The sequence below is a fragment of the Neolamprologus multifasciatus genome, chromosome 1 (genome assembly GCF_963576455.1).
Source record: "Neolamprologus multifasciatus chromosome 1, fNeoMul1.2, whole genome shotgun sequence".
NCBI lineage: Eukaryota > Metazoa > Chordata > Actinopteri > Cichliformes > Cichlidae > Neolamprologus > Neolamprologus multifasciatus.
The window spans coordinates 355,886-500,064 of record NC_140439.1 but is presented as its reverse complement, the minus strand read 5'-3'; the positions used below and the strand labels follow the sequence as shown (position 1 = coordinate 500,064).

Genomic DNA, 144,179 nt, shown 5'->3' with positions numbered 1-144,179 from the left:
GACACAACATCTACAGTATTTACGGTGCCTGTGGGAGGGCTTATGTTTACACGAAGAATAATGCACTGATATGGTATTTATGAGCAAGTAGAACATTTCTGAGAACTGATTTTACAAGACTGTGACACACCAGACTATTTTATATAGTGGTGTGCTCACAAGGGTACACAGACAAGTCCGTCCCCTGAGTGTAACTGTTTTGCAATAGTGCAATAGAAATTTGCTCATGACATTATTGGTTATGATTTTAAACTGACTTTGTATCCTGCTAAACGTATTTCTAGGATTCTCCTAACACCACCATGAGGCTGTCTTAAGGATGCCTTCAGGTGAAGACATCCTTAAGACATAGAATGAGCATGTTTAACTAATCTGCCGTGCTTCTCTGCGGTGGGTTACTCACAGCCTATTAGAGCATTTAGTCACGCCAGTCTCAGAGGTCAGCCACCTCAGCACTCAACAGGAAATAGTAATTCGTGGTCACAGTAGTACCTTCACTCAGCTTGTCCCGAGAGTGAAGCCATTCACCTGTTAGCAAGCCATGCACCTGTCAAACTCCACCTCCGCTCCTCCGTCACATCAGTGTAGCACTCAGCAGCCTCCTTTAGGAGAGCTGCACTCACTGTTTGCTCAGTTTTCCACAGGTGCAAACAAAAGAGACTTCTATGGCTTCTTCAAGACTGAAAACGATTATCCGATGTGCCTCAAGCACATTGGACAATCATTATCAGAGCTATGAATCACTACGAAGACTTCTGAACAGATATATTTTGTCAAAATTGAATCATGGAAAGAATCATGTGAGCACCCAAACTAGTTCATGCATTGATTATGTCTAGGCTGGTCTGTTGTAAATCAATATTATGAGATCACTCTAAAAAAACCTTTAGTTGATCCAGAATGCTGCAGTGAGAGGGACAGGGACTAGAAACAGAGAGCATATTCCTCCCATATTATCTTCCCTACATTGGCTCCCTGTAGAGTTGAATTTGAAAGGCTATTTCTCACATACAAAATCTTAAATAATCCGGCCCCATCATATCTTAAAGACCTAACAAAACCTTATTATCCTAACAGAGCACTCTACTCTCTGCAGGCTTAGTAGAATGGAAGGCAGAGAGAGATCTTCAGCTATCAGAAATCTCTATTATGGAACCAGCTCCCAGTCTGGATTCAGACACACACCCTTTCTACTTTAAGATTAGGTTTAAAACTTTCCTTTTTGATGAAGCTTATAGTTAGGGCTGGATCAGGTAACCCTGAATCATTCCTTGTTCATGCATCATGGGAAGCCTCCGAGCCTGCTGGAGACTTCCCATGATGCACTGAGCATTTCTTTTCACCCTTTTCACTCTCTGTGTGTTTATACACAACTGTCACATTTAATCATTAGTAATCCATCCTTTCTCCCACAGTGTGTCTTTTGTCTTGTCTCTGTCTTTCTCCCCTCACCCCAAACAGGAGAAAAGGGAGTTTTTCCTTTCCACTGTTGCCAAGTGCTTGCTCATAGGGGATTGTCAGACTGGTGGGGTTTCTCTGTATTGTTGTAGGGTCTTTACTTTACAATCTAGAGGTGACTGTTGTTGTAAATTGATGTGACATAAAGAAAATTGAATTGAGCTGAATTTAATTATGAAAGAATGTTGTTTTCTTTTCCAAATATGTCCTAGTCTGTTAATTGTTGGTGCTCTCTTTTTGATTTATTTTTGCAACTTACAGAAATGATAACCAGAACTTGCATTGATGTCTCCTTTGACTGCTGAAGGTTCTGGGACCATAGAAATGAGCATTTCCAATTGTAAATGCCTCACTCCAGTCAGTTAAATAGAAATAAGACCAAATTAAAAAATGAAGGTTAGAGCAGGATAAAAAGCCTGCTGTCATAAAGTCGAGATTCTGTACAAATGTAGCACAAATGTTTGATTGAGTTTTGTGCAAATTAATGTATATTTCCATCCAGTATCGTCCAACTCTCTGTTTGCATCAGAGAACAGGAAAAGGGTGCAATGTGATGTCTGCCCATCCATTTTCTGCTGCTTGGTTCACACAGGTCCTGATGCCTTTATCAGCTGTCACAGGGCAAGAAGCAGGGCACACCCAGGACAGGTCTGTCACAGGACTAACACAGATAGACAGAAAACCATCCACACTCCCATTTATACTATAATCTGGTAAAAGCAAGTCTTTTATTCACTATGTTCACTTAGCCATTTGTCACATTTTGCTTTATTGGCAAAAAGTGTGTTAAAGTGTGTTTGTGCAAGTGCATAAAGTGAAAGTGTGATAGCTCTTCAGCTTTGCCTGCCATATGCTTGACAGCTTGACATGACTCAATTTCCCCTAACTATGCTGATGTACGGATGATTTCAGAGGCTGTTTGGTGACAACTGCTTTCTTTGAAGGTCTACGTGACCTTCAGGGATCTGAAGCTGTTGCGTCTCCCCTCCACTGAAAAGAAAGACAGAAGGAGGAAAACCTCTCAGAAGCCAGACGACAATCATTTTGCTGTAACTGTTAACAGGAGTTGTAAAACTGCTATGTGTATCTGTGGGTTTCCCTCGGGCTCCATCTGGAATCCTAATCCGGGTTTGGCAGGCCGTTGTGCGTGTCCCAACTTGTCCCATCAGATTGAGGTCTCATGGTTTCCTCGTTTGAGCTTTGATGGCAATGCTGACGACAAGTGAAGATTTACCATTTGTTTGTTTTTCATTTGAAAGAAAAAACAACAACCACAACAAACAAAACTGTTAGGACGGTGTGCTGATTTAAGCAGTGTTTTTCTTTTCTTTTCTTTTTTTTATTTTCATGGCTACTAGACTAAGCAACTACAAGCACTGCTGAGAACAACACACTTTACACGGATAAAGAAAATATAGTTTAGTTTTCCTAGTTTTGTTTTGTAGTTTTATAAGTATGCATATAGTCATATATATAACACAATATAAATTAAAAAACTGGAAATCAACTCCAACAGCAGTATGTCACTGAACACAACTTATATTATATAGTAAAAACTGATGGGGCATGAGCTCCCAGTGTGATAACAAGGGTACGTATGAAGGTGAGACATCCAGTATAACAGCCAGCAGATGAACATAAAGAGCATGGAAAATCCAGATTGAAGATGGAAAAACATGGAAAAACAGCCTGCTAGGAAATGGCTCAATTATTCCATGGAAGCTCATCAGATAGTACTGATGAAATAACACTTACTTAATTCATTAAATATTAACTGGTTAATTATTAATTATTTTACAGAAAATAAACAATTAAGGCAAACACATTTTTACACATACATTTTATGGGGTAACTGTTTCTTAAATTTGCTAGTTTCCCATTTTTAAACTTACTTCAGACTTTGAAGTAAGTTGTGAGCCAGATAGCAAAAGGATAACAATACATTTAGTTATGCTCCACAATTTTTTTTTGTTTAAAAAAAATACAAGCGAAAGTGAAAGATAGTGAAAGAAACTTAACAAAAATTGTATTTATGATTTAGGATGTAAGACTCTTTAAGGTTAATATTCTGGTTGAATTTGTGCAAATTTAACAAAATTTGAAATTCTTTTTCAAATTATTGAAAAAAACTTAAGGAGAGAGCATTACAACAGTTACAAATTATAATGTTTAATGGAGGAAATATGTTTGTAAATGTTACATAAAAAAAAGAACATCACATTTTCCAACCAACATTTTGAAATCTTCATAACAAAGATAAAACCTCAATTTCCACTCAAGCATCACAATCTAAAGCCAAAATCCACATTTTTGTTTAGCATGATTTTTTTTAATGCCAATAAAGAAGGTTGATACCAGGCTCTTCTGCATCAAAATACTTAACACCGTGGAGTTAGTAGTGGTGGTGTAGTTAGTTAATTATATTTCATGTAATGTTACATGTTCACATCAGCATGCCTCCCACACATCCAGTGTTAGAAGAAGTGTATAGCTGATGGCGTAAGACTGGACAAAGTAATGAGGAGTATTTTTCCCAGGCATCAAACTCATACATGCGTGATGGGGATTTTGAGAAATTTGGGAGGAGTTCTGCAAGAAAGCATTCACCGCAAATCAGCACAGAAACACCAAAATATCAGATGAGTATTACATAGTCAAAGATGAGTCACTTTCTTTCTATCTGACTACACAAAGGGCTTGTTCAATAAAAATTTCTATTATCTGATACAATCCAGTTAAGTGGATTGCCTTAACTGTTTGTATACTTGCATGTATTTGTGCACGAATAGCCAGTTTCTAGTTTCTGCTTGGCTCTGACCAGGCATCTGTTTGGCGGCTTGCTTAGATGTTAAATCTTTCAGGCACAATCTCAGCTGCATGGCGTCAGATCGTAGCCTCCATCTATCTATCTATCTATATGCACTTTTTCTCCATCTGCAGTGGAACTCAGTAAATCAGTTTTCATGTTAGCGATTTGCTCACACCATTTCTAGTGTAAATAAGTCCAGTACATTTAGTACAAAGCTACCTTATAACAGAAAGATATAAATCAGAAAAGTTGCCAACACTCTGCTGACTCAGTACCTGCAGAGTTCCAAACCTCCTCAGGCATTACAGTTTTTCTCCATTGGTTTGGCTCATTTCTTGAAACCAAAATTACATTCTCAAAATAACATGGACAAACATCCAAACCTCTTGGCAAATGTTCATACCATATATGAATTTCTTTGAATATTTGATAAATTGATGACAGTCATTGACAGTCAGGTGAAACTAGACTAACGAAGGGGGAGTGTCACACACAGGTGTTTTCCATGATTGTGTGCAACAATGTTGTTGTGATCAACCATCCAGGTTTATTTTGACAAAAGCACCAAGAATGATGAGAATGTCCGATCTGTGTCGAGAAATGACCCAAAGCTATTGAGAAGGATCTTTGCCATTTTGGAGACGCTGACTGTTTAAATGAGAAAGGGATTTAGATTGAAGCCTGAGTGAACAGTTTTGGAAGAGATATGAGCTTTTGCAGGTGAGCTTTAGTGTTGTGCTAAACTGTAAGAGTGTTTTGCCAAATGATCTTAGAGTTTTGAGAGAGTTTCAAGAAATGAGCCAAACCAATGGAGAAAAACTCACAAAACTGTGCACATGATTTTGTGAATATTCAGCTTCTGTGTGCCCCTCTTTATTTTCTTAAATTCAATTCAATTCAATTCAATTCAATTTTATTTATATAGCACCAAATCACAACAAAAGTCGCCTCAAGGCGCTTCATAGATACAGAGAAAAACCCAACAATCATATGACCCCCTATGAGCAAGCACTTTGGCGACAGTGGGAAGGAAAAACTCCCTTTTAACAGGAAGAAACCTCCGGCAGAACCAGGCTCAGGGAGGGGGGGGGCCATCTGCTGCGACCGGTTGGGGTGAGAGAAGGAAGACAGGATAAAGACATGCTGTGGAAGAGAGACAGAGGTTAATAACAGATATTATTCAATGCAGAACCAGGCTCAAATACTTACCTAGGTGTACTCTGAGACCAGACAGACATGACAGCTCACAAGTCCATTACTGGGCCAATAAATAGAGACAGACAATTCCCATTAACATTCATGTCTACGGCCAATGTCACCCATTAACTTAGAACCTCTCACGCTCTGTGTAAAAATAAAAAACCCCTCCAAAACTCCATTTGTACTCAGTGCAAGCGCTCTCATATATTTACATAATTCCTCCTTCCTATTATATAGTTTTTGCCAGTTGCAATGACATGAACATTGTCACTTTCAAGAGTGACATTTAATTGCACTGCCATAAGGTTACGCTTGAACTGGGGGGATATGCGAGCAAGAGGGGATATTCCAAAATGATACCAGCGCTCACCTCAGCTAGAAGGGCACATGTCTTCGATTTCATGAGCTGCTAAAATTAACGCTCTCCCACTAAGCTGCAAGGAGTCTGTGAAGTGAGGTCTTCTGTACCACCCCATTATGTTGTACTGGTTCCCTGAAGGCAAGAAAAATGGTATGATTAGGTCTACTTTTAAAAATAATCAATAATTAAAATGTCCTTATTGTTTTTGCAGTTAAGCCTTTAATAAAATCTCCCAGTCTGTTTCATACTTCATACCTTCAGACTTTCTCAAGGCGATAGTGACCAAATGTATGCTGTTGTGGCCAGAAGTTTACATACAGTCATCATGAGCATTTATTTAAAGGATTATACCTCTGTGAATGAGAGCAATCCCAAAACATGTTCAAACTTGTGCATCCAATTCATCTTTGTAGAGTCATTAAAGTAAAATCATTCCATCCCGAAAAAGAATTAATTAACCCAATTAAAATAAATCATTAAACCCCCAAATTACCATGATATCCGTGCCCATGATGAGTGTATTTAAATCTCTGACCTCAACTGGATGTATCTGTAGTCATATATAGAAATTTCTAGGCCCTACAAGGCTCCATGCAATTCATATGAGTCTAGAAGAATAATGGGATTTCAACAGTGCACACTGAAACCTTTAAAAAGAACATAGTTCACCTGTTTGGCCAAACTGACCCTTTTACCCCCCCCCCCCCCCCCCACACACACACACACACATACAGGGAAGAGAGGGAGCCATTTCTTTCTTAGATCTGAGCCCTGACGGCTGTGTGACACGTTGACCTGCTCAGCAGGACTGTTAGGACACCGCAGTAAATCACTGTGCTTGTCTAGTGTAACTTCATTACTCTATCCTATGTATTCTATTGTGCTTGTTTATTGCAGAAAATCTTTTGAAATGTCTTGTGTAGGTTATTGTTTTTAACATTAAGCTAAATGTTATAGCACTGTTTCTGAAAGGAATTCTCTCTGATTTACTGTGGCATGGATCTTCACCTTTGAACAAATGTGTTTAAGAATGAAAAGGAACATATTATCACACCTTTACATGGGTGTGATTGGAAAATCATTGGGATCTTAAAGCAGAAATAGGGTCGTGTCAAGCTTTCATAAATTGTCAGATAACTGTAGAAGTTGCAAATTAATAATAATTAAGCTTTCCTTTGGATATATTTCGCAATATATATATATATATATATATATATATATATATATATATATATATATTGGTAATTTTAACCCTATAATTCCCGTTGTATCATATTTAATACATGAGTTTCTGAGACCTCTATCTCATCAACATGATCAAAACGTGCCATAATTTCAAAATGTTATGGACAAAACTCTTTTTTTTTTTTCTAAAATTATCATTGTTGTTAACAAAAAGCTGCCAAAAACACCCAATGTATCATTTGTGATACAACAAATATACAATAAAAATGTATCATACACAGCATGATATGGTATCAGAAACAAACTAAGGTTCTTAGGGAGAGGTGTAATGATGCTATTGAATGGCCATTCACACATGTGTTTGATCACTTAACTAGGACCATGACATGTATTCAGAACAGACTGAATGATTTGTAAAGATGGACACGATTGCTTTTTTATTGCTTCCTTATTGTTGCTGAGTTTCACCTCGGTGACCTCACATTACTCATTCATTCACACATACGCTCAAACAGACACACCCCTCACACCATTGGTCCCTTACACAACATGCCCCGCCTCCACACTGCCTCCTTTATAAAAACAAACTAAGCTAAGGGAGGTGAAGTTCCACAGACTATCCCTTTAAACACACTCTCAGCTCCATAGAGTCACTTTTAATTTGCTTTTGAAAGGCCAGCTGACTGACAACGAGCAGCTTCTTTTTTTCACACCTTTCATGTTATGGCTTTTTAATTAAGGAGACTTTTATTGTGTTTTTCCTGTTATCACAAGGAGTTTTTAAGAAACCTTTTCATCCTCCTCACCTTTGATTTTTCGGAGGGAGTCCGATGGATCTGTCAGACTTTCCCTTCGTTCTCTCTTCAGCAGATGACCTCTATGACCCCTGCTTCAGCACCAGTGACCTAAACTTTTTTGATGACCTTGACACCCGGTTGATGCATGCCAACTTTTTGAAGTCAGAGGACCATCTTCAGCACCACGTCCCCATCACAGAAGAAAAGGACCAGCATGTGAGGGCCCCTGGGGGCCTCCACCAGGCAGGTCACTGCCTGCTGTGGGCCTGCAAGGCCTGCAAGAGGAAGACAACCCATGCAGACCGGAGGAAAGCGGCGACCATGCGTGAGAGGCGACGACTCAGTAAGGTCAACGATGCATTCGAGACACTGAAACGCTGCACAGCTTCCAATCCAAACCAGAGACTGCCCAAGGTGGAGATCCTCCGCAATGCAATCAACTACATTGAGTCACTACAGGCGCTGCTCAGAAACAGCCAGGATGATAGCTTCTACCCGCAGCTCGAACACTATGGGAGTGACTCAGGAACCTCCTGCCCCCACTCCAACTGCTCTGATGGCTCGGTGAGTCCGTGAACAGCTGAGCACTTTATGTGCTGCCTCGTTAAATGTAAAGAATCTGTTGAGGATATTTATTGTTGGCAACAGTGAAGAATTTTTTTAATGGATCCTGCAAAATGGACTCAAATGCATCTGAAATGTTTTGCAGTTATTCATTTGTCACAGTTTTAAATATGCGTGAGACGGCTGTTTCAAATGCATTTCTTGTACTATATGTTACATGTTTACTGTAGATGAGTTGTTTCAAATTTCAGTTTAGTGCCTAAATTTAGCTATAAACAGGACTCAGATTTGATTACTGTAATAAAATAAAACAATCAGAGACAGCATTAATTAGTCAGGCTGAAATATCAAGAAAACCATCAGTTTTTGTAAATGTTTGTGGTTGATTGTGACATGGTCTGATCCTTGTTTTCAGGTGGATTTTATCTCACCGAGTTCAGCCAGAAGTGAAAACAGTGACGCTTCGTACTGCAGCCAGACAGCAGAGGGTGAGTTTGTCAGTATTGTCTTCTTATAAAACTGCTATCAGTTTGCAATTTTCCAACTGTGTGTTTGCTCTCTTTTTAATTTGACCAATCCTTTACAGTCTTCAAGAATATTAACATTTTAATATTTAACAAAACATATTCATTGTTTAAAATGGCCTCTCTTTTTTTCTTCTCTGTTTTAAAGTAAAATCATCTTTTACTCTTTTTAAATACATTTTATGGGGGTTTGTTGGCCTTTAAAAAGAAAGGACAATGGAGAGAAGACACGAAAGCCGGGAGGAGACACACAGTAAATGGTTTTAGGGCAGATTTAAACCTATTACCATTTTGATATACTGAGTCCAGTTCAATCCAGTGAGCTAACCCATCAGTCAGTCTTCACTCTTTTCTACTAAATCTACTGTGTAATGACATCACAAGTGTATTTTTATAAACTCTCTTTAAAACTTTATGAAAACTTTCACCAAAAGCTGACATTTTACCAGAGCTTTGGTGAAGTTATTGATGGCAGCCAACATCACATTGTTCTAAGTTCTTGCTATCTTGACAGATGACAAAACCAATATTTCTCTTTTTTTTAAATATATATATATATATATATATATATATATATATATATATATATATATTCTTTTAATGCATACTGTGCTGTTTCAGCTGCTAAAACATTTATGCTAGTATGATAAAAATTAGAATTATGCATAATTATTAAGCTTGAACACTAGCATGAAAAATGAACACAGGGTAGTTTGGACACAACACTGATTTGCTGCACCATCATGTGGTTCAAAGGAGAATTATGCAGGAGTTGACCATTTACTCTTTTGATACAATCAGTACTTCTCTTAGTGCCGGCTACTATCAGCAGCAGTAACTCTTATAATGCACTAGGTTTTTTTTAAGCTGGTCTTTTAATTCAACCAACAAAAGCAAGTAAACCAAAACTGATTTCTCCTGTTTCTTTTCTAAAGATTGCAGCAGCAGCAGCAGCAGCAGTAAAACATCACTCATTTCCAGTTTGGACTGTTTGTCCAGCATTGTAGAGAGGATCAGCACAGATCAGACTGCAGCCCCCCCTGGGGACTGCGTGGTCCCCCAAGGCCCTGGATCACCTCACACCGGCACTGCTATCTCCAGTCTGTCTGCCGAGTCCAGCAACATTTGTGAATCCGTCTAAAGCTGATGGCGTAGGGACTCATTTTCATCACAAAACATCTACCTCCAGGAGGAGGAGGAGAGCACAGGTGGCATGAAGGAAAAAACAAACAACAGTGTAATATTCCTGTTTTTTTGGGTTTTTTTTTTAAGTCTTCAGTTTAGGGACTTATAGAAGACATTTTTTTTCTTAAGCTAGCGTCTCACTAAATTAGATAAAGTATTTTTTCCTGTGGTTGAAGACTTTTCTGGTGGATGACAAATTAAGTTTGAGTCTAGCGTCATCTGTTTTTAGCCTCCTGGATGAACCGAAAACTGCAGAGTGGCTGATAAATCAGAGCACTGCTATAAAAGAGACGACAGTTGGATATTTATACATGCTGATGATAACTGAGGACCATTTGGTGCACCTGCAGTTGACTGTTCATATAATACCATATAGTACTTTCAAATGGTTGCTAAAATAATTGCGTAACACAGTATGTTTCTATATTATTTATGTATTACTGAAATGTAAATAAAGACATATTTATATTCTGATTCCTTTATTTAAATATGATCACCCCATAGCTTTCATCTTCCCTTATATTCTACTCTTCATTTTCAATAATAGACAGCTGCCAACATCTGGATTTTTGGGGACACACCATTGATATATGGTCACCTTTTAAGTCAATGCAACAGTCAAAAATCATGAGTATTATTCATTCGGAGTCCAACTGACAAAAAGAGCCTAAAGCTGTCTTTTACTTTTAGTTTTGGTTTCCACTTGTGCTGAGCAGGTGGTGTAACTTGTGTGGATACTTTTGGTTTCACTCTAAAATCATCTTCACGTTTTAAAAACATCACTGTTAGGTAAACCAAAAGATCAAAGACAATCTTCTGTAGAGCTGAATTCTATTTTTGTGTTTCTATGAGTGACTTTCCTTATTTTACATACAGTCATCACTCATTTCATCTGTTGATAGCACAAAGATGTTGATAATTGCAGTGTCTCTGAAGTTTCTTTTAAAGTCTGCTTGTAAAAACAACAATTTGGCCTAAAGCTGAAAAAAAGTAATATGATGTGAAAATTACAAAAGGTTTTTCAAAAGTTTTTCTTCTTATTATTTTTTCATGCTGAACTTGCACAAGGTTCATCTATTCTTTTCTTTATTTTCTCTATTCTAACAGACAAACTGAGAGGAGAAATGAATGCATTCACACAGATGATTGTTTTTAAAGTGCCACATGTTCTTTATACAAACAAAGCATAATTTTTATTGTTTATTTCATTACTTGAGCTAAAATCCTTGTGAAACTATCTCACTAAGGTAAACACAGGCACTAGCTTTGTTGTTGTTGCTGTGGATGTCATCGGGTGGGCGACTGGAGCTACTGCTGTGGCAGACTGAAGATGCCTCCTGCTCAGGCTGACTGGCACCGAGGGGCTGCTCACTTCCTGCGGCGTGATGCGGCTCCCTTCTTGCTGCTGCAAGGTGCAAAGTACAAAAAATCCCCAAGAATCAGATCTGTTCAGTAGGCCTTTATGAATATCACACACGTCATGCTAATGTGAAGTTACTGTATGAATACCTGAACAAAGACTATTTTATAAGCAGAGGTTTATTCAACGGCTACATACAGCCCTATTTGCTAAATGTTTCAGACAAGTAAAACCATTTCCTGATAACCTTTTATTGTACTCCATGTTTTCCCCCTTTCTTTTAGTGTGAAGAGGTAAGAATATATTCTAAAAATAAAAGGTATTACTGTACAGTCTTTACCTTATAAATAAAGTGCCTTGAGGTGACTCTTTTTGTGACTGAAAAATTTTGTGAAACTTAATTGAATTGAAATTTCAAATTCAAAAACACACCATGAACAACAGTCGTCTTGCATTAAATTGAATTTATAATATGCAGAGTGTTAGAAAAAAAGACAATAAAATTTCATTTCTTTGTAATTCAAACAGTTTGTTGGGATCTAAAACTGTTGTGCTGCTTCTGCACATGAATTAAACATGCTTAACAGGATGGAAAAGCTTTAAGTCAACAGCGCCCTCTGTTGCTAAACATGTTTTATGACTACTTTCAAAAAGTAACCAGAAGGCATACGGTTGCATGGATGTAGAAAAGTCTATGGGATGAAGTATATCCTATAAATGTCCTTAAAGATGCTGCAGACTTTAAATCTACAGACAAAACCAAATGATGTTGCAAAAGGAACAAGGACGAAGCATAATAAAACAAAATATAGAGAAAACGCCTGGCTTGCTATATTAGTTAAATCTGCAAACACATGGTGCACAGGCAGAAACGTATTCTTTTGTCAATCAAAAAAGCTCCATGAGTGTATGAAAGGACAAAATAATAAACTTACTTTATTTAGCATAAAATGCAACTACTTTGTGAGTGTTTTTAATAGATTGAGTCAGGAAAAGGTCAAATCAGTGCAACATTACTACAAAAACAGATTTCTGTCCTTGTATGTCTCAATCACTCTCCTAAGAGGAGGGAATTTAGTAGTATTTAGTTTTGCTGCCTGATGTGGTCTGCTTATGTTCATAACTTACTGTTTCTGCAGTTCATCAATACGGTTCCTGAGAGAAACAACCTGAAAGACATCATCATTAGATACTTAGAAAACGTGTATGTTTGAACACTGAAATGCTACTTGTTGTTGTTGTGGTAGCACAAGTGACACCAGACAGGAAATGATGAGAATGATCTCAAAAGAGGTATTTAATCAGATGTGAAAATATCTGACCCTACCTTCAGGTGAAAAAGACAAACCAGGACATTTGGCAACCAGTACATATATTTCTTTACCAACCTCATATCTTTGCCTCTTAAGCTTCTCACAGTGGTCGTATTTTATTGCCTCGAGGTTTTGCAGCCATTCCCACAGCTCTTTTGCCTTTTCCCTAGCAAACACAAACCAAGGATTCAGTCTTATGGCTAAAGCAATAAAAAAAAGCAGTTTTCATCTTTACCAAACAGAGTAAGAATTTTTCACTTAGCTTTTTTGTCAATACTAAAGAAGTGGCACGTGAAAATTCACCACAAGCTGCTCTATTTTTAACATAATGGTAAAGAAAAACTATTCTGAATTTAAAAAAATTGAATCCATCTTCTTTTGTTTGTTTTTTTCAAGCATTTTAAACATTCAAATACTGCATCCTCAGTAAGAGGCTGCGAGAACAGCAGGGGGACTCAACTAAACAGAGCAGGGATCGATGACATAAAAAGACACATAAGGAAAAGGGGAAGTGGGATGGAAGTGGGTTGCCAAGTTGCTTGCAGTGCTAAACAGACTAGAAAAGCCTAAATAGCAAGGCCTGTATGCAGGGCTCTAGAGTGCGACCAATTTGGTTGCAAATGCGACCAATTTTTCAATGGTGCGACTAAAATAAGTCTTAGGTCGCACTGGTGTGACCAACTGTTCAGTAAAAGAAAAAAAAAAGTCTCCGCAACTCTGAAAGTCTCCGTGTGGTCAACAACAGACACACATTATGCCCCTATCGTGGTCTAAACCAATCAGAGATAGCCAGGGGCGGGACCTCTCTGATTAGCCGTGGTCCAGATATTCTTGTAGTCTTTCACGTGTACGTTTGAAAGTGCAGGGCAGGCGGATAGAAAGAGGTGAGTAGCTTGAATAAAGTGATATCAATTCATTAAATCCTGAATCGACTTTTAAATATAAATATATTTTGGGGCTAAAAGCCGACAGCTCACTGATTCTGAAGCGTTCGTGGGTCCGCGCTTTGTGTTTACTCTTTTTTTGTGCTAGATTCTGAGCTGCAGGTTTTGTCTCTCTCCAACCAAAATTCACTAAACCAGCAGCAAAAAAAGATCCAAACTATGCTTCACATTTGATAAATGTCGTGATTAGTTCCCTCTGACTTTCGCTGTTTGCTTCGACCACGCTTCCAATCAAACTTCCTGCACAGCACTCTCTCTCTCTCTCTCTCTCAGTGTACTTTAAGAACAGTTTCCCATCTAAAAATCTGTCTTCTGCATTATTCATTTGCTTATTACCCACCAGTCTACCATTGTTTACAGCGCTGTTGGCCGCTGTTTTTTTTTTTTTTTTTACTTAAATGTCCTCGGACAAGAAGGCCTAATTTCTGAATATTGCAGAATATTTTTAAGGCTATCTGCTATAAAAAGCCAGGCCAGGAAAATTGCCTTCATGTTTTTCTGTGTTTTATTCTCAGTTACTTTGACACAAAGGCATCTGCTGTGATGCTCACAATTCTGATGAAGTCTCACATGTATCAATACTGATAAATGACCAGAATTATAATATTTCTGACTGTCTGAGGCAAAATTGATTCGAATCAAATCGGGACCTTGTGAATCGGAATTGAATGGATTATAGAAATCAGTGATGACCCAGCCCTAGTGAGTAGCCTTGGCCCGACAAAAGTGGATGTAGCTGTGGGTAACGAGAAAAGATGAAAAGAACGGACCCATCAATCTTTGAATGCTGAAAAAGCACCGTGTATCCAGAAAACACATTATATGCCACCATAAATGCACTGCCCAAGTGTCCCCTCTCCCCACTGCCTTTCAGCGGCATGCAGCAGCAAACAGGTCGGCAGAGGAGGCCGAGATGATGCAGCAATTTTCCGCCCAAAAAAGTGCACATGTAACAGACAGACACTATCTCTACTTTTAAGATTAGGCTTAAAACCTTCCTTTTTGCTAAAGCATATAGTTAGGGCTGGACCAGGTGACCCTGAATCCTCCCTTAGTTATGCTGCAATAGATGTAGGCTGCCGGGGGATTCCCATGATGCATTGAGTTTTTCCTTTCCAGTCACCTTTCTCACTCACTATGTATTAACTGACCTCTCTGTGTTGAATCGTATCTGTTATTAATCTCTGTCTCTCTTCCACAGCATGTCTTTATCCTGTCTTCCTTCTCTCACCCCAACCGGTCGCAGCAGATGGCCGCCCCTCCCTGAGCCTGGTTCTGCCGGAGGTTTCTTCCTGTTAAAAGGGAGTTTTTCCTTTCCACTGTCGCCAAAGTGCTTGCTCATAGGGGGTCATATGATTGTTGGGCTTTTCTCTGTATCTATGAAGCGCCTTGAGGCGACATTTGTTGTGATTTGGCGCTATATAAATAAAATTGAATTGAATTGAATTGAATTAAAACTGCGGTGTTAAGTGATGCGGTTGAAAAATTTGGGTGCACCTAACTTTTGTGCTGATACGCCTAAGAAAAGAAGTTAGGCACACCAGTGCAACCGTGGCAAAAAGTTAGTCTAGAGCACTGCCTGTGTGAGATTTGGATGTCCAGAAGCTGCTGTGGGTGGGCACTGTGATCAGGTAATCTGATTGAGTTTTGGCTGAGCTTGACTTTGTGTGTGTCACAGCAAGGCAGTGACTATTTTTAGAACCATGTTCATTTACCATTTTGGGTTGAGTTTCTGGGAGAATTCTAAGATAATCTTTTGACAAGTTATTGCTTTTAACAGTGCCTGATAGCATTGTATGTATGATTGTAAAAATACGATACTGTTTTTATAAAGCTTCTCTGAAAGTCAAGAAAACATGAGAATTGTGAGAAATTTGCCTTATTTTTTGAATATAAATCTTTACTCAAAATGTGCACTTGGAGCCAGTGGTATTTGCTGGCTGTCACTTGGTGTTCGCTCGCTCTGTGGTATAGTATCGCTTCCTGTTCCTGCTCAAACACAGTGGTGTTTCTGAGTAGCTTATTTGCTTAGCAGTTTAATTAACAACTTTTAAATACATTCTTTTTTCACAGTATAATCTTCACGTGCTTCATCCGAAGCACACTTTCTGTGTACTCACTACCTAATTTATAGTATTCACTCACTGTCTCTGTACTGTTTCGCTAGCTTAGCTCGTATCCGACCCGTTAGCACCATGGCTACTTCACCTGTCCCTTCTGCACTTTCTTGCTCATTGTGTCAGATGTTTAGTTACTCCTCGGCCTCCTTTAGCAGTAATGATATCTGTAACAAATGTAGCATATTTGCAGCTCTGGAGGCCAGGATTACTGAATTGGAGACTCGGCTTTGCACCCTGCTCTCACCCTTAGCTAGCCAGGCCCCTGTAGCTGGTGCAGCCGAAGATAGCGTAGGCCCCGCTAGCTGTTCCCCGGCAGACCCCAAGCAGCTGGGGAAAGGCTGGGTAACGGTGAGGAGGAAGCGTAGTCCTAAACAGAAGTCCCAGGTACACCACCAACCCGTTCATGTGTCTAACCGTTTTTCCCCACTCGGTGACACACCCGCTGGGGGTCAAACTCTGGTAATTGGTGATTCTGTTCTCAGACATGTGAAGCTAGAGACACCGGCAACCATAGTCAATTGTCTTCCAGGGGCCAGAGCAGGCGACATTGAAGGAAATTTAAAACTGCTGGCTAAGGGTAAACGTAAATTCAATAAAATCATAATTCACGTCGGCAGTAATGACACCCGGTTACGCCAATCGGAGGTCACTAAAATCAATATTGAATTGGTGTGTAACTTTGCCAAAACAATGTCGGACTCTGTAGTTTTCTCTGGTCCCCTCCCCAATCAGACCAGGAGTGACATGTTTAGCCGCATGTTCTCCTTAAATTGCTGGCTGTCTGAGTGGTGTCCCAGAAATGATGTGGGCTTCATAGATAATTGGCAAACCTTCTGGAGGAAACCTGGTCTTGTTAGGAGAGATGGCATCCATCCCACTTTGGATGGAGCAGCTCTCATTTCTAGAAATATCGACAAATTTATTAAACCCCTCAAAACATGACTATCCAGAGTTGGGACCAGGAAGCAGAGTTGCAGTCTTACACGCCTCTCTGCAGCTTCTCTCCTCCTGCTACCCCCCCAAAAACCCATCTCCATAGAGACTGTGTCTGCTTCCAAAAAGACAAAAAACAAACTAAAAACCAGCAACAAACAACTTAAACAATCACAAAGAAAGAACAATACAGTATCCACATCTGAACCAAAGAGTAAAACAGTGAAATGTGGATTATTAAATATTAGGTCTCTCTCCTCCAAGTCTCTGTTAGTACATGACTTAATAATTGATCAACAAATTGATTTACTCTGCCTTACAGAAACCTGGTTGCAGCAGGATGATTATGTTAGTTTAAATGAATCAACACCCCCGAGTCATTCTAACTACCAGAAATCTCGAAGCACAGGTCGAGGGGGCGGTGTGGCAGCAATTTTTCACACCAGTCTATTAATTAATGAAAGACCAAGACAGACTTTTAATTCATTTGAAAGCCTGATGCTTAGCATTGTCCACCCCAGCTGTGAAACTCAGAAACCAGTCTTACTTGTTATCATCTATCGTCCACCTGGGCCTTACACAGAGTTTCTGTCTGATTTCTCAGACTTTATATCTAATTTAGTTCTGAGCTCAGATAAAATAATTATTGTGGGTGATTTTAACATCCATGTAGATGCTAAAAATGACAGCCTCAACATGGCATTTAATCTGTTGTTAGACTCAATTGGTTTCTCTCAAAATGTAAAAGAACCCACCCACCACTTTAATCACACTCTAGATCTTGTTTTAACATATGGCATAGAAACTGAACATTTAACAGTGTTTCCTGAAAACCCTCTCCTGTCTGATCATTTCTTGATAACATTTACATTTACAATAATTGATTACGCAGCAGTGGAGAGTGGACTTTATCAAAGTAGATGTCTTTCTGAAAGCGCTGTAACTAAGTTTAAGAATATAATCCAGCCACTGTTATCATCGTCAATGCCCTGTACCAACACAGAGCAGAGCAGCTATCTGAACGCTACCCCAACAGAGGTCGATTATCTTGTTAATAATTTCACCTCCTCACTACGTACGACTCTGGATACTGTAGCTCCTGTGAAAACTAAGGTCTCTAATCAGAAGTACCTGACCCCGTGGTATAATTCTCAAACACGTACCCTAAAGCAGATGACTCGTAATCTGGAGAGGAAATGGCGTGTCACAAATTTAGAGGATCATCATTTAGCCTGGAGAAATAGTTTGTTGCTTTATAAGAAAGCCCTCCGCAAAGCCAGAACAGCTTACTACTCATCACTGATTGAAGAAAATAAGAACAACCCCAAGTTTCTCTTCAGCACTGTAGCCAGGCTGACAAAAAGTCAGAGCTCTGTTGAGCCAACCATCCCTTTAACGTTAACTAGTGATGACTTCATGAACTTCTTCACAAATAAAATTTTTATCATTAGAGAAAAAATTACCAATAATCATCCCACAGATGTAATATTATCTACAGCTACTCTTAGTTCCATTGATGTTAAGTTAGACTCTTTTTTTCCAATCGATCTTTCTGAGTTAACTTCAATAATTACTTCCTCCAAACCATCAATGTGTCTTTTAGACCCCATTCCTACAAAACTGCTCAAAGAAGTCCTGCCATTGATTAATTCTTCGATCTTATATATGATCAACCTATCTCTAATAATCGGCTATGTACCACAGGCCTTCAAGGTGGCTGCAGTTAAACCTTTACTCAAAAAGCCATCTCTAGACCCAGCAGTCTTAGCTAATTATAGGCCAATCTCCAACCTTCCTTTCATATCAAAAATCCTTGAAAGAGTAGTTGTCAAACAGCTAACAGATCATCTGCAGAGGAATGGTTTATTTGAAGAGTTTCAGTCAGGTTTCAGAGTTCATCACAGCACAGAAACAGCTTTAGTGAAGGTTACAAATGATCTTCTTATGGCCTCTGACAGTGGACTCATCTCTGTGCTTGTCCTTCTTGACCTTAGTGCAGCATTCGATACTGTTGACCATAATATCCTATTAGAGCGATTAGAACATGCTGTAGGTATTACAGGTATTGCTCTGCAGTGGTTTGTATCATATCTATCTAATAGACTCCAATTTGTGCATGTAAATGGAGAGTCCTCTTCACACACTGAGGTTAATTATGGAGTTCCACAGGGTTCGGTGCTAGGACCAATTCTGTTTACATTATACATGCTTCCCCTAGGCAGCATCATTAGAAGACATAGCATACATTTTCACTGCTATGCAGATGACACCCAGCTCTATCTGTCCATGAAGCCAGATAACACACACCAATTAGTTAAACTGCAGGAATGTCTTAAAGACATAAAGACTTGGATGGCCACTAACTTTCTGCTTCTTAACTCAGATAAAACTGAGGTCATTGTACTCGGCGCTGAAAAGCTTAGAAATATGGTATCTAACCAGATTCTTACTCTGGATGGCATTACCTTGGCCTCCAGTAACACTGTGAGGAACCTTGGAGTCATTTTTGACCAGGATATGTCCTTCAACGCACATATTAAACAAATATGTAAGACTGCGTTCTTCCATTTGCGCAACATCTCTAAAATTAGAAATATCCTGTCTCAGAGTGACGCTGAAAAACTAGTTCATGCATTTATTACTTCCAGGCTAGATTACTGCAATTCATTATTATCAGGATGTCCAAAAAACTCACTGAAAAGCCTTCAGCTAATCCAAAATGCTGCAGCAAGAGTACTGACAGGGACTAGAAAGAGAGAGCATATTTCTCCTGTTTTGGCTTCCCTTCATTGGCTTCCTGTTAAATCCAGAATTGAATTCAAAATCCTGCTCCTCACATACAAGGTCTTAAATAATCAGGCCCCATCTTATCTTAATGACCTTGTAGTACCATATCACCCTATTAGAGCACTTCGCTCTCGCTCTGCAGGCCTACTTGTTGTTCCTAGAGTATTTAAAAGTAGAATGGGAGGGAGAGCCTTCAGTTTTCAGGCCCCTCTTCTGTGGAACCAGCTTCCAGTTTGGATTCAGGAGACAGACACTATCTCTACTTTTAAGATTAGGCTTAAAACCTTCCTTTTTGCTAAAGCATATAGTTAGGGCTGGACCAGGTGACCCTGAATCCTCCCTTAGTTATGCTGCAATAGTTGTAGGCTGCCGGGGGATTCCCATGATGCATTGAGTTTTTCCTTTCCAGTCACCTTTCTCACTCACTATGTATTAACAGACCTCTCTGTGTTGAATCGTATCTGTTATTAATCTCTGTCTCTCTTCCACAGCATGTCTTTATCCTGTCTTCCTTCTCTCACCCCAACCGGTCGCAGCAGATGGCCGCCCCTCCCTGAGCCTGGTTCTGCCGGAGGTTTCTTCCTGTTAAAAGGGAGTTTTTCCTTCCCACTGTCGCCAAAGTGCTTGCTCATAGGGGGTCATATGATTGTTGGGCTTTTCTCTGTATCTATGAAGCGCCTTGAGGCGACATTTGTTGTGATTTGGCGCTATATAAATAAAATTGAATTGAATTGAATTGTTATATAGCATATAAAGAGCTCAGTTAGTTGTAATCTGTGAAATATTTCATGGTAATCATTCATCTTCTTCATGTTGAGTCAGCTGCTGTTCCAATCTATCTGTTGCTCTTACATTTTAAAAGAACAAATTATTGTAGGATCTACTGTACAATATAAAGCACCTTGAGGCGACTGTTGTTGTGATCTGGAGCTATATCAAAAAAAATTGAATTGAATTGAAAAGAACAGTGAAAACGAAAACAAATATCTTCTGTGGGTTTCCTTCATTTGTTCCCCTTTTTGTTACCTCAGCTTGTCATCGCTGAGACTATCGACGTTCAGGGGTTTGCATCTCTCTCCAAGAACCTTCTTCTTCTTTTCTCTTTCAGTCTGCTTCTTGCCTCTTCTCTGTTCAACCTAGAGAAACATCACACACAATTAAAACTGTAAGTCTGCACAATTTTTTAGCTGCCTGCTTTGTGTGAAGCTGTAGCAAAGCTCTGAAACTTAATAAGTGAAACACACGGTACCCTCTGCAGGTGGCTGCTTAAGCCCGATCCCATGTTTGTCAGTGCTATCTTCTTCTTGGCATCATCATCAGCCTTTCTCTGAGCGTCGGCCTCCTCCTTTCTCATCCGCTCAGCCTGCAGAATGAATTTTAAAATTTGATTATTACAGAGCAAAAGGGAAAAAAACAGCTTTTCTGTTTATACTGAGTTTGTCCAAAGGATTTTTGAAATTCCTGAACGAAATTACGGCTGCAGTGAAATATGCAGCATATTTGAAAATCTGAATAAGTAGCAATCAGTGTGTCACTACTCTTTTTTTCAGCTGTATCCTTGCCTGCTGCTGAAGATTAACCAAACTACTGGAATCATTAATTACTTGAGAGAATGACCAAACTGTTAAAAGAGATTTGTATTTTGTTCTGATTCACACCAGATCAAAAAGAGACAGTTTTATGCATACCTCCCGCCTGGCCTGCCGCTCTTTATCTTGCTCAGCGCGAATCCTCTGCTGCTCAGCTCGCTCAGCACGACGCTTCTCCTGAAAACACAAATCAACATACTTGACGGTCCTGCAATGCTTATTGACAGAAAAATACCATTAGATATTCTGGGTTCATTCTGTAATAAATAATTGGGATGCAATCTCACAATTCTCTCCTTGAGAGCTATGAGTTCCTCTTCTTCCTTCTTCCTGCACTCAAAGTGAGCATCGATCAGTGACTGCAGCTCTACTAGATCTTTGTTTTGACGTTTCTTTTGGATATCCTGTAAGACAAGAACGGCATGAGGCTGCCTTCATAAACATGTACTAGCTGTGATCATACATGACACAGCTGATTGCTAGCCCAACACTATTAGAGAACCATAAGTTAGTAGCAACAGACCCTTATAAGTGCAAATTATATACATGGCAGATTACACTGTGTAATAATTGGAAGGTTGCTGGCCGATTGCTGGCTGCTCCAGTCTGCATCTAATACATTCATCAGATATTGAGCACGCGCTATGAGGTTAGATAGAAAAGAAAAAAAGGAAAACAGTGAGTGGATGGGTATGAATAAGTGAATGAGACATGTTGTATGAAGCGCTTTGACTGGTTAAATAGAGTAGAAAAGCACGATATAAGAACCAGTACATCTACTCAAATTGTGGGGGATGGCCCATTAGTCACAGACAGAGTCACTGCAGGTGGAGCAAGGCCCATGGGAAAAATATGGACTCAAACCTGAGTAATTATAATTTTTGTTTATATTAAAAAAATAAAACTCTACTTGAGCTATTAAACTGACTTTTACTTTAGAAAAAACAAACCTGGTTCTTTAAAATGGATTCTTCTTTTTGTACAATGATCAAAAGTGTTGAGGTCTGGTTTTTAGTTTTGAAGCGAGACAAGCTCTTATAGGACTTAAGTTCTTTATACGGTCTTAGTAGCTACTAGTGTGTGGTGCCTTAGTAGTAGTAATAATAATAATATTTTCTTAGACTGCATATCATAAACTTTAAGCTGTGAGCGTATGGAGGGAGAGCCACAACTACAGCTTTATGTATAATCCTTTTCTGGCTTCATTTTAACATTTTAACAAGTCAGCTTACATCAAAATCCACTTTCTCGCCATCTGGGATCTTCGGAGCAGTGGGCCTGTAAAATAAAGTATGAGAGGTATAAACAAATTTATAGTATATAAATGTACAGATGCTAGCTATGCAAAAGCCTCAGGTTCAAACAATAGTGCATACTTACTTAAACTTTGGCTTCTCTTCTGGGTTTTTGGCAAAGAAAGAAAAACAAAAACACAACAGGGACAGGAGAGAGATTGAAATATTAGACATATAAATGTAGAGAGAGTGTAGTGTCTAAAGTGCTGCTGGTTAATTAGGGAAGAAGATCCAAGTGGACAAGCTGAGTTATTTCTGAGGCTGCAGTTTGTTTCACACCTCTAGTAGATCATTGTATAAGAGTGAGTTTTAATTGTCCAATACTTTCCAATAACAGTGACCCGATTACTGTGCATTAGCTTCTGATTTAAGTAGCCTAATGTAATTACACAGCATGAATTGTGGGAAATTTACACAGTGAGTTCATATGTAGCTGTTAAGAGTAAAGGCTAGAAAATTACTCTGTGCATGAAGAGATATTCAAAAACAAATAAATTACAATTTTGTCATTTATGCATTATGTAAGATTATGTAAAAAAGAATTAGGATTAGTAGTAAAATATTTTACAGTCCCCTTATATTTCTGAGGTTTTTATAGAGGAAAAAAAGTAAGAATCTACAGTATGATCAAATCTGTATTGCTTATATGACACCATTATTTATTTTTAAAAGTATCACAGAGTGTCACAGGTTATATTACATTCCACAGGCCTAAACTAAGAAACAAGAATGTTGATTTGATGTAGCATTTTCTGGTAAGCCTATCGGTGCACAGGAACGAGGCCACCGTAGTGTGTTACCTTACTTTTCTGTTATTTTTTTGTGCATTAGTGTGTAAATCAAAACAATATGATTTAAAAAGTGCAAATCAGGATCAGTATGCGGTGTCATAAATCAACACATAGAAACCTTTTATAGTTACATTTACTGAACATACAGTACATCAGTGCACACTTGTCACAACGAGGGACTTTGTATTTGTAACTGTTACTGTTAATCTTTTTTTGTGGTAAAGACATAACTGGGATTGGGATGTGTGTGATTAGCATTTTATTTTCTTGCAGGAACCTACTATAAAAAAATAAAATAGAGACGGACAACATGGGGAGGGAAAAAACAGGCAAAGCAACATGGACTCAGCAGGAAATGCAAACTACCATCTTGATCTCCCTCCTCCCCTGGCAGGACACAATCATGCAAAAAAGAGAAGAAGCACAGATGAGTGGTGCAGCCCGTAACCATGACTCAGTATTAATGAATCCTTCAACCCGTTCCTCCAGGTCACATTGGTCACCTGATGCACAGACTAAGCCGAATTGATTAATTCTGCCTTTCTCTTCAAGAAAGATCAGAAAAACAATTATACATGTGTGAAAGGTCCCCAGCCAACAGGAAAACAAAGAACAGGTTCAATGAGAAGAACAGAGAAGAATTCAATTCTACATACCTTCTTCTTCATAGGCCTCTGCATGCAGCAAGCATCCAAAGCAAGAGCAGAACAGAAACCATTAGTGATTGGACTGGGCAGCCTGTTCCTGTCCTCTTCATGGTGCGCAGCTTATAAAGCACATTTACAATATTGGGGTGTTTATATTCATACTGTAGGCAGCAGCAGCCACTGCATAAGTCCCATATCATGGCATGCATTCATTCTAGATTAACGTCGCAAGCAGCTGTTGTTTTAAGTTTTATTTTGATAGGCAGCTGACTCCATATCAAATCTTGGATATCGAATGTTCATGTTAACTGAGTTTTAAGAAAAGCTTTCAACACTAGAAATAAATAGTTGTTATTTGAAAACCTTTGTAAATCTGTCTGAGAATGATTGCAGTCAGTTATGCAGACACTAAGAAAGTTGCATATTCAATCTATGGATTACCAGAAGGATGATACAACTACTTGAAAATGGTTAACTTGAAAGTTGCCATACTATTTTTACTCAACTGTGCCTGGGCCATGAAGCTGAACAAAAAATTATTAAATTGAAGCAGTACAGCAAGAGTTCATTAGTTCAACAATAGTACACCAAAGCAAGGGACTTCTGCAGTGACTCTGTAATGAAAGATTCTAAATTTATTCGAGGGCTTGACAATATGTTTTTGCACCATAATACCCCAATGTAAATGCTACAGAGCAATTTGCTGGTCTCACTCCACATATACACACAGAAAAAAAGAAAGCTAAACATGGATTGAAGAAAAGAAAAGAAAAGAAAAGAAATTGCAAATTGCTTTTACATGGCTAAAATTACCCATCATTCTTTATGATTTGGTCTTACAGAGTGACACAAGTTTGCCAAAATGCAAAATACTGGAGAAGGTTATAAAAACAAAATGAGACACTAAGTGGATAGAAGACCATAGATGACCAAGGGAAACCAATTCATGTAAAAGCAGTGAATGTTCTTGTCCTCTCTTTCAAGATTTATATGCACAGCTCATATTCCAAACACACAGCCATATTGCTTAACCAGGACAATGAAAAATGGTTTTACTGTGTCTCTTCTAACACTGATGATGATGCAATTATAACTAGACATTTTAGAGAGCAAAATCTACATGTTTTCTGCAGTGCACTCCCAAAAGCAGTATCTACAACAAAAGGCCCTTTAGCATATGTCACTAGAAAAAGACTAAAGTGGAAAATGTATTGATACTGTAAATGACAGCATTCATAAACTCAAGATTTTTCAGTATGCCAGTGCAACTTTTGTTGTTCTGTTTTTGAATGATAACATTTTGTAAAGTACATGACTGTGACCAGTATCCCATAGTGATATGTTACCTAGATTATAAGAAATTGTATAATCTAAGGATAGCACCAGAAAAGCACCAGTAAACTACACCTAAACTTGAATTGCTGATACTGCCTGGGAACCTTCCAAGAACTAAAACATATTCTGACCCTTTGTGTTTTCCCCTAAGTCTAAACCCTGGAAACATGTTTAAATGTATACATATGTTTATATTTAAGAAAACAAAAGAGTCAAACACATCTACAACATTAACTATGTTGTAGTTAATTTGACAATGGGTAACTAGACAATGGGTAAACTTGGGTAAGCTAATTCTGGTTTTCTAAAGATTTAAAAACCTGTTCTGCATTAAAAACATCCATTAATTTGATCTAGGTATCTTCAGACCCTCTTATTTTCAAACAGGGCAGTTATGAAGAGAAGGCAACACCAGTGGAAAGGGCTAAATGGAAGCTAAAGTGGAACTAGATTAGTCGACTGCAAAAATATCAAACCCAACAAGGCACCTGAGTCTTTAATCATCTGATTAAAGGTGAAGTGTGGTTTGTTAGTCTTGTCTTGACATAACTGAGATCAGTGCTCCAGAGTATGTAAAAATCACATATGTAGTCTCAAGATGAGATATTATCAGTTTGTTCTGAAGGAATTTGAAATGTCTGTGTGAATGGAAAGTAAAAAAACAGTAAAAAAAAACTTTAGGATGATTGGTGTTTCTGCTTTTTCACCGTTTCAGTGTAAAAATAAACTGCATATTTACTTTGCAAATAATGAGTTGAGAACAACTTACTGAGCATTCAGAATTCATACCACAAAATCTAGCTGGTGCATAATAATCCACAAGTGGATTTTCTTTTTAGTTATTTGTTATGTGTTTCATCCTGTCTTCCTCCCATCACATCTGGTCATGTCAAATGCCCCCTCCTCCCTAGGTCTGGTTGTGTTTGAGGTTTCTTCCTATTAAAGGGGAGTTTTTCTTTCCCACAGTCGCCAAGTGGGGTTGTTTGATTTATGGGGTTTGCTCTGTATTGTTCAGTCAATAAAAATGAACTGAATATTTCCAAATATAAAATCAAAAACTTTAGTCATAGTGTTTGTCCTTTTGACTTGTCAGGCAGGATATTATTTGCAGTGTGTGGATGGTTACAGGACTGACTGTCCTATGGTTTAAAGTGCTGGATGTCCTGCAGAAAAAAGGTGACGGGACTGCCCATGCCACATACCTTCCTCCTCATGAACCACCTGCTGCACCACCTCTGGCTCTGGTTCTGGTTCAGGCTCTACCTCTGCTTCTGCTTCTACCTGGGCCTCCGCCTCAGGGGCTACTTCTACTTCTACTACCTCCTCCTGGGCTACGGGCACACAGCATGCACCAAACCACCGGGGAGAGGGAGGATGTCGGAAAAGGCCGTTAATGAAGACCATAGACATGACAGAGCCATTAGAAACCAAAAGTGAGAGAGTACTTTAGTTACAGAGAGGATAGTTGAGCGAACAAGGAACAGTGCTGCTGGAGAACAAAGAGAGAGAGAAACAGATGATGATGAAAAATAGTCAGTTGACCTTTCACACAGAAGCCATATCGAACTGTTGATGTATAAATCTAACTGAAGAACAAACATTCTGGCTCACAAAGATCATTTTAGGTTATCAATGTAAAAACCTATAAGCTATCAGATGATAACTGAGCTCATGTTTAGAACACCATGTTTTGCAATCTAATATTGACAAAATGTTAGATATTAATGAATTATTACTATTCTGACATTTCTGAAATATTTTAAAAGACGCTGTCATGGCATTTTCAAAAACAAGAAAAACTGGTGTTTTACACTTGTTTTACATTATAGTTCCAATACTGTAGATTATTATGACATTATCAGTGTTAATGATAACACCCCTTTAGTTTTATTAAGGAACAATTTAAGCTTCTCTACACATGCTAATATACCTGAGCATGATAAACCCTACGAACATGTTTACTGCCTACAAAATGTTTCACAAATGTATTGTAGGGAAACTATGATCAATGAAAATAATGTTAGCATAACTTAATAAAATGTTTATTAAGTTAAGGTAACATTGCTAAACTAGTTTTTAGCTCTATCTTGTTAGTTAGCTAGAAACTAACCTGTCCAAAAGGTTTTCACAGATATCATAACATCCTATTATTAAATATCCCTTTGAGCACCACCCGATTTGCTTGTGATATTTGGATTAATAACTAAGCATTACGGTGTTCATCCAAGCAGTTTGCTACATCAGCTGTTCAAAAAATAGCTGTTGTGTGAATTAGGTCAATGACGGAGGTACTGACATTAACAGATGACCATGTAAACAAGTCACATGTCGGAAAAAAATGTAGATAGCCGGATGCTAAAAAACATTTTTTCTTCCATGTGAGTAAAAACTTCACTCCGCCAGAGAAGTCACCCTTAACTTGGAAGTATTTGATTGAGAGTTAGATGTTAGCTTTGCTGCAGTAACAAAATAAAGATAAATAAATATAGATTAATGAGTGAATAAATTAATTAATAAATCAATAATATGCTGTATTTTTATTCCAAGTACTCCCAGATTATGAGTTTCTTTTTTTCTTCTACACTGTACACACATGAGAGAAGGTTCAGATGTAGTAGCATTGTCACCCCAAATATTTCTAATATAACTAGAATAAAAAGTGGAAGGTTAATTTTGCAGATCCTAAATTCTGTTGGAATCCTAATTTCATCTATGCAGATGTTAGTATATAGTAATTTCACAGCTGGTATCAACATCAAACACTTCAAATTAAGGGTGAAACAAACACTCAACAATTAGTACAGCGGATAAAGGTTGTGATGTCTGGCCGATTCAGTTGTCTTTACCTTCCTCTTCTTCAGTTATTGAAAAAAAAAATATGGTGGGACAGCAGAAACAAACAACATTGTGTCATTTCATAATCACATTTAAATTTGAATTTGATCAAGAATCAGTCATAGGAGAAATGTTTAATTTGTATTTTAAATGGCAAAATGCAATATAATAAAGGCTTATGACATTATTCCCAGTGTAGCTTGAGACAAAAGGAGAGCAAGTGTCTCTGTGAAATCTATTTTCACTTTCAAGTTCAGTATATATGTGACAGGTGAAAAATAAAAGTAGCATATTCTATTAATGTTGTAACTGAAATATTTTGCTGTTTTCTATAAAATGTATTTATTCAATGTGTACAGTATACCAATGGATATAACAGAGGAATGTACACAATCAAGCATTGAGGCTCTAAAATGAGATTTTACCTCATCCGAAAGACTTCAAACAAAACAGTGCTACATGGGTAGCACACCTGCTAAGTTTGAAGTAGATCAGATGATCACTTAAGTAAAGTAAGTGAAGGACAGACAAACATACCGGCAGACGAACAGAGACTCCATGATTTATTAGCTAGATGAAAATGAACCAAACTGTGTGGTTGTCACTTACCCTCGATATTGTCCCTGAAACATGAAAAACACATCTTTCAAATATCAAATAAAAAATGTTTTGGGGTTTTTGTTGATAAAGAGTGAGTTTAAAAAAAGAAGAAGCATGAGTCATTATTGGCGGGCACTTACACTTCCTCAGTGTCAGACATAGTGACAGCAGACTTTACACCTGAGGAGAAAGACAAAGATTGAGGTACAGCAGTGGGATTGTGCCAGTACAACAAAGTAAAGCTGGGATTCAATTCATGGGAAGAGAAAACAAGAGAAAACAAGCCAAAATGTATATTTTACTTTCCAGGTAAATTTTGTTCGTATTCAGGAACTATGGAAAAACATCTCTGCATTTGCAGTGACATAGAGGCTTTGTCCACACTAGCCTGGATAGATTTGAAAACGGCGTTTTCATCTGAAAACGCTCCGCGTCCACATTAGCGTCTTCAGTCGTTTTCACAGAGTTGTGCGTCGTCATTGAAACAGCCGAAAATGCTTGGGTTCTAGTACTGTGCATGCATGAAACGCAAGAAGATTCGACCTGCCTTATTTCTGTCTGCTGCTTATTTACTTTCCGGTGTTGTGCCAAAAAGTGATTGCCTGCCAAAAACTGATTTCCAATGTTTCCGTGTATTTTTTATGTGTAATATCTTTATGTAAGTTGGTAAATAGACTTCGGTGAACAGCGTTTACAAAGGGGTTATATATAGAATTAAAAAATTATCTGTTTTTTCAAGTATCTTTACAGCTCTGTGTTATTGTACTTACATTATAACCAATCCGGTCCTTTATCCTCGTTTAAAATATTTTTACAGAACTATTGTCATATTTGCTGCCATTTCTGCTGTCCTCTTGGCCAGCTTACTCTGACAAAATACATTTTTAATGTTAATGAGATTTTTTTAACCGCATAAATAAAGGTTATATAAAAGTCACTGCCAAAAAACTGATTGCGGCTTCTACCTTGTTACACGAATGTTGTTTGTGGCTCAATATGACTTTATGTCATCCATGAGGGATGCATTTAACATATGTTTCACATATTATAGGCCAACAAGTTACTTATAGCAGTATAAATACGAGCAATCCGTTTTTGGCAAATACCGGAAATCACTTTTTGGCAGACAATCACTTTTTGGCACAACACCGGCTCTTTGAAACGTCGCGGCGAGTTTGTTAAATGGACTAACAACAAGGTGGAGTTGTTGCTGCGAGTAACACAAAAGTACAAAGTTGCAAAAGCGAGTGAGAGTTAAAGAATTTGAAAAAAGCTATCTGGAGCATGTACAGACTGATATTAATCTTCAATAGGGCTGTCAAACTTGAGAGCAAACAAAACAACTGCTGTATAATTCCCTCCGCTATCTTAGTTTAATTGGTCACATGACTGCATCATATGACTAACATGCATCATCGTCTGTATCCCAATTCAGGGTCTGCAGCCTTAAAGGCCGCATTTTAAGGCCGATTACGTCACCGCGATGCGACGAAGGCTGTCCCAATTCGAAGGCTGCTCGAAATGCGGCCCTCAAATGCGTCCTTCATTTCCCTGAATTTTAAGGACGTGGCGGTGTAGACTTCGTGGCCCAACATATCCCAGAATGCATAGCGCCGCGGTGGGTGTGGATAATTTTGCCGAAAAAAAAACGGCGGATGAGGGGCGCCGGAAGAGTAAACTTTAAGTAAGTACTGAATATTATGTCACTTATTTATGTGCAAATGTTTAATAACGAAGATCATGAAAACATTACTGTTGGCCACATGTCGGCAAAGTTATGTGACATTAGTGACGTTTGTACTAACTTGGTTTTAAAGCCTTTACTTTAAAATATACGCCGTTCAATAGCTGACCTTAATCTTACAGAGAATGATCAAAGCTCATGTAGAAACAAACAAACAAATGAACAAAAGATTTTCTCCTTCATTTCTGTCAAACAATGCTGTATGAAACGTTTCCAGCTGTTAGTATCATGGTTGCTAGGCAACCTGGGCAGCGCAACGGAGGCTAGACCGTCCCATTTCACAAGCCAAGCACTTCCGGCCTCAGCTGTCTTTAAGTACGTGGCCCTTGAGGATTGTTGAGGCTGCGTACTTTAAGGCTGCAGACCCTGAATTGGGATACAGTCATCGTTTTAGAAAGTCTCAGTTTTTACTGTCCACACTGCCACGCGAAAGCACCGTTTTCAAATGTATGTGTTTTTGACAGCCTTTTCAGAACGTTGTGTTTTCCATGAGTGGAAACGCTGTCTCAGTGTGGATGGGAGGCCAAAATGGAGAGAAAATGATGCGTTTTCAAACAAAAATGCATTAGGACGTAGCCTGAGTTTGAGAATAACTGAGGTTATTCACTATTTTTGGAATTCTTCTATCTAATCTGTGACAGTTGTTCCTGTGCCTGCTTATAAGGTGAAAAAGCAGTCACATATTGTATCTGTCCTTACTGTAGCATTTCCACACCTAATCCAGGGCTGTTTACTCAGCTGTTTGGAAGGTGTTATCCTCTTTGCAAGTTTGTGTTGATGTGTGAGAATTCAGTCCGCAAACACAGAAGATTGTCATCAGCGCTTATTATATAAGCCAACCAAGCCATGGGGTAGGGTGTTGGAACTCCAAGCCAGTGTACTCCTAGTGTCTGTCCCAAGTCTGGATAAATTGCTGCCAGAGGGTTGCATCTGGAAGGGTATCCAGCCTAAAATGTTGGCCAAATCAAATCCATGGATCATGAAGAATGAGATCCCCATGCTGGATTTGGTTTCCAGGTAAACAATGACCGCCTCTGGTGCTATTGGGAAACAGGGTGCCAGTGGAAAGTTTGCTGTTACTGTTACTGTTGGCTGTTACTGTTACTGTTGGCTGAAGACAAAAGAAGAGGAAATGGAGGAGTTATGCTTGGAAGCAGCAAGAGAGAAGAAAAAGCAGGAGCGGCAAGGTGAGAGGGACTTCAAACGTAGACTATGGCTGGTAAAGGGAGAGAGGTGCCTGATATGATGGTGAGAAGTAAGGTAGATATATTGTGTGTGCAAGGAAGGGAAGTAAGGGCAAGAGCAATCAAAGGGCTCTTCTACTATGGTTTAAATAGGAAGTGAAATGAAGCAGAAGACGAGTTTAAGCATTGCAGAGAGGAAACGTACGGTGGCCCCTAGAAATAAAGCACGTACAAAGTCCAAAACACTTACAAATTCCAAAACACATGCAAAGTCCAAAACACATGCAAACTCCGAAGCACATACAAACTGCAAAGCACGTACAAATTCCGAAACACGTGCAAACTCCAAAACACATGCAAACTCCAAAACACAACTGAACTGCTCTTGGACGCTAGGGGCAGTGTTGAGCTCGATTTGCAAAATAAACGGCAAGTTTGTTGCAAACACATGGAGTTGGATTCCGGTGGAAAACACCTGCAAGGATAGAACAACCACACTCATATATATTCAAATAATTAAAAAAAAAAAAAGTTCATTTACCTGTTACTACCACACACCAAATCCGGTCGTTGGTACTTCCTGGCTTGTGTAGCCACTAGGTAAGAAAAACTCAACACTGCCCCTAGTGTCCTGGAGCACTTCCGTTATGAATTTGCACGTGTTTTGGAGTTTGTACATGCTTTAGAATTTGTACGTGCTTTGGAATTTGTAAGTATTTTGGAGTTTGCATGTGTTTTAGAGTTTGTAAGTGTTTTGGAGTTTTGTACGTGTTTTGGAGTTTGTACGTGCTATTTGGAATTTTTTAAGTGTTTTGGAGTTTGTATGTGCTTTGTCTCTAGGGGCCACCGTAGAAAAGCATCAGACAAGATCAACAAGTTTGAAGGTGAAAATCGAAGGCATGACATGGAATATAAATGTGCGTATACACCACACATTGGATGTCAATTAAAAGAGAAAGAGGAATTTGAAATGAGTTGAAATAAGTGGTATCTGTGCAGGACATGTATGAGGATGGAGACAGAGTAGTGAGGTTTGTGGTAGGAGTGACACCAGAGCTCTGGTCTCAGCCCCTTTTTGGGACCAGGTTTAAGAGAGTCTGGAGAGAAGAGGAATGAAAGATACAAGATAGAATACATGTGTGTGAATGAGAGAGAGAGAGATGGGCAGAAAGGTGAAAATGCAAGGAGCAGAGATAATGAAGGTAGATGATACCTGGGGTCAAGATTAGAAATCAGTACATCAGACGTACAACTCAAGTTGATGGTTTGTAGATCTCTAATCTCCTGCAAGGCAGGACAAAAAGAGGAACGCCTCAGATAAAATTTGTGGATGCAGTTTAAGACCACATGCAGAGTGTCGGTGTGACAGAAGAGGATGAAAAGTAGGCAGTACTGTACCGACCCCTAAAAGAAGTAGCCAAAAGAAGAAGATGATGCTTGTAATATGAGCCATCTTTAGCTTAAAGATCATTAAAGGCTTGTTTTGACCTGTCTAGGATGTACGACACCTCTCACCCTATGACAGCTGGGATAGGCTTCAGCTCCCTCATGAGCCTACTGCAATATACTAGACACTACACATTAGCTCACTAAAAAGAGAGCAGTAAATCATCACTATTTCACTTCACTTTTGAAGCCCCATTTTTGGATTGTTTTTAAAACAAGCAGTAACCCGAGTTAGTTGATTTTACATTATAACAATCTGAAACTCTAAAATGGCAAAGGGTGTATGGGCATCTTAAACCAATCCACTTAAATCCACAGGCTAGATATTTATTTTATTCTCCTGATCTGTGAGGACATAAAAAAAAAAAATTACTTCACCTCCTCTGCAGAGATAGAGCAGAGGCAGAAATCCTTTAGCAGCTGGACAAATTGAATAAAAGTGAGTACATCATAGTGAAAATGAAAAGTATGACAAATCAGTCAAATCAGATGCTAAAAAAATGGGCTAAACAACTTCAAGCAAATGTCTTCAACAAATATGTTTATGTGCTTTAAGAGTTCGAAAAGCATGACAAACAAAATATAATGAACCCCACTGTGAAAGCCTTCTTTTAGGCCCTTTTGCAATGCTGAAGTCCAAACAACTTCCCCATGGTTAAATGTACAAGGATAAGCTCTGTTGGAGGACTGCTACCTCTCTACATAGTCTATATTCAACTATATCATATTTGATATATAAAAAGTGTCTTTGGATGACTCTTTCACACTTAGTGTGGGCACAGCTGCAGAAGACCCAGAGGATTAGCTCTGGATCATATTTCTACCCATCAGCTGAGGAACAGTGTCCAAATAGCTTCTTTAATCCCTCAACTCCGTCCAGCGGGAGGATCCTTTCCAGTTAAACAGCCAATCTCCAGCCACCTCCGACAAATGAACTCTTTGATCGACTTACAGCTGACAGCGGTCTCACCTTTGTGTGTCCAGCATTCATACAGCACATACCTACATTTCAGCGCTCTGTATATTTAGTGGATAGCGACTTCATTTCTTCAGTATGAGAACACTGAATGCTGAGAAGTCTTTCTGAGTCTTTCTGAAACTAAAACTTGGCGCTGAAACTGAAAGACTGACATAACAGGTGAGACGGCGGAGGAAAGTTGCATCCTGAGCCAATCATACTCGGATTTAGATTGAAATGCCAACTTGATAGGAATATATAGACACATCACATCAGTCTGGGTGAGAGAAGATAGGTAGGTAGAAGATCAAACCTCTGTGTCTCTGAGATGAAACACTTGTTTGCAGTGCTTCTAAGAGTACAAAGGATATGGCATAATGACAATGATCTAAGATTAAAGAGTTACCGAGGCGAAATGCTTGATTAAATGCAGAAATCTAACAATAAGCATCTTCTCATCTACAACCTGAAACACAATGCTAAACTGGTGTACATGTGAGCATCTCTTCAAAAATCTTAATGTGTACATATTTGTGTGAATTTGTAAGTGGAATCAATGAAAATAAAAATAAATACCTGCTTGATGTTATGAGGCTCAGAGAATCTGCATATTTTTGTGGTTAGACCCCCTGATAAGCTCTAGGCTTATGTCTATTGCTCATTTGAAAGCCTCTCCACACCACCATCACAGTATTATCCTGGAGTTACATTCATATCAGACATTTCAGAAGGACTAACTTCACATCTAAAGCCATGCTTCATCTCGTTTGCAGCAGGTATGTTATTTGGGAATGACTGTAAATGTAACATAGATTAAATATTTAAAGTTCCAAATCACAAGTCCCTTCGTGTCTTCACAGTATGCAGTTTCTTGTACAACAAGCTGCTTAAACATACTAAGTACAGCTGTCAGATTGCTTGAATGCATTTCTCATTCATTACAAATGATGATCAGCTTTAGAAAGCACATACATTTTGTTTCCAGCTTTCATCTTACATAGAAACATTTTTAAGTGAACTTCCCAATCAAATTAGCCCAAGAAATTGGACTCCACCTCTTGATATGGACTATAAACCATCCAACACATAAAGTACACATGCAGTGAACATGTCTATGTCCAAACGCTACTTTGCAGTGTTTGAGGACAAACTGTTATCTGGTGTTTGTGAACCTGAGACTTCCTTCTCCTTCTCCGCAAATGTAACAAAACCAAAACCTCCAAAGCAGATTTGAAAGAGCAAACAAAATCTCAGAAACCATCTTCAAATGTGAATCCAGGCTCTCGAGTGTCTTTTGTCATCTTACCTCAGAGATGAAGAGAAACTCCTCAGACGATGGAGATGAAGGTCTGTAAGGAACTGCAGGCTCTGCTCAGGGAATAAGTCCTTGTGTTATAGTATGTGATACTTGAGCCCATCAGGCCCTTATTGGCTGTGGGATGAGAACGAGGTGTGTGTGTGTATATGTTTATGTGTGGAGAAGGTGGGGAGGGTGTGGGGGGCCTGCAGATATGACCCTGGAGAAGGAGATGGGTGAAATACTGTGGATGGAAGAGGAGGGCTCAGGTTTTGGAAAGGAGCAGCTGAGAAGCTTCTGTTGCTAAATTTACAGTGATAGAAGGCTGAGTGTGGGGCTTACACATAAGCTTGGCATCCAGACAATGGAGAGAAAGTGTGTGTGTATGTGAGTGTATGCGTCAGCCGCTTCATCAGCCAGTCAGTAAAACAGTCAGTCAGAGTGAAAGAACAATAATAGAAGCAGGCTGCACACTGAATGCCCGCTGACAATCTGTCAGTTTTATGTGATTTAAGGAACAATAAAAAAGACAATACTATGTCCTGCAGAACAAGCCTTTAATAAAACGAATAAACCTTTGAAAAACAGTTCATCAAATAGATTCAACAGACAAGATTTAAGGCTTTGTTGCCTCCAGTCGTATAAACAAAAACATACCATTGCATAAGGGTGGTTTTCTGTGGGGGCGTGGTGAACCATGGATGGATAAAGAGAATTGGATAGTGTGCCATTGCACTGTGATTTGCGGCCAGTGTTTCCAACAGCTCACTGGTGCTATAACAGTAAAGAAAAACCTCAACAACTATTAACTCTTTTATTTTAAAGTCTTTTATTTTCATCCATCCATTTTCTTAAATTTGTCCACTTCAGGGTCACAGGGGGGATGGAGCCTATACCAGCTGTCACAGGGCTGTACCTCATCAGTCTAACACACAGAGACAGGCAACAATTCATGGCCTATTTGAAATTCACTAAGTAACCAAACATGCATGTCTTTGGACTGTGGGAGGAAGCCAGAGTACTCAGAGAGAATTCATGCAGACAAGGGGAAAGCATTTGCAAACCCCACACAGAAAAGTCTCAGGCGGCTGGTGGATTCAAACCCAGGACCTCCTTTGAGGTGACAGTGCTATCCTGCATCACTACTGTGCCTCTCCCAGAAACATGAGCAATATATTCATCTGGCTTTCTACTCTTCATATTGTAATTTATTTTTTTCTATGTGTGTAAGAACTTTATTTCTCACTGAATAAATTCTCAGGCTGAATCAATTATACAAAATGTACTTAATTTTGACTATTTGAATTTTACTTTTACTCTATCAGTCATCTGTACTGTACTTTGCCAGTATGCTTGTTTCACTGAAAAATATGGACATGATTTTTTTTCAGTTGGTATCCCCAAAACTGTTAATGTCCATCTATTTTCGACTCTAGATCCAGTCTGACACAGAGACTCCCAGACCACCTCCTCCGGCTCTTGTGGGGGGACATTTCAAAGCCAGATATGCTCATAATGTCAGCATGTCCTGGGTCTTCCCCGACCAATTGAACAAGCTCAAAACATATCACCTAGGAACCATCCTAGTAGAATGCCTGATACCATTTAGCTGTTTTGGGCCTTTTTGTCAATCCCTAATCACATAGCGCAGTGCAGAATAAACAGGAAAGCAGTGAAAGAAAGAAAGCAAGCAAGCAGGGAAAAATGTGTAGCTAATCATCACTAATTGACCGTGAGAGTGAGAAACAGGTACATTGTGGAGTAACTAAAAAGCAGTAGGGGCATTATTTATCCTTGAATGATTCATAAGATCATTCAAGCACAAATATTTGTTTCATAAAGTGCTTAAGCGGTTTATGAAACAAACAAACAAATCAAGGAGTGGACTGAAAATGAATAAACAATCAGCTGATGTCCAAAAACTTTGAAAGAACTTCAAAAAGCCTGAAAAACTACTTTATAAAAATAGAAATAGGAAAGAAAAAAAACATGGTTTAAATGGACTCATGAATTTATCTTACCACTTATCCTGTACACAGTGTGCTGCCCGATTAGCTGCTTCTCAAGATATTAATAAATCCTGTTAGGATTCATTAAGGCCTCCAAGGAAGAAAGCCCTAATCCACACTGACAAATATAAATACATGAGTACCAGCAGAGTAATGAAGAGAAGTCTTACCATACCATACCACCTTTATTTATAAAGCACTTTAAAATAAAACCAGGGTTCACAAAGTGCTGTACATATATAAACAGAAAATGACATCAAATATGTTAAAAACAGGGGATTAGAAAAAATAGAAATAATAGAGTCAACCTCTTAAAAAGTGCCAAAGATCTCAGCAAATAAATATGTTTTAAGAAGAGTTTCAAACTCACACGATAAAGTGTGCTACATTAATCCAGCTCAGATGTAACAAAGGCATGGATTACCGTCTCAAAAAGCTATTTTGGCTAACTGCCTCAAATGAAAAAAGCTAGTTCTTACAACAGTTCTGACCTGGCTTTCATGTTTAGGATTTGCGTCTATTTTAACTCCCAGATTAGCAATGACCAGTTTAACATAATGTGCCAAGGAACCAAATCCATAGAAGTGCCACCAAAAACCATCACTTCTGTTTTTTGCTCATTAAAATGTAAAAAGTTCGAAGCCATCTAGGCCTTTATTTCATCAAGACATCTGAACAGCGAGTCTACTGAGAAAGCATTTATCTTTTTAAGAAGGATATAAATCTGGGAGTCATTGGCATAACAATGGAAAGAAATCGCATGTTTCCTGAAAATAGAGCCAAGGGGTAGCAGGTATAGAGAGAAAACAAGGGGGCCTAAAACTGAACCCTGTGGGACGCCACACTGAAGAGAAGCAGCGAAGGATACAAACTCACCAAGTTTCACAGAGAAAGTTCACTCTGCCAAATAAAATCTGAACCACTACAGCGCAGTACTCCTGACACCCACCAGCTGCTCTAAGCAGGAAATTAAATTTTTATCATCCACTGTATCAAAGGCAGCAGTTAAATCTAAAAGCACAATAATAACACAGTCACCTGAGTCAGTTGCTAAAAACACATCATTAAAAACTCTTAAAAGGGCAGATTCTATACTGTGTAAAGCTTTAAAACCAGACTGAAAAACCTCTAAAATACCACGTTCTTCTAAAAAGGTCATCGATTGCTTGTTAACTACCTTTTCAAGAATTTTTGAGATAAAAGGCAGGTTGGAAATAGGCCAGTAATTTGCAATAATATCAGGATAAAGTGCAGGTCTCTTGAGTAGAGGCTGAATTACTGCATGTTAAAGATTCACAGGTACAACACCAGAGCACAAACTGCTATTTACAATGGAATGTACAAATTATGCTATAGTGAGGAAAACGTCGTTGAAAAATTGAGGAGGGAGAGCATAATAAAGGGAACAGTTTTCTGATTTGAAATCCAGTAATATTGTAATATTTAATATGACACCAGAAGTTTATCCTTCTTGCACGTCCAGCTCTCCGACACTTTGTTCTGGCAGCACGGGTTGGTTCAATCAGCCAGGGTTCATATTTGGCTTTTCCTTGCCTAAATGGGGCCACAGAATCCAAAACGGTTTGGCAGATTGAGTAAAGCTAAGCTCTTCTGAATCATTATAGTCAAGCTGCATTAGTGAATAAATGACTGGATTTAACTGGTCAGCTGAAAGTCAGAAGTAGCCATGAACATGCTATTGATTATTAAGCATGGCTAAATGATGACAGAGGCTGATAATTCAGCAGACTTCAGTGCTTTGCTTGAGCAAATACCGTTGCAGGAGAAATAAGTCTTCAACCTCTCCCCACGTCCCTCAAAACATCCACCATCATTCCCATTCCTAAGAAATCAGTGGTCTCCTGTCTGAATGACTGCAATCCTGTTGCACTGACATCCGTCATCATGAAGTGCCTCGAGCGGCTAGTCAAAGGTCACATCTGCTCCTCCCTCCCTGACACACTGGACCCTCTTCACTTTGCCTATAGGACAAACAGAGCCACATTAAATGCCAAGCTACAGCTTGGCATTTAACACTATCATCCCCTCAAAACTTGCCACGAAGCTCGTCGACCTTGGGCTAGGAACACACCAATCTGCAGATGGATTCTAAACTTCCTCACAAACAGGCCCCAGGTGGTGACAGTTGGTAAGCACACCTCCTCATCACTCATCCTAAACACAGGAACACCACAGGGTTGTGTGCTTAGCCCCCTCCTATATTCCCAGTTCACACACGACTGTGTTGCTAAACACAAGTCCAACACCATTATCAAGTTTGCGGATGTTACGGCCCTGGGCCTTGGAGGGAGTGAGACTGCCTTTTTGTGTTCATGCAAATCCATGTGTACCATGACTTGTGGGTGATTGGTTACTGGGAGACCCGTGCCAACCCTCTCTTATGCAGAATGAAGTGTGCCAGACCACACAGACGATTGGCTGCCTGGGGATCCCGTGATGCTCCAAGAGGCAATCAGTGGCTGATCGTGGCCACCTGTGGCTACAAAAGGCTGGAGGTCCTTCACTCAGTGGCTGCTGCTTAGGACTGAACATGCAGTTTGCCCTCCTGTGCCTCCCTCTTCGATCTTTGTTGAACTTGTTCATATTGCTGAACTTTGTCAAGCCTTGGTGCATGCTTGAACTTAGACTGATTAGAGTTTTGAGCTGCTAGCTGGCTGTGAGTAGAATTTTGTGATGCTGGCTTGCCTTAGTTAACCCTTAGCTTTTATTTTGTGTGTGACCAGCTTGCCTTAGTTAACCTTTAGCTTTTACTCTTGACTGTTTTTTTTTTCTTTATGTAATAATTGTTTGCCCAGTGGTCTGTTGAACAGCCCTGTTGGTTTTCTGTTCAAAGTTTGTAATTAAAACCTTTTTCTTTACTCAGTTTTGTGTTGGGGGCTTGTGTATGTTACTCCTTCCCTGATGCCTAGCAGAGGGGGTTGTAACAGTGGCGGCTCGTCCGGGATCCTCCTTTTCCCCATAAGGAGAATTCCCTTTTGTGAAAGAGAGAACGTGTGTTTTGCTCAATTTTGGGTTTGTGTGTTTTTTGTTTTTTTGTTTTTTGTTTTGTGTTTTGTTTTTTTTTTTTTCTTCTTCTGCCCTCTTCCCTGTTTTGAGCGCCATGTCGGCTCCATTTTGTTTAGAGGATTTTTTAAAAAGCTCCATCTGTTGTGCTCCTTGAAAGCTGCCGCAAATGCGAATTGCTGCAAATTGCAGAACACCTTAAGCTGCAGGTCTCTAAAACACTCCATAAGAGTGACCTGAAAAAGCGGGTAGTAGACGAGTTGGTGGAGGCTGGTCTAATGCAAGTCCCTGATCTGCCTGAAGTGCCTGTGGTCTCTGGTGAGCCTAGTCAAACTTCCTCATTTGAGGGGGACCATAAAGATGGTACGGGTCATGACAGTGTGGGAGATGGGGGAAGAGGCCGGGCACGCTCGCTGGCTATGATCCTCTTTCGTCTGGAAGTTCAGAAGCACGGGACGGGGCCCGGCTAAAGGTGCGCTTGGCACGGCTCCAGTTGGAGGCCAAGGAGAAGGCTCAAGCCAGGCGAGCTCAATTAGAGCTTGAGATCAGAAAGCTGGAAATGGAGGCAGATAAAACAGTGAGGCTGCGTAAGCTGGAGCTGGAGTCTCAGCCACGAGCCTCATCTGTCTCCGCTGATGGTCCAGGTTCTGCCCCCGTGTCTACTACTCCTTATGACATTAGTAAGTCCATTTCTTTAATACCTGCATTTAAAGAGGCTGAGGTGGATTCTTATTTTGCAGCATTTGAGCGCATTGCTGGTGCGTTGCGGTGGCCTAGTGAGATCTGGCCCCTTTTGTTACAGTGTAAACTGACTGGAAAAGCCCAAGAGGTGGTAGCTGCGCTTCCCTTAAAAGACAGTTTGGAGTATTCTTGTGTTAAATCAGCTGTGTTGCAAGCATATGAATTGGTTCCAGAAGCATACAGGCAGAAATTTTGGCTACAGAGGAAACTTCCCTCCCAAACGTATGTGGAGTTTGCCAGGGAAAAAGGTATCCTCTTTGACAAGTGGTGCGCTGCTTCAAAAGCCAGTGATTATGATTCATTGCGTGAATTGATGTTGCTGGAAGACTTTAAAAAGTGTCTTCCAGAGAGTATAGTGTTATACCTGAATGAGCAGAAAGTAACCACTTTAGCAACTGCAGGAGTTCTCGCAGACGAGTATGTGCTCACCCATAAGTCCTCTTTTCTGGTTAAAGAGAAGTCACAGTTTAGTGCTGCGCAGCAGGCTCACACTGTTAAACCTTTAGGCTCTAAAGAGAGTCGAGAGTGTTTCTACTGTCAAAAACCGGGACATGTCATTGCGGACTGTTTGGCCCTGAAACGCAAAACAGTGAATTCTCAGCAACCCAAAGGTGTTGCCTTTGTGAAAGCAGCGTTCCATCCTGAGGTGCTTGATTGTGGTGGTAAAGTGCCAGACCCTTGTTTTGACCCATTTATCTTTGATGGTTTTGTATCACTAACTGATAAATCCACTGATCTAAAGTCGGTGTGCATACTGAGAGACACCGGAGGTTCTCAGACCCTAATCCTTTCTAGTGCGTTACCTTTCTCAGCAGACAGTACATGCAGATTTAATGTTGTGCTGCGTGGAATAGAGATGGGTTATGCTCCCAGACCCGTTCACCGGGTCTATATCAAATCAGAACTTGTTACGGGATTTTTTTTCCCCGTCGCAGTCTGTCCGACCTTACCAATAGAGGGGGTGGCCATGTTGCTAGGAAATGATATTGCGGGCAGATTAGTGCGTCCTAGTCTGGAGGTGCTAGATAAGCCCCTCAGTTCTGATGCCCCAGAGATTTCTGTGACCCCAAAGCTGTACCCAGCCTGTGGGGTTACTCGTGCCCAAGTCCGCAAAGATGGTTACGTTACCCTTGCTGATTCTGTGTTGAGGACCTCATTTTCTGAGGAGGGTGTCACATTACCTGAAGAAAACAATGTTTTGTCTCCACCAGACTTTGTGAACCCTGAGGAACCTGGTCCATCTGAAAAAGATATTCCACTGTCTTTGACCCGAGAAAACCTGTCGACAGCTCAGATAGCTGGCAAATCATTAAAGCCATGTTTTAAGCGTGTGGTAAGTGCTGAGCAAGCCAGCCATGAGCAACAAGCCTGTTCCATAGAGCAAAATGTGCTAATGTGTCAATGGTACCCACCTGGTGCAGGAAGTGTGGACTGGGGTCAGGCCAATGCTCTGGATAAGCGGCTCATTGTCGTTTCACCAAGAAAAACGAAACGCACTTATGATGAGGCTTCTCTCAAGAGACACCTCAGAGTAAGTGATAAAGTACTTGTCTTACTTATTTTACTTGCTTACTTATTTTTACTTGGGTACCTTGAAAGTACGAAATCCCTCTTATGCCACACTTCTGTGTTAACTGCTCCCGACTTGATGCAACCATGCAAGTTGGAAATTGTCGCCAGTGCTGTTGGGGCTAAAGCAGTACTGTTGCAAAAAGACTTACAGGGATTGGACCACCCCATTTGTTACTTCTCCCGCAAGTTTAAAACACATCAGGTAAATTACCCCATCATTGAAAAGGAGACATTGGCTCTGTTGCTAGCTCTTCATCACTTCCATGTGTACTTGGGGTCCGGCACATTACCCAATGTAGAGTACACTGTTCCTAATCTTCTTGTATTTCTTGCCTGGATGTTTAGCTGCAATAAATGCCTCATGCGATGGGCCCCGCTGCTGCAAGAAAACAATTCAGAGCAGAGATTTGGCATTTACAAAAAACAAAAAAAACCCAAAACATACTGATAAAGTACTAGTTGATGACCTCTCCCGGTTGTGAGTATGACTTGTTTTGTTGTCTGTCACAAATAATGAAACCTGTGTATACAAAACATAGTCTTGTATTTTAAGGAGAGGGGTGTTACGGCCCTGGGTCTTGGAGGGAGTGAGACTGCCTTTTTGTGTTCATGCAAATCCATGTGTGCCATGACTTGTGGGTGATTGGTTACTGGGAGACCCGTGCCAACCCTCTCTTATGCAGAATGAAGTGTGCCAGACCACATGGACGATTGGCTGCCTGGGGATCCCGTGATGCTCCAAGAGGCAATCAGTGGCTGATCGTGGCCACCTGTGGCTACAAAAGGCTGGAGGTCCTTCACTCAGTGGCTGCTGCTTAGGACTGAACATGCAGTTTGCCCTTCGTGCCTCCCTCTTCGATCTTTGTTGAACTTGTTCATATTGCTGAACTTTGTCAAGCCTTGGTGCATGCTTGAACTTAGACTGATTAGAGTTTTGAGCTGCTAGCTGGCTGTGAGTAGAATTTTATGATGCTGGCTTGCCTTAGTTAACCCTTAGCTTTTATTTTGTGTGTGACCAGTTTGCCTTAGTTAACCTTTAGCTTTTACTCTTGACTGTTTTTTTTTTTTTTTTTTTCTTTATGTAATATTTGTTTGCCCAGTGGTCTGAACAGCCCTGTTGGTTTTCTGTTCAAAGTTTGAAATTAAAACCTTTTTCTTTACTCAGTTTTGTGTTGGGGGCTTGTGTATGTTACTCCTTCCCTGACGGCTAGCAGAGGGGGTCGTAACAGCGGATGACACAACCATCATAGGCCTCATCACAGGCAATGATGAGACGGCCTATGAGAGGAGGTGACGGCACTGTACAAGTGGTGTCTGGAAAATAACCTGTCTCTCAACATCAGCAAAACTAGAGAAATGATAGTGGACTACTGGAAACGACCAGTCAGGGAACACCAGCTCATCCACATAAACAGTGTAAAGGTTGAAAGGGTCAGCAGCTTCAAATTCCTTGGAGTCAACATCACTGAGGATTTCTCCTGGATCCTTCATACAGACACTGCTATCAGGAAAGCTCGCCAGTGACTCTACTTACTGAGGAGGCTGAGGAAGTTTGGCAACACTAACATCACGTCAAATTTCTACAGGTGTGCAATTGAGAGCTTGCTGACGAGCTGCATTACAGTTTGGTATGGAAGCTGCTCTGCTAGCAGCCGTAAATCACTACAGAGGGTGGTGAAGGCAGGAGAGCACATCACTGGCATGAGACTTTCTGCCATTCAGGACATTTATCTTCAATGATGCCGCCGCAAAGCACACAGCTTCATCAAGGACCACAGCCACTCAGCACATAAGCTCTTCTCCTTGTTACCATCTGGCAGACGTTACAGGAGTCTGTCTGCTTGGACTACAAGACTTAAAAACAGTTTCTACCATCAAGCCATACGACACCTCAATCACAACACTTAAACACACACAACACACTCCACAGGATGCACTCAGACGCTACCTTGCAGCTTTACAAGTAAACTGTAAAATCTGCACTGGTCACTTCACTTTATATACTGTACAATACTGTACTAACTGCCACTAAAAAAATTGTACTGTTCAGTCTGTACTGCTGCTCATTCCTGCCACTGTGCAATATTCCATGTGCCCCCCCCCCCCACCTGTCACATTCCTATTTAAGATTTTCTTTATTTAATCACTTGTGTGTACATATATTTATATATACATATATATATTTAGTCTATTAACTGTAAATATTTTTTTCTCTATATTTTATTAATATTTTGCTCTTTACTATTTTGTTCTACTGTACCATTCTGCTGAGTGACTGTCTTCTGCTCGTCAAATACATTTCATTGCAATGTTGACCCTGTGCTAACTTGCATATGACAAATAAAACTTAAAACTGAAGTGTTAAACATATACACCCAAAAATCTTTAAAATTTCTTTGTGGCATCACACGTTACTAAGTTACAGTTAGTGAGACCAAGCTCAGAGCTAAAAGGGGAATGAATATTGGACTTCACATGGCTACAGATGAATCTTATTATTGCTAAGTATTTTCTAACATGTTGCAACCTCTAACAACCTTGCACCCTGATGACTGAGTAGTGGTTGCCAGCCTAATTTGGCTATACACCAAAATAAATACTATATATTAAGGCAAATACCTCAACCATTCCTGTTATTGTTATTGCTAATTAATTCATTACTGTTATGAACTTGCATGTTCATGTGTTTGTTTTGTGCAGGTGATGTATCTTTTTATATTAATTCAGCTGTGCCAGGGCCCTGCTCCGATTGGTGCGTGGATACACCGCCCCGACGTGACTGGTTCCAGCTGGAGGACCCGCCCATTAAAAGGAGGCTGGAGTGCTACAGCAGAGAGGTCTTCACGTTTCTCCTCATGACCCAGCAGTGTAGTAATGGTAAATTTGATTCTTTTTACTGAATCGAGTTTTAATGAGTCACTCACCAAAGTGAATCGGGTTTTTTTGAGTCATTTGATTTACTGAGTCAGTTGACCAGAGAGTGCAAAAAATGTACTCACTCAAACTTAATTTGTTTCTCTTTTCATGTAAATCCTACTGCTAAGATGAATGATTCTAAAAGAAATCAACTATTTTATAGAGCAAAAAAGAGCAAAAACATTTCTAAAATTAAGCAATTTCCTATCAAAATTGCTTAATAAACATTTATTTTGTTTATTTTTATTTTATTAGTATTTTCCTTAAATGTGTTAAATATAAATTTTCTCATCTAAATGTCCACTGAGCTGTGAGCCAGGGGGCGGTAATGCGCCTTAACATTGGTTGCCAACCAAGAAGAAGAAGAAGCTGTGAGCCAGGAGGGAGGGGGTGAGCGAGTCCTGAGTGATTCGTTCGCTCTATGATTCAGCACAGGAAGGGAGGGGGTGAGTAGCTCACATGTGCTTGTCACTACCCGATCCGTACCGGAAACCCGATCGGTACCCCGCATGCGCAAATCTTACGTCACTTCCTCTCTTTGCCAACATTGCGACATTCAATATATTTGAATGATACGGTTAGCGCCCAGTTAGCTCCTAGCATTTCTCAACAGCTCTGCCTCCTTTTCGACTGCCCGGGACATTTAAACAATGGATAATCCGTATACAAACAAATTCATGCTTTTCTCCTCAACAGAGAGCGTTCCCCGATTGAACAACAGCGTCGTAAAATAAGAAGAATAGCGCCTAATTACAGACTTAATAATATTGACTTAGCAATGTGTCGCGTGAAGATTCAGCAGCCAGATTAAGTGTTTACTGACAATTGACAGTGATAGCCGACATCATCATCACTATTCCAGTCAATCCTCTCCACACAGACAAGCATAAACACACTCGACTATCACTAAATCAAATTTAACACACGTTTGTAATGACGCCAATTCAGTTCATAATAGGGTTCATTCGCTCGGTCAGCAAGTGGCAGTATCCTCGTACAATGGGGAGTAAACTGCCATTAAACGAACAGAAGAAGAAAACATCTGCACATGCGCGGTACGGATCGGGCAGACCCGATTTGTACGGTCCGACTTTGCACATGCGCAGTAAGGACCGGGGAGTCCCGATCTGTAACTATCTTTTTAGTTTTCGTTTTTGTCTACATTGTACTGAAATGCTTCATTATTGCAAACATTTTAAGATTTACTCATTCTTAACAGATACTCTGACCCATAACTATCGTAAAACGCTACGACCGGAAGTAGACACCTTTCGCGCATGCGGGGTACCGATCGGGTTTCCGGTACGGATCGGGTAGTAACAGTGCTGTTAGCATGTTAGCAGAGCGATGCTACTGTGAACCGAGGAGCTATTGTCTTGATGTGAGCTTCTACTCAGGGTTTTTTCTTCCAGTTCAGAGCAGAATTTTTTTTGTTAAGATACTGGATGTTGTGTTTTCCTCCACAATTTTAATTATAAGCTAGATATATTGCTGCTAACAGCAACAGGGATGAGTCAGTTGGGAAAGTGAATCATGATTCATGAGTCAGTAAAGTGATTCTCGAGTATTGAACGATTCATTCATGATTCGCGCATCACTACAGCAGTGTAACTGTGGCAGCCGCTGGCTACAGTGCGGCCTGAAAGTTGTGGAAGTGGAGTGGGTAGGGGTGAGCTGCCGTTTCTTTTGATCACCCATTTTCTCCCGTTTTGAATTAGTTAAGGAGGTTAGACTCTGTCTTTATTTTTGACTTTGTTTTGGTAAGGTCAGGGGTACAGGATTTGTGTAGATTTGTTTTTGTTTATTATTTTGGCCTTGGCTCACCCTGAAGTGTTGACACTCCCGTTTTGTTGTTCCTCTTTTTTTCACTTTGTAAATAAATCACATTATAAAGAACGGATTTATTTCCTGTGGCTGCTTGGGTCTTGTAATATTTGTAATGCAGTGAATTGCCAAATATCCCCACCCCATCTTTTAAAACTGAGTGATAGTTAGTTATTAATTTCAGGTATCAGAGCTCTGTATTCAACAACCAGCATCCCAGCACAGTTTCACATAAATAAGTATATTGACAATACTATCTCATAGTTGCTACACTGTGCGGCACAATACTGTCCCTGGTGGTAAATTCTATATCTATACTTTCAGAGGCAAAAAAGATTGTCATACTAATTTATTAATCATAACTTCATGATTGACTCACTAACCATATCATTATAGTGGACTACTAATTAGCCAGGTAGCCATGCATGTTTTTTCTGTATTGCATGGCTGTGATGTAAACAACAATTAAATGTGGGTTACTAACCAGTGACCACAGTCCAGCTGATGTCCACCCGAATGACTAAGTTGCTGTAAAAAGAAGTTACCACCTTTCTTCAGGTAGAGGTGGCCTTCAGCTGCCTGTAGGGGCGGCACCTCCGCCATCTCAGGTGGCATGGAAACCCCCCCGTCTGCCATTGCAACACACACTGCAGGAAACATTTTTATTTTTGGAGTAGCCACGGCCACTGTAGCTTGCTCCCCAAGGCTCAAATTCACTTCAGGACGGGACGGCCCTGTGGCACCCTGAGCTGGGATTAACAAGCAGAGAGCAGTTGGTCCTGACAGCCACTCACTGAAGGTAAACCAGTCAAACTCAGTGTCTGTTTGATTGACCAGCTGGTGGTTCTTTAACATATTCCTGGGATTTGATAGCAACAAGTGCACGATGTGAAATCCTAAACGCATGATGCATATTAGACATAATATCCGTGAGAAGGAAAGCTTGCAATGCAAAGTTTAAAATGAACTTTTCAGCACAGTTTTGTGCTATGACAGCAAAAAGCAAAGCACGAACCAGTTTTCAATCAAAACTGTGCAACAACACATTTATTCTTGTCTAAATGAATTCTTCAATTATTTTCTTACACAAAAATGTTGTTTGCTTTGCAGTTTGACCAATAAAACACAAACAACATCTACCTAACACTTAACACTTCAGGTAAGTGTTTCGAATATGTGCAGCACTCTGATAACAATTGTCATGCTCGGCCTCCATTTTGCCTAATTGAGCTCTTTAAAGATTGAGGTCATGACACAGTTTGAATGCAAGCAGCTAATCTTATACTTTCCTCTTTTGAGTTGCTTCTCTGGAGACCTCCCACGTCCAACCCCAGAGCCTTAAAAGGGGGTCTTCTTGAGTGTCAGCTGGCCTTCTTGTCACTGTGACAGCAGGAGTCACTTTGACAACAGGGGTTCATGATAAACATTTGCAGAAGACCTTCCAAATATCCCAGGGTGTTAAAATTTGAAGGTGGGGCAGAAGATTTCACAGAAGATTTGCTACAATTAATGTATTTAAAGGAAATCAAGCTCATGTAAGGGCTAAACGTCTGATGCTTTCTTCGGACCAAACTGGTGCAAGCAGGACAATAAAAATGTAAGAGAAATCATCACTTCGAAACATGAGGCTAAGCTCACATTGGAAGCAACTCAGAGGATTTGGCCCTGGGATTAATTTCCAGCAGACTGAGGCTGTTTCAGTGAGTGCAGGACAGCAGGCAGCAGGTGCTCGGTGTCAGGATGTTTGCTCTTATTTCCCTAAGACTAAAATTAGAGTGCAGACATTTTCTGCAGCCACCCAAAGATACTCCAGAGTTCAGGAGGAAAGGGAACGATTCAGCTCATACTCAGCAGCACAGACTGCTTGAGTCCACAACAAAACAACATTATATCCAACTGAAACTAAGCCGGTTTCAAGCTGGATTTCAACTTTGTAGAGTAATTCTTTGTCATTTGCATCTAAAAAACTTGCTTCTTTTATAGGTATGTCTGAAAATCATGTTTTTAGTCTTTGACCTCTAATTCTGTTTGGTAAGGTGTGGCTTAGACAGTATAGTAGATAATTCATCAAATGCTGTATTTGTAGATCTATCCTCAGTTGTTCTCTTTGTGCCAAAGTTTCCTATGCTGAACCTAAAGTTGCACCTGACGGCTCCTGTTGCCATTGTTGTGTGAATGACTGTGTGAACAAACACATTGTAAAACACTCTATTCAATTTCAATTCAATTTTATTTATATAGCACCAAATCACAACCACAAATGCTAAAAAGGTGTTATGTAGGTGAGGACACTTTACCATTTATGCCATCAGTGGTTCATTTTCAGCCGAGTTTACACCCTCACATTTTTTAAAACTTTGGTCATGGACTTAAAGCTACCACCCCTCTCCTCAACATGAATCTGGTCACCCTCCTGTATGTGTCAGTGAGCTTCCTTCGGTTTACTTTTATTTGGTACAGAGGCCATTTTTAAATCCTGCAGTCTTCTTGAGACACTATTTTTATTAGCAGTTTGTCATCCTTTCAAAGCAGTCTTGCCATAAGGAAGGACTTTACATGCCTTTCTATTTCAAATAGTGACACTTCTTGTAACTGTGCAGCATCTTCAGGACCCAATTAAAAGTTATGAAACCTACTAATGAGCCTTCTGTCATATGAGCTCATAGTTTCCCAAACCTAGCTGAAAACTTGGCCTGGTGCCCATCCGCAGAGGTTAAATCAGTACAGCTAGCATGCAGATGAATTCTGGGCACACAGCAAAAGAGCAAATCAATGAATGCAAAAGAAGAAAATTATAAACAGATAAAATACCATAATCAATCATCAGCACTCAGTGTAACTGAATTTATTTATCTGTAGTCAAAGATGTATTAAGTTCCATCAGATATCATTCACAGAAAAATATAGTATAAACAGAGATAAGACCTACTTTTTGCTTCACTACATTTTGCAATATTACAACAAAGTGCCACAAGAAACAGAAAATTTAAGTACTTTCCCCAACCTAAAGGCAGAAATACAGAGAATTGTCAAGTGATAGTGACATTGTACTTTCATAATCCAACATGCGTTTTACAAATCTTCATAGAAGTGGCCAGCTGTGAAGGAAAAAAACAAACAAACCTATTATTAGCATTTACACTTGTAGAATGAATTACCTTTATCAAACACCTATTATCTCTAATTAATGAAGATAGGTTGCTCATAATATTTCTGGCACTTCATGTGTACATTTTGTGTCAACTTTGTTGTGGAACAAAAACAACATTTGCAGCTGTGCAGCGACTGAGATTATCATGCATTGCAACATCTCATAAAAACAACAAAAAAAGCTGCTCTGAAGACTTAATAGTCTATTTCTTAAGCCTTGAAAGGGAATTCCAAAACTGTTTCATCATCAGTGTGTTTAGCAATGGTGATGTCTAACATCATCACAAAAGTATTTGTTTGATGTTTTTATAGAGTTAATTTCTTTTTTGAGGAAATGTTGTCTTTGTCTAATTACAAATATTGACTAAGCAAACTAATCTTAGTCAGAACTCTTCTTTTGCATTATTTAGACTAATCCATCATCTCTGACTGATGTGTGTCACCTGTTTTGTAGTGTGAAATGCTGATGGAAATCAACTACAGCAACGGGCTGGAGTCTGACCTTTCCCAGCCATATCCTCCGCCCTTATTGCCAAAGCCGGGAAAAGACAACGCAAGACTTCAGAAACTTAAGAAGAAGAGAGCCAAGAAAAAAGGCAGCCTCACACAAACGCCCATCCCCTTTCGCTCCTGTTTGTCGCCTGTCAACGAAGCAAGCACAGACCTCGAACACAGCGACCAGTCTAGCCCACCAAAGACACCAGATTCAGTCTACATTGCTGATTCATCTGTTTTTGGTTTTCCCTTTGGTTCCCTTTATAGTCACTCTCCATCTGCATTCCCTCATTCTCAGAGTATCTCGTATGGCCAAACTGGTGGCTTCCCTCCTCAGCCCCTTGCAGCTCAGATCAGGACAGTAGACGAGCAGGTAGCTCCGCTGTATGAGTGCTCCTCTTTCTTATTTGATGATGCTACTCCTTTTACAATGCCACCTTTGAGTTCACCAGCCCTCTTGCCACCCGATAAGCTTAAAACGTCACTTCTTTCTTCTACTGTCAATGTAAACATGACACAAAATTCCCATGGGTCAGCCACAACAGTCCCTCCAGTCACTATGTTGCAGTCCAGCCCTAAAATATCAAGTCATGGCTTGACCCTCTCCCCAGCTGCCACCCACTATGGCCCAGACCTGGCAGCTCCTCAAGCTGCAGAACAACCTTCTGTTCCAGTGCTGAGATCAATTTACAACAGTCACACACAACCTTTTATTTCGAGCCAGAGGGAGAACGATACCAGTTCAAAGGACAACCCTCAGAGCCAGATATCGTCTTGGACCGCCAGACCTACCAGTAATAGCCACTTTGTTCCAAGCCACATGTGTCCTGAAGTAACTGCCTCAAAAATATCACTTGTTGAAGCAGTGAAAGAGCCAAAGCCTGAAGTCACACAAACTAGGATTTATACATCAAAGGCAACATTTTATGAAATTTCTAAACCTTCCTCCATCCAAGACCTCACAGCAATAAATTCAGCTTACCATGCAGCACAATTATCTGCCACATTCAAGGAGAAAACAGCTGTGTCAGTGGTGAAAACAGAGCAGAACACATCATTTTCTAGGACACAGCACGGAAGACCCAAGACTCCCTCTTGCATGCCAAATCGAGTATCCACACCCATTTTTGAAATATCAAAACCTAACCCGCTTTTATTTGCCGCAAGTCCTGCATTCAGCTCTTCTGAAGATATGCAAGTACCTGCTCTCCCCAAGGAGGCTCCAAGACACAATTCAGTGATTCACACTGGTGCTATAAGTAAACCCCCAGCTGCCACAGAAGAACGAAGGCAGACTCATAATAATAACATGTCTGCTTTCAAGCAAGCCAGCAATTACAAAGAGGTAGACATTCATACCCAGAGGAGTTCTATAAATTTAAGTGTTGGCAGTTCAGAGCTGTGCCATAGTGAGAAAATGACTGTACCTAACATCCCCATGGTCAAACCAACACCAACAGGACTTGTCACTCCAAAACAAAATGCAGGACACTTTTCTGGAAATGAAGCTTTGTCTTTGCCAAAGATTCCATCATTTCTTTACGTGCCAAAGACTCCTAACCCTACACCAGTGACATCAGTCCAAATACCACCGTGTTCCAGCCCAGTGTCCACCACCTATCGCCCTCCTGTCATCGAGGCACGCAAGTCTTTGACATCACTGCTGGAGAGTCAAATGTCGTTAGCAAATTCAAAGCCCAAATCACGATCTACATATTATGGGCTGACTCCAGCTGAATATGCTGCCTATGGTGGAATTAGGACTATCACATCACATCACAGCCATGTATCCCCGAGGAATAATGAAAGCTTTGCCGATAAACTACACTCAGATGTATGCATAGATGGCTCAGATATCTCAAAGCCAGAAAAACAGCTCAATGGACATGAGGTTCTGCCCTCTTCAGTTCACAGTTTACAACCTGTGTCATCATCAAACAATTCTGAACATCCAGCTGAACAGGTTATATCATGTAGGAAAGATGCCTTTGAGGAAAATTGGTCTGAAGCTCACAGTAATGGAATGCAATCACTTAAAACATCTAACGTGGACACAGTAAAACCTGAGATTCCCCTTGGCTTGGCACAGAAAACAATACAACAATCCCCAAGTGATGTATCCACACCAAAAGCCTCATACTCTGAGGCTCCAATACCAATACCTAAAGCAGGTGAGGTACTCACACAAAGTGTGGCACAGTTTTCTGTAGAGGCAGCACTAAAATGCCTCACTGATAACAATGGTTTGTCAAGTTCTTCCTCAGCCTTAACTAAAATACATCTAAATGCAGAAACACACCCTGAAGCAAAAGTGGTACATTTTATAGAAAATGGTTACAAGCCCAATAAAAGAGACCAGTCAGGAAAAACAGAGCTAGGTCCAGTCCAAACTTACGAAACTGCTGGTGGAGTCAGTTTGCCAAATGTCCAAATCAATGCCAAGCCCGAGAAAAACCTGTCCGACTGTGAAAACCCATTAGTTCAAACTCCTCCCACACAGACAGAGTCCAAATTCTCAGAAAGCGACATAATTAATGATGAATTCAACTCAGGAATGCAGCAGTCCAACAAAATGTTGATTAAAATACCTGCCGAAGCCACACTACACAAACAAAGAGAAGAAGTCAAAAAGCAAACTAAAGTGTCCACTAAGACAAACATTGGGAACATTATGCCTTTAATGGCCGAATGCATCCCTGATATATCAATCAGTGAGCCCACTTTTTTAAATATGCACCCTAAGGAGACAGTTATCACAGCCCCAAGATCTGCGGTATCCTATGGGCCTGTCACAGCATCTGTATGTTCTGCTGAGTATAGTATCTACACACAACCTGAAGCTGACCAAAGACCCAAATTTATACAACCACCCAAAGCAGAAATGCAGGTTTATACACATAATCAACCAGTTGAAAATAAGAGCTGTCTGCCCATGTTATCAAATATGTCTGTAAATACAGAACCAAACCCTCCTGCCCTACATACCGCCATAATTCGGTCACCCAAGATTGCAAACAAAAACCCTTTAAAAACAGACTCATTCAATGTGCCAGCAAAAGAGCCTCAAAAGCTAACAAATATTAGCAAAAATATAAACACACAGACTATAGGATCCAGTAATCAAAGTAATGTTGTTCAAGGGATACGTTTTTACACAAACTCTAGCAGAGAAATTGCTCAACAAGCAACTGAAATCGCTCTTAATACTAAAGATGGAGTAATATCAAGCCAAGCAAATACAGAACCCAAACTGACAAATTATATTAATACTGATGCTAACAGAGACAAAAACTCAGCAGTTGACAAAGTACATCCACAGACCATCACTGAGAGAGAAGGTTTATTAACTGATAATATGGCAATAGAATGTCTTTCCACTACAATTTCCAAAACAGAAAACATTCAAGCAAATTGTGAGTTTGAAACAAAACAAGCTGCTCCTAGTCTTTCAAAAGGGACCACAGTGGTTAGCATACCCTTAAATGAAAACAAACTAGCCAGCAAACCAAATGCAAACTCTTTCACAGATGCAGTTCCACCAAGATTACTAAGAAATCTGGAGGCATTTCAACGGGAAAAGACACAGTCAAACAATTTCCAGAACAGCAATACTCAGTTTATTCCTCCTGCTGAAACCAAAGTCCCCAACAGGCTTAACATGGAAACTGCCTTGCCAATAACGGCAGATGCAGCAGTGAGTGGTAATCCAATATTTAATGCTTCACAGGCTGGTAAGCAAACATTGCCTCCTAGCCCTACAATGAGGCATATGATACCAAAAAGCCCTCAGATGAAAAATGACAGATCTGAGAGTCTATCTTCAATAAAGCCAGCCATGAATACTTCTCTTTGTGGCTCTGGTAACCAGTTTGGCAAATCATCTGACACACCTGAACAACAAATTGCTACTAGAAACCATGTGAATAAACAAGTCTCTTCCAGCGAGCCAGTTATAAGCAATAAATCTTCAGCAACTCCACCTAGAAAACTGAAAAACTCTGAAATATCTATGGATACAACAACTTCCCTTTGTACTGTTCATACTGCACCATATTGCGCATCTATGGAGCAGCAAACTACAGAACTGGCAAGATCTAGTCAAATTATTGGAAATAATGCTCAGACTGTGAATTCAGTGGGCTCTCAGACTCTACTGAAACAGCTTAGTTCTGCCACTGAAACAAACAAATCAATAGAAACTAACATGTGTGTTGTAAATTCTCCTACAATCTCTTATGGTGCTTCAAATAAACAGCCTGATACACATTTTCAATGGTTCAATGAAGCCACCAGTAATTTAAAAGTCCCGCATAGCCCCAATACAGCAACTAAACCTTCCCCTCTACCAGAGAGAAGAGTGTGTAATACACCTAAACAATCATGTACTCCTACCATACCCCTGTCCCCTCAAAGCTCTGTGACGTTAAACCATGTGACAGAAATAAACCCCTCTACTACCATAATGAACGATCAGATAAACCCTCCAATTACAGCTTTTCAAAATAATACACCTACTAGAACCACTGAGCCATTTGCTATCTTAGAGAATACCTCAAAAACAGAAATAAAACCCCTTAGAACTAATGATACTTCAGCCACTGAGGTAAAAATAAACTCCCCAATGCAACACAATAAAATTTCAGCTCAAGATGTAAAACTCCCCCAACTAAGCACTGACGCTAGTATTCTCACCCATCACAGCTATTCTTCGCTGCTTAGTGGACCTAGAGCAGAAGCAAAACCTCCCATTAAGCAGGTCGGTCTTGGGTCTCCAAGACCGTCCTCAGGTGTACAAATAGAATCCTCAAAGTGTCCCCAGTATGTGGCTCAGGTTAGCTCACCAACTATTAGTGTTCATTCTATGACAGAGCAACTTGTAGAGAGCATTTCCCCCAAAAATCCAGCAACAGATACTGTCATGAAACCACCCATGATTAAAGCCGATGTGATTGATTCTGCCACTCCTGCCTCTCTGCCTCAGGCCTCAATCTCAGTAAAAGCTCCATCCCCAAACAGAGGAACGTCACCGCTATCTCAGCAAAAAACTGGACTCAAAGGCAAGGATGTTCTCAAGTCCAAACCAGCTGCACCAACAGGAACCCCGATAGTCGAAGCCTCCACGAAGTCAGCGACATCAACTGCATCTTCAATTGCTGACAAGAAGCCTGTTGCAGCAGAAAAATCTCCTTCATCCAGTGAGCAGAAAGCAGCCCAGAAGCCAAAAGGCCTTAAGAGTAAGCTTAGTGGTTGGACACGACTGAAGAAGCACATGGTCGTTGAGCCAGAGGAACCCCAGTTTCCAGAGCCAGAGGCTAAACCTCAGGTTAATTCCAGTGGCAGCAATAAGAAAATAGAACAAATTGATAACAAGTTGACAGAAGACCAACATGATCAGGAGGTAGCTACGAACAAAGAAGGTCCTAAAGCACTGAAGATGTGGGATGCACTCCTCTTTCAGATGTTCTCCACCAAAGAGCGAATTATGCACCAGATCAACGCCAACAAGACTGATTCAGACAAGAAAAAGTCTGCTAAAGATAATCAGGCAGAGGTTCCTTCATTTGTCAATCGTCTCCCAATTTTACTGTACAGCCCTCGATTTGACGCCAGGAAGCTGAAAGAAGCAGTGGAGAAGCCACTCACAAAAATAGCAGCAGTGTTTGAAAGGGGGCTGATAAAACGGAAATCTCAGGAGGAAGAACGGAAGGACTTCAACAGAACAGCCAAAGGATTTGGTTCAACAAAAGCTGCAGATATGTAATGATGGAAATGATAATGATTTGAAAATTATATATCAAATCGCTAATTCATAACTCAATAGACAGAACACTGAAAGTAATTTGAAAAAAACAAACAAAAACAAAACATTGGCTGACTATTCTTGGAAAGGTGGTGAAGGCTGCAAAATGACAACAACGCTGCAACAAGTGTTTGACCCAAGGCTGGAACTTTGTCATTGCCGTGGTGTAGTTTAAAGTATAAAGGTAAAGAAAGTAATGAAAAAGTAAAGAAAAAAAAAGAAAGAAATCCCTGCTACACAATAGATGTTTTCAAGTACTCTTAGTGGTGAAGAAGTGCAGGTTTACTTGACCAAAAAAGTAAACTTGACAAAATAAAACATAACGCAAAAAGGAGGAAAAATATTAAAGAAACACATTATAAAGTCTAAATCTACTTGCTTAAATTTTTCTTTTTTCATTTGATCGTGGGCTAGTTGGGAGTTTTAAATGCTTTTATTGTAGACTGTAGATTTGATTGTTTTATTTGTAATGCTTGACCTTTTTCCATTTTTCTAAACAATTTAAAGCTTCTAGTATTCATCGCTGGCAGGCAGTTTGTCTGTGTAATAAAAAGGGCTTTGACATTCCTGCAACAACAGGGCAGATGGATTTTGAAAGAAGGCACACTTCCTGAGACAAATGAAGATTCAACGTGTGGTCAGAATAAATGTAGGTTTCTGTAAGTCAGATATTGATGAGAAAAAAGTGTTGGTTTTCAGGCAAGGCAGGAAACAACAATCAGTGTATAGGTTGGCATACTGCAGAGGTGGGCATTAATGAAAAAATATTAATTATTATTAATATTATTATTATTATTATTAAATATTATTAAATATTATATTAAAAAATGTTAACTACAGGAGCAATGTTTATTGGTTTTAGCCATGCTAGCAACTTTAGGACCTGGATAGACCATTCTTCCAATGGTACGGTGGTCTGTTGGGTGTTCTTGACCTAATATCTTCACCTTCTATGTAAAGAAGCAATATATTTTGTACTGATATCAATGCCCCTGTTAGAACACAACCAAATTACTGTTGTTTTTATCTGCCACAAATAGTCATGGTCAAGTCTGGGCCTTCATTAGGTCCAAACTTTAGTTTGTCCAGTTCTCAGATACCAAAGTACCATACATAATGACTTATTAATTAACAATAGCATGCTAGCATGCTAACACACTAGACTAAAATGATTAAGGCTGTTAAGTGTTATGCCTGGTAAACTTGTGTTAGCTTTGTCACAATGTTATCAAAGCGTAAACACTGTTGTGCTTCAGTGCAGTCTGAGAGAGCTGCTAGCATGGCTCAAAACTTTTTTCTTTTTAAAAGCTTAATCATATATTGCTCAGGCTGGGGGCATCCCAGAATCAAATCCCTTTTCCATCACTCTTAATTCATAATGGTAAAGATTAGCTCCTCTGTCAGCAAAGTCAGTTACACCAACAGTAGATATTTTCCTGTATGAGCATGTTGGAGAATGATAGTTTCCACCAAACAATGATGATATGATAAACTATCTTCATCTAGTGTGATAGTTAAAACAACATGAACTGTTTTATTGGTGAGGATTAGTTTTCTGCATTGTTACAAATTGTTAAGGGCTTTTGACTAAATTGCAAGAAGGATGTATATATATAACCACTGGTATATGATGATGACAGTAAATATGGCTGATGTAGGAAGACAAACTGAAGGAAAATGAGTGAAGAGTAGATTTGTGATATTTCACGTGTCTGTCTATAGGATTGTGCTGGACGGGATGCTGTTTTGTTTAAATCTTTCTCTTACATTACTGGGATTCAACATTTGTTTAGTTTGGGTTTTTTTCTGAGATCACCATTGTGATATGGAATTTCTTCATTGAAGGGGACTTAAATCACATAATCTAAAAACAGACCCATTTATTATGCTGATGCTTAATATATCTTTGTGTGATTTTTAAAAATATATAAAGTTTTGTGAAACTGTTGGATTTTTCTTTTTTTTTCCTTCTCTGAGGAAATACTGTGAAAGTTCCAAGGGGCGGCACATCAGAGAGGATAGCTCATTAGAATGTTCCACTGTTATACTTGGGTTATTTTCAGCCCCTCCAAAGTCTTAATATTTGACTTCCCCGTTTGGTCAAAAACAGGGAAAGATCTTCTTTTTTTTTTCTGATGACAGTTTCCTGATGATGACAGTTTTGATAATAAAAAAAATGCAAACAGGTAAAAATAGAGAAAATGTGACAGACTAATATAACACATTAGTTCACATTTGATGGTCAAGTGATTAATTCTGGCAGTGGGCTAAAAAAAAAGTTTCAGTGTGCATTTGAGCAAAAGCAACAAATCTTTTATTTGTTACTCAGACAATTTGGTTTAAGTAATTTAATTTCCAAATTTGAGTGTAAATATTGTTCAAGACTGTACCAATTTTAATTGCAACTTACATTTAAGATTCATACAGTAAAACCTTTAGCCAGTATTTTACATTTTAAAGTAAAAGTAAGGCTTTGGTATGTGGAAAAGCCATGGTTAAACTAACTGTAAAAGTACTTCCTCCCATTGCTCAAAAAATAAGCTAGATTATTTTCCATCAATATTCCACACATAGATTAATTGTCTCATTTGAGCCCCGCCCACAATGTTATGACTCTATAAGAATATTTGATCACTTTTTCCCTGATTAGCTATCTCTTGTTTCTCTTATTGTGTGTTTTATTGAGCTCTTCATCATTTTCTATTTTGTATTTTATTGAGCTCCTTTTTGTTTGTTTTATTTTTCTTGTTTTATTTTTATTTATTTTTTAATTATTTTTTTAACTTTTCCAAGCTATTTGCTGTTTCATAAAATTGTACTGAGCTGGGTCATTTTTGACATTCTGGCTGCTACAACATGACAAGTGTCCAACATTTTCCATTACAATAGTGCATCGTATCTAATGTTAGGATTACTAGTTAAAGGATTCTCTCACCTGACTGGCAGTTTATGTCCTCACTGCATCCGCTGTCAACAGAAACCTTCTCATACTTGCCATGACCTGTCACCACAAATTTATATCTTTTGCCAGTGGAGCTCTCCTGCAATTCAGTCGATAAAACAATACTGATCAAGACAAACGTTTAAAAGTTTCTGTTCCGCTATCCTCCGTGTGAGTGTGTACCTTTCCTTCTTTCCCAGACGATAACGTTTCTCCAAGGCTCTCCCATAAATTTTTCTTGTTTAAAACACCACCAGGCTTGATTTCCTGAAAACAGGAACAGTAAACAACCCACACTTTGGTATCTCTGTCTGAAAGAGCAACATGTGAAAGCTGCTGATGTTGCCATGAGGGGGCAGACTTTCACTGCCTAGCCTGCAAACCTGAGGCTGATTTACACCAGACAGAAAAGAAAGTGGGAAGCGAAAACTTGAAGTAGAAAAGAACAGAGAATGATGTGGACTGAAAGACTTTAAAGAATAAGAAATAGTAAGAAATTTAGAAATTAGAGAAAAAAGCTGAAACTGTATGAAACTGACAATAATAATAAAAATAATAATAAATAATGATAGGAACGGAATCATAGCTAATTTTAGAGATTTTTGTGAATTTGACAATAAATAAATAAGAACAACAACAAAAAAGATATTTTAAGGTCACAGGACGACAAAACATTTTAAAAATGGCCTTTTTAAATTATATCGGCATGAAAGACTGCCATGTGGGAAAAGCTGAACACTCTTAATGTCAAGTACTCTAAATGCAGAAAAAACAACAATGTGCATAGCAAAGCCTGGCAGTGAAAGCAGATGACACACACATGAAGAGCGGGCCAAAGTTTGATTTGCTCTTTCACCAAATACTCATGACATCATTCCCTTGCAGAGGGCAGAATTCATCATTGCTTCTGAAATCAAACTTTTCTTCTTTTAAGGTTCACTATTTTGTACTTTATTTTGTATTCACTTTAAGGATTCACATTAAATGAATCTTATTTATTTACTGATTTAGAGAGGTCTGAAGTCTGAGCTTTTGGTTTTATTTATACAAACTACACTGACCTCATGATACTTTGGGTATGTTTAAGTTGAACATCCACTGCTATAGCAGTATATACAATGACAAAAAATATGAAACATGAAAAAATATGAGCAATGGGGTACCCTTTAAACAAAAGCTGATAGCAGCTGACACCGTGAACAGTGTGATACTTAAAGAGTGTGTTATATGCAAGAAAATATTCATGTTCAGAGAAACATCCATAAAAGCAGAAGAAGTAGTTTTGTGTAAAAAGCACTAACCACTAGCTTGTTGAATAAGAAGTTTTTCTTTTTGCTGTGTGTGTGGTTTTTTTTTTTTTAACTGTGACAAAATCTGAACAAAAACATGCTCTTAGAACCATAGAAATCTTCCTGGGAGGATTAATAAACATGGAAGCAGAGGACATCATCCTGACACCCTGGTAAATGTTGACTTTTGAGTCACCCAAACCGACCATATGAACACATATGGAATTGGGCAGCATGCATTAAAATCATAAATTAAACTTTTGGTTTTGTATATTTTTAAAGTAGTTGTTGCCTTTCCATTTTTGGTTGGAAAAAGACAAAGACTGGGCAAAATACCTGTTTAAAAACTGATGTAATCAATTTAATGTAATTCATGTAGAAATAATAATAATAATAATAATGATATGACTTACTGCTGGTTTGGAGGGGGAGCTACATCTGCTTCCGTCTTCACTTCCTTTCACCCACTGGTTGATGAGATCAGCAACACCCACTTTTAGAGCATCTGCGTCCTGAGAGAAAAGTGAGAAACATCATGTATTACAGTAATATCAAAAGCATTCCCCTAGGAAATCTTCCCTCCTGTTTTCTGTTTAAAATATATTATTTTGGAAATTATTGGAAACATAAAGGAACAACCCCCCCCACAGACACACACACACACACAAGTTATGTTTCCATAAACCTTAGATGCTGTGATCGAGGTGGCATTTTGGTTCCAGGCGTCTCCGGCCTCAAACAGGTTCTTCTTGGATGCAACTGGTTCAGTGGGAGCAGTGAGATCAGTCACTGTCTGGCAGCCTGATCTGCCTTCCTTTGAGGAGAGCTGGGAAAAATAAGATGACAGAAAGAAAAGTAGAAAAGTTTAGGTCAGTTCTGAGAATCTAGTGAGAGAGTCACTGTGTGAGCGAGTAAATGAGTGCTAGTTTGTAAAGCAACCAAATATTAGTGGAATTTTTTTTGCCTTCATTGTGAAACGATGATACTCTACACATGCACAAGAATGAAAACTCATTTGAGTTTGGACACGGAGGATGTGGACAAGTGGGTGAAGAATTTGTCTGACAGACAGCTCACCCAAACAGAGAAAAACATCCTTGCTAAAGGGTTGAATTTTGCTGTCACGCTGAGACAAATCCCGCTAGTGGAGCTGATCACAGCCACAGAAACAGCAATTCGTAACAACAATATTGCAGAAGTGGAAGCAGAGCAACTACGGACTAAAGTTTCGGCCTGTCTCAGCAATGCAAAGCCCCCAGCATCCAACATCACCATGGAGGAGAGGAAGGCACTCACATCACTTAGTGATGACAACAACATTATCATCCTTCCAGCAGACAAGGGTAGGTGCACAGTATTGCTAAACCAGAAAGACTATCATGAGAAGATTTTGTCACTACTCAGTGATGAAAATACTTATGAGCCCCTGAAACGAGACCCAGATAGTGGCTACAGGAAGAGGGTGATAGACTGTCTGAAGCAGTTAGAACAAGACAAGGCTATTGACCGGACCTCATACCATAGGCCAGGGGAATCTACACCAAGTCTGTATGGTTTACCGAAAATACATAAACAGGGTGCACCTTTAAGACCAATTGTCTGCATGATCAACTCTGTCACCTATAACATCTCCAAGTTTCTGGCTTTGATCCTCTGAACACCACATCCAGAACACCCTGGATTTTGTTGAGAAGGTGAGAGATGTCACTATGGAGGCAGATGAAACCATGGTCTCGTACGACGTTACATCTCTCTTCACTTGTATCCCAGTCACGGAAGCGTTGGAGGTAGTCCGTAAGAGATTACAAGATGACACCAACCTCAGCAACAGGACCACTCTCAGCATTGACCAAGTGTGTTTGCTTTTGGAACTGCGTCTTCATTCCACCTACTTCACATACAAGGGTCAGTTCTACAGGCAGAAACATGGGTGTGCCATGGGCTCCCCAGTTTCACCCATCGTGGCCAATTTGTACATGGAAGAAGTGGAAAAGAGGCCTTTGCTATCCTACCCTGGAACACCACCAAGCCATTGGTTCAGGTGTGTGGATGACACCTGGGTGAAAATCAAATCTCAGGACGTACTACATTTCACGGATCACATTAACTCGGTGGACCGACACATCAAATTCACCAGGGAGGATATGAAAAGTGGCAGGTTAGCCTTCTTAGACTGTGAGATTTCCATCAGTAATGGGGGACATCTAAAAGCTGACGTGTACCGTAAACCTACACATACGGATCAGTATCTAAGGTTTGACTCTCATCATCCACTGGAGCACAAACTGGGTGTCATCAGGACGCTACAACACAGAGCGAACACCATCCCCACTGACACAGCGGCCAGGGAGGCAGAAGAACAGCACATCAAAAAGGCCCTGAGTAAATGTGGTTATCCTAGCTGGACTTTTGTCAAAGCTGGAAAGGCACCTAAAGAAAGCTCCAGCCGATCCAGGAGAGAAGGAAAACCGCTGCCCAAGCGAAAACCTGTAGTGATCCCATATGTGTCAGGAGTATCGAGACGCATTTTTTCGAAACACCGGGTCTCTGTGGCTTTTAAACCCCAAAACACGCTGCGCCAAAAATTGGTCCACCCCAAGGATCGGGTCCCCCAATACAAATATCCCTTACTTATGTGTTTAGGTTTACGGTACACGTCAGCTTTTAGATGTCCCCCATTACTGATGGATTCCAAAAATTGGTCCACCCCAAGAATCGGGTCCCCCGATACAAAGAGAGTAACATAGTGTACGCTGTTAAGTGCCAGGAGGATTGCCAGGATTTATACATCGGGGAAACCAAACAACCTCTGGCGAAGCAGATGGCACAACACAGAAGAGCTACCTCGTCAGGCCAGGACTCTGCAGTCTATTTACACCTACAGGCTAGTGGACACTCTCAAGGATGAGGATGTACACATCCTGGACAGGGAAGAACGCTGGTTTGAGCGTGGAGTCAAGGAGACCATTTACGTGAAAAGGGAAAGACCATCTCTGAATCGAGGAGGGGGCCTAAGGGTACATCTTTCGCCATCTTACAATGCTGTGATTGCAGCCATTCCCCAACTCTCTGTGAATGGTACTCATGGCCATTGATCAGTGGTCTTTGATCAGTGGGTTTTGGTCAGTGGTTGTTGATCAATGGTCATGAGAATTTGCATAATTATGATTAAGGAACTGACCTCACAGCCCATTGTTCCTTCAGTGGGCTGGTTTCAGTCATTATGCAAATGTACTGTTTATAAGATTGGGGAAACCTGCAGTCAGCTGAGACTGAAGAAGTCACTTGGATGGGTGACGAAACGTTTCTCCCAGAGAACGCTACGTCCAGATGAACAGAATCAACTTTTGGAGATCATTTGCACAACAGACCAATTTCTTCTTGATTTTACATCCTTCACTTTAATACTTTACCTATTATTGCTATATATATATAGCAATAATGATGTGTGATTCACAAGACAATGTAAACCAGTTTATTTAAAAAATGTTTTTAATGCAATAATTGTTGCCAGTCACAGGCAAATTGAATAGATGTAACTGTTTTTTCTCTACTTTCTTTATGTTTTATTAAACACCACCACTTTATTGTTAATTTTAGAATTCTTTTTATTCTTTTCTGTTAATGATTACAAAAAATTATCCTACAAATATCCTCTTACTGGTTGAGAAGAAAAACACTCTGCAGTTTTACCTCCAGGGCGTGTGTATATTGTTCCAGTCTCTTGTCGATCTTGGAAACAGGAAGAGGTGGCAGTGTCTTCTTTATGTTGCTGGTGCTTTAGAAGAATGCATAAACAACTGAATCAGTCATGGCAAAAGTGTAATTCTGTCAGATTTTAGCATGTGGTACAAACTCTTTATGTCCTTCCAGAGGAAAGTTTGGTGTTTCTACGTGTAAATGGTGATGGACATCATATCACACTGAAAGAAAGGTTCCTGCACGTGTTAGATTTTGATCATTCTTGTGTGTGTTTTTTATTAGTAGGCCTACCTTCTCCTCAGAGACTCTGCTCGCTCTGTGATCTGAGGAATGGAAATTTTCTGTTTATTAATTTGCATTTCACAGATCAACAATTTAAACTGGAGTAAAAAACCAAACAAAAAGGAGACACAAAAACTTCAGTGTTCTTTCACAAAGGAAATCAGCTGTCAAATAATATTCTACTAACAATTACATAATTCCTGTCTTCATGACTCATCCAAACATTACTCTGATAAATTCTCTGTCTTCCTTCTCAAGTCCTCATGTCAGGTCCATGCAACAAAGATAGTAAATGTTCCCTCTCTTCAACCAGGTTCAGTTTAACAGGATAAACCTTGATCCTATAATGTTTCTAATAAGACTTGTTCAATACTTGACCTGTTAGACCTTTTGCAAAACACTGCAGGCAATTTGTTATCAGAAAACAAAGGTGTTTTATGCCTTGTTTTTACCCTCTGACAGAAATCCTTAACTTTCTGAGGCCAAAGTCATTCTTAACAACTCCCAACCCCAAGCCTAACTTTAACCCTAGCCCTAGCCTGATATGTCATTTTTGTTTTTATTGAATTGTTTCTCCAAGTCTTGACTATCAGGGAACAAGGATTATTCTAATTGACACACAAACTACTATTTACATTTGTTTAGAAAAGCGTCTCTTTTGACATTCTTCAAAATATCGGGTTAGTCATATGTCATGACTTCAGGGGGTTAAGTTACCTAATACTTTTATTACCGAGACAGATTTCACTTTGCAGCTGTAGGTTTTTCCTCTTGTAGCAGGTCAAATTATCAGTAGTTTTGCAGTCTTTCTAATAGCAGTGCTGCCAGATTCAGGGTGTATCAGGGTGTGTTTGCTTGAGTTTGCTTGAGAGTGGCCTGCTGTTTTTCATCCTGACTCACCTTGCATTTACCATCTGCTGTGATGCGGCTGCTCACTTCATCCTGTAAAGAGACAGAGTAAGCTGAGACACAAATTCCTATAGAAGTCAGTGGCACTGCACCAAAAGACACTGCAAAATAAAAAATATATATCTCTGTGGTTCACAAGTTATTTTACCCATTCCCTGTTCTGAACTTTTTAACATCCATCAGGTCACCAAACCACTGAAGGTTAATGTTAGGGTGGTATTAACTTCAAATTTCAAAGAGGTTTTTTAACCAACAATAACAGGTTTTCTCACCATTTAAAAATCCTACCAATAAAACTGTGTCATGCAGTTCATGGCTGCTCTTTAATCAGTGTAATCAAACCTTAAGTTTGACAAATGACTCTCTTCCATTGCTGCACAATAGGTCAGCTGACACATGCAGGTTACTTACTGGGTAAAACTGTATGAGGAGTTTCTTTTGGGACATCAGGAGGCATTAAAGAGACAATGGGTTTAGACATGATTAATACAATGTAACACAATAATATGAGGTGCCGTAAGGGACATTATTACTGAAACGCTCTCACACACACTACTGAAATTTTGGCTCTCACACACACAACTGAAACGCTCTCACACACACTACTGAAAAACCAAGGCATTTCAGTTGAACAGGAAGGTGTTTCAGTTAAACAGGAAGGCATTTCAGTTGAACAGGAAGGCATTTCAGTTGAACAGGAAGTTGTTTCTTGACAAGGAAACTGGAAAAAGTGGTAGATTTCAAACAAACCACTACACAGATGTCTACTCAGCAACCTGCTAGTAGCCTAAGTGAAGCAGCTGCATTACTTAACATATAAGCCTCAGCATAAGTCAATATTTTGAATAGCAGACGGGCATTATCCTGGTTATTTTTTTGGCATATGTGCTTTTTGTCTTTTTTAGCAAAGAAAAAATATCTTAAAATCATTAATAAAACCAGGGAGAGAAGGCTTAGCGTTCCTCCATTTAGCACAATGGATATGATATTTACTCAAAAGTATGATAATGTTAATAATGTCTGAGACACCCAATGCTAGATGATCCATATAAAAAATTTATGATGTAATTCAAATAGTGGCACATCATTAATATTTAGGGAAATCCAATTTTTTAAGTTGCACCAAATGCATTGTGTGATAGGGCATAGAAAAAAAAGATGTTCTAGGGTTTCATTTTCATCAGTACGAAGAGAACACTGATCCACCTCAAAGCCAAATCTCTCTCTTTTTTTTTTTAGAAATTCTGCCACAGGATTAATTTTGTTTATTACTTTAAAGTGTGTTTCTTTAACTTTAGGTAGAATAGGCTATTTCATAAATTTTTAGTATGCTTTATCCAGTGTATATGAAATAACTAAATTAGAACCATGCAATGTAACCATTCTGTTGTAACTATGAAATATTTTGTCTTTGAAGAAACTACTAATAAATTTATTATTGCATTTTTATCAAACAGCTGACATTGCCCTAGCAATAAATTTGGGAGCACTGATGAGAAATTATTGTATATCATAACATTTTTAATCAAATGAAGCAGAGGCAGTGGGACCAGTTCACAAAATTTGTTATATTCTCTTTGAGAACAGTTTAGACAATATATTTCTGAAAAGTCTGTGTAACTTAGAATGACACCGTTATCATCCAACAAATCTGTTATGAATATAATCTTTTTGTTTAAACCAGTCACTCTTGAAAATTGATTTTTGATTAAGTGTTATTACCCTATGATTTCATAAGGTTTAATTATGGGGAGAAGTTGTGGGTATATCTCATTATCTCAGATTTTAACCATTTAATTCTAAGGGTGCCAACCATAAATTCTAATTCTGTTTTGATACCACCTTTATTGTATTCCTTCACAAGCTGAGATGTTTCAATGTAATGGGTTTTATTCCTCCACAAAAATTTGAAGATAACTGTGTTAGCCTTATTAAGCTTTATTATGTTAGTTTTTAGACGAGATATATAAAGAGTGACAAGGATAAATCAATTTGGAGATGCCTTCAGCTTTAGATAGGATGTTTCTGCCAAAAATAGTGAGGTCTCTGGTTAACCAGTGGCTAACTGATTTCTTCATCTCCATGATACAGTTAGAAATATTAGTGTCTTCTCTGCTAATTGTTTTTTTTTTTTTTTTTTTTTTTAGATATTATCAGCACTATATATTTAACTTTAGATTCAACTCTAACCAAAGCTATTGAGGAGTCAGAGCTTGTATGAATCAGGAGTAGTTCACATTTTTTGATACTGAGAGATAAACGAGATGCTTTAGAGAAAATTTAGTTTTCTCTACCACGTATTTATCTTTCAAAAAAATAGATGTATCATCTGTGAATTGACTTATTTTGAAGTCTTTATTAAAAATTGATATTCCTTGTATGTCGTTAGAATTTTTGATTAACAGTGTTAACAACTGAGTTGCCAATATAAAAAGCTTAGGGGAAACAGGACATACTTGCCAAATTCCCTGTTGCACTTTGAATCCATTCCTTAATTCAAGGAAGCTAAAATATTGTTAAGTAATGCGGCTGCTTCACTTAGGCAACAAGCACAGCCGTCCCCAACCCCCAGGTCCTGGACCAGTACCGGTCTGTGAGTCGTTTGGTACCAGGTCGCAAGAGTTGAGGCTTGAGTTTGAAATTTATGGTTTTCAGGGTATTTATAGTTTTTTTTTTATTTTTATATCGTTTATATTGTTAACTCGGTTTCCCTGGGTCTTTTCCCGTGTGTTATGAATAAATCTTCTTTTTTTGGTAGCGGTACTGGTTTTATTTTATTGTATTTATCCAAGACAACTTAAAGGCCAGTCCGTGAAATTATTGTCGGCCATAAATGGTACGTGGCGCAAAAAAGGTTGGGGACCGCTGTACTAGCAGGACGCTGAGTAGACATCCTTGTAGTGTTTTGAAATATACCGCTTTTTCCATCAGTTTCCTTGTCAGGAAACAACTTCCTGTTCAGCGGAAATGCCTCTGGTTTCAGTGGAGTGCATGAGTGCATTTCAGTAGTGTGTGTGAGAGCGTTTCAGTAGTGTGTGTGAGAGCGTTTCAGTAGTGTGTGTGAGAGCGTTTCAGTAGTGTGTGTGTGAGAGCGTTTCAGTAGTGTGTGTGTGAGAGTGTTTCAGTAGTGTGTGTGAGAGCTAAAATTTCAGTAGTGTGTGTGAGAACGTTTCAGTACTGTGTGTGAGAGCGTTTCAGTACTGTGTGTGAGAGCTAAAATTTCAGTAGTGTGTGTGAGAGCGTTTCAGTAGTGTGTGTGAGAGCGTTTCAGTTGTGTGTGTGAGAGCTAAAATTTCAGTAGTGTGTGTGAGAGCGTTTCAGTAGTGTGTGTGAGAGCGTTTCAGTTGTGTGTGTGAGAGCGTTTCAGTTGTGTGTGTGAGAGCTAAAAGTTCAGTAATGTGTGTGAGAGCGTTTCAGTAGTGTGTGTGAGAGCATTTCAGTTGTGTGTGTGAGAGCTAAAAGTTCAGTAATGTGTGTGAGAGCGTTTCAGTAGTGTGTGTGAGAGCATTTCAGTTGTGTGTGTGAGAGCTAAAATTTCAGTAGTGTGTGAAAGCGTTTCAGTAGTGTGTGTGACAGCGTTTCAGTAGTGTGTGTGAGAGCGTTTCAGTAGTGTGTGTGAGAGCATTTCAGTTGTGTGTGTGAGAGCTAAAAGTTCAGTAATGTGTGTGAGAGCGTTTCAGTAGTGTGTTTGAGAGCATTTCAGTTGTGTGTGTGAGAGCTAAAATTTCAGTAGTGTGTGAAAGCGTTTCAGTAGTGTGTGTGACAGCGTTTCAGTAGTGTGTGTGAGAGCTAAAATTTCAGTAGTGTGTGAAAGCGTTTCAGTAGTGTGTGTGAGAGCGTTTCAGTAGTGTGTGTGAGAGCTAAAATTACAGTAGTGTGCGTGAGAGCGTTTCAGTTGTGTGTGTGTGAGAGCTAAAATTTCAGTAGTGTGTGTGAGAGGTAAAATTTCAGTAGTGTGTGTGAGAGCGTTTCAGTTGTGTGTGTGTGAGAGCTAAAATTACAGTAGTGTGCGTGAGAGCGTTTCAGTTGTGTGTGTGTGAGAGCTAAAATTTCAGTAGTGTGTGTGAGAGCTAAAATTACAGTAGTGTGCGTGAGAGCGTTTCAGTTGTGTGTGTGTGAGAGCTAAAATTTCAGTAGTGTGTGTGAGAGCTAAAATTTCAGTAGTGTGCGTGAGAGCGTTTCGGTAGTGTGTGTGAGAGCGTTTCAGTTGTGTGTGTGAGAGGTAAAATTTCAGTAGTGTGTGTGAGAGGTAAAATTTCAGTAGTGTGTGAAAGCGTTTCAGTAGTGTGTGTGAGAGCGTTTCAGTAGTGTGTGTGAGAGCTAAAATTACAGTAGTGTGCGTGAGAGCGTTTCAGTTGTGTGTGTGTGAGAGCTAAAATTTCAGTAGTGTGTGTAAGAGGTAAAATTTCAGTAGTGTGTGTGAGAGCGTTTCAGTAGTGTGTGTGAGAGGTAAAATTTCAGTAGTGTGTGTGAGAACGTTTCAGTAGTGTGCGTGAGAGCGTTTCGGTAGTGTGTGTGAGAGCGTTTCAGTTGTGTGTGTGAGAGGTAAAATTTCAGTAGTGTGTGTGAGAGCGTTTCAGTAGTGTGTGTGAGAGCGTTTCAGTTGTGTGTGTGAGAGCTAAAATTTCAGTAGTGTGTGTGAGAGCGTTTCAGTAATAATGTCCCTTACAGCACCTCATACAATAAGACTTTATCATCAGAAGTTCATTACATTATATCTGAGCAATTTAACATCATCATAGGTAAAAGTGCTGGGTGCAACTGAAGCTGACCCAGACCGATCCACGTGGTACACACCTGCTTCATTGTTAATAAATGAAGTAGGAACTAGTCCATCTCAGATGAGTTGCAACATCCTCAAACAGAACCAAGGGAATTTTACAATAAATTTAATTTTTGAAGGAAACGCCTATAAAATCTGTAAAGTAATCAAAATTCACTTGCACATAACATATCACATGAAAACTTTGCATTGAACTTTAGCTTTAGTTGTTTTCTGTATTCTGATTGAACAATATGTAAATGCAGGAACAGTACAATCAATGTTCCCTCTAATTTTCCATGTGTCTGAGTGAACACCAGGGCTGGGCTGGGACAAAAAATCGTCTTGGGCATTTTGACTAGAGACCGGCCCACCAGGTATTATAGGAAAAACCATAAAGCCTTTGAATGAAAACAAACGCTGTTGTCACAGTGATGTACACTGTCTTATTGGTATATATGTATCAGTCTAATAAACTTAAACCTACACCATCCTCCCTATTCTGGTATTCTAAACAGTACCCGAAAGTAGACTGCTTGGTCGAGTTAACCTCCTGAACTATCTACAACACATGGTGAAAACCTGAAATTAAGACAGAGAAGACTAGAGGTGAGACATGATCATTACTGATTACTGATGACAGATTTAGATACATTTTCATAAACCATTCATTTGCCACATCAATAAACAGCATGGCAGGGCAAAATATTTTTTCTAACATGGCAACCTTTAAAAAGTGAAAGGAGATAGAAAGACAAGTGAGAAAGAATAAAACTTAATTGACTTGTTGATGGTATTTTACACACAGTACTGGTACAGTATCTAGAAAATGTGGGTAAATACTGGCATCATATACAGTACTTGGCTACTTCTGAAGAAATTATGATGGGACCCTAAAAAAAATTACTATGTACAAAAATGGATTTCTATATATTTTACATTAGATGAAAACATTTGTTGTAAGATTCAGATAATTATTTTTTAAAAGCGAGACATTTTAAATGAGAAAAAGAAAGAAAAGTATTTCTTTGTGCCCCCATTTCCCTGTTAATGCCCTACCTGGCCCCCTGGCAAAACTTTGCTAGACACGCCCCTGAACAGCTACCAGCTGTCAGCTACTTAGAAAAGGATCCTGGTGTTATTTGTCTCTCAGAAACAGTTCATAACTTCCCTTCAACTCATTCATGTCACCTAAAAGGTGAACCTGTTTTTCCATCACCTGTTTAGCTCTGATGATTCAGTAAGGACATCTCCTGGTTTCATCTTCATGTTTCCCTCTCACCAGATAACCAAACTGATATCATGACCAGCAGCTTTTACAGCTGTGGCTCCAGCAAACATCAGCTGATACTAAAAATTAATATTAAATACATTCTAACAACAGCTGATCAAGCTTAAACGTGCTGCTGTTGTTTAGCGTGACATCCGCTGGTTTCCTCTTTCTGGCGCAAAGTGGGCAATAAACAAACAAGAGAGAAAAGCCGATCAGCTGATCATTGATCAGTTTCATGATTGAAGTAGAAACAGGGGAGGGAGGGGGGAGAATGAGAGAAGAAGAGGCAGCTGTGCAGCAAAGACACAGAATAACAGCTTTGTGTCTTTTTCATTGTAGCTGAAGTCCGGGACAAACTGTGTTTCTTTTCAGCTCAATACGAAACGCGCAATATTTTCTCTGAATATGAGACCATTCCGTCTTTTATGGGACGGTTGGAAACTCTAATAACTAACCTTATAAATAAAAGATAAAACAAGTTCAACATCATTAACATCATAGCACCCGCCCAGCTGTATAGAAACTCCATCGTGCTATTATTTTAGTATTTTTAGTTATTTTACAGTCAGTTGACTGTAAAAAGTCAGCATAACGAAAATAAACTACACCTAAACTTGGTTTATATCTGACCCAGAATCTGTGGAAGCTCCGCAATAGCCACCACCAAACAATTGAGTTATTTTTACACATCTCCCAGCATCTGGCCAATCCACCACCTTTCAGTGTTTATACCGTTAAGGGAAAAAAACGGAAAAAAAAAACCCCATTTAATTAACTGCTTTAGCCCACTTACAATGAAAATGTAAAACAAAAATGTAGTCATTGACCTGTGTAGTATGTTAACACTATTGGAAGTAAAAATAACTTGAACTCGAATTTTGAAAACACAACTTTCTTCTTCTTCTTTTTTTTTAATAAAGCGCTGACTTGTATTATGAGTATGAGTCTGTGGTCTGGGAGAGAGTCCTGTAACTCTCTGTCTGCAAAATACAGTATATAAAGACCAATGTTGGGCAATTAATTATATAGTTACTTCTTCAAAAAAGTAACTCAGTTTGGCGAACAACAATGTTTTTTGAAGCTGTTTTTTTCAAATGAAGCCAAGTTGTTTATTTTAAATAAACATTTCAAACTATTTACAGCACAATCAGCTGTTCTGCATCAAATTTGATGCCACACAAATTATTTGTGCCACTCCAAAAATAATTTCTGTCCATATAAAGGAGAACAACAGCCTGATACCTGCAGGCCTGACAACAGGAGATGTATCACTCCTGTAACACCTGTAACATTCAGCAGTCGCCTCATTGTTCTGACACACACAACAAAACTATTGACTACACTACACACTAACTACACAAGATTTGCGCTAAACGTCGCAAATCTCTCACATCTCAAAACACCGCCGTCACTCCTAAAACTTCCCCCCGTTTCTTAACAACTTGCCATATCATTTTTTGATTGGTCGACATGGTACTTTTTTCGACCAATAGGAAAGGGTGGGGGTGTTTTTGGTTTTGTTTTTGCTCACAGGCGCAGAGTGCTTTCGAGCGTTTTTTCTTATAGAACGTTTCTTCCCGCAGTAAATATAAACAACGATAGTATTCAGGAAGAAAACAAACATTGCAGATATTTTTATCATAACTCTGGTTTTATGTGGCCTATCAACACAATTTAAAAACTGGTATAAAGTCCACACTTTTTCCGTCAATTGTTCCGTCTGTCCCGCTCACATCTCCAATGGTTGTACACGTTGTCATTAACGTGGCATCACTCCACATCAGCCACGCCACTTTGCTAGCTAAAACACCGGTGTCGGCACATAAGGACGCTGTCATAGCCTGCCGACGACGTTGATTAGCTGCGTACATACGAATGTGAATCGCATTATTGGCTGGACTAGGGGATAAGGTTAGATTTTTTTTTGTGCGCAGAGACCGTGCCAGCAATGCGCAATTGCGCACGTGCGCAGCTTAGAGGGAACATTGAGTACAATGCATCAAATTTTGTACCGGAGCATAGTAGATGTTACCTTTTCTGTAAGGAGGCTTACACTAGACACCATATGATTATGGAGACCCAGTAAATACCAAAAGAAGTCCTACAGATCACCCTCGGTTTTACAAGTTACCTTGAACGTTGGACTCATGGGACCGTAGCAGTTTAATGACTCTTCGCCTTCACTGCTGTTGCAGAGAGAAATGGCAGAGCTTCTGTTTTCCAGCTCGCTCCACTGGTCTCTGCTGTCTGTCAGTCGCTAGGGAAAAACAGAACATTTGTATTTGATAGACAGATGTGCAGTAAAAGTACATTTCTGTCCTTAATTTGTATACACTGAAGGCAAGGTAAATATATGCCTCAAAGCAGTATAAAGCACATATTTGCATTGTTTCTTTAGAGTTTAAGATGATTTAAAATAATAAGCTTTCTTATTTCTTTAAGGCACATTAGTATCCACTTCACCCTTGGGTGGGGAAAAGCAAAACAAAACCAAATGTTGCTAGTTTTGGTATCGCAGCCTTTGTACATTATGGCAGAAAATTTTCCTAAGAGGATCAAGGTTTGTTTCCATAAAACACAAACCACAATTGTAACAAATAACTACCCCCCATCAAGGATACAATGACAGCATCTTAAACAATAACACTCCAGACATAAGCTGTCGTAGGATTAATGGTACAACAATATACCTCTCTGAAAGCGTAGCTGGCCTTTCAAATGTTGGCAGGGCTGGGTGTTGATGCATAATTTAATTTTGACACTTTCCCCCAATATCGCCCTTTTTTAAAAGTGTGAAACTTTTAAAACTTGTTTTCACTGTTCGCTCACACTGCATTAGTTGGTGGCAAAAGCCTAATGAATACCTGGCCTATTGCTGGTGATAAAAACTGGAATTTCCACAGCGCCTTACATCATTGGTGCTTTTGTCAGGCTCTGATTCATTTTGACACCCTCTAAGCCAAAGCAGCATTCTTTCACTTTATTGCTTCAGATCTGGAGCCAAATTCTATGAAATTGGAGTTGTTTAAAAAGCTTGCGTGTACTTCATGAAACACTTTTTATGAAACACTAGGGGAAACCGGACATTTTTCTGGAGCTATGTCAGTAAAGCACTGACATAGCTGCTTTGTAGATGTCTGAATAACAAAAAGAAATGCCTAAATCCCAACTTCTTAACATCCCACTATGTGAAACTGTTGGACACATTTGACAAATTGTGTGAGAGATTGAATCATGGAGGCAAAACTGAAGTTAGTTTGCCCTTGATGTTATTATCTCATGAAGATTTCATGAGATTCATTGTTTTTATGTGCACACGATGGATTATAAATGACATAGCCAAATATACAATTTAAAATTGTTTCCAGAAGAGTGTAATTCTAGTTGATTTGGAACCTGTGTGCTTGCTGCATGACATCCATGTCAACAATGTTTTATTGAAAATGGATCTTCAGTCTGCCTTTACTGAAAGACTCACAAACCTCCTGACATTTTCTGAGGTACCATTTTGCAAATCTTACATGAAAGTATGAACTTATTCTCAAGATAGCTCTACATTGATCTCATTGTGCAAAAAGGACAGTTACCTAAGTAAATTTAAATATAAAAATATATTTTATATGTAATATATAATACATATATTTTTAATTAATTATATATATATAATATATGTGTGTGTGTGTGTGTGTTCCTTACAATCTGTACAAAGCAAACCTTGTTTTGCAGTGTTCTTTCTTCTTCATTGTCCTCCCTCGCCTCATTCTTGTCATCCCTGTGTCGCCACTCCCTTGTGTGGTGGAGGTCTTCCTTCACTTCATGTGTCAAGTCCACCTCTTCCTCCTGTTCATCATCTCTTGGAGTCTGTCTGCTTTCTGTCGACCTCCACTCTTTCTGCAGAGTTGGCTGCACCTCTTCTTCTCTCTCCTGCTCATGCTTGTTATTCTCATTCTTCTCCTCCTGTTCCTTTTGCACCTCCACCTCCCCCTTCACCCTGCAGGCTTCTTCACTGTGGAAAAGATAATTACATTGAACTGACCAAAGTGTTGTGATCCAGACACATTACCACAAGTAAAAACCTTGGGGAAAACAACAAAGAAAAAAACTCTACACAACCTACACAAATGACTGCATTTCAAAATGCCATGCAATAGTGAACAAAAAAGTAAAATCACTTAAGTACTGTACTTGAGCAAAATGAGCAGGGTGTAGTAGAGGCTGACAGTCATACTGTGTGATTTCACCTCACATGATATCATCTTTCCCTAATGTTTTCTTAAAAATATAGCAATTATGTTACATTTTACAACAGCAGGAGAAAAAAAAAAAAAAAATGTTGAAGAAAAGTTAAAAAAAAAAAACATATTACTTTTCCTAAAACTTCTGCCTGGCTTCCTACAGAAACTACGCAAATAAATCCTAGTTGATTTTGGGATTAAAGCTTCTCATACTGCGGTATAAACCAACCAAAACAATTAGGTCTCTGTCGTAAAATCACTGGCCTGTGGGCTGATAAAATTCTACTGGAAGTAATGGAACCCACAAACCCACAAAGTCCTATAAAGACATGATGTAACACATTTAGAAATAAAGAAAAAACAGAGTGAACTCTTTCCACAGTGACCTTGCTGGATAGTGACAATTATAGTTTGTTCACATTTAACAGAAGATGGTTCTTTGCAATGGTCGGTAACATAGAAAATCACAATATTACTTCTGAGCGACAAATGTGTGTTAATTAATCAGTCTTTTAGAAACACTTTTTTAAAGCAGGCATTTGCAAAATATCACCACCAAAATATAATTTTGTATTATTGCAACAAGATAACCCACAATTTTCATGACTATGACTTATTTATTTTCCTATATTTTCATCAAATAAAGTTTGTACATTGAAGTTTTGTTTCATTCCTTTTGTTAAGCAAGCTCACTTCTAATTCTTTTTTCATTATTATTATTTAATTCTTTCCTCAACCCAAATGCAATATAGCAACATGCTATGTTATATTTTAGCTATATTTGTAGCTTTTTGTGTTTAAGAATTAGAGAAGATGAGTAATACTGTGTGTCTATTACCTAGATGGGGCACAGCAAGACATTAAAAAAAAAAAAAGAACAAGGAAAAAAAACTAACAGTGAGTAGGGAGCATATCGTGGCTTCATTGTTCCTGCTGCCAAATACGATGTCATATCTGCTGGCCGGCAGGTTGTGTGCTGCAACCTTGTGTCGTGTGCCAAGAAGACCGATGAGCTGTAAGATGTCCTGACTTCCTTTTTGTCATTCGAGGTCTATAAGAAGTCAAAAGCAGAGAAGAGAACACAACATCTTTAATAAATTAATGCTATATACCAAGAGTGTGCAAAAGATGTTTACATAGATCAGCTTTAATAGTGTTGAAGCTGGATGATGAGCTTGACTGTATTGGTACAACATTAGTTGAGTTTAGTTAGTTTAGAACTCAAAGGAATTATTACCTGCACATGTTGTATGATGGCATTATATTTTTAAATATTTCGACTTTTGATCAAGACTAAGACTAGGGATGGGTATCGTTTAGGTTTTATCCGATACCGGTGCCAAACCGGTACTTTTGAAACGGTGCCGGTGCTTAAACGGTGCTCGAACCGGTGCTTAAAGAATGGAAAACACAAAATTGGTCCAAAAACCTCTCATGTTCAGCTGGTTTTTTGTGAAAAGATAACAATGTTAGCCTTTTCTGCAGCTATAGGGCATATATGGTATCACTCTTGGCTGGAAGCAGTGCTTAAACAATGGAAAAAACACAAACTTTGTCCAAAAACCTCTCATGTTTAACTGTTTTCCACTTTTTCTTTGGTCATTTTAGCCTTTTTGGCCAGGGAGAAGGGAGTATCTGCCATCAAACAAGAAGACAGCCGCATGTAGCTATGATGATGTTTGCTAGTTCACCTTACATGCATTAATGTAATAACGTGGTTAGCCTACTCAACTTAAATTGCACACGAACAACATTAAGCTACTCACGCAGAGAAGAACGGCTGCTGCTGCCATCATCCTCATCATTTCTGCTACACTGGCAGGGCTAGAGGCCAGGACTCTCCTCTTCGGGTTCATGTTGCTAACTCCAGCTCCGATAACAGGCACCACACCCACAGACTCCGCACACCGAGCGCATCTACTGCGGGCCGCAGTAGATGCACTCGGTGTGAGGTCTCGCAGCAAGCTATCAAATACGGCGCATTTCTCGGCTTTTAAAAAAACGCTATGCGTCGCCAGGTGTTTCATCGGATTTGAGGTGTTACCTCCTTTGACAGTATCACCTTAAAGCACTTGTTGCAGGCTGCTGAGTTTGCATATTTTGCTGTGAAGTACAGCCAGACTTTTGACCGCTTCGCCTTGGGCATTTTTAATCTGTAGCTCTGCTCTAAAAGAACGTACGTACCTGGGCCCGCCTACTATCCCGGAAACGTAAAATGATTGGCTAGAATCTAAAGTGTATCACAGCTCAGGAAAAAAAAGCACCGAAATAAAGCACCGAAATGTGCGCTGCTTTTCAGTCTGGTTACTACCGTTTATGTCAGAACCGGTGCCATCATGGCACCGGACACCGGTACCCATCCCTAACTAAGACCATGCATTTTTTCTTAGCATTGCAATAATTATTTATTAGAATTAATTATTTTTCCCCCACATAAACCCCTAGGTTACAAGTTACGATTAAAAATCACTACAGGTAATAATAAACATACTTAAATTCCTCCTGTGCTTGCAGAGAAATTTCCCTAACAATCATTATGTAGAGCATTATTAGTGTAAATGATTGAGCAACCAAAGTGCAGATTTGGGAACCATAACAGAGTGTAGATATGAATGTCATGGTAATTTGAGCTATTAATGATTTCCTTGAACTTTTTCCACTTTGCAAAGCAGATAAGCATTTAATGACTTCACTAAACAAGAATTGGTGCACAAGTTCTACAAAGCGTCAAAGGTATATAGACGAGATCAAATAATTATATACCCCCACTAATTTTTGGTTAAATCTCCCTCAGTAACTCACATCTTGCCGGGATGGTTTTAGAAGTCATTAGATCCAAGTGGTTGTCATACTTCTTGCTATATATTTGTCTCAGTATTTGAACTCTACCAGGGCCTGGCAGAACTGGTAGAGCTCATTTAAAATTGTTGAATTCTCGGCACTGATCTGGCTTTTAAAACAAACTTTCAATACGGTTGAGCTCAGAGCTTTGAGTGGGCAATTTCAGCAGCTTAATGTAACCCAGTTCCTAAAATCATCTCAAACAAAAGAGAAGAAAAAGTAAAACATTTAATGTTAATTGTTTCTGTTCTTGCTGTCCTTGTTTAATGAAAGTGAAACAAGATCAGAATATTTATTTAAACATAGAAGGGACGCCGATTATATATGATATGTTCTGGTCAAACAAGGGTTAAGTTTTCTCAGAGGGTTGATGAGCTCTGATGAGAGCCTATTGTTTTACTCCACTCCTCGCATGTCAGCCAATCGGTGAAGCTCTAGGCAGCTCTTGTCCCTCCTTAGTACCAGCTCCCAAGTTTTCACTCTCTTGCTCCTACAGCCGAACAGAGCAGGCGGACTAAAACGTTGTTATTGGGCAGAGCGAAACCGGAAGGTTTACTGAGCTGTGGCTTCACGTAAACGCTGAGCATCCACTCGACGGTGATCAGGTTTTTATATGGGACGAATCCAAAGACCAAGTCAGGGATTCCAGAACCCAGAGTGTTCCAGTGTTCACTGGATGGCGAGCCAACCCAAGATCCTAGGAGACGATATACATATACATGCACACTCATTTGCACATTGATGGACTACAATCCTCTACTGTACAAGTAGTACGGTAGGACAGACAATCACACACACACTCCTTGTCGGACGAATTCTTGGAATTGGAATACACCCGTTTGTCATGGGCCCCACTGGTACCATTTGGACTTAAAAAAAAGACTAATTCTTTTACTTTTGCACAATTTTATTTTATTCTATATTTTTTGCTACTTTGGGGGAAATTTTTATACTTGACATTCTGTTAAAACCTGTTGAAATACTGTGTTGTTTACAAATTTATTTTACAAGGCTTAACATCACTAAAGTACTTTTAAAGCCACACAACTGTGTTTGTCTGGTTTCTCTGCCATTTGTGTACCAGAGCTCTAAGAGTCGTTCTTAATCTTCTGATGCTAGCCCAAATTACTTATTACCTTGGTAATTATCCATTGGTACTCCACGTGCTACAAAAGTGGCGAGCCAGCCAGGAGCTCTTTGGTGCATGAATATCAGCAGTGAAACCTCCTTAAAGTGTGTATTGTCATTTAAACATCTTTTGCTATTGCCACAAGATGGATTTTGTATTGAGCTCAGGTATCAAAGTCCCCAATGCAGTAATTGTTAGTGGTATACTCAATTCATCGGATGATGAAGAGGTTCTTGACTTTTTGAAGCAGTATGGTACCTTTAGAGAAGTCCCAGTTGTAGATCCAAACTCAGAATTTTTCAAAAACCTGATCGTTGAGTACCGAAGTGGTAACTCCATTGATGCCTTAACTGATCTTTTGCCATACACATATGAAGTTGAAGGGAAGCCCGGTGTAAAATACCATGTAAGAGCTCTCTCCAGCGTTTACACTGCCAAGGTGGGTGGCAGTGCTACCAAATCCTACTTAGATTAAATAAAGCAGGTGGCAAAACTGAGTGGCAAAAGTTTTGAAGAGGTACTGAAGTCGATGATGACAGAGATCAGTGAAATCATTGGGAGTTCAGAGACCGATGATGAATGTATGCTCTCCTCCATGCAAGTTGATGATCCAAACAGGGAGAACCAGCTTCACCCCTCTCTTGAAACTTCTGAGATTGCACGCCAGCAGTTGTCTGAAGATCCACCACAGGTAGGATTGATTCAAGGTGGTACGGAGCCACACCTACTTGTTGATTTCAAAAAGAGCCCATTTAGTGTGGCAAACAGTTTCAACCCACCTGAAATTCAGAAAGTCATTGTGGAACACATCGTGAAGAAAGATGACTTGATTGCACATTCATATTCTCCAATGAGACTCCGCTCATTCTCTGGCAGGATCCCCAGACCCAGCGGTGAGACGGATTATGACACATGGCGTTCATATGTCAAATTTCTCAGGAAAGACCCCGCCATGTCTGAACTTCAAAAATCTAGAAAGATCTTTGAGAGCTTGTTGTCCCCTGCAGCTGACATTGTCAACAGACTGAGCCCAGAAGCTACACCTGAAACTTACCTTCAGTTGTTGGATGCAGCTTTTGGTACAGTGGAAGACGGAGAGGAGCTTTTCGCCCAATTCATGAACACTCTTCAGGATCCTGGTGAAAAGGCCTCTGCATATCTCTGCCGTCTTCAGGGCGCATTGAACCTCACTCTGAAGAGGGGAGGAGTCTCTGCTGAGGATGCCGATAAACACATTCTCAAGCAGTTTTGTCGTGGATGTTGGGACCACACCTTGCTCTCAAGCCAACCTCCAACATTCTCAGAACTTCTATTAATGCTCCGAATAGAAGAAGATAGACTGGCAGCTAAAGCCACATGGATGAATAAACACCTTGGCTCAACCCGGCAGCGGGTTGTGGCACACTGTCAAAAGACTTGCACCTGTAGTGAGCTACAGACAGTGACTCAATCTGATTCTGACCCGTTGAGGAAACAAGTTGCATCCCTACAGAGTCAGCTTACTAATTTGATGGCAGAGAAACAGAAGAAAAGCTTGAAGCCAATGGGCAGCTTGTACCTTACCTGGGTTATGTTGAGATTGGAATCACCTTTCCTAAAGACTTTCTTGGTGCTGAACTAGAAGTCAAAACGCTAGCTCTAGTAGTCCCAGACATCGGGACATTAACCAAGTCTTGTGTATTGATTGGAACAAACACTCTTGATGTAGTGTATGAAATGTACATAGAGGCAAACCCAGAGGGCTACCAACCCATTCCTCATGGGTACAGAACCGTACTCAAAGTACTGGAGTTGCGGCAAAAGCAATGTTCAGATGAAAACGTTGGATTAGTGAGGATGCGTGGCAAGGATGAAGTGATCGTCCAAGCTGGGAAAACAGTCGTTCTTGAGGGGACAGTATCAATCAGGAATTTTACACTGAGAGATCTGCCATGTTGGAATATCCTTCAGTATCTTCCCTGCCTGGGGGGCTTTTAGTGCAAACCTGTCTCCTTGACTTGCCAAGTAACCAGTTGTGCAAACTACCTGTAGTAGTTTCCAATGAGTCAGAGCATGACATTACCATCCCAGCTAAGAGTGTGATTGCAGAACTCACTGCAATACAGACTGTCCTATCTCACAAACAAATTGTGAGTGAACCATCAGAGTGTGAATCATCCAAGACCTCTAGTGTGACACTTGACTTTGCCGACTCTCCTATCCCTTCTGACTGGAAAGACCACATTACTCAAAAGCTGAGCAGTATGCCAGAGGTCTTTGCCCAGACTGATCTGGATTTTGGAAGTACCGACATGGTCAAACACCACATTAAGTTATTGGACGAAATGCCATTCAAACACAGAGCCCGACCAATTCACCCACACAACATAGAGGCTGTTTGAAAGCATCTACAAGAGCTTCTCACAACTGGAGTAATCCGCGAGAGCGAGTCCCCATTCTCCTCACCAATTGTTGTGGTCAGGAAGAAGAACGGTCAGGTACGTCTGTGTGTTGACTACCGTAAGTTAAACTTACAAACAGTGAAAGACGCATACGCCCTCCCAAGACTGGATGACACCTTCACCGCACTCTCAGGTTCCAAGTGGTTCAGTACACTCGATCTTAAGTCCGGCTATTATCAGATCGAAGTTGCAGAGAGTGATAAGCCCAAGACTGCCTTTGTCTGTCCGCTAGGTTTCTGGGAGTTCAACCGTATGCCACAGGGAGTGACAAACGCGCCAAGTACTTTTCAGAGGCTTGTGGAGAAATGCATGGGAGACATAAATCTGAAGGAAGTTGTTTTCCTGGATGATCTCATAGTTTTCTCCAAAACCCTTGAGGAGCATGAAGCCAGACTCATGAAAGTCCTGGAACGCTTAAAGGAGTATGGGTTAAAGCTGTCTCCTGAAAAGTGCAAGTTCTTCCAGTCCTCAGTTCGGTACTTGGGGCATGTTGTTTCTCAGCACGGAGTGGAAAATGACCCAGAAAAGACGGCCACACTTAAAACTTGGCCAGTCCCTCAGAACCTCAAGGAGCTGAGATCCTTCCTTGGGTTCTGTGGGTATTACAGACGGTTTGTTAAAGGCTACTCAAGTATTGTGAAACCGCTGAACGATCTAACGTCTGGTTATCCACCACTGAGGAAGCATTGCAAATCAAAAGGGAGGAGTAACTAGTATCATGATCCAAAGGAGCCGTTTTACGGACGGTGGACCCCTGCATGCCAGAAAGCATTTGAGGCTATCATTGCCAAGCTAACGTCGCCTCCAGTCCTGGCCTTTGCTGACCCAAAGCTGCCTTACATCCTTCATACAGATGCGAGCACTACGGGCCTTGGAGAAGCCTTATACCAGGAGCAGGAGGGACAGCTGCGGGTTATCGCCTACGCGAGTAGAGGTTCGTTGTGTAGTGAGTCCCGCTATCCAGCACATAAGCTAGAGTTTTTGGCTTTAAAGTGGGCTGTAACAGAGAAGCTGAGTGACTACCTCTATGGCAATCAGTTCACCGTTGTCACAGACTCAAACCCTCTGACCTACATCCTCACCTCAGCAAAACTCGATGGAACCAGCTACAGGTGGTTGGTGGCCCTCTCTACCTTCAATTTCAGACTCCAGTATCTTTCTGGGAAAAAAAAAGGAGATGCCGATGGACTCTCGCGTCGTCCTCATGGCAAGCTACCTGATGACCTTACATCTCAAAAAGAGAGAGACCGGATATGCCAGTTCGCAAAACAACATCTGTCAGATCCAGACAATATTGACTCAGTCGATCAGGATGTTGTTCATGCTATCTGTGAGAGACAGTTTGTTTATCATTCAACCACCTCTGAAGCTTTGGGTGATGATGCAGGTATATCCCTTGTCGAAAGTTTTGCCATTTCTGAAGATGCTGTACCTGACAGCTTTGAGCACGAAGAGACGTTGGGAGGCCTAGACATCATTCCCAAACTCTCACAGGCAGATCTCAGAGACAGCCAGAGATCTGATCGGTGCATCAGACATATTATCACCCAGATGGAGAGTGGGGAGAAACCCCCTCCCACATTGAGGAAAGAACTTCCAGACGCAGTCCTATTGCTGAGAGAGTTGAACAGGTTTGAGCTGTGCAATGACATTCTCTACAGAACACGCCATGAAGGTGGTAGTAAACATTACCAGTTGGTTTTACCTGAAGACCTGCGGGAGTCTGTGTTGACAAGCCTACATGACAACATGGGTCATATGGGAATAGAGCGCACACTCGATCTGGTCAGAGGAGGGTTCTATTGGCCGAGAATGTCCTCAGATGTGGAGAAAAAGATAAAGACCTGCCACAGGTGTGTGCGCAGGAAAACGTTACCTGAGAAGGCTGCACCTTTGGGGAATATCATGACGACAAGACCCCTTGAGTTAGTCTGCATGGATTTCCTATCCATTGAACCAGACAGCAGTAATATGAAAGATGTTCTTGTCATCACAGATCATTTTACTAAATATGCAGTCGCTATCCCAACATCGAACCAAAAAGCTCAGACTGTCGCAAAGTGTCTGTTGGACCATTTCATAGTACACTATGGCATTCCTGAAAAATTACACAGCTTTAATTCATGCGTACAACTGTACCAAGAACGAGGTGACTGGATTCACACCGTATGAGCTGATGTTTGGGCGTCAGCCATGGTTGCCTGTCGACTTAGCATTTGGTTTACCTGTGAGAGAACAACGAAACAAGTCACACTTCCAATATGTTAAGGACCTCAAATTCCATCTTGAGGAAAGCTATAAAACAGCTACACGGAGTGCTGCAAAGGTAGCTGAAAGGAACAAAACCAGATTTGACAAACATGTGACCACATCTACCTTGGAAATCGGGGACCGAGTGCTGGTCAGGAACATACGCATTCGAGGGAAGCACAAACTTGCCGATAAATGGGAGCAGACTGTCTACGTGGTGGTGAAATGAGCTGGAGACCTCCCTGTCTACACTGTTAAACCAGAGGGCAGGGATGGCCCCCTACGCACCCTACACAGAGACCTCTTACTCCCTTGTGGGTTCCTCTCTGCAGCCAAGGAAGTGAAACCTGAAGAACCAAAACCAAAGAAAAGGCCCAGAACGCGACAGACCACTCACAAAGACAATGAAAGAGCAGATCACCCCTCGGACGAGGATGATATTGTTTCAGTCCACTGGTTTGCAGATAGATCAGTGCCAAATGACTCGGCGTACATCGTCAAGCGAGATGTTCTGCTGACTCATAAATCAAGTCTTGGTCAAGATGATGTGACTGCGGATCAAGACAAGTTGGCTGGTAATACTCCAGGTTATAGGGAAGCCTCATATGAGGAAGACTTACCTGAAACGGAAAGAGACTTACCTGGAAATGACGAATCTGAAAAGGAAAGCGACTTACCTGGAAATGACGAACCTGAAAAGGAAAAAGACTTACCTTCTACGGATTGCCCTGACATGAGGGATGAACAAATCCTACTTCCCCCAGACATGTTAGGGAGTGATGAGGAAGGAGAGGACTTGATATTTGACAGAGAAACAGTAAACAAGGAGAGAGATGAACAAACAAGCAAAGAAATTCCTGTCCGACGATCTGAAAGAAGTCGCCAGCCACCAAAAAGGCTAGACTACCCTGAATTGGGAAATCCCGTTGTCACTGTGGTCAAATCATTATTTCAGGGTTTAACCACAGCTTTCATTGAATCTTTAAATGCTAAAGCTGAATTATTGTTCTTAGATGATGCAGTTCGCAGTAGGCATGCAAAGGTACTTGCATGAATTCCAGAGGGGAGGGTGTAACCCAGTTCCTAAAATCATCTCAAACAAAAGAGAAGAAAAAGTAAAACATTTAATGTTCATTGTTTCTGTTCTTACTGTCCTTGTTTAATGAAAGTGAAACGAGATCAAAATATTTATTTAAACATAGAAGGGACGCAGATTATATATGATATGCTCTGGTCAAACAAGGGTTAAGTTTTCTCAGAGGGTTGATGAGCTCTGATGAGAGCCTATTGTTTTACTCCACTCCTCACATGTCAGTCAATCGGTGAAGCTCTAGGCAGCTCTTGTCCCTCCTTAGTACCAGCTCCCAAGTTTTCACTCTCTTTCTCCTACAGCCGAACAGAGCAGGCGGACTAAAACTTTGTTATCGGGCAGAGCGAAACCGGAAGGTTTACTGAGCTGTGGCTTCACGTAAACGCTGAGCATCCACTCGACGGTGGTCAGGTTTTTATATGGGACGAATCCAAAGTCCAGGTCAGCGATTCCAGAACCCAGAGTGTTCCAGTGTTCACTGGATGGCGAGCCAACCCAAGATCCTAGGAGACGATATACATATACATGCACACTCATTTGCACATTGATGGACTACAATCCTCTACTGTACAAGTAGTACGGTAGGACAGACAATCACACACACACTCCTTGTCGAACGAATTCTATTGGAATACACCCGTTTGTCTGAGAAACTGAGATTTTTTAAAACTCTTTTTTTCCGTTTACGTGTGGACGAGGAATACAGAGTCCATCACGCAATGTCAAAGGTATGTGCCTTTTTTCACGTCAGCTGTGCGCCACGTTATTGCTTACAGGAGATGAATTGCAGAATGGCAGATAGTCAGATTAACAGTATTTTTTCTCTATCTTCAGGTTTTACACGCTTACATATAAACACGCAGTTACTGTCCCTCCATTTAGAAAGGCAGAGGCGTCACAGTGTAATTATTTTACATGTAATTGTTTTTTTCCTGTGTAATAATATTCAACACTGCTATCAGTACATTTTTCAAAAAAACATGCCTCTTTGTGCAAAATGGGTTTAAAAACATAAATAGCTGTGGGATACTGTTTGTCTGGGATTTAGACAGGGGGAACAAATCGTGGCAGGATCAGCCTGATGTTATTTTTATCCCACTGTAACTTTACTGTATAAAGAGCTAACATCTCCAAAATGTCAGGAATAGTTAGTCATTACAACAAGTGTTTGTGAACTAAAAATCAAGAACGTGGGATACTGTTTGTCCGTGATTTGAAGAGCCCAGCATATGCTCCCGATGAAGGGAAAAGCAATTCTGTAGGGGAGACCTACCTATTTTCTTCACCATATTTTCTAGTCTTTGGCTTAGAATGAAGTTGGTTTGGAAACATATTCAGCAATGCTTCATCTCCTGCTTTGCGTTTGTGTGGGTGCCCCGTGCTAGCGGTGTCCAAGTGTTGTTGTTTTTTTGTTTTTTCCCTTTTCATGCCCCGCCCCCCTGCAATGGCTCTGCGCCCCCCCTAGGGGGTGGGCCCCACACTTTGGGAAGGTCTGGGTTAGCCGATGATGAGCCGGAACCATGGAGGAGCGCTAACGGACTTCAGCCTGGGTTGAAGCCCTCCAGCGCTTCCCAGGAAGACGATGACAGGCTGGAGATCGGCCTGGACATCCATGGTTTGTCGGAGAATGAGCAGGAGAGCTCATTGTCTGCCCAGTGTGCCACTGCTGCTGCACCGGTTGGCCACGATGACACCTCTCTTTTTTTCCCTTTTTCACCGTGCTGCTGAGAAGCTGCAGACGGATTGGCCCTCTCCTCTGCTAGCTCAGAAGCCATCGCAGTTCAAGGGGTTTTTTCCTCCAAATGGAGCCCGCAATGGCCAAAATCCCTCAGGCTGGCACTGTGCCATGAGCTCCATCACCATGCTCCAGACGTGCCAGGCGATGTGCCTGGCGGAGCTCGGATCTCTGGTTCCTGATGACAGCCCGCTGGCACCTTTTCTTAACAAGGTCAGAGTCGCCACAGATTACATCCTCCGTGCGTCCTGCTGTGCAGCGCTCTCTCTGGGCAGAGGGATGCTTCGACAGTAGTGGCACAGAGGTGCGGCTGACCCTCTCTGACGTCCTGGATATGGACAGGGCTGTATATCTGTGTCTGCGGCTGGGTTATTCGGACATTCAAGCTCTGCGCGACATCATCCCCTGATGTCAGGCGAGGCCCAAGCCCCCAGCTAGCCCTCACAGGCCCGCCACGCCTTTGCCGACTGGCAAGAGACCAGTGGGTGCCTACTGCCGCAGTGGGTGTGCCGCCAGCGGGAGCACATCCTCCAGTCCGAGCTCCACGCCAGTCGGTCTGGAGCAAAGGCCCACCCTCGGGCCCCCGGTGGAACCCAACACCCAGAAGGAAGAAGCCTCAGCCCTCCTAGCTGTGGTTCCGAGTGGAGAAGGGGTCCAGCAGCAGGAAGACGCTACTTTTACCCCTCTGTTGCCGCCCAAAAGGTGCCACTTAAGTTCTCTCCAAGCACAAACCCCCTGCACACAAAATGCCTCAGGTTGTAACTCCCTGTTCAGGTGTGTCAAATGTTCAGGTGACCACATCAAGTGTCCCCGCTGTTTTTCATTGTTGTGCCCCAACACAAAGGTGTGAATATACATGTTCCCATGTTACAATCAATAAAGAGTGTTGTTTATCCTCAAACAATCGCAAATGCTCAGCCTGCAGGCAGAATGAGCCAGGTCAGGCAGGTGATGCATTCCCCTGCAGACACACTGGGGGGCGACAACACACCGCCGATGGTGCCGCAGGTCAGCTGGCTGGCTGCTCACTTCCCTCAGTGTCACGCTTGCGCCCCCTCTCCATGGGTGTTGTGAACCATTGCCATGGGTTACCGGTTACAGTTCCAGGTCAAACTGCCTTGTTTCCGGAGAGTCGTAAACACTACTGTCGGCACCAAGGCAGGCATCATACTCAGGGACGAAATAAAGGCACTATTACAGAAAAGAGCAATACGAGTGGTCCCGGCTTCGGAGACAGACAAAGGTTTGCACAGCCGTTATTTTGTTGTTCCGAAGAAAGGGGGAGGACTTCATCCCATCCTCGACCTGTGAGTCTTGAACACGTATCTACGAATGTACAAGTTCAAGATGCTAACACTCAGACAGCTCTTGAATGCAGTTGGCCCGGGAGATTGGTTTGCCACAATTGATCTAACAGATGCTTATTTCCATGTGGCTATACACCTGAAACACAGGCAGTTTCTGAGGTTTGCATTCGAGGGCGTAGCCTACGAATACCTGGTGCTGCCGTTCGGGCTGTCGCTCGCTCCTCTGCGAAATTGGACGAGGCAGCGCTAGCGCCCCTCAGAGAGAGAGACATCCACATCTTAGCCTACCTAAACGACTGGGCTCTCGTAGCTTGCTCCAAAGAGCAGGCGGAGACACAGCTTTCACTGGTTCTGTCACACATTCAGACAGTGGGGCCGGGCTGCTGCATCGGGGCTCTTGGACTGGTAGGGGGTTGTTTTTCAAGGTGGTGTCCACAGATGCTTCCCTAAGGGGGAAGGGAGTGCTGTGCGAGGGTGCATCAGTGAGAGGGATCTGGTCCACAGCCCAGGGTGAGCTGCAAATCAACCACTTAGAGCTGTTAGCAGTATTCTTAGCTCTCAAACATTTTCGTCCAGTCCTGGAGGGCCAGCATGTCTTAGACAGGACGGACAATTCAACAGTGGTGTCTTACATAAACAGGCAGGGAGGGACATGCTCTCTTCCCCAGTTGAAGTTGTCTCGCTTTCTGCTGTTATGGTGCAGTGTTCATTTTCTGTCTCTAAGAGCCACCCATGTTCCGTGCACCTGAACCTGGGGGCGGAAAATGGAGGTTGCACCCTTTAATAGTGGCTCAGATTTGGGATCTATTTGGTAAGGCTCAAGTAGATCTTTTTGCCTCCAGGGTAAATACTCACTGCCCCCTGTTCTTCTCCATAATCGACCACAATGCACCCTTGGGCATGGCTAGCGCACCAATGGCCAGATGTGCTCCAGTATGTATTTCCCCCCAGTGGAAATGATATCTCCAGTTCTAGAGAGAGTGTGGCGGCAGTCTCTCTCTCTGATTCTAGTGGCCCCTTGGTGGCCCACAAGGTTGTGGTATGCAGAGATAATCAGCCTGCTAGCAGCGAGTCCTTGGCAGCTTCCTATCCGCAGGGACCTCCTCGCTCAGGTGGGAGGAGAAGTGGTTCATCCACGCCTGTGGCGTGATCTGTGCACCTTCATGCTTACCTCCTGAGAGGTCAAACTTGATTGCTAAGGGTCTGCCACCTAGTAGCAACAATTCAGAGCACTAGGGCCCCATCTACTAGAGGCTTGTATGCTTACAAATGGCAAGCCTTCGAGCAATGGTGCCAGGACCGCCACACTCTCCCATTTCAGTGCTCTATCCTTCCTGTTGCTTTCAGGTCAAATATGACCAATTTACAGCTTAAAGCACTCATAAATATTGTGTTTTACATCCTATTGCCTCAAGGCCTTATGCATCCTCCACACCATGTGCTAGAACATTTCACAGTGATTATCGCCTCTTTTGTTGAATTTTGAGTGTTTTAATCAACTTTGATTACGTCTTGATGCATTCTCAATCATCCAGGAAAATAAATCTCCAAAAGTTGATTCTGTTTGTCTGGACGTAGCGTTTTCTGGGAGAAATGTTTTGTCACTCATCCAAGTGACTTCTTCAGTCTCAGCTGACTGCAGGTTTCCCCAATCTTATAAACAGTACATTTGCATAATGACTGAAACCAGCCCACTGAAGGAACAATGGGCTGTGAGGTCGGTTCCTTAATCATAATTATGCAAATTCTCATGACCATTGATCAACAACCACTGACCAAAACCCACTGATCAAAGACCACTGATCAATGGCCATGAGTACCATTCACAGAGAGTTGGGGAATGGCTGCAATCACAGCATTGTAAGATGGCGAAAGATGTACCCTTAGGCCCCCTCCTCGATTCAGAGATGGTCTTTCCCTTTTCACGTAAATGGTCTCCTTGACTCCACGCTCAAACCAGCGTTCTTCCCTGTCCAGGATGTGTACATCCTCATCCTTGAGAGTGTCCACTAGCCTGTAGGTGTAAATAGACTGCAGAGTCCTGGCCTGACGAGGTAGCTCTTCTGTGTTGTGCCATCTGCTTCGCCAGAGGTTGTTTGGTTTCCCCGATGTATAAATCCTGGCAATCCTCCTGGCACTTAACAGCGTACACTATGTTACTCTCTTTGTATCGGGGGACCCGATCCTTGGGGTGGACCAATTTTTGGAATCCATCAGTAATGGGGGACATCTAAAAGCTGACGTGTACCGTAAACCTAAACATACGGATCAGTATCTAAGGTTTGACTCTCATCATCCACTGAAGCACAAACTGGGTGTCATCAGGACGCTACAACACAGAGCGAACACCATCCCCACTGACACAGCGGCCAGGGAGGCAGAAGAACAGCACATCAAAAGGGCCCTGAGTAAATGTGGTTATCCCAGCTGGACTTTTGTCAAAGCTGGAAAGGCACTTAAAGAAAGCTCCAGCCGATCCAGGAGAGAAGGACAACCGCTGCCCAAGCGAAAACCTGTAGTGATCCCATATGTGTCAGGAGTATTGGAACAGTTGAGACGCATTTTTTCCGAAACACTGGGTCTCTGTGGCTTTTAAACCCCAAAACACGCTGCGCCAAAAATTGGTCCACCCCAAGGATCGGGTCCCCCGATACAAATATCCCTTACTTATGTGTTGTACCTCGTTCCTCTCCTTCAGGGAACAGAAGTTATAGACACAAGGCTCGCAAAATTTCAAAATCTCTGGTAGCCCTTCGGGCAGGCATTCTTCAGTTTTTGGTAGCCCAAAATAAATTTAAGTAGCCCGAATAAAAAAAGAAATTTTTTTTACGTTTGGTTTCCTTTACAATGTTATACATTAAAGTATAATATTGTAACGGAAACAAAAATGAATCAAAAAAATTGTTAAAATACAAATCACAGCAACTGTATAAAAATTACAATCATCAACTCAAATACTTGGTTCTAATTGAACAGAAATTTCTATGAACTTGTAAGAACTGTGTAGAACATGAATCAGTCTGTGTCAGATCCTGAATCTGAAATTTTCACTGAAGTCACGGGTAAGAAGTAAGTGGAACCAAGATCTAGGCCATTTGCTTTTTGAAGTTTGCAAAGACTGCTAAATTCTGCCAATGGTAGTTCACTCTTTGCAATATAGCACGCTGTTCTAAACAGCTTTTTCAGGAGTTCTTGTTGTGTTTGGTTTATTTGTGGTATGTTTTTTTGCAATTGGTGTTTGTTCTGGGAAAGATACTGCAGACTGGGCAATAATGCATTTCTTGCATTTCTCATGGGTTCTGATGGGGTCTTTCTTAAAATGACTGGTCCCAGTAACAAAGGCGCTTGTCGACTCAGAAATCAAATGAAACTCACAACACACCTGGCAGAACATCATGTTATTTAGCTCGTCATATTCCAGCCACAGAAATTCTTTTGTCCATGAAACCAAAAAAGCTGCGTTTTCTTTTTGCCTCATAGTCTTTAGGCTAGGTGACAAATCGTCAACATATTACGTTTTCGGCTACCCACCACATTCCTAAATGACAACCTCGGAAAAAAAATGAGGAAATATGAGAACCGTACGGACTCAATCTACACATGTTCGCTCTTTTCCTTCAAATAGCTTAGAAACACGCTATTTAACGTCATTTAAGTCCTGTTTAAGGTGAGGAAAAAGGTTATGGTTAGGGCTAGGGATAAGGTTAGGTTTAGGGCTGGAATACAGGGCTGGAATGTTGGTTACCGCGGGAGCGTCATTGCACTGGATTTCAGCCATAACCCGCTGTGTACCATAAGAACGCCGAAAGTCTCCTTTCGCGTTCCTCAGGAACGCCGCGGGACGTGACAAAACGTCGCCATGTTACGCCTCGGGAGTGAGAACGGGCTCGATTTGTCATATCTTTTCCGTTTTGTGATCGGCTTTTCTTTGGCTGCCCCTTCTTCACCCTGACCTGTCTTATTTGGCTCTGCAGAACTAAAATACCAGCGTAAATCCTGCTGCTTTTACACACGTACTTACATAATGATCAGCGATTCTTTGCGCACTCAACCTCTCACATGTTTAAGCTTGCTGCGAGAGATTTCACTTGTCGCGTTTGAATAGTAAGCTAATGAGTGATAAAACCATGTCAGAGGAATTGGTGCGCAATTAATCGTCACTCACCAATCAGTGCTGCCGCTCTCTATACACCGTTCGCCCGATCGCAAAATGAAAATGAAAGCAAAAAGCAAGCGCAAATTCAAACGCGATTTCAATATGTCACATATTGACAGTGGCTCATCGATGCCAATGACATAATTACTCAGCTACATTGGCGAAAGAATGCAAAAGCACTGACATATATTTTCCTATGATAGCCCGACGGGCAGGGCTGAGTTAGATTTTGGTAGCCCGACTGGAAAAATCGCAAGCCCCGGGACGTCGGGCTAGCGATTTTGCGAGCCCTGAGACATAACTATTCGTTTCTAGTCTTTAGGTTTTGTCACTGTGCCTCCCCTGTATTCCACGTTTCATGTCTAGTCTCCCTTGTCTTCATGTTTGTTTATCGCTTGTGTCTGTTTTGTGTCAGTTATGTTTCCATGTCTGATTCTCAAAGCCACGTCTTAGTGTGTGGCTCATGTTTCCTGTTTTATTTTGATAGTCCCTTGAGCTGTGTTCAGAGTGTTCTGTTTTGCTTCCTCCCTGTCTCATTGGCCCTTTCTCAATTCTCAAGTACGCGAGTACGTACTCGCGTTCTCAGCGGGTACGTACTCGCCGAGAACGCACGGGAGTACGGACTCGCCGAGAACGCGAGCACAGACTCGCGATTTGTACAATTGGAACACCAGCGTACTTGATGATGTCACAGGTCCGGAGTTTTTACTGCCGTCCTTAATTTAACTGTGAGTAATATGTTATGAAGCTTAACTTTAATCACAGCCAAACCGGTTTACTCAGGAACAAATAAAAAGCCGAAATAAGCCAAACATTAACATTTAGAAGTGATCTAAGTGACTTATATATCATGTTTAACCTCAGTAGTGAAATCTCTATTAATAAAAATAGTGTACATGTACATACCTTAATAAAAACAAGCAGGTGAGATGTTAGAACGCTTTTATTTTTATTTTAGTGGACACTCAATACAATAGACAACTACTGGGGTTTGTTTAACCTGAGTAGCGAAAAGACCGCGGGGGGGTTGAAAACGATCTGCCGAGAGTCCGCTGTTCTCGCCAGCTGTAATAATCCTCGACTTCGCTGTCTGCTATGGAGCTGGCGGGTCACAGACGTCTCCGAAAAACGTCGGACCTCGTTTGGAAATATATGATATCTTGATAAACTGAGCAGATATTTGAAGTTTACACAGCTACATTCTCGCTTGAAAAGAACTTAAAAGTTTATTTTGTGACCCAGAAAGAGTAATATTTAAACGTTTTTAGACCCGCTCGTCCGCCATTGCCGCGTTTGAGTTTTGGACGAAATGCATTCTGGGATATTTAGCTGTACCAAGTCCACACAAGTCACCACCGATGCATGCTCGATAAAACGGGCGGAGCGAGAACACATCCGGGACTTTTTCGCGTTCTCGGCTTGATGCGTACTTCGAATTGGAACAGTACTTGGTCTCCGACTGATGACGTATCACGAGTACACGAGAACGCAAGTACGCACAAGTACGCATATTGAGAAAGGCCCATTGTGTCAGATGAGTTCCAGCTATGTTTCCCTTGTGATTCTCATCCCCTCGTTATCCTTTGTCTATTTAGTCCTCTGTCTTCCTTTGCCTGTTGTTGGACTGTCTGCTCGTCTCCCTTTGTTTCCTAGTCCCATGTTTTTCTTGTTCCAGGTAATTTCGATCCATGTACTTAGTGTTTAGTTAGTTGAATATTAGTCTCCCTTTGCTTTTGTTTGCATTTCATGCAGCCAGAAATAAAGGCTCACTTTTTGTTAATATTAAATTGTGTCTTGGTAGTCTGCATTTGGGTCTACTCTCTCTCTACACTCCTCACCGTCTGCCACTGCAGACATGACAATTTGAGCCTATATGAATGCTTCAACACTATGCACCCAATTCTTGTTGTTAAAGTCATTAAAGGCGTACGCTGTATAATCATTCCACTCTGAAAAAATAAAACAATGACATGGCATTCATGCCCATATTGAGTGTATGTAAACATCTTACTACAACTGTAAACCAGAACTCTTGTGTCTGAATGAACCTCAGATCACTATAGTGAGGTAAATCTGCACTGAAGATGTAGGTTTAACACTACGTTAGTATGCCATTGAAGGTACAAATCTATTTGACCTTCACTGGAGCTTCTGTTGAAGTGTCCTGGGTCCTACTCCTTGGTTCTAGTCCTCCTGCCTCCTCCTGTCCCTCTTCATCCACCTGATGTTGGTCACTCTGAGGGTTTGGTGGTGATGCTGAAGGTCTCTGCTCCTTTGCCCTGCAGCCATTCTGCATCTCTTGCTCATTACGGGTTTCTAGCCTGTGGCTCCAGTCACTGAAACCTTCATCTTCATCCAGGCCCACGGAGCAACTGGGCTTCAGCTCCTCATCTGACCTAAGAATAGAGCACAGAAAATGTATCACTTACCTGATCTCAGAAACCGAAGCTATTGGTTTTGTTATTGGGTGCAGTGTTTTAGTCATGTAGTCTTTGACTGTGTTAGGGAGATTTGGACATTTTCACATTACTCATAAGTAATTGGTCCTTTAAACAGAGGAAGGAGAAGTATCACATGCCTTTATGGGAAAGCCTGAAAGTCTCACAACATAGTATAACCAAAAACAATGTGTAAATAATTGTCAGAAAATAGCTTTAATACTTCATTTATGTATTGTAATTTAACCATGCTTTCATTATTGCTAATCTTAATGGCATTCATAGTCCATATGGCAGACATCCAGGTTTATAATATCACTACAATAATCACTATCAGTGGTGCAAAAGGTGAATGTGAAGTTAGGCAGAAGATGGAAAATAACTAATTAGTAAATCTGGCAAAAATGGTCAGAATCTTACTATCCATCCATCCATCCATCCATTCGCTTCCGCTTCTCCTTTTCAGGGTCGCGGGGGGCGCTGGAGCCTATCCCAGCTGTCATAGGGCGAGAGGCAGGGTACACCCTGGACAGGTCGCCAGTCTGTCGCAGGGCCAACACACAGGGACAGACAACCATTCGCACTCACATTCACTCGCACATTCACACCTAGTGGCAATTTGGATTATCCAATTAACCTATCCCCACAAGCTGCATGTCTTTGGACGGTGGGAGGAAGCCGGAGTACCCGGAGAGAACCCACGCAAACACGGGGAGAACATGCAAACTCCACACAGAAAGACCCCGGCCTGATGGTGGAATTGATCTCAGGACCTTCTTGCTGTGCGGCAACAGTGCTAACCACCGTGCCACCGTGCTGCCCAGAATCTTACTAACTTTAATAAAATAAAATCTAGACAGCTGACATGGAGTTCAGGACCCAGTCTGATCCTTTGAAATTTTCTGACTCTGTGTGTGACAGCTCACCTGTCTGAGGTGTAGAAAGGTAGAGCTTTTAATCTACTATCCTGAGTGAGCCCATCCCAGTCAAGAGAAGAATAATTATCAATAATTAATACAGTGTTCTCTCACATTGGGAACGCCCTTACACAAGTTTAAATGATTCCCTCTTATGATTACACCCCCTCCACGACTTGAAGTCTTATGCACAACATCTGATGACCTGTATGTACCAACCATGCTGAACTAATTTTTTTTTTCAAGCTGACCACATAAGGTAGGAAAATATAAAAGGAAAGCCAGTCAGTTTTCTTATTTTCAGTTAATTCTGCTATTCACATTTTCAGAACTTGATAGTCAAGTAGATTCTGTTTAGTTAAATTTGTTAGGCAGCAAGTGAGCTTGCTTCTGAGCAAACAAAGAAAATATATTCATGGGGGCAAAACTGTTGAAAGATGGCTGGCAGGTGGCATATGGGACCTTAGGTTTCAAGCTCCATGGAAACAAAGACAATAGCTGTGGAAACACCAAACAGAGGCACTGCTGCCTCCAGTTTCAGAAAACCTCAAGTCAGCAAACCAACCTTATAAGCAGCAACAGATTAAAAGCTACCGATGTCTCTAAATAACTCCTAGTAGAATTTGTTTTTACACAAATGTTTCTCTTAAAAAAGCCATTTTCAGATTGTCCCTTGCTAGCGCAGGAGGCACTGGATGTCCTTTGGCAGAATGTCTTACACTGGATCTTCTTCCTGATGCAAACTCAGAGGGGATTTGTGTCTCTCACTGGAATCAAACTGTCACCCTCATACTTGCCAAGCAAATGTGTTAACCATTACACCACTGGAAATTCCAGAGTACCCTAGATTTCTCTATAAAGGTTCATATTATATTCAGCATTTCAGATTTTAGCAAGTGGAATTCTATTTAGATTCATCTAATTCAAATCTTGTCCTTTTAGCAATCTATAACAACAGGTGTCTCACAAACTAATTATATTTCAGTGTGACTGGGTGGTAGTTAAGGCAATAGGTCAGGAAAAGAACTTACAGTTGTTAATACAGAACTTTTCTGATAAGAGAAGGAGTGAGTTGTGCAGTTTTTGCTGAGTATCATAAACTCGAGCGATGGGAATATTTCCTCCAGAGATTCCCTTTCTGACATCTGCCCATACAACCGGAAGCTGATGGTGCAGCAGCTTTTTCAGCTCCTTTACCTGCAGCATCACTGGGCTAGGTAACTGGGCTGAATGTACTGATGACACCAGCACACACTTTTCCCCAACAATCAGCACAGACAGGTTGAGCTGTAAACATGAAGAGCAGCCCGTCTTCAGTGTTTGCTGTAAATGCAATGGTTTGGTTAGTGAGAGAAACCAAGCCTTGTTGGAACAGATAGTATCAGCTGAGAAGTCTTGCTAGAAAGCAATCCAAGCAAATTAAATATTCTTCTTGGTTGTCTTATTGGTGTACTAATCCTAGCTTCACTTGATTAACATTCCTAAGTTTTATAAACTGCTGCATAAAGACTAAACATGCATGCAACTCATTAGAAGAGTCTTTAACTTGGACATTTTGAAAAGTTTGTGATGTGACTTCTTGTTGTTTTAAGTTTATCAATTTATTACAGTGAAGTATTCACAGAGCACAAGCTGTCCTTGTGTTTAATGAAAGTACAGCATCTCTAAGCAATAAAACACATTTTTTAAAAGTCTTTGTCATGTCATACAACTGAAAGTTCAAAAAATAATTTAATGTTTCATTGTTTACTTTAACATTACGTTCTGGTTTGAACCTTCTGGTTGGCTGGGGCTTTTCTGTGTGATTCCCCCTATGCCTCTGTTAGCCTTGTGAGGTTGGTGACCTGGACGTAAGTGGATGGATGGATACATATCCTTTTACAGTTCTGTTATATTTCTTTGGGTGGAAGACTATAAAAAACTCAACTTAAGCCTAAGATAAAAGGTTATTTGCTATGTCACGAGAAAAATTATGCTCAATATTACCTGTGTCGCTCTGACCTAATCACAGCAGGTTTAAAAAAAAAAATATTACATACTTTTATATTTTCTGTTTCTAGACAGACTTGTTGATATTTACGTAGCAAAAGCTGTAAGAAGCTGCATAAGAAGCTGGAAGGCCTGACAAACAATGTGTGGCACAACATTACTTACTCTCTGTTTTGTGTGTAGTGGTTCTGTTGGGTGGGCTCGAGCCAGGACGGGCTCCTCTCTCCTCTCTGCTTTTCCCTGGCTCTTCTCCTTCTCTCCCGCTCAATCTCTTCAGCATCCTCCTGGCTCCGCTGTGCTGTCACCCTGCAGTTCACACAAAAATCAAGACACTTACAGGACACACAGTGTATACTGCAAATGCAATGTTATACATTTTAGAAAAGACCTTTTAAGAGGCTGTATGTAGCTTATTCAGCCCTTACTGGATAAGCGCAAGGACTTGGATGGATATATTAACTCTAAATGGAAATTAATTCTTCATTAATTTATACATACATACATACATACATACTAGGGGTGCAACGATACACAAAATTTACAGTTCGGTTCAATTCGATACTCTGGTGTCACGGTTTGATATTTTTTCGATACAAAAAAAAATGTTCATGCCTTTTTAATTTGTCATTTATTAAAATTATAAATATATAGTTTAATTCAAAAGTACAGTTTTTAAATTTAATGTTGCTGAAACAACAAAGTAATAAAAAAAAAAAATCTCTGATCGAGAAATTACTCATCTTTGGAAAAGAGAGTTTATTACAGAGAAATGGCTCTTTCCAAAATAAAAGCTATACTATACGCTTCTTCTGGGCTATATTCTCAGCAGCATATTAAACATATCAGGTCCCCATAAGGAGAATCATGTGCTAACGGCTGTCTAAATGACTCGGGTAAAGTTTGTAGCATGCGTGCTTGTTGTTTCTGTCTGCTTCCACTTGTCTTTGCACTAGGATGATGTCAGAGTAAATGTGCAGTCATATTCGTTGTGTTCCCACTAGTGCTGTCAGCGTTAATCTTGTTGAAATGACGTTAAAGCCACAACACGGCAAATCACCGTTAACGAGCTACCGCGGATCTCCCGTGTGTGGGGCTGGACGGCCAACACTTCAACGAGCTAACTGCGCTAACGCACTAGTTCCCACCCATGTAATTGAGCATTGCGTGGCACATTCGACATACTGTTTTACTTTTGTCCATGATGCGCTTACCTTCAGGGTCATACATCACATGAAAACCAAAATAGTTCCAAACGCCACATCTGAATGAGGGTGGGGGAGGTTCAATTTGCCATGTTGCAACAAGAGCTTAACTTCTGTCTCGCTGGCTTGCCCTGCACTCAGTGAATCTGCGTTCGACTACTCCGCCTAGGCTGCACTGTCGAGCGCAGATCCACTGAGCGCTCAACACAGACAGCATTGTCAGAAGGAAAGTTGATAAAATAAATTAAAAATTTTGTATTGTTCGATACATATGCGTACGGAACCGAAAGCACTGTATCAAACGGTTCAATATTGATACGAGTATCGTTGCCCCCTAATACATACATTTCCAAAAAGTGTATTTGAAAAAAAAGCCATAAGCAGTTGTAAAATTCTTCTCATAGTTTTCATGTAGTTACTGTTGGTGGACTTTTATGCTGTTGAAGAGATGGTAAAGTTGGCTTCCCCTCAGTGTGTGCCCATATAACTGCCCAAGGCTCCCCAACCTTCCAGATTTGCTACATTTTTCTGAGTTTGTGGACACCTACTGTGAATGTTGTTGTTTAGAAGGTTATTCTGCCAGGAAATATGCTGTTCTGAAAGCCAGTGTTTTGGTTCAGTATTTCCATGAGAGCGCTAATGTTGAGCAATTATGTCTGCATTGCTCCAACTCATCCCAAAGCTGTTGAATTGAAATGAGGTTGGGGCTCTGTGGATGCTCTTAGAACTCGGGGAAAAAATCTTTTGGGAACTTGCTTTGTACACAGGGTGCTACAAAGATGTCACTGAACTAAAATTTCCTTTAATTTAGTCTTAGAGGCCAAACCCAGGATGATATAGTGAGGATTGAAAGTTGTAAGAAATGAAAAACTAAACTGACCTTATTAGCATCGAGCAGCCACACTGGCACCCAGATCTATGTTATGCACATTTGCTATTTATCTGGTACAATGTTGAAATGAACCTATGGAAAAGTCTATGCATGATGAGTTTTTCACACATAATTTAAAATTCACTGGAAAGAACGAGTTCTTTCCCATCAAAAGCTCATTAGTTCATTTGCCCAATTGGTTTTAGCTTCCAGTGGGTGTGACCTGATAACAATAACTCCTTTTATTGTCCAAGAACATCTGGTGGAGTTTGTGCCAGCTGCTGTGCTTTTTCACTTAATTTCAATCTCAAGAGAAAAACAGAGAGAAGGAGAGTGAGGAGGTGGTGAGGTGGTCAAGATATGGAGGAGAAGGACAGAGAGAGACCTTAATGCTCCATCTTGTCATACAACTCAAGGTCTGGATAAAGTCTTGTCTGGAAATTGGAATGAGCAAAACCTCGGAAATATTTATTCATCTGATTGGCTGGGAGTTTAACATCACCTAAATCTCTGGACTTTCTATTGTGTACAGAAAGGGTCTTTTGAGTGTGATGTCATTGTTTTGAAGGAAAATGTCAGCTCATTACAATTTGGATACAGTTTTAACAGCCACAACGGCAGTGAATTCATCACTTTAATTGCTTCTGTTTGGAAACATAACATTGTTGCTTATTCTTTATTTCTGGCATGCAACAAGAGACATTGGGCTTAAAATAAACACTCTGGAAACATTTTTTAAAAAAGCCAATAAATGATTAAGTTTTAGCACTGTGTGTAAACATTCAACTATTCAGCTTTGATTTCTTTCTCTGGAATGGGATGGTAACGCTAATGTCCATGTTGTAGTATAGTATACACATCATTACATGATTAGCTTGATGAATGATACATATCACCTATATATCACATCAAAAGATCAACAAAGCAACCAGAGAGAGAAATACTAAGAGAGTTGCATTGTTTGGAAAAACACCCCTCTCCAAAATCCCATTTGTGGTTTTGTAAAGAGATACAAACCTTGTCGAACATTTGGAATTTATTCCACACTAACTTGTTTTGGAAATTGTTAGTCTGTGATCAATCTGTTTGAACCATATGCATTGGTAGAAAACTGCACCAAGGAAAAAAAGCATCAAAATAAATGATGGGTGTAAGTTTAATAGTGAGGTAGTCGATTCAACGCTATGTTAAAATATGACTATATAACATTAAATATCACATTTACATCCTGGTGCAAATAATTGGTTTTGTTTGTTTGTCAGATTTTTTATTATTATTATTTTTTAAAAGGGATATTATCTAGTTTATGGATTTAGTTTGCTATTAAAGCTAGCATTAGCTGCTAACTTATCATTCTTGACTCTTGTCCACATATAATCACCACTGGCTCATGACAGCAGTCAAAAAGCTTCAAAATACATTACTTTATTTTTAGTGTCTCATTTTGAAATATTTTTTTCTGACGTTTCATAAAACTGTACAAGAACAGCAGGAACAAAGAAAGGCAAAAGTGTGATCTTGTTGGTTCTAATTGAAGGAATACATAAAACATGCAGAAAATTTGCCAGTGCAATGCAATGCAAAAGGCTTAAATATAAATCAGCTCATCTGTGGATAAAGTCTTTGTGAAAGTTTTTAATGAGCAACTGAAGAAAATATTATTGCTTAAGACTTTTGGTGAGGACGCTGACCATAAGTTCTAAGTCAAACATGCTGTGGTTGTTATGTGGGAAAGTGACCTACATAAGATTGTACTCACTAGAGATGTAGTAGGAGTCATGTTGCCAAGTCTGTCTTAAGTTTGCTGTAATCTGATTTGATGTGTGACAGGGCTGTTTTGGCTTCGCAGTCAGGCTATGGGGAGAGAGAGAGTGGGTGGTGATGGGTCAATTGGAGATCAGGTTTGATTGTCTGGACCTCATCACTACTGCATGAAATGTAACAAGGGGAAGAAGCATGAAATCCTTATATGTCCATATGTGTTGGCTATTCGCTCGCTGATGTTTGATGTTTCTGTTGGTGCCTTTTGGTGCATTTTGAATGAAATTATCTGACAAATAATATGACCTATTGTGAGGTACAATGCACTCAGAAACTAAAGTATTTTGATTGGATGTTGCTTATAACTAATTAGCACCTATGCAGTTTTTGAATACACAATGGTAACAAGCTAACTAGCATTTTCTGACAACTGCTAACCTCTCATCCAGATTTGTTACATAAACTTCTGGCTCCAAAAACAAAAATGGCAGCTGAACTGCTAACCTGAACAGATTAAACATGTAGGAGTCTAGAACTCTTCTCCAGAAGAAGTCACTAAATGAAGTGACCTAATGTTTCTCACAGTGAAAACGCAACATCCAGAAGAACAGAGTCAACTTTTTGGGAGGGCTATGCAAATGTTTTGGAGCCTTTTGGAAAATGATAGCCTGTTATCTATTTGGCATAATTTGTTGCCTCAAGGACAGTCTACCTGCTTCCTAACACACACAGTTTGCTTATCTAAAAGCTATGTTTAGGAAGTGGTATAAAAAACTGTGTCAGGTTAAATTTCAAAATTAGTTGATCATATTTGCTGAATTATTATTTCTGTGCAAAGGCAAATGTAGTCTTATCAATTCCTGTAAAAAAATTTAAATTAACGCATGAAATAATTGCAATTTTACATATGTTGGCCAAACTGTTAATATAGTACTCTCACATAGTCTTTAATTTTTATGGTTTGTGATGTGATCTAAAATTAGATGACATCCCACTGACACTATGTCCTCAAGTAATTGCTTCCTTTGAGTAAATAATAATTATGTACCTCTCTGGTAGTTGATTAGGCAGTATTGCGGCTGTATAAACTGCATATTTGTGTGGTGAGGTTTATAGAGTCACATCACTTTGTTTAAGGTGAGTTGAACTTTATGGTTTCTGTCAAATGTTAATACTGGCAAATGTCATGCCTTTGTACTTATTTGAGCACTCAAAGTATTTTCTTACTAGAAATCTCATTCACCAATCACACACATTCATACAGTGCTTTATAACATTCACGCACACACATAGTCCCATATGGTCCACTGGGGTAACTGTTGGGGCAACTGTTGTTGGGCAAGGTATTGAACAATGAGTTCAGTACCTTGCCCAAGGATACTTTGGCACTGGTGGAGTCAGGGATGGATTCCCCAATGTTTCGACTGGTGGATGATCTACACAATAAATCCATGCAACGTGTGGTATAACATCAGCAGCACTTAATCTATGCACACAAAACAGTGGACAAAAAACTGACCAACAGCTGGCTTGTCTGCTGACTTGTTGCATTCTACACGACTGCTTTTAGATGCAATAACAAATCAGTCTGGCAGTGTGAAACTGTTTGTGTGATCTGCCAAAAAGCACAGTTTTGTATTGTTGCATTTTCTTCACATGCTCAGACAATGTATTGTCTCTGCAGAGTGGTCTGAACTACATGGTATCCTTGGGGTCTGCTGAGGTATTTAACACAATGTTAATAACCATAAAATTACAGAGGATGTCTGTCTGATTAGTATAATTTTTTCCACCATTTACACAATGAGGCAATGGAGGCCTGCAGAACGGGATGTTCTTTGTGTGTGTGTGTGTGTGTGCGTGTATGTGTGTGTGTACGTAGTAGAGCAGGAGGGGGTTCAGGAGTCAGCCAGATGATGTCATAGACATTAAGAAAGTTGCAGCTATAAAGGAAGCCATTGAACTCAGCCTAGTGTCATTTTGAGTGTAGTCACATAGCAATGTTCCAGCACTCATGGAGGAAACAAGAAATACAAGAAATACAGAGATAATGATTGTATCACTGATTCAGGGTCCTGTGCCTATTAGAGGTGAAAAATTAGAGTAGATTGTTGTGAATGGCCAAATTAGGCAAATAGAGAACAGAAAGCAACAAATGGCTGGTTGAATTAAAAATCATTGTGATGATAAAAGTAACTTAAATTGAGCAATTACCTCCATTGTTTTAAAGGAGGAGCTGCAGAAACTGTTTAGAACTCATTTTACAAACTTCTATTTAATTCTTGGTAACTTGTCAGGTCATGCTCCAAAACAGTGGTTAACAGCTAGTCAGCAGAAGACACTTATTTATGTTTTCTTTAGAAAAATACTTATTTTTTGTCTTATTTTGTTTAACACTAAAACTACTAAACTATACATTTTAATTTCTCCGTTACCACGTTTCTGGTTTAGAAGTATACACAATTTCAGTAGGACGTGAAATACGATTCAGATAAATGTGGTGCAAGCTGGTTGCAATAAACCTAAACAGGGGTGAGGTAAGTACAAAACAACGATACTGGACTGCTTTGTTATAAGCTTTTCACTCACATCATTGAAAAAACAGTCACAGCTTCATGTTATTTGCCAAGTACTCCATTGTAATGCTGAAGTCATGAGGATGAAATGTCTTGATTTTCAAAAACCCACATCACCCATCTTCAAGGACATAATTTAAACCACATTTCGTTGTCATCCTCATTTTCAGTGTTTAAATTTGATTTATTCAGATTTTAACAGACTCGTCACCAAGCTGCCAAAATCAAGTGGGAAGAAGAAGAAAAGGTTACTCAAAAGTATCATAATTCATTTGCATTTTACGGATATGATAAAAGATTGAATGTTTTGTGTTTGCCCCAAATTTTGCCTTTTAAGCAATATAGAGGCTACTGCTCTATCTTCTGATTGGTGGAGGTCAAACATGCAATCTGAGAGTGAGACCTGCATGCATACAATTGCATATTAAAGATAAAGTAGAAAGGGCAGCTTTTAGTTTTAAAAGCCTTCTTAGAATTTGAATAAATTATATTGTTAATGATACTTACAAATATCACTCACTGTTTTTTTCTCTATTTAAAACTGCATAAAGACCAGCAAGTTTCCCCAACGCTAGGGTTAATTAAGTGAAAGATTAGTGAAAGATGTCCTTTTGGTGCACATGTTAATGACACCTGCCTCAGTCTATTATGCCCTTAATTTGCAGCACTTTTGCACGTTCATCTATGTACATTATGCATACAGTCAGTGGTACACTTGCCTGTGTTTTCGATGTGTAATCTGGCTACAAAATGAACTTTCTTTTTTGGGACTAAGTTGAAATTGAAACATAAAAAAGCCATGCTGCTTTTCTGCTGTAATCAGTTCATCTCTTCATTTTTACAGTTTTTCAATTTGTACATTACAGCCAATATAGATGAATGCTTGGTTACAAACAATATGGTCATATGATCATAATATAAGATGTATTACAAATATTGCACGTTCAAAAATGTATCTTGCTTCAAAGTACGGATGATCGAAATTTTAGCTGTACTCATAGGTTTTTAATATCTGCTAGATATGCACTTATCTTAATTGTATTGCTAGCATTTAAATATGCATTTCCATTCTTCCACTGTTTTGGCCGATGTGTCATTATGTATCAACTCATTTTATTGTGCAGGTGAAGAATCTGTGACCAAAAAACATTTCCCACTGACCTGATGAGGTTCTGCAGAAGCTGCCTGCTGGAGCTTCTTCTTCTTATGGAGTCTGACATGGTGAACTGGGCCGCTCCTGGTCCGTGGTCCTGGATTTAGTCCTGCTTCTGAGTTTGGTGTACTCTTAGACCTTCTTTACAGCTGTTTTTTCTTCTGTCTTACTAGCTCAAGTGGGCCTCTCTCTCTTTCTGTCTCCCCCCTCCCCTCTCTCTCTTTCTGGTCTCAGGTCTCTCCTCCCCCCATGTGGTTTTCATTGAGGCACTTTAACCCCCTCCACCTCCTCTTGCCCTAACAAATGTCATGTGACTTTCCCAAGGGGGAAAGTGAGATGATATCATAACACTGAACTGGTAACAATACTATATGCATGTAACTCTGTGTTTTCTTTTATTTAATTATTACTTATATTCATTTAGTAACACTTCAGACTGTTAATAATGCACAAATTTATACTTCCTATGTTGTTTTCTAATGAAAAAGTACATTTTCTTTACATTACCTGAGAATATTCACACACGTTACCAGTCAATATCTCTCATTCAAAATCCACAGAGCCTGAGCTGCTAAGTGATTTATGTCAGCCACTGCAAGTGAAACAGACTAAAAAGCATTGGTATCACACTTTTTAACAGATTCCTTCAGCATGTGCTCTAAAAGTTAAAGGTCATATTGACTTTTGGTAATTGATGAGCTGTCACTTTTCTGTTCTCTTTCATGTAGCACAGCAAAAACAACTGGAAATGTCTCTGTGATCTTTAGTGCTCACAGTCCTGCCTGGAGCTGCTTAACACCAGTGAGATAGTCAGAGCTCGGAACCTGTCAGTTTTAAGGAAGTTTGTGTATATTTTGGATTTAATAAGATTGAATTGTTGTTTTATCTATCAATTACATTTTAAGTTCTCAGTTTAAATGCAGTATATAAAAATATATGCGAGTTAAGAATTCGCTAGGGACTATAATGATGTTTTTGCACCACTAGCACCGCAGGCTGTCATGTCTAATCTCTCATTGGCAGAAAGCATAGACAGGAGGGTAGGGCTGTCAAAGTAATCTTAGTTCAAAGGTCAAAGTCTCAAAAAAGAAAAAAAATAATACAAAAGCAAAACAAAAACCTTCCCTGACTTGTAACAAAAAGAAGCATAAGTGCATACTGAAAATGTTCATGTTTAATGGATGATTAGGAGGGCCATTACAAAACCAGCTGTTGTAAATCAAAGCAACACGTCAACGTCACTGCTTGGCTTTCACTGAGTTCTCTCAAAGCAACCCTTACCACTCGACAGCTAAGGATTTATCTGGACAGTGATTTTCTATTCAGTTCAGTTTAGTTCCGAAATTACAACAACAGTCACCTCAAGGCACTTTATAGTATAGGCAGTTCATACAATAAGGGAGTGAGGGAGACAGAACAACAGATATCCTGTGGAAGAGAGCCAGAGATTAATAGTAACTAAATGCAAAGTGGTGTGTAAACACATAGTGATAAAAATCTGAGTGAAGAAGAAACACTTAATGTATCATGGGAAGTCTCCAGCAGCCCTAAACCTATTGTAGCTTAACTGAGGGAGGAATCAAGATCACCTGATCCAGAACTAACTATATGGTTTGTCAAGAAGTAAAGTTTTAGGCCAAATCTTAAAAGTAGAGAAGTTGTCTGTCTCTGGAATCCTAACTGGAAATCCCAACTCTGCCTCCAATTGTACTTTTATATACCCTTGGAGCCAAGTAAACCAATAGTCTGAGAGTGAAGTGAAACATATACTATTTGAATGAAATGGGAATATGAGGTCTTTAAGATAAGGTGGGGCCTGATTATTCATGAGCTTGTATGTGATGGGAAGGATTTTAAATCCAATTCAGATTTAACAGGGAGAAGCCAGTATTGGCGAACTATGCTCTCTGTTTCTAGACTCTGTCAATACTCTTGCTCTAGCTGAAGGCTTTTCAGTGACCTTTAGAACAACCTGAAAATAAAATAATAAATTTCAATAGTTAAGCATAGAAGTAATAAATGTATGAACTAATTTTTCAGTATCATTCTGAGACAGGACAATTTTACTAATATTTTTGTTTGTTTGTTTAATATGGGCACTGAAGAACATGTCCTGGTCAAAAATAACTCAATTCCTTACAGTGTTACTGCAGGTCAAGATAACCAGGATAAATACTTGATTAGACACTATGTTTCTAAGATTTTTGGGTACAAGAACCTCAGTTTTATCTGAATTCACAAGCAGGAAATTAGAGGTCATCCAGGTCTTTATGTAATCAAGACAGTTCAGCAGTTTAACTAACTGGCATGTGTCATCTGGCTTCATGGAAAGATACAGCTGTGTATCATTTGGGCAGCAATGAAAATGTATACTATACTAAAAGCCACTGAGTGATACTGCCCAGGGGAAGCATGCATAATATAAATAAAATTAGACCTAGCACAGATCCCTGTAGAACTCCATAATCAACCTTAGTGTATGAATAAGAATCCCCATTTACATGAACAAATTGGACCCTATTAGATAGAAATGATTCAAAGCTCTACAGCCCAATACAAATACTATGTACAATGTGTTCTAATCTCTGTAATGAAACATTGTGGTCAATAGTATCAAACGCTGGTCTATGAGGATAATCACAGAGATGAGTTCACTGTCAGCAAACATTAGTAGGTCATTAGTAACTGTCATAAGCGCTGTTTCTGTAATGAATTATTCCTGACTGAAAAGAAACCATTCCTCTGCAGACAGCCACTTTGCTGTTTTACAACTACTCTTTCAGGGGTTTTTTTTAATTAGAGAAAGTTTAGAGATTGGTCTGTCAATTGCTTAAATGTGAAGCACTTGAATAAGGCAATCTGAATCACCATTCAAATTTGAAACAACTAATTTGGCTTTTCACAAAAAAATTTTTTTAACAAATGCATGTCTTTTAGTGGACATCATAATTCTGCCACCACATTTGCTGTAGTGGAAGTCTGTAGATTATTAAACTGATTCATAATAAGCCATCCATCCATCCTCTTCTTCTTATATGTTTCTGGGTCTCGGGGCAGATGGAACCTATTCCAGCTACAGATCTATTTTTACCAACTTGAGGTGAAAGTCATACTGATACAAAACAAAGTGAAAAATTGTGTCCCTGACCTAGACCCTTTGGTTGGGTGGTTTTGGACTCTGAGACTGATAGACCTGCTGTGTGTAAAAACAAACAAACAAATGGTTGTGGACTACCATTTCAAAACTTCAAAGCAACAGATTTAAAAATAATGCAAGACCTGGAAGGATTAAGATGTAAGAATACTGAACTACTTTTTCCTATAATGGGACTTGGTGCTTTTTAATTACATTTCTGAAAGTAAAATGAATAGTATGATAATAGGAAAGAGCTGGATAAGAATAATAAACACACTAGATAAGTGAGATGAAATGAGTAAAACTTCAACTCAGAGATAAAGCTCTTTCTGGCATTGAGAAACTGTAGAACAGCTTGAGAATGAGGCTGAAGAACTAATGAGTTGGTTGGATCTGGTTACTATTCTGCAGGTTTATTAATAAGATATGGCAGCTTAGAACATGAGCTGCTGCTGGAGGGGGCACGATAACCTTAGTCACATCCCCAGTGTCAGAGCATTGGGGCCCGATAACACACTGTTTGTTTGCTTGATGTTTTGTCCTAAATTTGATTTTTTTTAATGCCTTGATTAAAGCTGCTGTTCTGCTCCTCTGCACGGAGGAGACTTTTAGACTTTTAAACGCTCTCTGTCTATCATTCCAACAACACAGATGTGCATTAGGTCACCCAGGCATTTCCAGCCAGCACTCATTTACACACACACATACATAACCACACAAACACACATGTACACACACACACACACACACACAGTTTCTTACTTGCCCACCCCATAAATCCCGTGGGAGCTTGAAACACTCACAAACACTCCACAGAACCGTTACCACGGCAACACTCCCACAGCACTTAACTCAGCCTGACTCTTGTACGACTCAGTATGAGGTTGATGGTGGTGGACAGAGACACCACCCCGACTGCCAGCTTCGACACTGTTTCCAGTATTTCCCCAAAGGAAGAGTTTTAGTTTTAGAGCAGTAAAACCCAACACATGCAGTGCTGCTACAGTAACTGTGAACTTCAAGCTTTCTTCATGGCAACCATCATTTCTTTAAACAGTTGATTAGTCTCAGTTAAAGCTTTAAATTCCATTGTATTTTTCAGAGTTAGACTAAAGTAACAAAGTTAGCATCCCTTGTATTTTCATGGAACTAAACCCTGTCTTTATTGTCATATTCCTTCAGCAGTCATTCACTGTATTTCATGACTATCCTTTTACGTAGGGATCTTACACTAAATAAAAATTGCCTTCACACAGACTACAGGATTTACAGGATTCTAAGATAATGCTTTGAATTTTAGCTTAAATATATATCAGCATAACATAGATGTATTTACTGTTAATGTATTTCAGACATTAGCTTGTGCTGAGACTTCACATTTAAAAAAAAAAAAAAAAGGTGACAAACCTCAGGGTAGCTTTTATTGTGGAACCACTACCAAGCCAGGAGGAGGTGATAACAAGGTTAGTCTGAAAATATTGTGTGATACTCTGTTGGCACACTATTCTTTCTTGGAAAAGTGCAATGGAACAAGAAGAACCCTAATAATGTCGTCATCACTGTGGCGTAATTCAATCAAGACAGGGGAGCTTAGTTGCCTTAAGGTGGGATCATTTTAGATGTGTAGATTTCTTTTTATTTAACTAAACAGACAAGAATGATTTAGCATTTTCTCCCCATGTTTTTCCTTTGTGATTAAATTAGTCAAAGCATAATGTGGCTTGTGTCTTTAAACACACAACCCATGCACACACTGTAATGAAGTAATCCCTTGTTAGGTCAGTAGATGCCGCTACGGTACCGTTATGGATCCACGATAAATTTGCTTACATATTCTCAAAGTTGTTCTTAGGGCAAGTGATAAGTGCTACTGGTTAGGCTAGTAGCATAAACAAATTCTGAGAGTAGACAAAGATAAGATGCTAAATGCACTAATGACGCAAAAGATGAAATTTTTTGAAAGACTTGAGTCCTGTTAGATCTGACTTGAAGCTAACACAGTGTTTCATAAAAAGATCATCATACCAATAGTCAGACATGGTGATTATAGCATGCTAGGGCTCCTTTGTAATTGATGTAACCATGAATTCTGCTCCCTGCCAGAACATCCTGAAAGAGAAAGATCAACTGTCAGTTCATGCCCTGAAACTCAAGCACGCTTGGGTTTTTCAAAAGGACAATAAGATCATTTGGCATGACCTTGCTCAAAAACCCTGCAATGTGTTTCAGTTAAAACAGTCCTGAAAAGAATAGGGGGCCAGAACTCCTCCACAGTGCACCTTTAAAGTCATTATAGGGGAAATATAAAAATTGCATACTCTGAGCTACCCATTAGGAGACACTGAAAAACGAAAGAAAATGGCATATTGAAAGCAATGCCTGCATGTAAAAAAACGGTGTGTATGTGTGGTTGTGTCTTAGAGAGGATTTGTTCCAGTTAGAATAGTGCTATTTTTCTGACCACTTTCAAGCATTTGCATCTGGTTCATGGTGGAATTAAACAAAGTGAAATACAGATTTTTTTTTGTTGGTGTTTGTTTTAGCTTTTTAACAGTTCTTCAAACATCACCAAACAATCTGAGAATTTCCGTCTGAGTTTTGCCTTAAGGTTGCAGCTCAGTCCTCAACTACTGGCCCCAACTCCTCATCAGTCTTTCACACTGCAGTAAACGTTGCCAGCTGCCCCATAAAGACGGCGTCACGAGCAGGAAACCAGCCACTGCTGGTCTGATCCAGACAGATGAGGGAATGGATTCAAGGTGAGTGACATCAACAAGAAGCATTCAACAGTTAATCCAAGAAGTCTGATGTTACTCCAGCTTGTCAGAGATGAAAGAAAAAAAAGGCATCTCAAGAATAAGTCTTTGTTCCAGAGTAATGATAGAATGAGGCATTCATAAAATTTGCCACAGGGAGAGAGTGGAAAATAAGAACTCATCTACAGGGCAACCTTCAGATAACTTACAGGGTGGAAAAAGGCAGATTAGTTTAAAAGGCATTGATTTAGAAAGGTTTGCATTCAATTTAAAACACCCCTCCCCAACCACCCACTCATACACACACACTCTCTCTCTCACACACACACACTGCTATTTCCCCTCATCTCTCATCAACCTAAAATATTGGCAGAGAAACCAGATCATAGCTCTGTGATCTGGTTTCTTTTAGACATGAACCTTAACAATAAAATGTTTCTGATTTATTTCAACCTGTTGTATTTCTCACTGATGAGGTTACTGTGGCACTGTGGGTTTTTTCTCTCTCTTTGGCCACAAGTAGTGGCAGAAAACAGTAAGAGTTGTAATTTATGGGGGCAATCCATGTGCTGCATTTTAGAAAACTGATTATTATTTAAAGTGTACTTAAATATTTGCTTTTAATATCACTCTTTCTTTTAGTATTATTAAAAGCAATTTGAACCCATTGTTACGACCCCCTCTGGTAGGCGACAGGTGGGGAGAAACATACACAAGCCCTCTCACGAAATCAGAGTAAATAAGGGGTTTTATTGCAAACGTTAAACTGAAAACTGATGGGGCTGTTCAACAGACCACCGGGCAAACAATTAATACACAAAGAAAAGAACAGGCAAGAATAAAAGCTAAGGGTTAACTAAGGTGAGCCAGCAAACACAAGACTCTAATAAAACTAAGGTCAGCTCTATATCAGGGTTTACAAACACAGTTCAAATGCTAGGCAGACAAGGAAGACACTGCATGTTCACTTCAGAGCAGCAGTTCCCCACAGTGTGAAGAATCTTCAGCCTTTTTATACTCACAGGTGCAGAAAATCAGCCAGTCAGTTGGTCTTGGAGTGTCATGGGATCTCCAGGCAGCCAATCGTCCGTGTGGTCTGGCACACTTTGATCTGCATAAAAGAAGGCTGGCACAGGACTCCCAACAGCCAGTCATCCACGAGTCCTAGCACACTTGGATTTGCATAAACAAAAGGGCGGTCTCACTTCCTCCAAGGCCCAGGGCCGTAACACCCTTCCCCTTAAAATAAAAGACTATGTTTTGTATACACAGATTTCAATATTCGTGACAGACAACAAAACAAGTCATACTCACAACCGGGAGAGGCCATCAGCTCGTACATTTTCTGATCCTTTTATATGCTGAATCTCCAAGTTGTACTCTTGCAGCAGCAAGGCCCATCGCATGAGTCATTGATTGTGGTTAAACATTCGGGCAAGAAATACAAGTGGATTATGATCAGTGTACACTACAACAGGTAATGTGCCAGACCCCAAGTACACATGGAAGTGCTGAAGAACTAGCAACAAGGCCAATGTCTCCTTTTCAATGACAGAGTAATTTACCTAATGCTTGTTAAACTTGCGGGAGAAGTAACAAATGGGGTGGTCCAATCCCTGCAAGTCTTCTTGCAACAATACTGCCCCAGCCCCAACAGCACTGGCATCAACCTCTAACTTGAATGGACGCATCAAGTCGGGTGCAGTTAACACAGGAGTGTGGCATAGGAGGGCTTTTGCACTTTCAAAGGCATCCTGACACTCACCAGACCATAGGAAATCAACCTTAGGACTCAGTAGGTTGGTCAACGGCTGGACTATGGAGGAGAAGTTTTTGCAGAAGTTCCTGTGATAAACCACCATTCCCAGGAATCTGCGCAACTCCTGCCGGGTGGTAGGTGCGGGACACTCCATAATTACTGCAACCTTGGCGTTAAGGAGAGGCCATAGAGGACCTTATTCACCAACCTCTGGAACATCGCGGGTGCATTACACATCCCAAATGCCATGACTGTCGCGCTGACCTAGTAGGTGTGGCTGTTGCTCTTCTCTTCCTCCTCCTGCCCACTACCTGCTCTGTGCTGCTGCTTGTGCATGGCTGCTGATTTAGACCTTGTGCAATCTACAGCTAAGCGCGGCCTGGTGTGCGCCGCTCCGCCAGGTGAGCTGAATTAGAGCAATCAAGGGCTGGCGTGCCTAGTAGACCTTAAAATGCATGCAGCAGTCATTTGACCCGAGTGCGACATACTGAGAGGACAGCAAACAAGCAATCCACTTTCCACTGTGAGGAAGACTTTGAGCTAGACGGGCTATCGGTAAGCTCTTGGACTCGTATTTGCTGCTTATATGTTTGGGAACTATGGAAGCTCAATTGTGGAGATGTATTTATGTTTGGGAAGTAGTTACTGCATTTAAGTTTAAAAAGTTATTGATATTAAAATGAATGTTTAAGTTTGAATAAATTGTTTATGTAGATAGTGTTTCCCACATATTTATGTTAATTAATACTACTCTCTATTAGAATATTTGCAAACTCTAAAATGTATACTTTGTAAAATTTAATTGTTTATAAAAAGTGTAAATGCATGGTAGACACATTTTGTGTATTTAAGAACCAGTTTATTCCATCTTCCTTGTTTGAAATTACTCAGCTCTGTAATTAAAAAACCAATGAATGTAAAACTAACTTAAACTGGGTTAAATGATAGTCTAGACAAAAGTATTTTGCATTAGCTATGTTAAATGGCTTTACTGAAGTGTATATATTTTTGTTATTTCATTTGTATTCTGTATAATGCATTTAATTTACCTGAATGATTGATGAAATGTTCTTTGTTTTTGTGTTGAAAGGTTTTTCACCTACCTACCTACCTACCTATCAGCTAGCAAAATAAATTTGAGTGAAATTCAAAGTCTGGTCTTTTTCAAGTGTGGGCACCTCACAGACAGAGAACACTTGACAGTGAAAAACCGCCCTGGCCAGTAAAGAAACCGGCCTTGACCAGTGAAGACTCCACAAAAGCTCACCACAAAGATGGAGAAGACTGCACCTGGGGGCCTGGAGGAAATCGCAACTTGCCGTTTGCCTGTCCAATCAGTAACCAAGAAAGCAGCATGGCTGAGTCCAAGTCACTCGAAGAGCTGAAAATGGAGCGAACCACTGCAAAGAGACTGTTTTCCAGACTCACCAACCATATAATAAGGACCCACATGGATATGTCTGTAGAGGAGCTGCAGGATTCCTTCAAGAGACTCACAGCAGAGGGCTCCAAAGTGATTGACGTGAATGAGGAGCTTGAGGCCGCCTACATCACGCAGTGTGAAGCAGAGGGCACACTGGAGCTGATGGGCCAACAGAGAGCAGACGTCAAGAAAACGGAGAAAGAATGTGAGCAGAAGTTGAAGGAGGTGAAGCACCTGATCAGAGAGACACTGTGGACATCATATGGTGAAAAAGAACTGACCCTTGCTCTAAAATCAGCAGAAATGGTGTGTGAGAATGTCACATCCACTCAGCCTGATACACCCTTGGAGGCATATGATTTTATGCTCCACCATCTGGAAGAACTGGTGAAGAAAGCTAAGCAGGCACACCAGACGTGGAACCGCTGGGCTCCACCTGCTGAGGGGCGAGATTGTGATCGTCGACTAATGGAGCTCGAAACCTGCCTTCCAAAGCTGGTGTCAGGGAAGGCAGCCCTGATCAAAGCAGAGAGAATTAAAAGAGATGCCGACCAAGCAATTATCACAGTCCGCAACGCGGCCCCGGTCGCAGCCATAAAACTGAAAGCCACAGCTTTACCAAAGTTCACCGGCAGCCAGCGTGAGTTCTACAGATGGCGGAAGGAATGGGAGGCTCTGCAAAAGCAAGGTGAACCAACCAGGTCCATGGAAGTAAAGAAATTCCAACTTCTCGATAGCCTCGATGATAAAGTGGCCAAAGATCTGCGCCTGTCCACATACACCTCGGCCGATGAGATCTTCAGAGTCCTTGAGAACCGCTATGGAAATCAAGCCACCATCGCCATTGAAATCATTGAGGAGCTTCAAGCTATCCCTCCTGTCCGTAGCAACCAGCCTAGAAGAATTATAGAGCTTATCCACGCAGTTGAAAAGGCCCTCTATGATTTGAATGAGCTGGATCAAGCAAGTGCCATAAAGAACCTATTAGTAATAAAGTCTATTGAGAGCAAGCTGCCTGAGTCCCTAAAGAAAGACTGGCTTACCCACGCTGCTGATCCAAAGAATGCTGTGACTCATCAGAACCGGTTTGACAAGCTGCTTGCGTACCTCCAATCTCAAGAGTCCATCTACGAGCAGTTAGACCAGCTGAGAGACATCGACCCTGCCAAGGAGAGAACAAAGTTCCCAATAAAGTACGCCCGTACCAAGTCAGTTAAATCCAGTACTGATCCAGCAGGCTGCATCATCTGTGGGGACCTGAAGCACAAGAGAAAGCTCTACATCTGCAGACGGTTTAGAACCAACACAAAGTTACAGGAGAAAAAAGATGCAGTGCAGCAACTTGGAGCCTGCAAGAGGTGCCTCGAGATCCACGACGAACCCTGCAGAAAGACGACTTACCTGTGTGGAAATCCAGAATGCAAAGACCAGCATCATTACCTTCTTTGTCCCCTGCCACGACCCTTATCACAAAGGCCCAAGTCTGGTCCGGCGAGAGCTGAGGGGAGGAGGTACACAGAGGTTCAAGAAGAGTTCATCTCTAAACTATCGCCAGAGCTAGCGCAGCGGTGTCGGGAAGCTTTCTGCAACGTCTCATCACGAGCCTTCAACTCCATGGCAGCAGAGAGAGGTCTCCTGGAGGAGACTGGTCTAAAAGAGTACCCTGTGATCCTGATGCTCCTTGACGTCATCGCCAATGATGGGCAGAGAATTGGGACACTGATTGATCTAGCATCTGACACAAACTACATAACCCATAAAGCTGCAAGTAAGCTCAACCTTCGCAGTGAAGACGTCATGCTTGTCATCCAGGGTGTCGGAGGTATGAAGGTGTCTGTGGCAACCAAGCGCTACCTTCTCAAGATCCGTGTCAACACCTCAAGAGGAACTTTAAAGCCTCACCAGTTAGTTTGCTATGGTCTTGACAAGATTGCTGAAGTGGAAAGACATGTTCCACCTCAGAAGCTACAGAAGATCTTCCCTGACATCCCTCTCCAAGACCTCATCAGACCCAGAGAGATCCAGCTTCTAATCAGCCATAAAGAAGGCCAGCTGGTGCCCCAAAAGATCCGCTCCATCGGTGACCTGGTTCTCTGGGATGGTCCACTTGGCAAGACAATTGGGGGCACGCATCCAGATCTCTTTGAGGAAGTCACCTTAACGGCCCACACCTCCAAGACTCACTTTGCAAGATCAATGAGAGCTGCTGCATTCAAGTACCAAGAGTTCACTAAAGACCTAGCTTCCTGTCAGCATCCTGATCACCCTGAGACTCTATCCACCACACCTACCAGCAGCAGAGACTTTCTGAAGTGGTGGAGGTGGGAAAGCATCGGAGCCGCTTGCCAGCCGAGATGTGGAGGGTGTCGTTGTGGGAGCTGCCAGCCAGGGGGTAAAGAAATGACGCTCGCAGAAGAGAGGGAGATGGAGATTGTGAGGAATGGCCTGACTTATTCAACTGGAGATGACCACAGCAGTGAACCACATTGGCATGCCAAATACCCATGGGTAGAAGATCCAGCAACCTTGCCAAATAACAGGAAAGCGGCAGAAGCAACATTCATCAGAACTGAGATGAAGCTATCTAAAGAACCTGAATGGAAGACGGCCTATGCAGCACAAGTTCATGAGATGGTAAACCGCAGAGCTGCAGTGAAACTGTCCAAAGAAGTCCTGCAGAGTTGGACTGGGCCAGTATGGTATATAAGCCACCTCATCGCGCCAAACCCACACTCGGTCTCTACCCCAGTGAGGCTGGTGTGGAACAGCAGCCAGAAGTACAGAGGCCTCAGCCTGAATGACATCCTCATCAAAGGTCCTGATGTCCTGAACCCGATAAGAGCTGTCCTGCTGAGGTTCCGAGCTGGTGTCTACGCTGCCCTTGGTGACATCCGCAAGATGTACAACTCCGTCTGGCTGGAAGATCGAGAGGTCCACTTGCACAGATTCTTGTGGCGTGACACAGAAGATGCAGGCATAGAAGACTATGCCATAACAAGAGTCAACATTGGAGACAAACCTGCTGGTTGCGTAGCCCAAGTCGCCATGAGAGAAACTGCAAACCTACCTTCATTCAGTCACTTCAAAGAAGAGAAACGTGTGCTGGAAGAAGATGCTTATGTCGATGACATCCTGACATCACACAATGACCTTGACCATCTGAGACGCCTAACAGACAACATCGAGCACATCCTGAGAGCTGGAGGATTCTACATGAAGCCTTGGGTCTACTCCAGTCAAAGTGGGAGGGAGGAGTCAAAGAAAGAGTTGCCTCGATCAGAGCCAAAGACTATGATCCTGCCAAACCAGCTGACTGAAGATGACAACAAAGCCCTTGGCCTTGGCTACACCATCAGTGATGACAAGCTTCATGTCATGGTTGCAGTGAACTTCTCAAAGAAAAGGAGGAAAATGCGCCTTGGTCAAGACCTGCTCAGAGAAGAAGTCAGAGAGCAAACACCTGATCCACTCACCAGGCGAGAACTGCTAAGCCAAGTCTCCGGCCTATATGACCCACTCGGTCTTGTGACTCCCGTCAAACAAAAGGGTGCCATCCTGGTAAGGAGAGCTTTCCAAGAAGCAAAAATAAAGCACTGCCTCGAAGACACATGGGACGCAGCCTTGTCTGAAGGTCTCCGAGAAGATGCCATAAAGCTTCTGGAAGAGTATGCTGACCTGAAGAAACTGCATTTCACTAGAGCCCTGACTCCACCAGATCCCTGTGCAGAGCCCAGTGCCATCACGTTCTCTGATGGCAGTGAACATGCATATGGCGCAGTGATGTACCTTCGCTGGAGCTGCAGCCATAGTGTCATCGTGAGACTAGTAGAGTCCAAAGCCAAACTGACGCCTCTCAACCACAAAGGCGATCCTATTAAAGCAGAGATGTGTGGCGCCGTCTTTGCTGCCCGTCTGAAGACCTACTTCCAGAGACACTGCAGAATCCAGGTCAATAAATGGTACCACCTCGTCGACAGCCAAACAGTCTTGGGTGCAATCCAGCGTGAGAGCTACGGTTTCCAGACCTCCTTCGCAAACCGCGTTGGTGAAATCCAGAGTAGCACTGATGTCCAAGATTGGTGGTGGATTCCCGGGTCAGCAAACATTGCAGACATTCTCACCAGAGGGGCCAGTCCAAATGTCCTAACCGAGGACTCCGAGTGGCAGTCGGGTCCAAAGTTTCTCCAACTTCCTGAGGATGAGTGGCTGAAGAAATCCGCCGGAGAAGTTGCTGCCCAAGCTCGAGAAAAGGTCACAAAGCTACAGAAAAAGACTTTTGTTGCAGTCCTTACCAGACTCCACATCAAGGCAGCTCAGGACTCAGCACACGTAGAGTCGAGAAGACCACTGGCAGGAGTAGCAACCCAACAGCTAATCGACGAAAGGCGATTCAGCAACCTGAGAAGGCTGATTGGGATGGTGGTGTGGGTCTGGAGGGTTGCAAAAAAGTTCATGAGATCCAAGACCAGAGACCAAGAAAAGTGGGAGGTAGTACCATCTTCAGGTGTCCTCACAGTCAGCGAGAGACGAGATGCTTTTCGAGACCTTTGCCTAGCAGCACAAGAGGGCGTCAACTTCCCAAGCACCACAACAGACAGACTAGTCGTTTACAGAGACCAAATAAGTGGACTTCTAGTTTGTGGTGGCAGAATCCAGACCTTCAAAAAAGACCGCAAAGCCGTTCCCCTTCTACCATTCCAAGCCTGGTTATCCACCCTCCTCGCCAGAGAAGCACACAGCGAGGGACATGACGGAGTGGCAGGAACCTTACTGCGGATGAGAATGAAGGCTTGGGTTGTAAGAGGAAGAATTATTGCCCAAAAGGTTGTTGACCAGTGCATCATCTGCAAGAAAGCAAAGGCAAGAACCTGTAAGCAAGTAATGGGAGACTTACCTGAAGAGAGGTCAAATCCTGCTGCACCATTCGAATTCACATCTGTCGACCTGTTTGGACCCTATCATGTGAGGGATGATGTCAAGAGAAGAGTGACCATGGAAGTTTGGGGAGTTGTGTTTTGCTGTATGGCAAGCCGAGCCATTCATGTCGAACTAGCGAGCACACTATCAACAGAGAGCTTCCTGCTTGCCTACCAGAGGTTCACCTCTGTCCGAGGCCATCCCCGAAAAATCTGGTCAGATCCTGGCACAAACTTTGTCGGCGCCAAACCTATACTAGAAGAAATGTATGCTTACCTGAGACAGCAAAACAAGGAGTCACTTGAAGAGTACTCTGCCAAAAATGAGACCACCTGGGCATGGAAGATTCTTCCTGCTGACTCACCTCACCGAAATGGGGCCGCCGAAGCTGCTGTCAGAGTTACCAAGAGAGCCCTTCATACGCTTGGCAATGCGGAGGCTCTTACCTTCAGTGAGTTTCTGACAGCACTCCAGCTAGCTGCCAACCTTGCAAATGAGAGACCCATTGATGCCAGAATTCAGAGCCGAGAAGATCGCATTGACTACATCACGCCGAATAATCTGTTACTTGGTCGAGCCACACAAAGTGGGGACTTCAAAACTATCGACTTCACAAATTATCCTTTCTTTTTTTTTTTTTTTTTTTTTTTTTTTTTTTCGCCTGTCCCATTTGGTTCTTTAGCCGTCAGAATTGTTGTCTGAAGACCAACAAGGATACCCAATGGATTTATTTTGCCAAATGGATCATCATGGCATTGCCGTATTGGTCCATTTGATCGACCTTTGTTTTTATTATTTATTTTATTTTCAGTTGTTACAGACGGGACAGACATGAGTGAGGGATAGGAAAGGGAGAAAGAAAGAGGAAGGAAAAGAAAAACAGAAGGGGAGAGGGACAGTGAGAAAGGGGGGAAGAAAAAATATCTCCGGGATCACCTGTTGAGAGAAAAAGAATAGAAAACAAGCAAAAAAAACCCCAAAACAAAGCAACATACTATACACAACACCATCGCATTAATCTAGCTAAGTGTAAACAGCAGTAAATACTAAATATTGAATGTTGTTGTGCAGCACGCAGGACAGACAGCGCACAATGTGCTTTGAAGTAGCAGCCAAGAAAGGTGTGATTTAAGTCTACGAACAGTGAACACCCCTGTGCACACCTGTGTGGATCGGCGCGCTTGTATTCAAATGGTTTCCCCATGTAATGGTCTGCTAGAGGATGTAGAGAGCCATAGCCCCGTCCCCCAGGGCATGAAGCAGGCATGGAGGAGATCCAGGCCCCAGACATCCAGAGGCCCCAGAGTGCAAGAGCCCAAGGAGGACCACCGGAGGGGCATCCGTGCCACCTTCATGGGAAGGGCTGAGGATCCCCAGACGAGGGGTCACCCAGTAGCCACCGGGCAGAAGCTAGAGGGGGCTGCACCGGCGTGCCCGCCGGCTCCGCCGGCAGCCAGCTGTGCCAGAGTGAACCGAGCCGCAGGCACAGAGGCCGGAGGCCCGAGGGCCCCCCGCGCCCCGGAAGAGGCCTGACCGAGCAGCAGGCGCCAGGCCCCGCCAAGTAGCCACCGGGAGTGAGCTGGCACATGACCTGAGCGCCCAGCCCCGGACACCAAGAACCAACAATGCACCGACCCCTGAGGGCATCAGTCACCGGCAGGGAGTGTGGTGAGGGGAGATAGGCCTCCACACTTTGGAGGGCCTTGGAGTTCCCAGAGAGGTGGAGTCTAAGACCCGACCTGACATATAGACACAGACAAACAGGCACACACAGACACAGACATGCATTCCCACCCTCATGCACACATATACAAACACTCAGCACTCACCCAACGTAGGAATAAACGTAAGTGGACATGTACACACAATCACACTCCCCAAACATACTCTATACCCCGGGTCCAGGTATCCTCACCCCCAGAGATGGAAACGGCACCCAGACCCAAGAGATGTTACCCTTCCCTCCGGGGTGGAGGCAAGCAGACCGCCCCAGGCTCCGCAGCAGCAGGGAGGCCAATCGGACAGCCAGCATCTCTTCCCAGCCCCCCCGCCCCGACGGCTAGCAGAGAACGGGGGTGTGTTAAGACCCCATACCTCCCTCCTCCCGCTCAAGTGTAGTGTTGCTGCGTGTTGCTCTAAAGTGTATTTAAAACAAGGGAGAGCATGGTGCTGCTGCCAGAGAGCAGCAGGTGTTAGCACGGCCCCTCCCGAGAACCCTCAATGTCTACATGGATTTAAAATTGAGAGGTGGGCACCGGCGCCAGAGGTAGGTTTGAATACACAGACCGTCTACTGGACGCCGTTAACGTGCCCACCCTCAAGGCCCTATATATATATATGTGTGTGTGTTATGAGAGTGTAAGTAATGTGGATGTCTAAGTTGTGAGATAAAATTGAGGCACAGGTGGCCAGAAGAGGACGGGGGGGGGGGGGGGGATGTCTCCCCTGCACCCTGGTGACACACCCGCACCCCAAAGCCCTACCTGTGTGGGTGGGTGTGGTGGAGCGGGAAGAGGGAGGCAGCCGGGGATGGGGAGGAAAAGAAGGGAGGGGAGGGTGTCCCTCCCTAGGGCCAGCTCCCCCGCTGACCCCAATATGCACCCCCATCCTCTGGCATCCACCAAGGCAAGGGAGCCCAGGCCCATCCAGACCGGGGCCTACGGCAGCAGCACCGCCAAGCCCCACAGGACCCGGGGCAGCCCACCCCACCCCACCGCAGAGGAAACTGTACCCACCCCAACATTCAATCATCTCCCAGACTACACAAGACACAGACACCCAGGTTAAGTTTATTCTCCACCTCTCCTATGTCTCTCCCCCACCTGCAGAGTGGACTCCTGCAAAGATGGAACAACCTCCCTGCCAGTTCAAGAGCCCCCCGGTTAGGCCGATGCACAAGAGGCCCCCTGCGCCAGGGCTGAGCCCCCGTGCACCCACCCGCCCACAACCTCGGCGACACACCGACGAGGACCGAAGCCCCCAAGGTCCAGCCAGAGCCCCAGCACGGAGGCGAAGCACCCCCGAACCCCAAACCCCCACGCCCGCCCCGGATCCACTCAGGGGCAGCCAGGCCACCAGGCCAGTAACCTACGTCCGCCAGCACAGACCATCCTCCAGCCCCGCTGCACGCTCCGCGGCCACGAGGAGAACAACCTCTGAGAGCGACCAGAGCCACTAACCAGGTTATGAACACAACCCCCGGGTTAAGCCCTCCAGGGATAACGTCTCTAGGGGTCCTCCAGGTGCCCTAAGCCCATCCCAACCTCCACATCAACCACAATAGCCAAGGCGGGACCAAACCACGACCCCCTACCCCCGCTAGGTGATGGAGCCGATCAAAGGAGCCCAGAGGGATTGATCTAATGCGGTGGCAGAGGCTATATCGAGACTAATGTGATCTATTAGATAGTTTCTATATTGGCTAGAATTAAGATTATTTTTATTTTTCCAGTTCATGAGGACCGTTTTCTTGGCGATGCATAGGGCAATAAAAACCATGTGGACTGTATTCATTTCTGTAGTGACATCATCCAAATTTCCCAACAAGCATACTAAAGGGGAGGTTGGAATTTTACATTTCAGTTTATTATCCTTATAAATTATCCTTTCAAAAGGCTGAAGGAAGTACAAACCATGGTCAACAACTTCTGGAGGTCCTGGAGCCAACTCGCTGGACCAAACCTGTTCATCCGCAGTAAGTGGCATACTGCAGAGAGAAACATTGCTGTTGGAGACATAGTTTGGCTCTGCGACCAAAATGCCCTTAGAGGGCAGTTCAGACTCGCAAAAGTCATCAGCGTGAATCCTGATTCCAGAGGGATTGTTCGAGATGTGCATGTGAGGGTCTCTCCAAGTTCCAGCATTGCAGTCAAGAGTCCAAAATCTGCTACCAGAAGTCCTGAGCTGGGCACCATTTTACATCGGGACATCCGGCGTCTTGTGGTCCTTTTACCGGTGGAAGATCAAGCAAGGGACCAGCCCACCTGACTGCGATCTTTCCAGGCAGTGCTGAGCAAAGATCGAGTGGGAGGTGTCGCGCTGACCTAGTAGGTGTGGCTGTTGCTCTTCTCTTCCTCCTCCTGCCCACTACCTGCTCTGTGCTGCTGCTTGTGCATGGCTGCTGATTTAGACCTTGTGCAATCTACAGCTAAGCGCGGCCTGGTGTGCGCCGCTCCGCCAGGTGAGCTGAATTAGAGCAATCAAGGGCTGGCGTGCCTAGTAGACCTTAAAATGCATGCAGCAGTCATTTGACCCGAGTGCGACATACTGAGAGGACAGCAAACAAGCAATCCACTTTCCACTGTGAGGAAGACTTTGAGCTAGACGGGCTATCGGTAAGCTCTTGGACTCGTATTTGCTGCTTATATGTTTGGGAACTATGGAAGCTCAATTGTGGAGATGTATTTATGTTTGGGAAGTAGTTACTGCATTTAAGTTTAAAAAGTTATTGATATTAAAATGAATGTTTAAGTTTGAATAAATTGTTTATGTAGATAGTGTTTCCCACATATTTATGTTAATTAATACTACTCTCTATTAGAATATTTGCAAACTCTAAAATGTATACTTTGTAAAATTTAATTGTTTATAAAAAGTGTAAATGCATGGTAGACACATTTTGTGTATTTAAGAACCAGTTTATTCCATCTTCCTTGTTTGAAATTACTCAGCTCTGTAATTAAAAAACCAATGAATGTAAAACTAACTTAAACTGGGTTAAATGATAGTCTAGACAAAAGTATTTTGCATTAGCTATGTTAAATGGCTTTACTGAAGTGTATATATTTTTGTTATTTCATTTGTATTCTGTATAATGCATTTAATTTACCTGAATGATTGATGAAATGTTCTTTGTTTTTGTGTTGAAAGGTTTTTCACCTACCTACCTACCTATCAGCTAGCAAAATAAATTTGAGTGAAATTCAAAGTCTGGTCTTTTTCAAGTGTGGGCACCTCACAGACAGAGAACACTTGACAATGACAGTGTACTGTAGTGATGTGTCGGTCGCGAACGAAACGGCTCTTAGAGCCGGATCTTTGACATGAACGACGCATGCCAGCTCCTCATCGCGAGCCGGCTCCTCATCGCGAGCCGTGGGTTTTTTATTTTTCTTTCTCTCGCACTTTTTTCCACTTCACTTCATGAGTACCATTCACAGAGAGTTGGGGAATGGCTGCAATCAATGTAATGTAAGATGGCGAAAGATGTACCCTTAGGCCCCCTCCTCAATTCAGAGATGGTCTTTCCCTTTTCACGTAAATGGCCTCCTTGACTCCATGCTCAAACCAGCTTTCTTTCCTGTCCAAGACGTGTACATCCTCATCCTTGAAAGAGTGTCCACTGGCCTGTAGGTGTGAATAGACTGCAGAGTCCTGGCCTGACGAGGTAGCTCTTCTGTGTTGTGCCATCCGCTTCGCCAGAGGTTGTTTGGTTTCCCCGATGTATAAATCCTGGCAATCCTCCTGGCACTTAACAGCGTACACTATGTTACTCTGTTTGTGTCGGGGGACCCAATCCTTGGGGTGGACCAGTTTGGTACTCATAGCCATTGATCGGTGGTCTTTGATCAGTGGGTTTTGGTCAGTGGTTGTTGATCAATGGTCATGAGAATTTGCATAATTATGATTAAGGAACTGACCTCACAGCCCATTGTTCCTTCAGTGGGCTGGTTTCAGTCATTATGCAAATGTGCTGTTTATAAGATTGGGGAAACCTGCAGACAGCTGAGACTAAAAAAGTCACTTGGATGAGAGACGAAACGTCTCTCCCACAAAACGCTACGTCCAGATGAACAGAATCAACTTTTTGGAGAAGGATTCAGAAAGTTTATTTATGCAGGCCCATATGACAGAGAATGTGTTTAATTGTGTTGTGGTTTGCAGTGTTTTGTGTTGTTTCACTTTAAATTTGTTTAAAAGGAGAAAAGCTGAAAATGTAAGTAGGTAAAAGTTGAAATGTGAATAGTTGGTTTTTGTATTATATGATTTATTTATTACATTTTATGTGGAGTGAATAAATAAAAGTATATTTACGGTGGCCCCTAGAGACAAAGCACGTGCAAACTTCAAAACACGTACGAACTCTGAAGCACGTACAAACCCTGAAGCAAACTTACAAACTCCAAAACACGTGAAAACTCCAAAACACATAAAAAACTACATAGCACGTACAAACTCCGAAGCACGTACAAACTCCAAAACATGTAAAAACTCAGAAGCACATAAAAACTCAGAAGCACGTGAAAACTCCAAAACACGTACAAAAGACAACAGAAGTGCTCCAAAATGCTAGGCGCAGTGTTGAGCTTTTTTTTACCTAGTGGCTACACAAGCCAGCAAGTACCAACGAGTGGTGTGTAGTAACAGGTAAATGAACCTTTTTTTTTTTTAATTATTTGAATATATATGAGTGCTTGTCTATAAATACACAAACAATACACATATGCTTTCAATTGTGTAATTTAAGTGATCTAGGTAGCTCTGTTTTGGAAGTGCAGTTAACGCCAGCAATGTGTTTTGGAGTTTGTACGTGCTTTTTGGAGTTTGTACGTGTTTTGTCTCTAGTGGCCACCGCATATATTTATATATAAACATATATAAATAAAACCACTTTTTTTTTTTTACATTAGTAATTCCTTTTGTGCATAATTTTATATTGTTGTTAATAATAAATTAATTAAAGCAACAAAACAACCTGAAGAGCCGGTTCAGAGCCGAAAGAGCCGGCTCTTTTTAGTGAGCCGAGCCGAAAGAGCCGGTTCTCGAAAAAGAGCCGGAAATCCCATCACTAGTGTACTGCAAAAAGGTGCCGGGCGTTACGAAAGCTCAAATGTTAGAAGCACGCTTGGTTCAGGGGACTTGACAATAGCCTTTGAGAAGTTCCAAGGCCATTCCAATACTGTCCACGCAATCCTCAATTCTAGGGAGTGGATATGAGTCTAGGACAGTAACGCCGTTTACTTTACGGAAGTCAGTGATAAAACGAGGTGAACCATCTGGTTTTGCTTCTAGCAAGCATGGTGAGCTCCACGGGCTCTGACTGGGCTCTGCCAAACCGTGTTGTAGCAGGTACTCAGTTTCCTGCTTCATCAACAAACGTTTGCTGGGATTTACGCGATAAGGGTGTTGTTTGATGGGCTTTACATTTTGAACGTCTATGTCATGTTTTAGCACTGTAGTGCGGGTAGGCACATCACCAAATAAACAGGGGTACTCATGGACCAAACTAGCTACGTCTTCTTGTTGCTCGGGAGACAGGTGATCAAGCTGACTCCGGAGTGATTTTAACTCTTCAGAGTTAGGCAAGTGGGGCCTAGAACAACTGGAGTAGTTCAGTTTTAAACCATCAGCCTCGTCTGTGCTTCTACCTCTGAGTGACTGAAGACGGCCATAGGAGCACAGCACCCAGTGGATTTTGGTTGGGGATGGGAATGGTATAACTTTAACCTGTTTATATGGCAAACACGAATTTTGCGTCTTCGATTTGGCGTGCCGATTATGTAATCGGTTTCTCCTACTCTTTCGCGTACCTCATAAGGACCCTCATACTTAGCAGAAAGAGATGATCTGGGGACAGGCAAGAGAACAAGTACTTTATCTCCTACCTGGAATTGTCGTTTGACAGCAGCCTTATCATAAGTGTGTTTATAAATGGATGGGAGAGGCGTGAGTTTCTCAAAATGGGCTCATTGAGTCAGCACGGACAGTGTTGGGGAGTAACGGAATACATGTACCGCCGTTACGTATTTAAAATACAAAATATGAGTAACTGTATTCCGTTACAGTTACCGTTTAAAAAGGTGGTATTTAGAATACAGTTACTTTGTTGAAATAAATGGATTACACTGCGGTACTTTCCTGTTTCATATTGTGGCGGGTCAGGCCTGTTTGGGTTTTGTTTGACAGCTACGTTCTGTTGTTCCAGGTGGCAGAGTTACGGTTGCCATGGTTGCAGGGCGACGCTGTCTCTCTCTCTCTCTGCGACTGTGTGTTTCCTGGGTGAGAGAGCGCCTTTTTGTTGTTGTTGTTATTGTTGTGCTAAACTAACAGGCAGAATGCTACAAGCATAGCTCTAAAGAATGTAGCATCATGGGCAGTGTAGTCCGTGTTGCAGGGAGAATGGACCGCCATACACGTTATGCGTTATGTGTGAGCAGGAGGAGGGAGAAAAAGGATAGTGGAAAAGTACAGCAGTCATTGAGCAAAAACGGGAGCTGGAAGCATGTAAATATAATAATAACCACTGCAGCCAAGAAGAGTGCCTGACGAGCCCAGTTGTAAGTAAGCTATTAAGACTCGACTGTACGCTGTGTTCGTGTTTTCCTCCAAAAACAATAAGTTCCGTTGGAGCAGCCTCTCTCTGTCTCTGGCAAGAAAAGTTGACCCAGACAACAAAGTAAAGCTATTTTTCGGCTACGAGCCGACACGGACCCCGCCATATTAGTCAGAGGTCCCTTTACTAAGGTTCGGAGCCGCGGACCTTCAGTAACAGTAATAAATCACAGTGTGACCAAGTGGTCGGTGGGGTTAGATAAAAAGTAATAAAATGACAACGCCACCTAGGGGAATTTCACCCCCAGGAAATATATTTAAGAAAAATAAATAAAAAGAATAAGAGGCCGCACAGATTCAAGGATGCACACTGAGGCAGGTTGGCTCCAATATTAAAACAGTTTTATTTATAGTAAAAATAAATAAAATATTAAAACCCAAGATGTAGCGTCATTGTTGACAGTGTCCTAAAGTGAAACTAAAACAATCAGGGAACTTGGACTTACCAGCAGCCGTGGACCCAAAAGAAAATCACACAAAGAAAATCACTGCAGCCCACCCAGTGCTGTACAAAAGAAAGTGTGAAAACGACCCACCACCTGAGGTCCCAGGGCACGTCCTCCGTTCACTGAAATAAAACACAGAAAAATATGTTAAAAGAATAAAAGGACACTGAGCGTCAGGCTCGCTACAGATCATAAAAAACTAAAACACACTTTAATAACTTTAATAAAAGGAAACACACACACACACACACACACACACACACGCAGGAAGGCTTATACCCCACGGGTCAAACTACCACTCGTGCTGGTAGTAATTATCCTCAATCGCAAGCCGGTCTGGCTCCTCACCGGCTGAGACCGGCAACTGAGGCGATTTAAAGTCCCAGCACGACACTCGGGCAGAGGGTCGATTCAGCCCGATCACAGAAGCGTGGGTACGAGCAACAGTCCAGGATAAAAATAGAATCAGACCAGGCGAACCAGAAAAAGGTAAGCCTACTTAATAAAAACAAGATAAGACGAGACAAGACAAGACAAGACAAGACAGCAGGCTCCACTGAGGAGGAGTCCTCACACCAGCGGCTGGGAAGGCGTTTCACTCTTCCGGTTTAGGTAGGGCGATCTGCCACGGAGAGGCGAATACAGCAGTCAAACCCCCAGGAACGGAGGCGCTATACTCTCACTGGTGGGGATAACACGAGCACCTCTCTCCGCAACGCCGGAATAAAACCAACTGCCGTGCTGTAGCTGTCATATGATTGACTCCTGCTGATCAGTCCGTCGCAGTGGGCCAGCATTTACTGCTGCTTTGTGCTGAATGCATGGGAGGAATGATCCAACAAAAACACCGGCTTGCTTTATACGGGCTAATGCCACCCTGCAATCAATATGCAGGTGGGTTCCCAATTAACCTAGTTGCGCGGCAAAGAAAGCGAGCGCAGGAGAGAGCGAGCGAGAGAGAAAAAGAAAGGCGAGTAGCCCATCTGGCCAAAACAGCAATAGTACATTCACGTAGTTGTAAAAAGCATGATAATATATTAAGTAATCCAAAGTATTCAGAATACGTTACTGTCATTGAGTAACGTAACGGAATACGTTTTTGGGGCATGTATTCTGTAATCTGTAATGGAATACATTTTAAAAGTAACCTTCCCAACACTGAGCACACACCAGTCTTCACCTACCTGTGAGTCCTGCGTTTGGGTTCCTTCTTCCTCGCCTCCACACAACGCCTGACAGAATGACACGACCCGTGCCACGAAGACACGACTGGAACCCAGCGGACTCGGACCTTTTTGAGCGGCAGGAGGCAGCGCTCTCCTTGTGGGCGGAAAAGCTCAAGGAGAGACAGCGGCTCTTCGCGGAGCGAGAGCACGTCTTCGAGGGCACTCGCTTGGCTCTGGGCGGGCCTCGGAGACGCCGCATTCACCCACCTGCTGCCTCCCATGCACCGGAGCATCTGCCGCGGAGAGTGGACGTTTCGCGCCGCGCTTCGGCGGCTCCCCCTCTCGCGGATCCGCTCCTCGCTCGCACGTCACCTGCCTCATTCGCGGACCCTCCACTTCACCACGGCACAGCGGCTATGCCGCCCACCTCGGCTCAACAGAGGTTCCCGCACCAGAGGCTCGGCTGTGTACCCCGCCCGCTTCCTCTTCCCGGAGAAAGCGGGGCACACGCCGCCATAACACGGACTATTTTCAACAACTCCCGGTGGTGAGTTCCGGTAACTGTTTTCCACCCTCCTCATTTGACTCTTCACCCAGGTTAACTAACAGATTCACCGCCGACTCATGGGGAGTTTCCCTCCTGGAGGATGTAGACTGGGAAGATTTTTTTCTGCGCTGCTCCCGCAAAGACTGTAAATCATGGTGGCAGAAAAAACAGACCAAACCCTGATAAACCTGCCAGTATCACACACCCGGTCACTATTTCCACACCCGTCACTCAGCCATTTCCCACCAGCACGGCAGCCCAGATTCGGTCTTCCTCCTCAGCCATTTCATCACCTCAGAGGACTAGGGCCCGGCCTACACCCACACCAGTACCAGCTCCCAGGAGGAGGGCAGCTGCGACGCAGCCTACCTCCACATCCGCTCTTGTTTCCCGGGTGGGGGTGACTGGTGTCCAGCCACCTCCCATGCCTGTCCCAGCGCCCAGGCGGAGGGCAGCCTCAATCCAGCCTGGCCTCCCTAGAGGCTTGGAAGAGCTAACCGGTCCACCTGCTACTTCACCTCTTCATCCACCTCCTGATCCAGCTTTTCACGCCCTTGCATTATCCCTAATTAGATTAGCTGACCTGTCCCCTGCTCAAGCACCAGCTTTACTAGCCCAGGCTGTAGCTCTATCTCCTTCGCTAGCTCAGTCTGTAGCTCATCCATTAGCCTCCTCAGTCCAATCAGTTCACACTCCTGCTCCAGTCCAGCCTACAGTCCAGTCTGCTCCAGTCCCACCTGCTGTTCAGCTTCCACTCCAGTCAGTTCCCTCACCTGCTGTTCAGCTTCCACTCCAGTCAGTTCCCTCACCTGCTCTTCAGCTTTCACTCCAGCCAGTTCACTCACCTGCTCTTCAGCCTTCACTCCAGTCCCCTGTCGTCCAGTCTCCCCCAGCCTCAGCCTCAGCCTCAGCTTCAGCTTCAGCTTCAGCTTCTCCTGGTCCAGACTCAGCCTCAGCCTCAGCTTCGCCTGGTCCAGACTCAGCCTCAGCCTCAGCTTCAGCTTCAGCTTCGCCTGGTCCAGACTCAGCCTCAGCTTCAGCTTCGGCTTCGCCTGGTCCGGACTCAGCCTCAGCTTCGGCTTCGCCTGGTCCAGCCTCAGCCTCAGCTTCAGCTTCGCCTGGTCCAGCCTCAGCTTCCGTTTCGCCTGGTCCAGTCCACACAACGCCTGACACACACACTCATCCCCCTCCCTTTCCAAACGCCTTCGATGCTTGTTTCCTGCGGGGGAACACAGCAGGTCTGTGTGCCACGCTGGAATGGTAGCGCTGTGCAGGATTACTCCTCACCCCCCACCCAATCCTGTGGCTTGTCATGTCTTTCACAAAGTTGTGCTGTGGACATTTATGTGCTTTTTGTGCAGAGGAGTTTTTTTGTTTCCTGTTCTCATGCTGTCCTACCACAGAAGCACAGCATGAGTAGAGGTCTCTTTTATCCTCTTGTACTTTCCCACTGTAGTGTATATTTCAGTGTTTTTCTGTAACGCTACCGATCTCCGACTTGTATCCCCATGTAATGTCTGTGTTGTGTGTGTAAGGTCGGGGGGGGGGGGGGGGGGGGTCCCATTTCACTGCAGGGCAACCTGCATGTGGCGAATAAAGCTTTCATTCATTCATTCATTCATTCATTCTTCCTTGTGAAACAGCGAGGTGCTGCTTAGCCAGAGCATTAGCCTGATTCAAACGCTCATGGAAATCTTGCACATACTTTGTCACTCCCATTCTAGGGCTCCCTTTCTGGATCAAAATTTCCTTTTATTGCTTTAAGTGGGCCACGAGGCATGTGGCCAAACACTAGTTCAGAGGGACTGAACCCGAGTGACTCTTGGACGGCTTTGCGAGCAGCAAACAACACAAAGGGAATCCCTTCATCCCAATCCACTTTGGCCTCTAAGCAATACTTGCGGAGCATGGCTTTTAAGGTTTCATGCTACCACTCTAAAGCTCCTTGGGATTCTGGGTGATAGGTAGAGGACACAACCTCTTTGATATTTAGGCTTATAGCTACTTGCCTGAATAATTTAGACTGAAAGTTAAATTTCAGTCTAAATTATTGGGGTGCAAGTATTGTTGGGGTGCAACAATACTCGTATCAATATTGAACCATTCGATACAGTACTTTCGGTTCGGTACGCATATGTATCGAACAATACAAAATTTTTAATTTATGTTATTGTAACCCTGGTTAACATAACTGCCAATAAATAAAAGCCTGTTAGTAAAAACAGTCATAAGAAATATATCACAGGTGATAAATAAATAGATAGTTAAGAAAATTCATTAAAAACATCAGCAATGATATAATTCATGGTATAGGATTTCATTTGTGTTTAAAAACATGTTAAAAGGTTAAAAACCTTGCTAATTCATGGTGTTTTATGTTAATTCAGGTAAAATGGCTAAAATATGTGTTGAGACTCTTATTGTGAAAGGGCACGCTGCAGCGTGACTCCTGTGATAGCCACACCCAATCGGGTTGTTCATTCTTTTTGATGCTAGAGAGAGGGAGAAATGCAGACAGTCCTTGCGGAGCTGCTGCCTAAACGAGTGAAAAAATATTAAAAACGAGCCAGAAATCTACATAAAGCCATTTTTGTACTCTGGAGAATATATTTTTTGTTTTTCCGACCTGTCCTTGCCTCGGTGACGTGAACATAACCGAACGGGACTTGGTGAGTTCAGAAATTGTATTTTATTTCATGCAAGAAATGTTTTGTTGTATTATATTGCTCATTTCATGCAAACGGAGAGCCAAGGTAGCAGATTTATGTTGTTTTATGTTAAAAACGGTGGATTCGTGCTTAACCGACACACAGGCTGTACTTCAAAGGCCTTTGACAGTGTTTCAGCGCGCCATTTTGGCGTCACCTCATTCACGGCTAAATAAGCTGGAAAGATGGACTTTTACTGTTATTTAAGAGTTACCCTTGTGTTATTTTCGAATGTTTATGCACTTTATTTTGTTGTTATGGTAGGCCATTAAGGTTTGGATCGGGAAATGCCGAGCTAGAATCGGAGTTTGATCCGCTGAGCGAGAAACAAGATGGCGAGCCACCCACGGACCCATTGAACTGTACCGAGCAGGAAAAGGGAAAACGCCCCCTGCTGGACGTTGAGCTCTTTCGCTGAAAAAACTGGTAGGATTAATCCATACACCTCTGCAAAAGAACAGCGGACTTTCAAAGCACTGGATAATCATTCGGAGTAATTCCAGGATTAATAGTTAAAGGACACAGAGACAACTTTCTTTTGTTTATTTGTTTGTTTAAGGGGATTATTCAGCCTTTTGCTGAATTGTTTTTAGTTTTTACATGTTTTTGTAAATTATTTTGGTCAACCTTACATTTTAATGCTCTAATGGTGTTAATGGAAATGTAAATAAGTTTGTTGGGTTAAAACAAAATAAGAACTGGTTGAGATTGAAAGGTGAACCTAGACCAAGATTAAATTAAATCTTGGGCCTAAAGAACTGAACTTGATTTAAAATAACACAGTGTTAATGCAAATAGATCAAAGGATAAACTTGAACTTAGAACTTGAAATAAATAAGACAATAACCTAGGTTGAAAATAACATCCTTCTAAAGCCAAATAAAAGGTTTTGAGATAAATAGGATAAACTAACAGAACATACTGAACAAAAAGGGGAAAGAAAATATCTTATTTTCCTTAAATGTGTGATGTTGAATGTTTTATGTGATGTGTGTTAACTATCTATTCTCTGTCTTCACAAAATAACAAGCCGGCAATTTAAACGTATTTTCTGGTCTGTGGTCTTTATTACATGCTACACTCATTACTACTCTAGTAGTCGAACCTAACTGGTCCTAGTATACTGTAACGACTCCAGAAGTGTTACATTATCAACTTTCCTTCTGACGATGCTGTCTGTGTTGAGTGCTCAGTGGATCTGCGCTCGACAGTGCAGCCTAGGCGGAGTAGTCGAACGCAGATTCACTGAGCGCAGGGCAAGCCAGCGAGACAGAAGTTAAGCTCTCCTTGCTACATGGCAAATTGAACCTCCCCCACCCTAATTCAGATCTGGCATTTGGAACTATTTTGGTTTTCATGTGAAGCATGACCCTGAAGGAAAGCGTGTCATGGACAAAAGTAAAACAGTATGTCGGATGCGCCACGCAGTATGTCGGATGTGCTACGCAATGCTCAATTGGTGGGAACTTATTGTAGCATTGAGGACATATAATAGTAAGATTATAGTAACAATTGCCATTTGGGCTTATGTGTTGCAGAATTTCCTCAACCATTAGTGCAGCCTGATCCTTTCCTTTTGACAGAAATTACATACAAAAACAAATATTAAGAAAACATTTAATAGATGTATTATTCATGTTGAACCCACCTCCTCAGTGTCAGCCTCCATCACCTTGTTCCTCACATCATTGTAGTCTTCAGGCTGCACACTTACCAATTCATAAATGAGCTCAGGCTGGGTGGGGGAACTGAGGGCTCTGCAGTGTTCCAACGCCTCCTCCCTGGTCTTATTCTCCTTTACCAGGACCATCTTGTCCCTATAGCAGGTGCAGGGAAAAAGATCAACAGAGTTTTGGATAGTCATATTTTTACTGGCGGAGGAGATGGAGATACAGTCACCATTCTTCACTGGCTCATGGTCTGCCCAGTTTGTATAATTTGACACACCTGTTTGCCCTGCAGAATAGGTGGTGAAATTTCAGCAACAAAGATAACTACAAATCAACTAAACGTTATGTCAAAAAAATTTGATGAACTAGAGAGAGAAGCAAGAAAGAAAGACACATTATAAATATTTTAATATTAAGCAAAATTAGTTGAGTCATAGCTCTAATTTAAACTACAGAAAAATTGCACTGGGTGACTTTTCTAAACAGGCTGCCTTTAAAGCTTTTTATTATAAATGGAGGTACCAGGTGAAATTTATAGTTTTACAGTAGTTACTATTCAACTGTAGCACTAGTTACTGTACAGTACTATAGTACTGTCAGTACTAGAAATTCATAGTATCAATTTTGCAACTTTGTGTTCAGAGTTTCTTGTTATAAAGCTGTAAAATTGACCAGCATGTACTAAGCCACATATGGTTACACAGCAGATTTGGTAGTATTAGTGCTATTTGCTAGTAAAATTGTTATTCCACACTTCACAGTAAGTTGCAATTATCTATAAAGTGTGAAATCTTGCTGACGTGTAACTCTTTACCTTCTCTGTACAGTCCAATCCACACTGGAAAACCATTGATTGTTTGTCTCACAGTATGCCTCGGCATCATTCCACATCTTTGACTCTGGAATATATTTGGATTCATCACAGTTTAAGAAGATATATTGTCCACAATCATAGCTACTTACCCTTTAAAGAGAAAAACAATCAGTGTAAGAAGATTTTCGTGAATTGATTTACCCATTCATTAATTTTTTTAAAACTGCTTATCCAGTTCAGTGTCATGGGCATCCCAATGCCTTTCCTAGCAGGTATAGGACAGTTATAGGGGGCAATGTAAACCTGACAGACCAATGCACCTCAGGGCTTAAATAAATCCTACTGAGAAAAATAGTCTGACAGTGTGCTGTCTATACATTTTGAGGCTTTTTTGCTAATATTTCGGCAGAGGGAGTTCAGTGGTTTGCAGCATGAGAAAACACATGCAAGTAGTCAAAACACAAACAAATGAAACTTATCAGTTTCACATTAAGAAAGAGAAGGTAAACACTGCAAACATAAGCTCACACCACAATGTGGCAACAGATACAGCACAAGGGAAGTAGGAAAAGTCTTACTAAAAGAAGTTGAACATTTTGGCAGTATTGGCATCGGTTTGGATACTGACCATTTGGATATATTTTATTTTTAAAAAAACTTAAAAAGCCTTTAAAAATTTAAAGCTTGAACCATGAAATAAACACCAGAAAATTCTAATTCTGTTTATCTCCAAAAGTTGATTCTGTTCATCTGGACGTAGCATTTTCAGTGGGAGAAACGTTTCATCACTGTCAGACCCAACACAAACAGGGTACACAAACACCCGATCCTTGGGGTGGACGAATTTTTGGCGCAGCATGTTTTGGGGGTTGAAAGCCAGAGAGAGACAGTGTTTAGAAAAAATGCATCTCAACTGTTCCGATACTCCTGACACATACAGGATCACTACAGGTTTTCGCTTAGGCAGCGGTTGTCCTTCTCTCCTGGTTTGGCTGGAGCTCTCTTTTGGCGCATTCCCAGCTTTAGCTGGGTTAACCACATTCACTCAGGGCCTTCTTAATTTTATGTTCTTCTGCTTCCCTGGCCGCTCTGTCTGTGGGGATGGTGTTTGCTCTGTGTTGGAGCATCCTGATGACACGCAGTTTATGCTCCAGTGGATGATGAGAGTCAAACCTTAAATACTGATCCGTATGTGTAGGTTTCTGGTACAGATCAGCTTTTAGATGTCCCCCATTACTGATGGAAATCTCACAGTCTAAGAAGGCTAACCTGCCACTTTTCATATCCTCTCTGGTGAATTTGATGTGTTGGTCCACCGAGTTAATGTGATCCGTGAATTGTGGTACATCCTGAGAATTGATTTTCACCCAGGTGTCATCCACATATCTGAACCAATGGCTTGGTGGTGTTCCAGGGTAGGATAACAAAGCCCTCTTTTCCACTTCTTCCATGTACAAATTGGCCACGATGGGTGAAACTGGGGAGCCCATGGCACACCTATGTTTCTGCTTATAGAACTGACCCTTGTATGTGAAGTAGGTGGAATGAAGACACAGCTCCAAAAGCAAACACACTTGGTCAATGCTGAGAGTGGTCCTGCTGCTGAGGATGGTGTCATCCTGTAATCTCTTACGAACTACCTCCAACGCTTCCGTGACTGGGATGCAAGTGAAGAGAGATGTAACATCGTATGAGACCATGGTTTCATCTGCGTCCATAATGACATCTCTCACCTTCTCAACAAATTCCAAGGTGTTCTGGATGTGGTGTTCAGAGCTGCCCACCAGCGGGTTGAGGATCGAAGCCAGAAACTTGGAGATGTTATAGATGACCGAGTTGATCATACAGATAATTGGTCTTAACGGTGCACCCTGTTTATGTATCTTCGGTGAACCATACAGACTTGGTGTAGAGTCCCCTGGGTATAGCCTGTGCTATGAGGCCGGTCAATAACATTGTCTTGTTCTAACTTCTTCAGACAGTCTATCACCCTCTTCCTGTAAACACTTCCTGGGTCTTGTTTCAGGGGCTCATAAGTACTTTCATCACTGAGTGACACGATTTTCTCACGATAGTCTTTCTTGTTTAGCAAAACTGTGCACCTACCCTTGTCTGCCGGAAGGATGATAATGTTGTCATTACTAAGTGATGTGAGTGCCTTCCTCTCCTCCATGGTGATGTTGGATGCTGGGGGCTTTGCATTGCTGAGACAGGCCGAAACCTTCGTCCGTAGTTGCTCTGCTTCCACTCCTGCAATATTGTTGTTACGAATTGCTGTTTCTATGGCTGTGATCAGTTCCACTAGTGGGATTTGTCTCAGCGTGACAGCAAAATTCAACCCTTTAGCAAGGATGTTTTTCTCTGTTTGGGTGAGTTGTCTGTCAGACAAATTCTTCACCCACTTGTCCACATCCTTGGTGTCGCATCCTTCTCTCGTCTGGCTGCTTAGGATACTCTCCGTATTTTGCTGTGGTTTCCGACGTACAACAAGTTGTATGTCGGTCAAACTTCCTTTGTTGTCTGGTCTTAGACTTCTTGCGCTGTGCTAGATGAGCCTTCTCCGTGAAGTCAAACACCCATTCTCATCTAGAAGCATGGTAAGTCTCTGTCGGATCCACTTTTCTTGAGGTTTTAACATGTAGATGGTAAAATTAGTTTGCCCAACCCATTCATTAAGCAGCTGGTACTGTGCCTTCTGGAGGATTTTTGTTGCCCGGAAGCCTTTAACTGAAGAGCTCATTTGCAGACTTTTAGGCTCAATCCTGTTTTGTCTGTATCTGAGGCTGAATCTCAGGTGGTTCCTGTAATCCGCCATCTTATGTGCTGTTTGCTCATACTCAGTGTTGGGAAGGTTACTTTTAAAATGTATTCCAATACAGAATACATGCCCCGAAATGTATTCTGTAACGTATTCCGTTATGTTGCTCAATGAGAGTAACGTATTCTGAATACTTTGGATTACTTAATATATTATCATGCTGTTTACAACTACATGAATGTACTATTGCTGTGATTTATTACTGTTACTGAAGGTCCGCGCTTCCGAACCGTAGTAAAGGGACCTCTGGCTAATACGGTGGGTTCTGTGTCGGGCTCATAGCTGAAAACTAGCTTTACTTTGTTGTCTGGGTCAACTTTGCTTGCGAGAGACAAAGAGAGGCGTTGAAAGGCTGCTCCAAAAAACACGAACACGGTGTACTGTCGAGTCTTAATAGCTTACTTACAACTGGGCTCGTCAGGCACACTTCTTGGCTGCAGTGGTTATTATTATATTTACATGCTTCCAGCTCCCGTTTCTGCTCGATGACAACTGTACTTTTCCTTTTTCTCCCTCCCTCGCTCACAGACACATAACGGGTATGGCAGTCCATTCTCCCTGCAGCACGGACTACACTGCCTATGATGCTACATTCTTTAGAGCTATACCGGTAGCATTCTGCCTATTAGCTTAGCACAACAACAACAAAAAGGCCTCTCTCACCCAGGAAACACGCAGAGAGAGAGCGTCACCTTGTAACCATAGCAACTGTAACGCTGCCGCCTGGAACAACAGAACAGCTGTCAAATAAAACCCAAACAGGCCTGACCTGCCACAATATGAAACAGGGAAGTACCGCCGTGTAATCCATTTATTTCAACAAAGTAACTGTATTCTAAATACCACCTTTTTAAACGGTAACTGTAACGGAATACAGTTACTCATATTTTGTATTTTAAATACGTAACGGCGGTACATGTATTCCGTTACTCCCCAACACTGCTCATACTGACGTACAAGAATTAGGCAGTCCTTGCCAAAGTGGGTTAAAATGTCTTGATGCATTCTCAATCATCCAGATAAGTAAATCTCCAAAAGTGGGAGAAATGACCACTGATCAAAGACCACTGATCAATGGCCATGAGTAAACAGAGTAACGTATTGTAAGCTGTTAAGTGCCAGGAGGATTGCCAGGATTTATACATCGGGGAAATCAAACAACCTCTGGCGAAGCGGATGGCACAACACAGAAGAGCTACCTCGTCAGGCCAGGACTCTGCAGTCTATTTACACCTACAGGCCAGTGGACACTCTTTCAATGATGAGGATGTACTCATCCTGGACAGGGAGGAACGCTGGTTTGATTGCGGAGTCAAGGAAGCCATTTACGTGAAAAGGGAAAGACCATCTCTGAATTGAGGAGGGGACCTAAAGGTACATCTTCACCATCTTACAATGCTGTGATTGCAGCCATCCCCCAACTCTCTATGAATGGTAGTCATGGCCATTGATCAGTGATCTTTGATCAGTGGGCTTTGATCGGTGGTTGTTGACCAATGGTCATGAGAATCTGCATAATTATATAATTACGCAGGTCCTTCCTCCCTGCAGCTGTCAGACTGTACAATCAGAACTGCTCCCAACAAACACAGAGGTTACATCTGCGCTGTAACTGCAATAAGTTAATTAACCGATTCGCACTACAACCTGGTTTGCCTTTTATCTGTAGTTATTTTTATTTAATTTAATAACTGTACAGTACTCTCTGTATATAGTAACCATTGTCCTTAATGTAAATATGTAAGAAAAATTTGTGTATGTTTCTGTTCTGTGTCCTGTGTACTGTTTGTTTGTATATGTGTCTTTTTGGCTGCTGTTACAACCAAATTTCCCCTTGTGGGACAATTAAAGGATTATTCTATTCTATTCTATTCTAATTAAGATTAAGGAACTGACCTCCCAGCCCATTGTTTCTTCAGTGGGCTGGTTTCAGTCATTATGCATTATTATGCATGATTGGGGAAACTGGCAGTCAGCTGAAACTGAAGAAGTCACTTGGATGAGTGACGAAACATTTCTCCCACTGAAAACGCTACATCAACTTTTGGAGATTTACTTACCAGGATGATTGAGAATGCATCGAGACTAATTCTGTTTACTGAATCTTTGGTCAATTTTTTAAATTAATTAAATATTCATTTGTTTTAATTTGCATCAAATATTTCACTTTTTATTGCTTAAAAATGTATTTGATAAAAATTTAGATTTTTATCAAACACACTGAGTCTTAAAGACTCATAAAAACTCATGCATCAAATATGATACACTAGGGGTTAAAATGTCAAATCTAAATGACTCGGTGACAAAAACTGAGGTAGTGTGCTCTTCATCGGGGGTGTTTGAGAATAAATTGATTGAATTGAAATGATCTGCATTAGAAATTATCATCATTAGCCTTGGAATATCAGAAAACAATCCACCAAGTGTCAAAAAGTCAACTCGACTATTACAAGCAAAAATTAAAAGAAAACTCATCAATCACTGTGTCATTCTAATTATGGCTGTTCAACAAAAACAAACAAACAATAGAAAAAACAACTTTGAGGTCCTTCATGTTGCAGTTCTAAAAATTATATTTCAATTCATCTATGGTGTACAAAAGAGTACTTGACTTTGAGTAATGTGTAATATTAAACTCAAAACCCTGAGGCAAGCTTAGCAAAACTGTTAAGCAGTTTAGTGTAATATTAATTTTAATTAGTTTAACATGAACTGTTCAATATCTTTAAATAGTCTACAGTCACACTTTTCTTTTTGCTGTTGTGGTATATGAAAGCACAGCCTTCACTGTAGTCTTGCTCTTTGTAGTCCCAGAGATCCCAGAAGTGGAGTTCTTGTCCATTGGTCCAATGCTAAGGCCTCTGATCCTAGATTCTCAGATCAATCCATGCATGACATCCTGTTAAGTCCTCGTCTTCTATATCTGACTGTCTATAGATAGTGGCCAAGTCTCCACCTAAACTACTGGAAAAAAACAAGTTTTAATTGCACTTTCATCTGCCATTATAGTAAGTTTATGAATACTTCCTATTTCCTTCATTGGAAACAATTTTAAAAAATGTTTAGTTGAGATTATCTTTCATTATCATTAATATTAAAGAGCACATAAAACAACTGAAGTAATCCAGCATTCTTAATAGTTAGCAAATGCCATTTCACTCAAGAGCATGAATACACTTTTCATTTAATTTAATTTCATTAAAACTTTATTGATCTCGAAGGATATTGGGTTAAGGCTGCTGGCATTCCAGCACCAATATATAATATAATATCAATTTTAGCCTTCATTTAAGCATATATTTTTAAGAAATATAAATTATGGAAAGTACTGTCAGCCAAAGAAATGCAAACCTTACTTCATGCAGTCGGGGTAGGGTTAGGCTGTTGAAAACTATTGTGCATGTACAAAGTAAGAAAAAATAACATTTATTTTTTTTCCTTTAACTATCCAGCAAAAGGACACAGCAATGCATCTAATGCTGCAGGTAAATTTTATTATCTGCCTTAATCAAATAAATAGAAGCCAACGTTTTGTTGTTTTCAGCTGGTGCAGTTACCTCTTTTGATGAATTGCTTTGTCCCTTTATACCTGGTGCTGCTTGATGACACTCCACACTCTCAATGGAAGTCTTACTAAATTGAGTTTTATATAGCAGAACAACCATTTGACTAGCTTATCCACTTAAGTCAACTATCAGCTGTCCGTCTCTGCAACTCCCCAGATCATTTGGCTGATGGCAAATAAAGGGAAGATTTACATAAAATCACAAAAGAAACAATTGGCCTAAGAATCGCGGAACACTGTGCTATATGTAGCCATCCAGAGTCACATCTTACATTTTTTCCTCAGGGATTAATAAAGTACTGTGATTCTGATTGTGATCTTAACATCATTCAGAAACCAAAATATATTCCTTGTGTGATTGACTTTAGAAGCAGATTATAGCGCTGATTGCACTGGCTGTTACTATAATGAAAATGAAAAAGATAAATATAGTGAAAGAAAAACATACAGTCAGCCTTATCTCATATGACTGCTCTGTATTTTATTATGTTTTTCCTCCTTGAATTAAGGAGAAGCATTCATTTTCTCTGCTAAAGGCTCAGGGTGTACAGTAAATAGTAATGTGTAGGTCTGGAGCCACCCCTCATTTCTTTATATTTTACTAGGAAAATGGGAAATAGGTGGAGCAATTGTTGAGCAATTGCCTTTGCACAAACATACATGGAAAACAGTATATGAGGCAACAACAGAGTTTGAACAATTCTAACAACCTTGAAAATCAATACTTGGTTTGATAACATTAATTCTTCCAAACAGTCTGAACTCTCTTTGTCAAGCTTTCTTGTATTTCCTGTAAGTAGTTTTAATTGTCCAAGTTTCTTGAAGGACATTCAGAGCTCTTCTTTGGAAGTTGGCTGCCTTTTGTTCAATTCTATGTCAAAATGATCCCACACTGCTTCAATAATGTTGAGGTGCAGGGGGGTTGGGACGATCAATCCATGACTGATAGTGTTCCATTGTGTGACTTTCTATCCAGGTATGCTTTTACTCCAATGGCAGTCAGTGTGTTTGGGATGATGTCACTCTGAAAAAAATGAAGCTGTTGCCAACCAGATGCTTCAGTGAACAGTACATGTATCCCTCAGGTCCTGTGTCGGGTCATTGATAGATTTTTTTTTTCCTATTTCTTAAGGACATGACTTTTCTTTACTGTAGATAGTTTTTTAGGCCTATCACTTCTTCTTTTGTCCTCCACTTGTACAAAAGTGGATGATACTTTTATCATCCACCATACTGCTCAGTATGTTGAGAAATGCCAAGTTTTCAACCAAAAGCTCTTTGGAAATCACCTTGTTGGTACAAAAATACAATTTTAAGCCTGTTAAACTGTGTTATCATTCAGTAAATGCAGTATCAGTATCATTCAGTAAATTCACCTTCATGCATAAATGTAGACCCCCTAAATACAACATTATGGGTTATTCAGAAAAGAACTATGCTTGGAGAAATATTTTCAGAACTTTTTCAGTTCAGACAACTCCTCTGCAGTAGCAGTTGGAATTTTTCTTTTCTGAGGACGGCTTCTTTTACCTGTCACTACAGATGGTCTGTTTATGTTTTGATTGAGAGCCTTTTTGGAGGGTGCAGTGGGCGGCTTCAACCTTCTCTGTGATGCTCACAATGACCCATGGCTGCAATGCTGGTTCGTTCAGTCTTTGAGAGTGCAGTACCTGAAACACACACAGTTAATTTAAAGACAAAAATTTTAATGAGGGAAGGCTGACACAAATGTGTTTTATCTACTTTCAAATCCATTTATCATAAATGTAACAGTGTTTAGAAAGTTAGCACAAACATGTAATTTTTTTAAAAATCTTTTTATGTATCCATCTATAGAACGCTGCATGTTATATTCTAAATCTGCCTGTTTTTTTTTGGGTTTTGTTTTTAAAATTTACCAGCAAAAAATTAACCTAAAGTATGTAATGCAAGGATGTAATCACTTTCAAGAGGGAGAAAGCATAAAGTTCGACTTTAAGTGACAATTATGAATCACTTAATATGATAAGGAGATTCTGCAGGTCATTAATCAATGTATAAAACCAAAATAGAATGTATTTTTAGTGACACAGGAAATAAACA

At 41.2% G+C, this 144,179-nt stretch overlaps 6 protein-coding genes, 1 long non-coding RNA gene and 1 pseudogene across 15 annotated transcripts; 5 read left to right on the top strand and 3 right to left on the bottom strand.

The window, feature by feature from the left end:
- Nucleotides 1-7,320: 7,320 nt before the first annotated feature.
- LOC146525047 (myoblast determination protein 1 homolog) lies at nucleotides 7,321-11,114 on the top strand. Of its 2 annotated transcripts, none has more exons than XM_085164054.1 (3): nucleotides 7,321-8,374; nucleotides 8,790-8,862; nucleotides 9,834-11,114. In XM_085164054.1, exons 1-3 carry the CDS (start codon nucleotides 7,844-7,846, stop codon nucleotides 10,037-10,039), a joined length of 810 nt encoding a protein of 269 aa, XP_085020180.1. In that variant the 5' UTR covers nucleotides 7,321-7,843; the 3' UTR covers nucleotides 10,040-11,114. The 2 variants fall into 2 exon arrangements, with proteins under 2 accessions (XP_085020180.1, XP_085020189.1); XM_085164063.1 differs by having other exon boundaries at nucleotides 7,322-8,374; nucleotides 8,790-8,866; nucleotides 9,841-11,114.
- Nucleotides 11,115-11,229: 115 nt separating this feature from the next.
- LOC146525046 (troponin T, fast skeletal muscle isoforms-like) lies at nucleotides 11,230-35,398 on the bottom strand. Of its 6 annotated transcripts, none has more exons than XM_085163996.1 (15): nucleotides 35,271-35,398; nucleotides 28,773-28,812; nucleotides 28,642-28,655; nucleotides 26,400-26,528; nucleotides 23,872-23,889; nucleotides 23,582-23,602; nucleotides 22,510-22,528; nucleotides 22,362-22,407; nucleotides 21,417-21,533; nucleotides 21,229-21,306; nucleotides 20,790-20,903; nucleotides 20,567-20,676; nucleotides 12,832-12,922; nucleotides 12,572-12,612; nucleotides 11,230-11,488 (listed from the first exon to the last, which is right to left on the bottom strand). In XM_085163996.1, exons 2-15 carry the CDS (start codon nucleotides 28,790-28,792, stop codon nucleotides 11,452-11,454), a joined length of 855 nt encoding a protein of 284 aa, XP_085020122.1. In that variant the 5' UTR covers nucleotides 28,793-28,812; nucleotides 35,271-35,398; the 3' UTR covers nucleotides 11,230-11,451. The 6 variants fall into 6 exon arrangements, with proteins under 6 accessions (XP_085020122.1, XP_085020131.1, XP_085020140.1 ...); XM_085164005.1 differs by lacking the exon at nucleotides 35,271-35,398 and adding an exon at nucleotides 32,774-32,826; XM_085164014.1 differs by lacking the exon at nucleotides 35,271-35,398 and adding an exon at nucleotides 31,076-31,284.
- A 5,631-nt stretch (nucleotides 35,399-41,029) lies between these two features.
- On the top strand, nucleotides 41,030-44,038 carry LOC146525045 (uncharacterized). Its single transcript, XM_085163845.1, has one exon. The coding sequence runs from the start codon at nucleotides 41,349-41,351 to the stop codon at nucleotides 43,053-43,055; it is 1,707 nt and encodes a 568-aa protein (XP_085019971.1). The 5' UTR covers nucleotides 41,030-41,348; the 3' UTR covers nucleotides 43,056-44,038.
- Nucleotides 44,039-48,009: 3,971 nt separating this feature from the next.
- Nucleotides 48,010-58,738, top strand: LOC146525044 (uncharacterized). Of its 2 annotated transcripts, XM_085163813.1 has the most exons (3): nucleotides 48,010-48,146; nucleotides 48,458-48,506; nucleotides 50,952-58,738. In XM_085163813.1, the coding sequence occupies exon 3, from the start codon at nucleotides 50,958-50,960 to the stop codon at nucleotides 56,751-56,753; it is 5,796 nt and encodes a 1,931-aa protein (XP_085019939.1). In that variant the 5' UTR covers nucleotides 48,010-48,146; nucleotides 48,458-48,506; nucleotides 50,952-50,957; the 3' UTR covers nucleotides 56,754-58,738. The 2 variants fall into 2 exon arrangements, with proteins under 2 accessions (XP_085019939.1, XP_085019946.1); XM_085163820.1 differs by lacking the exon at nucleotides 48,458-48,506.
- Nucleotides 50,178-106,342, bottom strand: LOC146525043 (uncharacterized). 2 transcript variants are annotated; one of them, XM_085163856.1, is made up of 15 exons: nucleotides 106,050-106,342; nucleotides 98,644-98,784; nucleotides 95,272-95,530; nucleotides 77,082-77,236; nucleotides 75,665-75,956; nucleotides 74,082-74,207; nucleotides 66,327-66,350; nucleotides 65,907-65,948; nucleotides 65,016-65,047; nucleotides 64,716-64,800; nucleotides 61,708-61,848; nucleotides 61,436-61,534; nucleotides 59,917-60,000; nucleotides 59,728-59,833; nucleotides 50,178-50,445 (listed from the first exon to the last, which is right to left on the bottom strand). In XM_085163856.1, the coding sequence occupies exons 1-15, from the start codon at nucleotides 106,106-106,108 to the stop codon at nucleotides 50,420-50,422; spliced, it is 1,671 nt and encodes a 556-aa protein (XP_085019982.1). In that variant the 5' UTR covers nucleotides 106,109-106,342; the 3' UTR covers nucleotides 50,178-50,419. The 2 variants fall into 2 exon arrangements, with proteins under 2 accessions (XP_085019982.1, XP_085019990.1); XM_085163864.1 differs by lacking the exon at nucleotides 59,917-60,000.
- A 6,185-nt stretch (nucleotides 106,343-112,527) lies between these two features.
- Nucleotides 112,528-124,019, top strand: LOC146525042 (uncharacterized). The gene is made up of 3 exons (XM_085160295.1): nucleotides 112,528-114,247; nucleotides 114,783-120,595; nucleotides 123,647-124,019. The coding sequence occupies exons 2-3, from the start codon at nucleotides 115,047-115,049 to the stop codon at nucleotides 124,017-124,019; spliced, it is 5,922 nt and encodes a 1,973-aa protein (XP_085016421.1). The 5' UTR covers nucleotides 112,528-114,247; nucleotides 114,783-115,046.
- Nucleotides 124,020-132,791: 8,772 nt separating this feature from the next.
- Nucleotides 132,792-134,050, top strand: LOC146525041 (uncharacterized). The gene is made up of 2 exons (XR_014874719.1): nucleotides 132,792-133,191; nucleotides 133,495-134,050. It is a non-coding gene; the product is annotated as an uncharacterized LOC146525041 (long non-coding RNA).
- Nucleotides 134,051-134,863: 813 nt separating this feature from the next.
- On the bottom strand, nucleotides 134,864-138,529 carry LOC146525040 (uncharacterized; annotated as a pseudogene).
- Nucleotides 138,530-144,179: the final 5,650 nt, after the last annotated feature.

Bases quoted from the DNA above. Each gene is read 5' to 3' on its own strand.
- LOC146525045 (XM_085163845.1), top strand. From the start codon at position 41,349: ATGTTGCTGGAAGACTTTAAAAAGTGTCTTCCAGAGAGTATAGTGTTA.
- LOC146525043 (XM_085163856.1), bottom strand. From the start codon at position 106,108: ATGTCAGACTCCATAAGAAGAAGAAGCTCCAGCAGGCAGCTTCTGCAG. The intron at 74,208-75,664 runs GTTTGCTTTGTA...GTTTTTCCCTAG, and splicing joins AAAGAACACTGCAAAACAAG to CGACTGACAGACAGCAGAGA. The intron at 61,849-64,715 runs GTAAAACTGCAG...TATTTTTCCCAG, and splicing joins AATATACACACGCCCTGGAG to CTCTCCTCAAAGGAAGGCAG.
- LOC146525044 (XM_085163820.1), top strand. From the start codon at position 50,958: ATGCTGATGGAAATCAACTACAGCAACGGGCTGGAGTCTGACCTTTCC.
- LOC146525042 (XM_085160295.1), top strand. From the start codon at position 115,047: ATGGCTGAGTCCAAGTCACTCGAAGAGCTGAAAATGGAGCGAACCACT. The intron at 120,596-123,646 runs GTTACTTGGTCG...TCCTTTCAAAAG, and splicing joins TACATCACGCCGAATAATCT to GCTGAAGGAAGTACAAACCA.
- LOC146525047 (XM_085164054.1), top strand. From the start codon at position 7,844: ATGGATCTGTCAGACTTTCCCTTCGTTCTCTCTTCAGCAGATGACCTC. The intron at 8,375-8,789 runs GTGAGTCCGTGA...CCTTGTTTTCAG, and splicing joins CCAACTGCTCTGATGGCTCG to GTGGATTTTATCTCACCGAG. The intron at 8,863-9,833 runs GTGAGTTTGTCA...TCTTTTCTAAAG, and splicing joins CTGCAGCCAGACAGCAGAGG to ATTGCAGCAGCAGCAGCAGC.
- LOC146525046 (XM_085163996.1), bottom strand. From the start codon at position 28,792: ATGTCTGACACTGAGGAAGT. The intron at 20,677-20,789 runs GTACCGTGTGTT...ATGTTTCTCTAG, and splicing joins TAAGCAGCCACCTGCAGAGG to GTTGAACAGAGAAGAGGCAA. The intron at 12,613-12,831 runs GTTGGTAAAGAA...GATGTCTTTCAG, and splicing joins TTAAGAGGCAAAGATATGAG to GTTGTTTCTCTCAGGAACCG.